General features: G+C 32.3%; 5 protein-coding genes across 7 annotated transcripts; 4 read left to right on the forward strand and 1 right to left on the reverse strand.

Moving 5' to 3' along the window:
• The first annotated feature begins 312 nt into the window (after nucleotides 1–312).
• Nucleotides 313–5,357, forward strand: LOC124529956 (D-beta-hydroxybutyrate dehydrogenase, mitochondrial). Its single transcript, XM_047103913.1, has 6 exons — nucleotides 313–395; nucleotides 530–649; nucleotides 996–1,142; nucleotides 2,953–3,110; nucleotides 4,419–4,581; nucleotides 4,912–5,357. Exons 2-6 carry the CDS (start codon nucleotides 550–552, stop codon nucleotides 5,250–5,252), a joined length of 909 nt encoding a protein of 302 aa, XP_046959869.1. The 5' UTR covers nucleotides 313–395; nucleotides 530–549; the 3' UTR covers nucleotides 5,253–5,357.
• A 1,335-nt stretch (nucleotides 5,358–6,692) lies between these two features.
• LOC124529665 (nuclear pore complex protein Nup214) lies at nucleotides 6,693–27,439 on the forward strand. 3 transcript variants are annotated; one of them, XM_047103504.1, is made up of 29 exons: nucleotides 6,693–6,910; nucleotides 7,024–7,162; nucleotides 7,288–7,454; nucleotides 7,857–8,029; nucleotides 8,802–9,013; nucleotides 9,215–9,335; nucleotides 9,771–9,858; nucleotides 9,939–10,041; nucleotides 10,686–10,839; nucleotides 11,179–11,239; nucleotides 11,737–11,920; nucleotides 12,584–12,648; nucleotides 12,926–13,129; nucleotides 13,907–14,073; nucleotides 14,550–14,711; nucleotides 15,055–15,237; nucleotides 15,970–16,247; nucleotides 17,316–17,525; nucleotides 18,493–18,636; nucleotides 19,383–19,622; nucleotides 20,380–20,706; nucleotides 21,068–21,157; nucleotides 21,764–22,760; nucleotides 23,295–23,476; nucleotides 24,118–24,270; nucleotides 24,855–24,918; nucleotides 25,391–25,533; nucleotides 26,293–26,416; nucleotides 27,217–27,417. In XM_047103504.1, exons 1-29 carry the CDS (start codon nucleotides 6,872–6,874, stop codon nucleotides 27,245–27,247), a joined length of 5,205 nt encoding a protein of 1,734 aa, XP_046959460.1. In that variant the 5' UTR covers nucleotides 6,693–6,871; the 3' UTR covers nucleotides 27,248–27,417. The 3 variants fall into 3 exon arrangements, with proteins under 3 accessions (XP_046959460.1, XP_046959458.1, XP_046959457.1); XM_047103502.1 differs by having other exon boundaries at nucleotides 12,587–12,648; nucleotides 20,260–20,706; XM_047103501.1 differs by having other exon boundaries at nucleotides 6,694–6,910; nucleotides 20,260–20,706; nucleotides 27,217–27,439.
• A 6,120-nt stretch (nucleotides 27,440–33,559) lies between these two features.
• Nucleotides 33,560–35,001, forward strand: LOC124529867 (TM2 domain-containing protein CG10795). The gene is made up of 4 exons (XM_047103797.1): nucleotides 33,560–33,969; nucleotides 34,074–34,155; nucleotides 34,303–34,468; nucleotides 34,631–35,001. Exons 1-4 carry the CDS (start codon nucleotides 33,726–33,728, stop codon nucleotides 34,751–34,753), a joined length of 615 nt encoding a protein of 204 aa, XP_046959753.1. The 5' UTR covers nucleotides 33,560–33,725; the 3' UTR covers nucleotides 34,754–35,001.
• LOC124529865 (evolutionarily conserved signaling intermediate in Toll pathway, mitochondrial) lies at nucleotides 34,990–36,967 on the reverse strand. Its single transcript, XM_047103796.1, has 5 exons — nucleotides 36,398–36,967; nucleotides 36,073–36,299; nucleotides 35,780–35,987; nucleotides 35,528–35,650; nucleotides 34,990–35,228 (listed from the first exon to the last, which is right to left on the reverse strand). Exons 1-5 carry the CDS (start codon nucleotides 36,783–36,785, stop codon nucleotides 35,053–35,055), a joined length of 1,122 nt encoding a protein of 373 aa, XP_046959752.1. The 5' UTR covers nucleotides 36,786–36,967; the 3' UTR covers nucleotides 34,990–35,052.
• Nucleotides 36,968–37,174: 207 nt separating this feature from the next.
• On the forward strand, nucleotides 37,175–62,662 carry LOC124529870. The gene is made up of 5 exons (XM_047103801.1): nucleotides 37,175–37,472; nucleotides 51,443–51,569; nucleotides 52,580–52,897; nucleotides 60,789–60,903; nucleotides 61,700–62,662. The coding sequence occupies exons 1-5, from the start codon at nucleotides 37,418–37,420 to the stop codon at nucleotides 61,838–61,840; spliced, it is 756 nt and encodes a 251-aa protein (XP_046959757.1). The 5' UTR covers nucleotides 37,175–37,417; the 3' UTR covers nucleotides 61,841–62,662.
• The last annotated feature ends 81,517 nt before the right edge of the window (nucleotides 62,663–144,179 follow it).

Below are 144,179 nucleotides of genomic sequence, written 5' to 3' on the forward strand. Positions count from 1 at the left end.
CATTAATGTCTATGTGAAAATTAAAATCTATCCCAAAAAGTTCACTTAAAAATTAAATTAAAAAACCTATATCTTGATAATTACGAATTACTTTTATTTAGTGTATCATTGTTTTTTGTAACTCTAAGTTAGGTTACTTTATCGCCGCACTAAATACATGCTACTGATCTTCCCGGTATGATATTTTATTTCATTCGAATGTGAAACTAGGCGTAATACAAACATGAAATTCGTTATAAATATGCAATGATATCCGACGCCTGTTTCATATGCACCGCTTTAGTCGAAGATCACAGTGGTCAGGTACTAAAACGGTAGGTAATAAAATAAACATTCACCGTCGTCAGTACATCCAGAACTGTGGTCCTATATAGACCGAACAGTAGGGAAAAAATGTAAGTCAAACTTGTTTTATTCAATAGTAAACAATAAATAATACGTTCATTTTAAAATGTACCTCAATGTTAAATAGTTATTGTATTTCATAAGTTAGTCGATAAGACGGTCGACTTTTAATATATTTTTATAGTTTAGAGTAAAAGGGAAACAATGTCCTGGACTAAAGTCGTAGCCATAACGGGATGTGATAGTGGCCTTGGCTGGGCTTTAGCGGCTCGGATGGCTAGAGAAGGAGTAATTACTGTGCCGGGTAAGTACTCTTTATGTAGTTAATAAACAAGTAAGATAATGTGAGAGATATTTTAAATATACCTACAAACAAACGCTATAAACAAATAATTTAAAGTATCATTAAATATTTAAACGATGCTTGTATAATATTAATACTTGTTTATTAAAGTAAATGCAGAATCTTCGGATCATGATACAATAATGTGATCAACATTTTTTATGCGTTTGCTTTGATTGTTTGTATTTTATTGCGTTTTTTTTTTTTTTTTTAATTCCGATTGTCGAAATTAGTTAGTTCTAGGTATGTGATTGAATTATCATGTAATTATTTAATCTTTCTATAATAATTTATGTAATGGTTTTAGGAATGTACAATGGAACTGCCACTGAAGCTTCGCAAGCACTTAAAAATCTTTGCGCTCATCCGTTTAAACTAGACGTTACAGATTCTAAAAGTGTTCACGAATATAGTGATTACGTCAAGAGTATTGTGAAGAACAATTCAAATTACAGTAAGTTAAAACAAGTATATAAATATTGTAAATCTGTAAAAAAGAGTTGCATCTCTGCGCTAAATAATATTTGCAATATATGGATTTTTTTGAATAGACGAGGGATCTGTATATTAAACATTTACGCATTTTGTCGCATCTGTATGCGATCATCCGTAAAATGACATTGACAATTCATATACTGATTACGTCAATAGATCTTGTGACATTGGCGAAATAATCTGTGCCCTCATGGCACAATTAAAAACCAAAAAAATACTCGAGTTTACAGGAAAGATTAAAATTTTTAAGATGTAATTATTTATTTCATAAGTATATTAATTAGGAAATAAATGGAGCTTCCAGGAAAGGCACAATTTAAAAAACTACTTCATATTATTTAAGTTTAAATTAATGACCTTGATGAATTCAACAGGGACAGCCGTGATACCATAATTATGTCGATTTATGTCTATGTAGGGTCCATGAGAAGCCGGGTTGGGTTACTATTTTAACATATTGAAGGAAACAGATGTTCAAAGAGGGTCGTCCTTACCAAATTAACCAACTCTTAAGCACTCTTTATTAATACACACCGTATCTAAAATCGAAAGAGAATGAACTATTTTATTATTAGTATGCAAAAAATATATTTCTACCGTAAAACCGTTTTGTCGTTTCAACCGAAGCCGATGTAAATATATAACGTGTGTTAACCTTTACGGCAAAAAATTCAAATGTTATCACAGAGTGAATATCAATATGAAAACTCTCATATTCGAATTTAAACGAGTTTTTAAAATTTGGTCGAGAATTACGTATATCGAGCATCACAGTTTGGTTATTTTTGTGAAAACGTAGTTGAAAATCTTTCGTTTTATTTTTTTAGAGATTTTATAATAATTTGTTTCGTACTTGAGTGCGGAAACATCGCAAAGAAATACATGTTTCGAAAGAACTTTTGAAACATGTATTATTTATATCCAACCCGCAGTTGAACAGCCTGTGAGGACTTCTAATAAAGAGTTTCTACGCGGACGTTTTTTTCACAAAACATTTTATCATTAAACTAGCAACCCGCTCCGACTTCGCACGGCAATGCTGATGTTAAATATATTACAGAATGTCAGGATCGTCCCTGCATTTTAAAACAGTAACATCTTCGAAAATATCCAACCTAAAATCATTTCGAAAAATAAGCCATTATTTCTCGTAAAAACTAAAGGATAAAAATGTTTATTGAGTGTTAACTCTAAGAGATAAACATATTATACTGTGGACTTTTAGTGGACCTTTTTAAGGTGTACAATACTGCAATACATTATTTTGATCTATCTCCTAGGGTTCAGGCGGCGCAGCGTTTGCAATGTAAGAACATAAAATTTCTTTTTTATGACACAACATCAGAAACATCTAAGAATGACAGTGTTAATCTACTATATTATGCATTTAAAACTCCCTGTTGAATTACTACATATATTAAAAAAAAACTTTTGCATAGTTTAAAGATTTCAGTAGGTATACACAGCAACAATGTTGGCGACTTAGGTTTAAAATATGTACATACCTAATAATGATGATGATGAAGAGGAGACAGGCCCATTACTATTTAGCACACTCAGTCTTTTTTATAAGCATATTCATTAAATACGTTATAATTACTATACGGTATTCAGAATTATTAATTAGTAAACAAATAAATTAATGATTAATTTACTACTTTGTCCCTACTGATCGAATATTACTATTCACACACGATGTTTTAAATTCAATTCATTTATTTCAATTAAGCAAATTAATAAATTAACAAACTTTTATATTGTCCTTTTAGAATTATACGCAGTAATAAACAACGCTGGTGTAATGACCATTGGTGACTACGAATGGCACACGCCACAAATCATTGAAAACACAATAAACGTCAATTTACTCGGAGCAATGAGAGTGGTTTCTGCATTTTTGCCTGATTTACGAAAAAGTGCGCAGAGTGTAAGATTATATCATTATACTTTATTTTAGTATTTAAGGTTAAGTAACCCAGTAAAAGTAGATTTTTTTATTTCTAGTACATATTTGCCGAAAAATATCATATTAAAAATTCCATTTTTAAATAGCGCACAAAAACGCTACTTGAACAATATGGCGCTGCAATGGAGTTGGTGACGTCACTTTCCTGTATTTTAATCTGTGGTACATATAGTAGAAAAACAAAGTTTACAACAAAGTGACCTCATCATAAGCCCGGCCAATCAGGAGCGTTTTGTGTCAAACGTTTGAAAAAATGCATTTTTATTTATGGATTTTTGAATAAATTATGTATTATTTTCAAGTTTCGTTGGTAAATAACCATTTTTAAACTCATAATATACACTGATTAAATAATTCACAATTTATTTTTCGCATTGTCAAATGTTGCAGTCTCTTTATTCTTTAACTCGTTGCGTATGTATGTAATATTGAATGAAGACGAGTCGATCTATTGAATTGCCTTTGAATAGATTCTATTCGTTCATTTGTTTATCTTTATGATTAACAATAATTAATTACCTATTCGATTGGAAATTGCCCTTTATAATGCGTACAATATAAACGACAATTTCCAAACGTTTAGTTATTATAAAATGATAGCTTTATTAATTGTTCTTATTTAATACGTCATTAAAATGGTACTTCTATCGTGAATATGCAAACCATATCGTTTTGACATATTCACCTAACCAATCACCCATTTATAATATTAGTAAGAATAGATAAAATAATTACTCTGTGGTAGCACTTGGTCCCGTCTGGTCTTAGTACGTACTGCCCATTTATCATATATTCCAACGCCAAATAGTAAATGTAATATCGTTATGGTGAGTGAGCCAGTGTAAATAAAAGCAAAAGGGACTTCTTAGAACGGTTAATATTCTTTTACAGCGGTTATGTTTTTTTTATGGTATAGGTTGGCGGACGAGCATATGGGCCACCTGGTGGTAAGTGGTCACCATCACACATAGACAATGACGCTGTAAGAAATATTAACTAATCCTTACATCGTCAATGTGCCACCAACCTTGGGAACTAAGATGTTATGTCCCTTGTGCCTGTAGTTGCACTGGCTCACTCACCCTTCAAACCGGAACACAACAATACTGAGTACTGTTATTTGGCGGTAGAATATCTGATGAGTGGGTGATACCTACCCAGACGGGCTTGCACAAAGCCCTACCACCAAGAAATTCCATCTATCAGGTATTCTGATCACAGTAATTATTTTATATGAAATATGTATGTTTTTTAATATTATATTTTCAGGGTGTAAAACCTCGTATTATCAATGTAGCTAGCCATTGTGGCTTACATCCACTTCCTGGATTTGGTCCCTATAGCGCTAGCAAAGCTGGTGTCTTAGCCTGGACACAAGCCTTACGTATGGAATATCTACAGGATGATTTGAAAGCTCTGACTTTTATACCAGGTATTTAAAGCAAACCAAAGATAATTAATAATTAATCTATATTATAATATTATAAATGTGGAAGTAACTCTGACTTTCTGTCTGTCTGTCTGTCGCTCGTTCACGACCAAACTCCTGAACGGAGTTTGATGAAATTTGGTATGAAGCAAATTTGAACTCCAAGAAAGGAGATTTTGGAGGAGGAGATAAGGTATATTTTTGCCTAACACTTGACAAACAACATCCTAAAACTCGAAAGAAGCCGCCGTCGACTCCAAGTTAAAAATATTGCAAATAAAAATGAAATCAATCATTCATAAACTATTTTATTTTTATATAATACATTTGCAGGTGGTTTCGTCGGCTCTAGCAATTTGTTAAAAAGTCAATTTCTGAACGGGACCGCAATGCTGGAACACATGAATGAAGAACAAAAAGCTTTCTATGAAAAGAAAATACGAACCTTGAATAATTATTTAAAACAAGCATCAAATAATACAAGATTCGATTCCCTAAATGATGAAAATATTATTGAAACCTTTATGAAGGCTCTGACTGATAATAACCCCAAAAATATGTACAAAGTTGAATCATTACGCTATAAATTTTATTACAACTTATTTAAGTTACCTTTGCCCGACATAATACATAAAAGCCTTATTAAAAGATTTCTTAAATTTCCTGAAATTTAATAATTATGATGTATTTCTTTTCTTTTGTTTATCATATTCATTATTGAGAAAGAAATATTTATTATATAATTGTGAATCATTAAACACGAATAGAAAGTAGTGAAGTATTTAAATTGAAGACAATTTATGATTTAATATGATTACCTATATTTTTAATATGAGTATACTTAATTTTATTATAATTGATCGTTATTTCATCTGCTAAGTGTTTTTTTTTTTTCAAAAATAACAGTTATTGTAACTACATTATATAATCGTAAATCGATTTTACTGAACTCTCAAAAATATTTTGAATACGTAATTATTTTTATAACATTTTTGTTTATTATTGAAATGACTACTGTACGTACTTAACGCTTAACATATATTATATTATTTTACTATACAGTTAAGGCTAGTATTTATTAAATTGGTGTGAAAATATAAACTAAAAATAACATACCTAATTATATTTAAATTTCACAAGAGCCAGTCTATCGAAAATCTTTTGTTCAAAATTAGACTAGAACAACTTCATTCAATTAAATATAATTGTGCTTGATGGACTAAATATAACCTTTTTTATTTCAATTGTTGAGAAAATACTCCATTACACTACTGAGTTTATTGCTCGGTAGAATCTTCATTACGAAATTTTCAAAAGAGCTTCTCAAAGACTATAATTTTGATTCTAGTACTATTTGATTAATGATTAAAGTCCATTACACAATGAAAAAAATAAGATATAAGAGATAAGGAATAAGGAACAAAAAATAAGGAATAGCACAGCAACCAAAACACAATAGGCGATAGGCTACAATAGATAACATAAGAATATCCAAAAAATAATAATAACCCAGAAATGGTCGTGAGCTTATATCATGACACACAGACAACCTTTGGTGATCTAATTAGTAAGAAACTTAGTAACTAGTACTAACTTAGAAAGAAAAAAGAAGGATTCATCAATAGAAAATGTTCTTGTCAGCTTTAAATTTACATAAAAAGCTTAAGATAATTTTAGTTTCAGAAATATACAATTAATACAATTTTGTATTTTTTAATAAATAGTATGACTACGGAACAAACATGTAAGAAAATATATATTATGAAGATGTATTCAATTTTTTATATAATATTAACTGAAGTACACACAATTACATAAACAAATAATATATGCGGAGTTTTATAAATCAAACAAGAATATTTGTATTTTAATTTTGAATCTAAATTTTATTAGACAAAATAATAAAACTAAAGTTATATGACTATAATTTCTTAAATTCTAATTCAAAGCTTTTTATAATTATATTTTTACTATTTATGTAGTTTCAGCGTGTACAAATATGTTTCATTTTTTTCTTGTCCTATTTGTAACACCAGGACACAGATTATATCACAAAATGAACTATTTTAAGGTTGATAACTCCAACGGTCCGTCAGTTTCAATTTATTATTTTTATCACTGTCAAACTTCAAAGTCAGTTGTCAATATCAAACTGTTAACTAAAATCGTGGTTTAGAGTTTACAATTCAACTGAAGATATATATTATTTTGAAAAATAAACGTGACGTTCCTCATGAAATCATTAATATTTTTTTGTATATGGTATATTCCTGTATAACACTTATTGCTTACGATGGAAGTACAATTTGGTCCAAATGCTATTGACGAGCCGGTAAGTTACGCTTTATTTTAAAACTAGCACCAAACTTTTTAATACAAACAATTATTAAAAATTTCAAAATAAAGTTATTTTGTTTTGACATAAAACCTTCATTTTACTTACAGAGTTTGCTCTACAAGCTTCAGCGCAAAATCGAGGTGTTTAATACCAATAATCCTTTGCCAAATCGTGGATACAACTTAGTAGCTTGCACCAGTAGATATGGCATAGTATTTGTAGCTTCACCCAATGCCATATTATCGGGTAAGACATGACGATCATTAAACGTAGTTCATTTATTTTTCATATAAAAAACTAGATTGACCTATCTTTTAAAAGTTATTGTTAACAAAGTGTATTGTTTAATAGTTTATTCTATGTATTTTCAGTATATTATCTGCGAGAATTGATCGACAAGGAATGTGAGCCTCAGCATTTATCTGTTAATCTTCAAATAGAGCCTAGCCACATTGCTGTAAACTGTAATCAAGAATGGTTAGCTGTTATTGGTGGGCAATCGCTTCTTGTATATAAATGCATGGACTTCCATAATGCAGTAAGAAATTATTCATATTAAATACATCGAAAGATACCTGAAATACAATAAAAGATTACAATTAGATTTATTTTTAATAATGATTAAACTAATAAGAAAATTTATTTTCTCATTGTGAGTAGCTATCTCTATATAGACAACAGAATATATTAGCTAAACATTTTTATTACTATGACCTACTAAATATGTATTATTTAATTTGGTTGTTCTGGTGAGACACCAATTCTACACCAACTACAAATAAAAAAATTCTATTTAAATTACTATACATATTTTTTAAATGCTAAAAAGGAATGTTTCAGAAGACATTATGCAAAAATTAGTCTTGATAACAAAGAATTATATCTAATTAATCAAATATTTTATTTAAGAAACCTTAAAGAAGATAATATTTTGTTGCAGGATATACAACCATCTGTGTCGATTAAATGTGACGTACATCCATCAACATTTGTGTCAGCATTACAATGGAATCCATGCATACCAGATACATTAGGGATTATATACTTTGACGGCACCTTACTCATAAGCCAAGTCAGCACTATGCAAGTGAAGAAAATACAATCAAATGCAAGGTACAAATTAAAAGTATTAATAGGTAGCATCTTATAATATGTTTATTACGGTATATTGTAAATTGACATTATAAAATAAAAAAAAACCTCCTGAGTTTCTTTCACCGGTTCTTTGAGAAGTATATAATACTTCAGACCTGAGGGTCTGAAGTATTATATTTCAAACCAGTGATAGATTTTCGACAATCAATAAGAAAGTGTAAACACTTCTATTTTGAATGAAGGTGTTTGACTTTGACTTTAATAGAGTAAGATCTCCAATATATAATATTTTAGGAGTTATATTAAATGTAAAATAATTTATGGTGCCTTATTATGATTACCAACATGATTTACTTATTTGAATATGTTCCGCACAGCTTGCTACTATTTCTTGATTGTAGTAATTGTGACAGAAATCTGACAAGAAGAGCATGAAAGAAAGAAATGGTTTATTTGTCTATAAATAAATTTGACTCAGTGTCTAGTTATAATATATACACAAACAGTAATAAGAATTATGCACATACTGCTGCATATATTTATTATAGATTATGTATAAATTATTTAAAAAAAAAAAAAAAATGTTACTGTGGCCCACGTCTCCCAAGAAGACGAATGAAATCCAGCGAAGATCTGCTGATGTTTAGTATAAAATATAAAATGCCAAAATTTTTAAAATAGAATGTAAAAAAAGGCACAGGCATCTGCGAGCCTGTTGATGTTGTAAATAAATAAAATATACACAAATTATTATTCATGGTCTAATGCTTTACTTGTATTTTTCTTCTAGATGTTTATGCTGGAGTCCTAAAGGTAAACAGCTTGTAACTGGCAACAATGACGGCACACTCACTCAATATAAACCAGACTTATCTCCTATGAAAATGGTCCCAACTCCGAAATTGTTCGAAGGAAATCCCGTTGAAGCTTTAGCTATTTACTGGATCTCCACTTACCAGTTTGCTGTGGCATATAGAAATTCATCTGATAGTAGTCGTCCAGGTTTGATATTTGTTTTTACAAAAAAATTATTGATTTGTGTATCAATGATAACTTCATCTCATTTGTTATTTTTTTTAAACTAGCACTTCCAATCTTTCTATATATTAATAACAATTGTGACTGCATACTTCTACTGAGTAAGAAAAAATTAAAAATTTTGTTATTGTAGTCTATATAAAAATACTCAACTATTTCTTACAGCTGTCACAATAGTAAACACTCCGAAAGGCGGATCGCCCTCCTGTTATAACTATGACGATGTTTGCTACAGCATGGGCTCCAATAGACCGTGGTATTATTATCTACAAGGACTCGCCCAATGGTAATTATATACATAACAAATCTTATTAATATTCTTAGCATTCTTAAACTCTCCAGAATAAATAATAAATTAATTGTTAATTTAAAAGCATGGAGCTAATACTTGGTTGCTTCCATCACTATGTAGTTTTAAATGTTGAAATTCTTCAGTTCTTCTCAGTAGAATCTACATGCCAAACCGGTGGTAGCTTTACTTAATATATTTTATTAAATGACCATTCAAAAGTGCTTGTAAAAGCCTACTTGAATAAAGTATATCTTTATTTGAATTCAGATATTTTTGAAACATATTGAATAATAACATTACACCAATTACTTATTCTATTATATTATGGTTAATGTACTGTTTCTGAAAATTTTATTAGAGTTCATATACTTTTACAAAAAGTATTATATAGCAGACATTTCTAAAGATTAACATAATATTTTTTAACAGGAATATAATAATTTCATCATCATCAAATAGTATGGAGATAGCGACACTATCAACCACAGATGGATCGAATTGGATTCAATGGTGTCAGGTAAAATAATTATAGTTATATTGGTGTTGGAATACCATTAAGTGGTACCTAAAAGTAGTTGATAAATATAATTTTTGTAGACTGATGAAGCAAGACCTGAATTACCATTGACTGATAAAAGGCAAGAAAACTACCCCGTCGGTATCTGTATTGACACAGCTGCTATTCATCAGTTACCTTGGGGTAAGTTCTAGAATGTAACTAGAGCCCAAACAATCATTGTTATAAAACGGTAAATAAAGGGTAATACCTTCATGGAATTATTTAGTACTTTTATTTAGAAATTTAATAAATTAAAAATGAGTTTAAAGTAAAACTAAACTCGAAGATTTAGTTGAGATTTCCACAACAATATTTAAAATAAGCATCATAATATATTTAATACTTTTTATTTAATAATTTTTTTAGCACTACATGTATAGAGCTGTTTTTTTTAAATCATAAAATTGAGTTTATTAATTTCATTCAGATTCTATAAAGTTATTTAAAATTTTGAGCTGAGATGGCCCAGTGGTTAGAGCGCGTGCGTCTTAACCGATGATTGCGGGTTCAAACCCAGGCAAGCACCACTATATATATGTGCTTAATTTGTGTTTATAATTCATCTCGTGCTCGGCGGTGAAGGAAAACATCGTGAGGAAACCTGCATGTGTCTAATTTCATCGAAATTCTGCCACATGTGCATTCCACCGACCCGCATTGGAACAGCGTGGTGGAATATGTTCCAAACCCTCTCCTTGATGGAAGAGGAGGCCTTATCTCAGCAGTGGGAAATGTACAGGCTGTTACTTTACTTTACTTTTACTTTACTTTATTTATAATTTTAGGAGAAAACGAAACTCTTCCACCGATGCCTCTACTCCACGTGGTATCTCAAACGGGGCTATTGTCTATTTTCAATATTGTAAATCTAAACAAATCGGCGCCTCAAATATGCACTCCGACTCAACCGATTGCCTTACCAGCGGCTGCTTTAACAAGGTAAATAACTATATAGTCATTTAAGTCACAAGGAGACAGGTGAATACATAATGCTAATCTGTCTTTAAATCGTTTGATTGCTTAATAAAGGAATTGTTGCACTTAGTGTTTTCTAAATTTTTATTTTCTATTCTTTATATTTTATAATATATTGTGAGGCTAATAGGCATATTTCGGTTCCTTATATTTACCGGCAAGTGGTCACTTATAGGGTCGCTGTAAGAAATGTAACGATTGATGAAATATCATAGAAACTAATTTACGGCCGTTGTGCCTGTAGTTACACAACCCCACTCACACTTGAAACTAGAACAAAATAATGATGATTAATCCTTTTAGAAATATTCCTGACGACGTGCCGTCCCAACCTGAACCGCCACCAGTCGTCGCTCAACCGAAGGTAAATATAAAATATATCCTTTAATATATCATATAAAGTAATAATTTTTTTATGGAACATTTTATTAAATATTTCACAATATATATTATAATTAAGACTTTTTTATAGAACGAAATAATAACGTGCTCATACATGGACCAGATTAGAAATATTATACATAATATAATATTATCACTTTAGGGCAAAAAAAAGAAAGCACGTAAACTTAACGCTGGCCTGGGTTTGAGCAAAAGTAGAAAAGAGCAAGAGCAAAGTAAAATATATAAATTGCAATTGTTTATTAATTTTTAACATCCTATCATGATACAATTCTCTCTCTCATTTCTCATTTTATTTTAAAATTCTAATACCTTTTTAAACTTAAAATTGATCAAATTTTGATTGCTAGCATCGTTGCAACGAGTTTGATTGCCGATCAACCTCCTTTAATTCATTATCAATCCTTACATGCTTGTATAGAACCTACTTAATTAATGAAACATTTTTAAAACCAACAGCCACAGATTATACAACAGCAACCAATGATGCAATCACAGCAAGTTATACAACAGCAGCCAGTTGTACAATCGCAACCAATTATACAACCGCAGCCGATAATACCGGAACCTCAAAAGCAACAAACGGTTATTGCACCCGTGAAGGCTATACCACAGCAACAAAGTAGCCCGTCATTCCTACCAGGTTAGATATCAATAGTTAACTGAAGTACATTCATACACACGCGTCTAGTACGACACAAATTAGATGTAGCATCGGAAAATGCAATGATATGAAAATAAAACCGATTACTGCCGATTTACACAACCAATAGAAATAGCTCCCTATCGCGCCATTCGACGCTATTCGTCCCTATAGATTCACGCGTCAGAGAAAACAAGTGCATGTAAATCGACGCGTCAAATTGACGAATATATTAGGTCATATGATATTACAAGTTATTACGTTTGTGCAAAGATCATATTCGCATGAGAAATAAATATTGATAATTTGGGATGGCATACTCAATTCGGATGTGATCGGTTTTTACGAAATTTGCCGATGCGACATCTAAGTCGTGTCGTACTATACTTACATACACACGCACACGCACGCACACATACACACACGGACGCCCACTTACGCTCACTCACTTAATTTCAACACATTTACAAAACAAAGACACATACGCGCACGCACGTACACACCCACACTCACGCACGCATACACATATACACACTCACACATGGATAAAAATACATATAAAACATCAATACATAATTTAAAAAGCTGTTAAAGTAATTTCCTGTTCATAGCTCTGTCAAGCAATTAGTATTAGTAACTAAAGAAAATGTTCTATGTTATCAGGAGCCAGTTTACAAATGACTAAAGAACCAACACCGCCTACTGTTGCGGAACCCCCTATATCTGTGGTAATGTATACATATTATTTTTAGTATGTAAATTTAATGTTTTGTAACTTAATTTGAAACCAGTGCCACACAACCGATCTGAAATTTTGCACTTACTTTTTGTACTGGTGGCAAGCTGTGACAATAGATTTTAAAAAATGTCATATATTATTTATTTTCGAGATTTCTTATGATTGAACATACATTCTGTTAATAAAAATCCGTATGTAAAAAATATTAAGTAATTTTTTTATCGACGTAATGAAACAAAAAATAAAATTTATAATGGTAATTCTAGCCTCAACCAAAGCCAAGCGTCCAAGCGCCGAAGCCCCAAGCGTTTCCATCGCCCGAAGTAAGCGCCGCTCTGAAATCGGAACAGGAGAGAATCAACAAAGCTAAAGCGAACCAGGAATTGAAGAACATGCTCATCAAGGAAGTGAACGACTTTCAAATGGAATTGTACAATTTTATGAAAGTCACACAGGAGAACCGAGATAAGGTATGCAGTCATATCTTAGCTATGCTATGCTATATTTCGTGTTGTTTAATTTTATTCCGCCGTTCGTATAAGGTTCGTATAACGATTGACAATGACGTCATTCCAACCTCCCTACGCTGACGGCATTTAACATGACTTTGTATTTTTTAAATGCTAAAAAAGTGTAACTTCTGAGTTTCTTGCCGGTTCTTCTCTGTAGAATCTACTTTCCGAACCGGTGGTAGCTTCACTTATTGTAAAATGACGATTCAAAAGTGCTTATAAAGCCTACTTGAATAAAGTTTATTTTGATTTTGTTTATTGATCCGGTCTGACAAGAGGCACCCATATGAAGCTCTACTCTGGACCAATAAGAGGGCCCAGTATCACTCACTTTGCTTCATTTAATTCCTCTCCACGCTCGTTTATAACGTGAAGGTTATTAGGGACAACAACGTACATACCCTGAAAAAAATGAAGTAAGGAAAGTTTAGGCAAGAGTATAGATAAAGATAAAGTTAGACGATTTTGGACATTACATTTGACATTGACGCTTAAAATAATTTGTAATATTTGATATTTATTCGTGAAAGTGTATTGTTCTAATATAATCTGTAATATTTATTGGTTCGACAGTTGGGAAGTACAATAGTACATAGTTACCAACTATATTAAGTAGTTGATGTAAATCAAATGATTTTAATCCTTACAATTCTAATATTTTAAAATGATCTAATATTATTACTTAGTTGTAGTTTAGTAGTGAAAATAAGTCGTTGTGTTATTATTTAATTCCAGTTTACACGAGACATTCAGTCGATAAATTTGGACGTGGAAATGAACATGAACACGGAGACATTGAGAAAAGAATGTGATATAGAGGACTTACGTGATAGTGTGACGCAGCTTAAGATGGAACTAGTCCGCGCATGCGCAGTGGTCGCCGAGTCGAGGACGCAGGCCGAGTGAGTCGTCTCTAATTTAGTTGTTTCAATGAACATTTAATACATTACTTTATTAATTAATTGGTTTACTTACTTTATTGTAATTTAACGCCGAGCATGATTAATAACGCATTTGAAAGTCTTTAGTAGTGTTGATCTTAATTTGAACCAATAGTTGGTCCAATTATGCTACTATAAAAGTAAAGTAACAGCACGTAAATTTGTCACTGCTGGGCTAAGACCTCCTCTTCCATTAAGGAGCGGATTTGGAACATATTCCACCACACTGTATAGAATTTCGATGAAATTAGACACATGCAGGTTTCCTCACGATTTTTTTTCTTCACCGCCGAGCACGAGATGAATTATAAACGCAAATTAAGCACATATATATATAGTATTACCCGCCTGGGTTTGAACTCGAAATCATCGGTTAAGATGCACGCGTTCTAATTACTATACTACTTGATAATTAAATTGTTATTTTTCTTATAAAGAGCGAAAGATCAACAAGAATGGTCTCAAATGGATCCGCTAACTGCAAAACGAATAGCATCTGTAAAGAAGCTATCGTACTACGTCCAAAATCAGCTGGATCAAGCACTTAAAGCGCTCGATCACAAATGGAACGAGAATGATGCAAAAGATCAGTTTAGCAAGTAAGTAAACGTACCGTAATATTTTTTTTTCTAATTAAACAGTTAAAACGCTTTCTGTGTTTCCATTTTCGAATCATAAATTTTCCCACTAGTATTATTTACTTCTGTGTGTTACTAGAAAATATTTGCCTATTACACACACGCACGCGCACACACAAACACACACACACACACACACACACACACACACACACACACACACACACACACGCAAACACAAACACCTGTATAGTCTCATAACGTACTAAATATTATTTACCTCTGTGTGTTACTAGACATTAACACGCACACAGACACCTGTGTAGTCTAATAATGTACTAAAGATAGTCTTTTTTAAATGCAGACCCGGCGAACGAATGATTCGTCCCATACTAGACGACGTATACCAGCCTCTAGTGAAACAGCAGGAAATACTGTGTCGTCAGCAAGCTGAGCTCAAGGCTTTGAGGAAAACAATGAACGAATGTAATTTCACACCAATGTTTAATTCGACCTCTCTCTTACGAAGCACGCCTTTTAAAAACAAGTAAGTTGTCTTTAATATCATTGTAATCGAAGTTATGCATTTTTTTATGGTATAGTTTGGCGGACGAGCACATGGGCCACCTGATGGTAAGTGGTCAACATCACCCATAGACAATGACTTATACATCGTCAATGTGCCACCAACCTTGGGAACTAAGATGTTATGTTATCCCTTGTGCCTGTAGTTACACTGGCTCACTCTCCCTTCAAACCGGAACACAACAATACTGAGTACTGTTATTTGGCGGTAGAATAACTGGTGAGTGGGTGGTACCTACCCAGACGGGCTTGCACAAAGCCCTACCACCTGTGATGCATGCTTGTATTATTTAAAGTTCATACAGTTTATTATAGACTTGGTGGCTTCCTGAGATAGATATAAAATGTAAGTATGTATATTGTTGGTAACTTAATAGTTTGTCTTTATGCAACGCTTTTTATATTACACTGTTTCGATTTTATTTGTGAGTTAATTGTAATATTATTTCTGTCCTGTTCCAAGGTTAAGCATTATCAAATAAAAGAGTATGAAAGCGTATACGGAACCAATAATATAATTTATATATTATATACGATTTAGAAATTATTATTATATATAGCTTATAAGTATCACATATGCATTAAGTATTAAATTATGGAATTACTATTGTCTTTATTACATAGTAAAAAGTTTTCATAAAAAAAATTCGATAACTAATTATTAGACTAATTTTTCTTTTTTCATATATTTTAGAGACCCTCTATCAAAACTCACCAAAAATATTCTAAACATGAGTATTGTACCACAAAACAAATCGAAGGAACGATTACTCAACTCCCAGAAGTTGGACGCACTTCGTGACATGTTATCGAACCATAAACCAATTAAAATTAAACCGGTCAACCTGGAAATAACACAACACCTGGAAACACTGAAACAAAGGTACGCAAAGAGTGTTAAAGAAAAGGAAGAAAATAAGCAACAAGTACCAGTGAAAATAGAACCCAAGGAAGAATTTGTAGCGCAAAAAGGTACGTTGGTTTTAGAGTACTAATACATTTTTTGTCTTTTTAAATCTAATAGAAAAAATGTGTGTTATACATTTTGACGACCTCCATGGTCGAGTGGTGTGTACACCGATTTTCAAGGTTACGCCACTCTGAGGTCCCGGGTTCGATTCCCGGCCGAGTCGATGTAGATTAACATTAGTTTTCTATGTTGTCTTGGGTCTGGGTGTTTGTGGTACCGTCGTTACTTCTGATTTCCATAACACAAGTGCTTCAGCTACTTACATTGGGATCAAAGTAATGTATGTGATGTATAATATATGTATTACTATATATTACTATATTACAAACATTGAAGAATATACAGATCTTGTTATAATTATCATAATCACTATTAACTTATTTGATTCGAGCTTTACACGTGCTATAGTAAGATTAAAGAGGTAACTGTTCTCTTAAGATATGAGTGTTAAGGCTTTTCTCAGTGGGAAGTTTCTAATAAGTATAAGCCGCGCAGGTGTCTTACTCGCTTGGACACTTTAACGGCGAAAATATTCACAAACCCCTTTCACGTATAACGTGTAATCCCGTACTGATTTATAAAGCGACAGAGTTCTATCACGATTTGCGCGATATAGATTAGCTACAGTACAGAAACAGCCTGCAAATTTCCCACTGCTGGGCCAGGGCGGGGGGCCTTTGATGAGAAGGTTTAAGGAGCATGTTCCACCACGCTGCTCCATTGCGGGCAGTTGGATACACAAGTGGCAGATTTTCTTTGAAATTAAACACATACAGGTTTCTTTACGATGTTTTCCTTCACCGCCGAGCATGAGATAAATTATAAACACAAAATAAGCACATGAATATTCAGTAGTGTTTGTCTGGATTTGAACCCAAATCGGTTAAGATGCACGTGTTCAAACCACTGGGCCATCTCGGCTCTAAACGAACTAAAACGAGAAAATGGGCAATTCTATTCAAATTACTAGAAAATTTATCGCTATAATTCCATAAGCTTGAATTTAGATTACATAGAAAATGAAACGTGTAGGTACTGTCACGTTGTCAAATAACTTTTATATATTACAGATATCAAAAAAGAAGAATCGTTGGAGAAAAATCTAAAACCACAATTTCCATCGTTCCCTCAAATGCCGATGAAGACGGAACAGCAAAAACCTTTTACTCCTGCTCTCAATACACAAAACTTCACTCAGAATTTATCAAATATGCAGCCAATGAAAAGCGAAAGTAATATATTTATGTCTCAAAAGATCGGAGCTCCCACTGCATTCGCTTGTGAGTTAAAGATTTGTATTAAATAATTGAATAAGTTAAGACTTTTAAGTTACATTCTTCTATAGTATAAATGTGAAAGTTTGTAAGGATCGATGTATGTTTGGTTATCTTTCACGAAAAAACTACAGAGCGGATTTGTATGAAATTAGACAGTTATATAGGTTATAAATCAGAATAACACATAGGCTACAATTTATAGTTATTTTATTTTATTTGGTCTTCATATAACGATAAATATCAAGTAACCATCTAAAGCCCGGGTGGCACGCTCGTTATTTAGTATTTTAAGCTACATCCAGTTTAGAATGTAGATTCTTCTTATAAGTCATAGTAATAAACTGTACTTAGTCTATGATTTTTTTTATTTATATCGATAACTTTTCAATTGAGAAAATTGAGCTTAAACACATAAGTTGTATATTGTTAAAAAGTTAACTATCCTTGTGATTTGGTATTCCAGATGATAAAACATCTGATCAGGGTTTCCATGACGTCATGAATGTTTTACTACCTACTAGTAGTCGCCCGCGGTTTTGCTTGCGTTTTAGGGTGTCAGTTGACATGTTTTAGGCAAAAAAGAAGCCTATGTCCTTTCTTTTGAGTTCAAATTTGCTTAATAGCAAATTTCATCAAATGCGGTTAAGCGGTCAGACAGAAAGACAGAGCCCAAGGTCCATTTTTTTTAATAAAACATTCAGATATACTATATCTTTAATTTAATAAAATTGAGCAGTTTTTGTATATTTGTTTGAATGTATTAATCTTTGTAGCTTCAGAACTTATTAGAAATAATATATCTGCAATAAAATAAGATAGCCCAATGTTTGAGGAAGCTTATAGGCTATTCGACAAAACTATAGCTCAGACAGAAAGACAGAGTTACTTTCACATTTATAATATTAATATATATTTCATAAATTTCAATTGTGTGTATATATTTCGCATTAATGTGTAGCATTGTTTTTAGATGCACAACCACAATCAACGACATTGGAATCCAAACCGGATGTAGTAAAGGAATCACCCATTGTTACACCGTCGTTCACGCCATCGACTAATTTGAAACCCGTCAAAGCTGCTGGTGTTGCCAGAACATTATTTACTGATACTGGTAATATATCCCGTTAACACTAAAACGTCATATTATTCATTGTTGTTAGATTGATTTATATTTCGTAAATATTTGCAATGTAAGAAAAGATTTTTTTATCTGGTGGTAAATTGTTACCACTGCCTAAGTGACCCATTTTCTCGTCCACCAAACCATACCATAAAAAATCAGCAGTTCAAAGCAGCAGTTTAAATTAATAATAGTATAATGCCCAATGTTTACTATTGTTCACGACAAGGAATTATAATTACTTTCATGATAATAAATACATAAATAATAATAAATATAAATATGAAACAATGTCACATACATTACTCTGATCCACATGTAAGTAGCTGAAGCACTTGTGTTATGGAAATCAGAAATAACGACGGTACCACAAACACCCAGACCCAAGATAACATAGAAAACTAATGGTAATCTATATCGACTCGGCCGGGAATCGAACCCGGGACCTCAGAGTGGCGTACCCATGAAAACCGGTGTACACACCACTCGACCATGGAGGTCGTCATGATGATATAATTTTGATCGACATAGATTTTCTGCGCTCAAATGTGTGCGTAGTGCGTAACATATCCCAATTCCATCATTTGTCATAATCAATTCAGAAGTTATGTATTATCTTCTCGTGCCAGTAATTACAACCTCATTTATCCCTTATACCAAAGCACTTGAACGTCGAAATAACTTATTCCTATATTTTTACTGATATTATCATTTTCTCAATATGTACTATTTTCTAGATTCAAAAGAAAAACCATCCGAATCACCATTTTCGAAGCCTCCTAGTCAAGTAATCGATCAAGCATCAGTGCCACAACAAAAAGTGACGCCTGCGACTCCAGATACAAAAAGTTTATTAAGAAAAATGATACTCAAAAATGGCGCGGCCGCCGCAGAGAGTACGCTGCAACCCGCTGAACCAAAGAACGACGCTAATACCTTCATGGGACAAAATATTTGTTCGCCTACTGCGTTCAGCTGTAAGTAAAAATTAAATTAATATTAAACACCATCACATACATTACTCCGATCGCAAAGTAAGCGTAACGTAACTAATGCACTTGTGATATGGAATATCAGAAGTAACGGTACCACAAACAATAACCATAAAACTTCCAATTGATAAAAAAATATGTTTTGGTCAAACTGAACAATAATATGGCATAGTTGCGGACTTAATTTTGATGCGTCTGTTCCATGATGCGATTCTTCTTCCCAAAACATCTACAGCTTGATAAATGACGTAAAAATTAAATTGTTTATACCAAAAATATAATTTAAAAGAAATCGTCGACATGATATCGCGTTGCTCTAAAATATTTTTTCTATTTTAAGAGTTACATTTAAAATTATTCAAAGCTTTGGTATTACACATACTGATTAATAACATCTACATATAACAGAGGCGGGTGTTATAAGTTTAGTGGTTTTAGATAACTGTGACACAGTATATTCTCATACTTTAATTTGTTCCCTTTGATTTTTCAAACATAGCACACTCAACATACTGAATGCTTATTTTTAAGTATAACATGTGATACTTAATTATTATCTACTTAATTAATAATGCATGTAGAAATTCAGTATATATAACTCACATATGAATTGTGCTTGTAGTTTCAAAACCACCGGCAGCTGTATTCGCTTCAAAGCCCACTAACATATTCACCAAGATTCAGAGTCCAACAACCGAAGCAGCTATTACTTCGCCCGTTAATCCAAAATCTGATGAAACAGGTGAACCAGAAGCTAACACAGCTTCGAAAGTTGATAAAAACAAAGCAGAGAAACCGATAACGAATATGTTCAGTTTGAAATCACCGTTGGTCAGTAAGAATCAAAACGTGCCCGATGTCTTGAAAAGCAGCAGCCAAGGGTTCGCATTTGGTAAAGCTGAAACGAAAGGTGTCTCTAAGTCAGCTGAGGATAAGTCTAAGGAAAATGTTCCAGAAAAACCTAAAGAAAACATACAGCAGAAACCGGTGACTGAAAAAAACGAAAATGAACTGAAACCCAATCTAGCCGCAATGACCAGCAAACCTCCAGCGCAGTCTGTTATAATAGGTAATTTTTTTTTATTATGTTATTGGTTGGCGGATGACGCGTTACCTGATGGTAAGTGGTCACCACCGCCAATAGACAATGGCTCTGTAAGAAACATAACCATTCCTTCCATCGCCAATGTTCCACCAATTGTGTTAACTAAGATGTTACGTCCCTTGTGCTTGCAGTTACACTGGTTTACTCACTTTTCTAAACCGGAACACAACAATACTGAGTACTGTTGTTTGGCGGTAGAATATCTGATGAGTGAGTAATACCTACCCAGACGGGCACAAAGGCCAACAACGAAGAGTAAAGATATTTTATCTTGAATTTGATTTATGATTATGTGTATTAATTACATGATGACAATTTTATATAGTTGACCTCAAGAAGCCTGCTGCTGAAGCTAAAGTGGAAAAAGTATCACCGTCAATTTTTGCCGGGACCACAGTCTCACCACCTCCCGCAGGTACCATTCTACCGTTGTGTTGTTGTTGTGCTTTAAAAAGACAGTTTGATACAATTCTGACGATACTGTAATACTTGTTGGTTAGTCAAATACCAATAGGCTATTTGACAATACGAAAAATAAATTGTGAATTATTGTAATCAGTGTATATTATGAGTTTAAAAATGGTTATTTACTAACGAAAGTTGAAAATAATACTTAATTTATTCAAAAATCCATCAATACAAATGCACATTTTCAAACGTTTGTCACGTGACACAAAACGCTCCTGATTGACCGGGCTTATGATGAAGTCACTTTCTTGTAAACTTTGCTTTTCTACTACATGTACCACAGATTAAAATACAGGAAAGTGACGTCAACGACCACATAGCAGCGCCATATTGTCCAAGTAGCGTTTTTGCGCGCTATTTAAATATGGAATTTTTAATATGATATTTTTCAGCAAATATGTACTAGAAATAAAAAACACAACTTTACTGGGTTCCTTAACTTCTACTAAATAATATAAAATGGATTTAAAAACCAGTCAAATAGCCTATTTAAGTATTCAATAGTGAGACCCAATCTACCAATTGTTGTTAATATTGAACCCTATTTTTACAGTTTCTAAACCGCAAATTGAACCAGTTTCGCCGGCAACTGAACAGGCATCCGTATTTAGTGCATCTGTATCATCTACATCCGTAGAAAACTTATCGAAACAAGTTACAACTACCACAGCGTCTAAGACTCCTGTATTCGGACAAGATGCCGACCAATCATCAAATGTTATTACTTCAAGCACACCTAAGCCATTAGAAGTTAAAGAAGTTAAAGATGATTCCCAAGTAGAAAACGCAAGTCCATCAGATAACGTGGCAGATGATGCTTTCAGTGCAACATCAACAGAATCTGCATTTAGTTCGTCAACTACTTTAACTACAACAACCGAATCCAAGCCAATTATCTTTAGTACACCCGCGACAACAGCTGCGTCTGTGTTTTCAAGCACCCCGCAAGCGTTTACGTCGCAACCGCCAGCGTTCGCGTCTAATGCCTCTTCAGTTTTCGCATCCGCTTCAGCCGCTGCATTCGGACCCCAAACCACTCATGCATCTATATTCGGTACAGCAACATCAACATCGAGTATATTCGGTTCAACGACGTCTTCGTCTATATTCGGTTCGTCCGCGCAAAGCTTATTCAGTGCTGCAGCTTCGAAATCTGTATTCGGTGGCACTCCAGCATCGACTACACAGAGTATATTTGGTACATCACCGACCACAACTCAAGCATCTATGTTTGGAACGAACCAGTCTGTATTTGGAACGTCACCAACAGCGAGTCCAGGTTTTGGGACTCCATCGACTCAGGCATCTATATTTGGAACTCCTCCACCAGCGACACAAACCTCTGTGTTTGGAACACCTACGCAAACAACACAGGCGTCTATATTTGGAACACCGACGGCGGTCACTCAGGCGTCCATATTTGGTACACCAACTACTACAGCTCAAAGCGGATCCCTGTTTGGCGGCGCCGAGTCTAATTTGTTTGCGAGCGCAAGTATATCGACTACAAGTGCACCTTCGCAAACTAGTGGAGGAAATATATTTGGATCGTAAGTTTTTTATTATACATAATTTAATCGAGTAGTATGTGCACCGGTCCCGGGTTCGATTCCCGGCCGAGTCGATGCAGAAATTTCCTATATTATCTTGGGTCTGGGTGTTTGTGGTACCGTCGCTACTAGCTACTTAATTGGGATCAGAATAATGTATGTGATGTTGTCCACTCATTTAATTCTTCTACCAAAAACTTTCTGTCCATTTACCTTTGCCTATCACTGCGAGGTAATTTAAAAAAAATCTGTTTTGATTAATATTAGCAAAGCACTATTAGGGCTATATTCATATGGCATGAAAAATAAATCGCACCCCCGGGATTATTCTAAAACACTGCTGCAATACAGGTTATTATAAATATATTCATATTTGATAGTATCAAATTATATGTTTAATTATATACGTACATATTATTTACCTTTTTGTTATATTTTATTTGTTAAAATTATTTAATTCAATTAATTGTTATGTCGTATAATTTTTATAGCAAAAAAAGACTACTGAATAATAATCCCATTTTTATATTACAGTTCATCAAACTCAGTATTTGGCAGCAGTACAGCAAACGTATTCGGTAGCAAGCAAGGTTTCACAGGTTCGAATCCGACCGCGGCAAGCATTTTTAGCGGAGGTGGAGCAGCCTTCAGTCAGAAGCCGGCCACCGACTTCTGGAGCGGCGGCAGTACTAGCGCGTTTGGATCTCCTGGTTTTGGTAATACATTCCTATTGAACATTATATTATTAGGAAGTAAAGAAATCGTCCAAACTTAGTTTTTGAAAGAGTTATTATTTTTTAAATAATATTACAAATAGTATTGTTTTGGTCTGTTTACGCATAAATAGATATCTAGTAGATCCTACGACTTCGATCGCGCACGTTTTGAACAGGTCCAATTTTTTGAAAAATATTATAAATAGTTTTGTTTTAGTCTGTTTACGCATAAATAGATTACTATTTAGTACTACTAATGAAGTAGTTAAATAGTAAATAGATTACTAGTTAGTACTACTAACAAAGTAAGTACTTCGCTCGTATTTTATGGGTTGTTCGTCAGGTGTTAGACAAAAAAGTAGCCAACATGCCAATGCATTCACTTATTCGATTCTGTCGCTTGGCTGTGAAAGAGCAACACATATACACAGTCAAACAGATATATTTACTTTCGCATTTATTGTTTTAAATATGAATGTTAGATTTTATGCCTTATCGATATACAACCGAGTGTCGAAAATCGAATTAATTATTTTTTTATGTTCATGCTATGATAATTGACAAGACTGTAGAGCTTTGATAGGATATAATAAATAATTCCTTTATTTATGAGACTTATAGTTCTTGAATTATTGCATTAGGTCAACAACAACCAACGACCCAAGCGTCTTCAATATTTGGAAGTTCAGGAGGTAGCTTCAGTGCCACTTCCTCGCAGCCATTCGGTAGTCCGGGACCATTCAGCGGTGGTGAATCTAAGTCTGTGTTCGGGTCCCCTCCCCAACAACAGACAGGTATTTTTATATATTATATACAACAACAGCCTGTAAATTCCCACTGCTAGGCTAAAGGCCTCCTCTCCCTTTGAGGAGAAGGTCTGGAACATATTCCACCACGCTGTTCCAATGCGGGTTGGTGGAATACACACGTGGCATAATTTCTATGATATTTGTCACATGCAGGTTTCCTCACGATGTTTTCCTTCATTGCTAAGCTCGAGATTAATTATAAAGACAAATTAAGCACATGAATCAGCGGTGCTTGCCTGGGTTTGAACCCGCAATCATCGGTTAAGATGCACGCGTTCTAACCACTGGGCCATCTCGACTCATATTATATATATTACATTAAACAAGTACGTAAAATGGACCACTTGATGTTAATATTATTTATTTGAAACATAATCTTGATTATTTATTATGATTAAAAAATATCTAACAAAATAGTTTTATTCCTATTTTTCTAATTGAATATATAAAAAAAATATATTCGTTTTTTTAATAGACGGATGGAAAAGTGGTAAGAGTACCATCGCCTATAGATTGATGCTGTAATAAATATTAATAAATAAAAGTCTAAAATGATAATTTATTTATAGCGCCGGGAGCGTTTGGAGGATCACCTGTATTTGGAACGAAGCCAATGTTTGGAGGACAACCCAGGTGAGAATTGTTTATTTTAATTGAATGAAAAATAAAACTACTAATTTCATGTGCGCATCTAGTGCTTTTTTGTCGACTTCGAACAAAGTTAATATACAACGGTGAAAATACAAATAAAATTAGCCGGTTTAAATTTCAAAATAAGAAATTTCTAAAAAAAATTATATTTCTTTATCATCACTACATAATATAAAACAAAGTCACTTTCTCTGTCCCTATATCTCTATGTATGCTTATATCTTTAAAACTACGCAACGGATTTTGATTCGTGTTAAATAGATAGAGTGATTCGATATGCTTTTTTTTGTATATAATATCATAAAGAAACATATGTTTCTAATGTTATATCTTGAATAAACAAATTCTGCAGAATATATGTAGTATAAGTATTACAGTCGCTAGTACGTAATTAAATAAACATGTACTCGATGTTTTTTAGGTATATGTACTGAAATATATTATTTATTTGCAGTTTTGGTTCTCCGGCGTTTGGTGGTTTCAATAAGAGTCCGAATAGTGGATTTGGCGCACCGGCCTCATTCGGCGGCCCCGCCCTCGGCGCGCCCGCCTTCGGAAACACGTCACCCAATAAAGGCTTTGGAGGCTCCTCACCCAGTGAGTATTGCTGAAAATTATATGACGCTATATGACAGTTGTTCTATTAACTATTTTCTCATTTATAATGAATACTCGACATATTCGTATTAGTGTCGAAATATCGTGTTGATTTCAATGGCAGAACGAGTTAGGTGAATAATCAAATTTAATAAAATGCCGTGTTGATTAGAACAGGAGGAGTTTGGTAAATAAACAAATTTAATAAATTAACATGACAATATCGTTGGTCGAGATCTAAATAATCTGTAACGTTTATAGACTAGTAGCCGCCCGCGGCTTCGCTCGTGTTTTAGGGTGTTGGTTGTCATGTGTCAGGCAAAAAGTAGCCTATGTCCTTTTTTAGAGTTCAAGTTTGCTTGATACCAATATCTATCAAATTCGATTCAGCGGTTTGGTCGTGAAAGAGAGACATACAGACAGACAGACAGAGTTATTTTTACATTTATAATATAAATAACCAAAACCCTAAAACGCAAGCGACTACAAGTAAAGAAATAATACCGTAGACTGGCAATAAAGTCCAAATGTTAGATTTATAAAGTAACTGTAGGGTACAGTATGCCAAACGCTTCGACAACACACAGTATGCGCAAGAGACACGTCAGCTCTCGCCAATGGCTCTCGCTCATACCGTGAGCACGAGACCATCTTAATAAATATTACCATAGTTATTATTTAAATACATACACTACAGTAACCATCCCTGAATAAATTTATACATCGGGGATTTGAAGTAATTTAGACATTTCGTAACAGACTTCGGATCTCCGACGCAATCGAACGCGACCTTCGAGAGCCTGGCGACGCAGAACACGCTGACGTTCGGCAACCTGGCGCAACAGTCGGGGCAGGCGCCGCAACCCGCGCCAACCTTCAACCCGTGAGTATCGCACTACGATAGAATACCATAACAACAACAACAACAGCCTGTAAATTCCCACTGCTGGGCTAAAGGCCTCCTCTCCGTTTGAGGAGAAGGTTTTGGAACATATTCCACCACGCTGTTCTAATGCGGGTTGGTGGAATACACATGTGGCAGAATTTCTATGAAATTTGTCACATGCAGGTTTCCTCACGATGTTTTCCTTCACCGCTGAGCACGAGATGAATTATAAAGACAAATTAAGCACATGAATCAGCGGTGCCTGCCTGGGTTTGAACCCGCAATCATCGGTTAAGATGCATGCGTTCTAACCACTGGGCCATCTCGAATACCATAATACCTACTTTAAAACCAATACTCCATACTCTGTACCAATGGTTTGTTGTAGACCAAATATAGCACGCATTTAAAAATTAATTATATTTTTAACTTTGCCGTTTCATAAGTTTAAATATATGGTAAAAAAATACTTTAGTAAAGAAGGCATATTATTCAATACATTATTATACAGACGATAAAAAAGCGTAGAATTAATAATACTTGTTCACTTTCCAGGCAGGATATATTACATACATATATAAATGTATTTAACTAACACGATTGTATTTTTAAATGTTGAAAAAGAGTAACTACTGAGTTTCTTGTCGGTTTTTCTCAGTAGAATCTACTTTCCGAACCGGTGGTAACTTCACATAATATACTTGTTTGAAGGTGACATGAGTACATAATAAAATAAGTCTCCAATAAAAAGATTCACGTGTGAAAATTATCGGCTAATATTTATATTTCATTCACAGATCGCCTTCATTCACGGGTTGGCGGGGCTGATGATTGTATTACAAGGAACGCGCTGCGAAGAAACAGCGGTGAATGGACTGAGGAATGGAAATAAAACAATTGAACGTGTTTAGAACATATTATAAAATATTTGACTTTAGCAAAAACCGTAAAACGATTCGAAATTTAAATTGTGTAACTTATTTTTTGTAAAGAAGAAAATTTTGAATCAAGCTTTTATTCAATATAACTGATTGTGTTACCAGTAACAAAACTATTAAAATCCTCAGATGAGTTTATAAAAAAAAATACATAATGTTTATTTTTTGGAAAATTCTTATGACCACTGACAAGTTGAAGGTGGTTCAATGAAAAAAAATACACTTTCGTTTAAATTCGGAAGAGCTAAGTTTCGGAAAATTGTCGAAGCAATTTAGCAATTCGCTTTCGTCAAAATTCGACACATGACAACGCAGTCGAAGCCGCTGGCGACCACTAGTTCGAATATATATTAATTACATATTATATTTTTCTCCACTAACGAAATAATTGATCGTTCTTCTTGACCTAAGATTAAGTTTATTAATAAAAGCTTGAATTGTGTTTTTTTTTAGTAATATTTCCAACTGAATAGTGTAATTAAATCGTTGAATTGTATTTTGTGAAAATTAAATAATTTTTAATAAATATGATTTAGTATTTTGTACTGAGTTGTTTTTTTTGTTTATGTGATTCCTTAATTTTTCCACAATATTTTCCCTCCCTTGGTTTGTTACTTAATGTAAATAAAAGTCTTGTGAATCTATCTAAGGAATATATATCTAAGGAAAAAAACTAGTAACAATGAATTCATCCTTTTATTTCAATTGCCAAAACTATCATATTATATATTGTTTTTTTTTTAATAAAAAGGAAATGCTATATGTTGTGGAGATTAATGTATATTACGTTTATATACACAACTTATTTTTACTATATTTATTTTTTACGGTAAATATAACTGATAATAAAGGAGATTAAATTAAATTTTGCTACTTTTTCACAAACATATCCATACCCTTATTAACGTAGACATTAAAATATCATGGCATAATTTCTAAATTTCTAATCTAAATTTTAAGTTTATGAGTTTTGACAAAAACTACCATTTTTATATAAAGAAAGACTTAAATATCTTGATATACTGCCAACCATAAGTGCAGTTATTCACATTAATTATAAGTGTAGGTGAAAAATTAAAAGAGAGGTTTTTTTGGTTTCGATAACAAACCAAATCTAATAACAACTGTAAATATGAAGTTATTCTAAAGTTACATACAGACGCTTAAATTTTATTTATTTGTACAGATAATCATAAATTCGATTACGTATAAAGTTTTTAAACTTGATTCGTTAGTTGAAGTGAAGCAGCCACTATTTGTTCAAGAGTTATCTCAAAGTATAATAGGAGCTGAGAAGTTTTTTAAAACTTATCCCATTGAAAAGTTCACGATTTACTAATGAGGGTACAGAAAATTGAGTTCGCATCTGCAAACCGGTGACTCAAACTTTTCATATATTATTGTGTCAGACGTCGCCTTCCGGAAACTAATTAAAACAAAATTACAAATTGTAACTTCTCTGAGGGTTTCCAAAAATTTCCAATTCCAATTACATTCTTATCAATATATATTTTGACCCAAACCTATATATGTACATAGTTATCTAAAAATTATATTGGGCGATTCGTTAAAAAAAAATTACATTATTTAAACTTGTAGTTAAAATGTTACATACGGATTAAAGGATACTCATTAAATTAATGAAACCCCATTCAGTTACTTTGTGTACTTACTGATATTTTAAAAAAGAACCCAAAATATTGTGCACGAACATAGTCAAAAAATCAAATTATACTTTATTCAAATAGGCTCTTAAGATGGTGTAGATGTTCACGAAAAATATTAGAGGAGTACATACACATTATTTTACATATACTCTTTATTCAAACGGTAACGTTAATAGTGAAAAACAAATCTTATCTACTACTTTCTTAGATTGCTGGGAATGCATCCCTTGGTCCTAACTTCCGGTGTGAGTATATAAGCACTATACATATTTTATTAGTAGGGTTTTATATATACTCTTTTAAAAAGCTTAGATACACTAATCTCCTGAAGAAGGTACATAAATGATAACATATATCGTAACATTAATATTTGCTTATTTTAAAAGGCATCTCGAATAAATTTGATGTCATGAGTGAAACGTGCGTTTCTGTAAAAACAATATGTTCGATACTTGTCTGAATTGCTGGTACTTCAATTGATTGAGTACTCTTATTGCTTGATAGTAGAGTACAATGGTCCTCGCCATTTAGTCCTGAATTAATTTTATAGCCGTATTAAATGAAATACATGAGGCAAATTAATATGCATAGTATTTAAAAAAATACAGGCCAAATAAAGTGATAAATAATATATTATAATAATAATTATAATCTTTTCCACCAACCCGCATTGGAACAGCGTGGTGGAATATGTTCCAAACCTTCTCCTCTAAGGGAGAGGAGGCCTTTAGCCCAGCAGTGGGAATTTACAGGCTGTTGTTGTTGTTGTTGTAATTATAATCTCAAAAGTATTCTATAAGCTTCTTTATTTTTCTGAGAAATAACTATTATTTATTTCACAAATATAATTCGTCTGTACACATAAACATAATTAGGACAAAAAGTTAAAAGATATATATTTGACTTATTATACCGATAGTAAATAAATAATAACATTATTTTATATATTAGTCTAAAGTGTTAATATTTATTATAAGTAGGTATTAATGAGCTTTGAATGAAGGGCCGTTGACGTGGCGGTTTCATATAATCTATACACAAATAATAACTTTGATTCAAAGTTGCTGCTTGGTTTTGTCTATATCTCACATACAATACACAATCTATATATATAAAATAACAAGTCCTGACTGACTAACTCATCATCGCCCAGAGTAAACTACTAAAGTTTGGGCCTTGAAAATTGGTGATTAGGAAGTATTTATTGAGTAGACACCCACTGAGAAAGAAATTTTGGAAATTCTACCCCCAAGGGGGATAAATGGGGGTTAAACGTTTGTATACAAGTTCGTCATTATTTAAGTTAGAAACATGAAATTTTATTTTTGGGATACTGATTAAAAATAAGTGGATACCTATTTCAGCGTTTTTGGATATTCTATCCCCAAATGGGTAACGTATGGGTGGTGGAGACATGAAACTATATTTTTTGGGAAACAGTTTAGAAATTATAAGAGCCGAGATGGCCCAGTGGTTAGAACACGTGCAAAATGAACCGATGATTGCGGGTTCAAACCCAGGCAAACCTGAATATTCATAAGCTTAATTTCTGTTTACAATTCATGTCGCGCTCAGCGGTGAAGGGAAACATCGTAAGGAAACTGGCATGTGTCTAATTTCATAGAAATTCTGCCACATGTGTATTCTACTAACCCGGATTGGAACAGCGTGGTGGAATATGTTCCAAACCTTCTCCTCGAAGGGTGGGGAGGTCTTACTTATGCGTTTTTGGATATTCTGCCCCTTAGTGTTGAAATAGAAGTTGAAATTTCTTATATAGGTTAGTCTTGAGATAGATTTCGTTTTTAAGTTAGAAGATTATCGTGTCAATAATATACTGAGTAATTTGAGATCCCATATGCAACGGCACCAGACTAATAGTTACGGCACTCCATCGGAATGTCATAGGTTACCTACAGTTATCATTTGATGATGAATGGATAGATGAGAAACAGTGTAATATTTATTTTAAGTTAAAAAGGGAACAGGTCACGCTTAAGTCAATTAAAAAAAAACCAGGTCAAATCTTTAAAATAGACTGCATGGACATGAATGAACCACCGGTGTTCTTTACAAAGAGGTCTTAAACTAATGTAATATTTTAAATTAGTCTATTAAGTTATTTATAAGCTTTTTTCTGTATAAGCCGCGGACAACAGCTAGCAATAGATATAAAATATAAATACATATATAAATTAAGCTATAATTAGTACTTTTAAAAAAATACTTTACGTTCAAACCTCTATTCGTATTCACTAAGCGTGAAAGAAAAATTGCTTGTTCCGCAAAAGGATCTCGAAACATGCCTGTCAAATTTCTAGTTATCATAGTTTTGGATGATAATGATATGCATAAATATTATAATGAGAGTTGGGTACATACTTCTCGCGATTATTATTACTTGACAGTCAAATTAGACACAAAATAAAGGTTTTAACAAACACGTGAAAGTTAAAATTACGTATAAATAAACTAATTGAGTAATTTATTTATTCGTCAATACCTAAAAATATTTCTATGCTTATATATTTCTGAACAAATTGTATAGTGACAGGTTTTTAAAAGTAAAATAAATTTGGTCAATAAATAAATGTCTTTTGCACTTCCATCCACGAGGTGCTACCGGAAATTGAATCTAGGGTTAGGACAGTTTGCCGCGGAACGTTTCCGTTCAGAGTAAGAGGTTTAGCCGACGGTCGCACTAAAACGTAGTGCTTATATTCTCTTCGGTAGCAACGTAGTTTCATATCTCGTACACTGTATTTAATATAGCAGAAAATGACCCTTTTTTATTTTAAATACAATCTAAACCTATCAAACATATTATTACCTACATATTATAATATATGTACCTACACTCTCGGCGAAATTAAATACCTACATAAAATAATTAGAAATTTTAAAATATGTTAGGTATGATGTGTAAGTTTACTTAACTTTAATAGACAAGTTTTGAAATAGATACATTACAGACATTTATATCTATTGCTATTACAATCCGTTTCTTTTTAGTGTTTAGACTAAATATAGCAGCTTGCTGGACCGTTGTAGCCCAGTGGGTGTCGTGATTTTTTTTTTATACATATGAGACAACATTACATACATTACTCTGATCCCAATGTAAGTAGCTGAAGCACTTGTGTTATGGAAATCAGAAGTAACGACTGTACCACAAACACCCAGACCCAAGACAACATAGAAAACAAATGGTAATCTACATCGACTCGGCCGGGAATCGAACCCGGGACCTCAGAGTGGCGTACCCATGAAAACCGGTGTACACACCACTCGACCATGGAGGTCGGGGCACGCACAAATAAATTCATGTTCCTAATTTGTGTCTATGATGATTAGTGTGATCACTTAGTCGATGGCCTTGCGTACTTTCAACTACCCGTACTGGTGCAGCGTGATAGAGTAAGCTCCATATCTCCTCAAAAGTGAAAGACATTTTCCAGACGTAAGACATTAACAATTTTTTTAACTTTTACTAGGTACATAGGTTGAATACCTTTTTCTCGTGATTATTTTTAGTATATATTTTCAGGTTTATATATGTATGTTGTTTGGTATTAAACTAAACTAACTCATCTACATCCAGATATCCACCAGCCTTCTTTATAAAATTATAAATGTCTTCTATCTATTTATCTCTATATAAAGTTGACATAACAGTTTACATCAAAAATTAGAGTATCAATACAATCAATATAAGCATTATAATAATAACAAAAGAAGTGAAGACACTGTAACCATCGTGTAAATATAATAGTTGGTACAGCATATATTCATATTGTTATTATAAAATAAATGTAATGTTTTTTCTGTGACGAAAACGTAATTAACATATTCTAAGTGATTTTGTATTAATATTCATATTAAATCATGACAAATATCTCAAGTGTTCATAAATGTTATTAAGTCTTTGAGTCTACCATAAGAATGGTTGACGGTTGATCCAATGATATTCTAATAAACAGATATGTTATATCCATACTAAACAACAGAAAAATGTGTGCCGCGCCGTTTATGTTAGTTTATTTTTACATTTCGTTAAAAGTAAAAAGGATAGCTTGATAAAAACAATAAGTAAAAGGGATAACTAGATGTTTTAATTACGCAAAACGTATTACTACGTAATTATGATGTATAATAACGTATTACTACGTAAAACGACTAAAGGCAAACGTCCTAATTAGGACGTTTTCTAGTCTTCACTTTTTGCGCGTTAATAACATATCTGTTTACTACAACATCATTGGTTGTATCGCTGGGACTCAATTTTGGTTCCAATTTACATTAATATCAAAAATAAGCATGGCGCACAATTTATAGATTAAGAGCAATATATTTAAACACGCACACTATATTTTTACACGAAGTAATGTAAAATCAATTTTATTATCAATTACTATCCCTTAGTTTTTTTGTGTTTGGTTTGCTAAAACAGGAGGTTGGTCGTTTTCACAAGATTTTATTGTCTATGGTTTAACACTTTGTCAACTGTCATTTGTGATATAAGTCATTTTGTAACTCGTTCGTTGCACTGACTGTCATTGTCATTTGTCAATAAGTCCATGCGAAAATGTCTAAAAATTCGATGCGATTTTAAAATTTTTTTAGTGCTATATTGTAAAATGTCTATCGTTCGTATTCCCTAATAACGATTTAAAATGAACTTACAAATGTGAAGTTCATTCCATGCTCGTATTAACTACTATGATGTTGATCTTATTTGTTGTAAGTTTATTGTCATTGTTTTGTTGTGAAACATACGCATCTGATGAAGTTAAGGGCGACAAAAATGTAATAGTAGACTGCAGTACTTTACGTTTGGGACAGTATATATGTCCTGACCCTAGTCTAAATCAAATTGATCCGGATACTCAACAGTATCGCGGCTGCACCAAAGGAAAGGATATTGCTTCTGAAGGAGAAGCAGAAGGTAAAAATAATTACAAAACTTCGTAAATGTTTATCTGTTTCATGACTCGTAATTGTTGATGAAGTTTCATAATTTATTGTAAATAAAATATAAAATTGTTACAGTTCAATGCATAGCAGCAGATGGAATTATCTGCAATGAAACCAACAATTCTACCTTCCGAAGGAAATTACCCTGTAAATGGACGTAAGTTACATGCTTCTTCCTAATTTAATATTTTAATGCATTTTTTTATTCAATATTAGATGTATTAAATATAAATTTGGTCAGTGATCGTTTTTTGTGACCTAAAATATTACTTGAAACTTAATTTCTCCTTACTCTAATTTCCAGGAATGGTTATTCTCTAGAAATAGCTTTATTGCTATCAGTATTTCTAGGAATGTTCGGATTGGACAGATTCTACCTTGGATATCCTGGTATTGGCTTAGCAAAGTTGTGTACGCTTGGATTTATGTTTCTCGGGCAGTTGCTGGATATCATACTTATTGCAGCACAGGTATAAAAAATTTGGTTTATAATTAATACATAATTATTCATATCACTACTCATAATAACAAAAGTTTATATTATTGAACTTTTTTAAGAAAAGAGACAAAAAAACAAGTATATTATTTTATTGTTTTACAAATAATATAATTTACCTCATTAAATTTTACAGGTTGTAGGACCATCAGATGGGTCAGCATATGTCATTCCTTATTATGGAGCTGGAGTAACTGTTGTAAGGAGTGACAATGAGACTTATCTCCTGCCTCAAGCCGACTGGCACAACATTACATGACAATGGGGTACCATATCCTTTGAAATTGATGAGGATTATGAATGGACTTAACACAACTTTTGGATTTCATGGACGGAGTGAAATGTTTCATGAAATTATACAAACTGAAATTAGTGCTTTAAAAAATAAGTTCTCCAACAATGTATATATAAGGTTTATTTTTGTATATATGTAAATAACATAACGAGTACATTATGTCAGTTAATATAACCTGTATAAATGTAAATAAAACTATATTAACAGTGTAATCATTTTATATTATTGGTAATACAGATTGTCTAAACTACAAAAGTTGCCATTTAATTAGGTGAACTGGTATTTTTATTAGTTTCATTTTCTTGTTGAGCGTCAAATAATGAAACATCTGATGGAGGAGCTATAAGAGTAAATATCACAGGTATATTTGCTAGATGGGGATTGTTATATTTTTCAAGTAACCTGATCCACGACAGCAAGGAATCTCTAGATGATGTCCCTGTAACAATATTGTTTAATTTTTTTATTCATTATTTTGATGGGAACACAATTTTATGCACTAAACTTATGTAATAGCCATACCCTTAAACAATTAAATGTAACTGCATAACATTTTAAAAACAATTCAAGTGTAATAAATAATAATATAATAAATTATTGTTAAATCAAATAAATATTTATTTTCAAGTGGTTGAAAGTAAAAAGTTGAAACATAAATTTTATTTATTGTGTTACTTTTAAATGATTAAAGAATATTGTAAGTATTTATAGTTTCTTTTAAATTTTTATTTGACAAACCTGTGGCACAAACGGCAACTATCGTCCCATCGTCTTGTTCATGTATTGTATTTTTAACTTGAGGTAAAGTTACTTTTCCAATAACTCCCGGTATTCTTGGTGGTGTCTCAATATTTGATACATCTAAAATAGGTACATTCAGTTATTAAATAATATATTTTAAGCATTTCTTATTGAAGAAAACTTTATATTTATGTTATCTATGGCTACATGGAGTTAAAGAAATTAATGCAATATTTAAATTAAACATACCATCCAAATCAGTATCATCTCGATACTCAGGCCTTGTCTTTCCAAGAAGTAGAAAGTATGTTACAACTTGATCTTGTAAATAAATATTAAATGGTCCTTTTATAACAAGGGGCTCATCGGGTGGTTGTTCCGCTAACAGTACTTGTTGCACTCTACTTTGACCATTCACAATCCATGTCTTATCTAAAGAAGCTTCAATTTCTTCTGTCTGACAAAAATTTAGGAATATAACACAGTACAAGATTGTAACATAAAAACATGTTAAATTATAATGCATGTAAAAATGTTATCACCTTCCAAATGTCAATTTTTGTATCAGGGTCAACTGATGTTATCCTTTTTAATGCCAGTATTGCCAATTCCATGGTATCAACGGGTAACTTCTCCGGCAAGTACCATGGACTGAGATTTTTAAATTTAGGCATCCAGTACATCATTCTCCAGTATTTTCTGAGTGGTATCCCTCGCCTTCCAAAAATGTTTAACAGCATTTGCTCCATTTCAGAATCCGGCATTACCTCTAATAAATAAATAATATTATGGTTAAAGAATACAATTGAAATTATTGATATTTAAATGTTCTAAAATAAATAATAAGTATCAAAAATTATTATTTACTATTATCTTCCATTTGCTCTAATAAATCCACAGCACACTGTTGCTGTTTGGGATAATGCATAAATTCCGCTTGGAAAACATTAGTGGGTACCATTTTTCCTTTCGGTAAAACATCAACTAGAGCTTTATAAACTTCCAAGTCCTTCTGTACCCCAAATTCTTTCATTCGACTTAGAGCTGCATAAATAAATTCGACGTGACCCCGTCTTCTAGTATCTCGTTCTTCAAACATTTTTATCACTTCTAGATATGTTTCTTTAGTTTTTTGGGGTTTTGCTAAAAAGGGATCGTAAGTAGTCAATTCTTTGTCTGAACTTTTCCATCTTTGACAAATAATATTTGCTGTTCGAGATCTAATAATATTCCTTAGGATATTATTCACGTTCATATTAGGTTATAAAAATATAGTATTTAATTGAAGCTTATAAAATATGACAAGTTGAGAGATTTAGTTTCGCACCCTAATAACGTAAAAAATTACATTTTTCTTAAGCTATTTATTTTAAATAAGCATTTTTTATTTTCGAAATTATGACATACAAATCAGATGGTGTATTGTACTCGTTCTGTCAAATGTCAACAGTAATAAAGCATAGAATATACCGATCAAATAATATAATATATTCATGTTATATGACTTGAATAATCATTTATTTCAATTAAAAATTAAAAAAAAAATGAAAGTATTGATTCATAGATTTTATTTTAATTAAACATTAAAATGAACGCATCTTATCACAACTCATTCACACAAAAATTTGTACTTTACTCTATGACTCTATGTACTTTTGGCGGACTTTCCTCGGTAACTTATTCACAGTGTTTTACAAGTAGTTTGGCCATAGTACTGGAAGTGGGAGGTTGTCTTTCGTAATTACGAAGTTACGTATTTAACTACGTAAAGTGTAATACTCTGTTTCGTTGATACATGAGTGCTACTTTTTGAAATATGCTTAAAAGGCGTTAAAAGTGTATAGTTGTGACTTGTTATTTTTTGCGTTTATAAATTCTGTGGTGATTATGCAGGAAGCTATCTTTTTTATTTTCACTCTCGCCTTAGTATTAAGAACAGGGGGTAAGTTATGAATATTTGAGTTATTTATTTTAACAGGCATTAATTTAATTCAGACCAAAAAATGATACGCAGAACTTTCTCAAAGTTTGTTAAGTTAAGTTTTGTATAATTATAACAGTAAAACTTTTAGGCAGTGAAAATTAACATTCAACATAAGACCGGAGATCATTAATGTTTTTGCTATTCACCTAAATGTTTGTTCATTGACACAGTGAATAAATTATGTCTTTAGTTATCATAATTTAGTAAATAGAATTTTTAGTTGTATTAATTTATATAAGTTAATTCAATTAATTGTAAACGACAGTGGGAAACAAACAAAGCTAAAATTTCAATTATTTAAAAGTTATAAATACGTAACAATGTTAGTTTAGACAAAAAAAAATTAAAAGTTTTATAAAATAATACAAGTATTATGTATATGAGTATATTAGTCCTGAGTAAGCGCCAGCATTTAAGAAGAAAAACTTTACAAAATTGATCAGATCGTCTGAATCGGTTTTTTTTTACAATTACAATTGATTTTTACAATTTACAATAATACAATTTTGGACTTTATACTCATTGAACTTTTTTTAGTAGTAAAGTGTAATTGATAAAATACATCTATACGAATTAATGAATTACCAATTTATATAAAAATTATATCAAGACGCAGCGCGTTACGCTGTATATTAAAAAATATGTATTAGATTAGTAGCAGCGCTTTGCTGATACTTTAACCGCTTTAAAATTAAACTATTGACGTGACACATGAATTTCATTTTTCTTTACGTCACAAAGGTACATCTTATTAATGATTGAAAGTCACGAAAAATAAAGGTAGACGTATATTTTGTAAACAAATTGCGTAATGTGATGACGTTTGTCACAGAAACGGCGTGTTCATTGCAAATGCAACGGGCTATTTTTTTTATACTGTTTATAACACATGCGTCTTTGGGCGCCTATCCAACCGCCCACGTCTGCTATTTTGTTGATGTATCTATACTTGTGATGTTTTTCTAAATTAGCATTATATTAAATTACGAGTCTCTCCTCGATTTCTTCCGTATATCTGGCGCCCCTGTCAAAAGGTCACATGCTACCACAATTTTAATACTTACCATAATACCAAATACTTACCATAATTTTAAATATTCCGATCGGTTTTGTTGTTTTGTCTAGAGGTTAGAAGCATGCAGACAGAGTTACTTCGCATTTATAATATTAATTTTAAGTTTTCTTAATGCATATAAAAGTTTTTACTCATATATAGTACTCAGAGACGTAATACAATTAGCGAACTTTTAATGCATTAAGTAAATGTTTACAACGAGGTAACAAGTTACAATAAAATAAAATAGGATAGTATGAACCCACTAATTATACCTACAATGAAAAAAAAAATCACGGTATGTTATAATACTCTTAAAAAGTTTTAGATTTTTAAGATAGATTCAACAACAGATACAAAACTTATTCAAATGAATGAATCTTTAATCTTTTTTAGTCGCTTTTAATAATTGAAAAAAATAATACCGATATTTTCGTCAATTTATTATAACTACCTATTACGATAAAATATGGTGATTTCAAATCCGGGAAGTGTTCACGTGTCAACATCATGTGTTGGATGTCATTCTGTCACATGTGAATGAGAGAATGACGTGATGAATGGTTGAATAAGCTTCTCATTAGAATCTGCTCAAAAGCAGAACTATGCCCAGTTGTGGGATGTTAAACGACTACCAATCAATTATTACTATTACTTTAGCACATTTTATTTTTTGAGCTTATAACTTTTATTACAATCAATTAATATGTAACAAAACTTCTGTAATATGTTATGAATATATTCGTATTTAACATATAATAATAATTATGTGGACGAACAGAAAAGTTTCTTCGCAAATTTATAGTTTTTAAAACACACACCCGATATTATGTTTTGAAATGTACAACTGTTGCTAACTAACAATGAGCTAAAAATTAAAGATCGTAGCTTCAGTAAATTCAATCATAGGTCGAAAAAGTCAAAGCAGGCGTATCTTGATCATTAATTAGACACATATCGAAGTAATTATTAATTTAAACGAGAGTTCTTCAAATAGACAAATGCCACCTTAGTCTACCCGTGACCACGAACGCTGTAAAGTGCTCGAAACGTCGGGATGTCAAAAATAATTAATATACGCGATTCAAATCCGTTATAACTAGTTTTATTTAAATGTGTAATAATCGCGAAAATTTAAGACAACATTATGTAAACGATTGTTGTTTTTATTGTTGCATATTAAAAATTAATTTCAATAAATAAAATAAGATAGGCCTTATCTTGCTTTGATGTTAAATAGTCTCAAGTCTTAATGAGGTGGGATGCAGCTTTCAACTCATAAAAGTTTTCTGAGCATACGGTTATCATCGAGGCCCCATTCAAAGTTGTAGGTCACTGGTGATTTATGTGAAATGTGACATGAATAATGAGTGATGTATTGTTATATGCGTAGTTTTCGGAAACACACTACCATATAAAGTATATTTTGTGGATCCTATGGGAATAATATTAATTATTGTTACTACTATATTAATTAGGGAAGAGATGGCTTAGTGGATAGAACGCGTGGATGTAAACCGAAGATCATATATTGATGAAGATTTTATAATTATGATGATGATGATTAATATTGTAAGAAATGTTTCGGCTGTCATTCATGAGTATTTAGTAGATATAATGATATCTGTATTTGATATAGGAATATAATATGAAATTAGTATGATGTAAAGATTATTCATAGAAAAAGTTTCAATCAGTAAATACACATTACAATATTCCGTTACCATGAATGTTCTGTCCGGCGTTGTGGGACGATATATGTTTTTATTAAAATAGTTAATACACCGATTTATAAACCACTGTATTCATTGAAACTTTCAGTAAAACATTGAGAATTTACTGTACCTACGTTGACCGCAGTTTGAACATCGCGCAAAATTATTATTTTACCTGAATTTTCAACTAAAAACCGGCTCGAATATGTTTACCATTGAACTTCGGTAATACGTAGCAATCTATTATCGTAAACATCATTTTATTCGAGTATATTAAACCGCCACCGTTACTCGTGTAGGTGTAAATCGTTTTAATTTATGATTCCGATAAATCGACGCGGCAATTTGTTATTATTTTATCATTGGCTTAATAAAGTACGAATCATTACACACCCACATTAGCGTGGGAGATAATAAGGTTGGAACTTAGGAAACTTGGGGCAGAGTCAGCGGCCTGTATAAAAAGTTATCTATCCGACTGCGATGACAAATGACCCCGTGTGCGCGGTGAGACATCAGTGGAATGGTCGATTTGCTCTGCGATCACTCGATGATGTGTGTCTCCGGGGATTGAAACGAGCTTTTATGGAAAAGACATGTGCCTGCGAAATTGTTCGCCTCGACGATGCCTTTGGACTTGGTTACCTACACATTTTATTTTCTTTTTTTTTTGTTTTTCAGTGACTATTATTAATTAACAAAGGCATAGACGCAATGATAATTAGGCTGAATATTTACTCGCCACCACTTGGCTTCAGTTTGTAAGACTAATTTTAAAGCATACACGATATTTTTTCAATACATATAATATTGATCGCTGGCTTCGCCTGCGTGATATATTGAGGGCAGGTGTATGGTTTTCTATGCGCTATCTCTTCTCCAAATACATCCAATTCCATCCTGTTTTTGCATGATTGAGTTACGAACATCCAAACATGTGAATGTAGAGTACGATTTCTAGTTTTTGGCTGTAATTGAATTCGACAGATTGATGATTATGGAGACTACATTACTACTATTATGATTAGAATACATTTATGCAGCAATTCGCATTATGGGAAGGCTATACCATGTAATAGAAAGAGATCAGGTGCAGGACAAATCGCTTACGTGCTTGCTGAGGCAAGTACGTAACACTGTCAACTACCGACTGACACATAAACGAATCATTTGTATTGGGAATTCGAACTCAGAACATATTCATGGCGAGGTCATCTGAATTCTAGTAATCAACTGCCCAAAATTTGTTTAAGTCAACAAGTATGTGCAAACACAAGTGTAATTTTTATAACGTTCTCATTATCTGATGGGGCGGCAATGTGACACAATCAAAAATAGATTAGGTGTGGCTTTGCGTGCTTCCGAAGCAGGGAAGTGTGACTAGGCTGGGCTTTTATAAAGACTTCCGGGATATGAATTCCATGACCTTGGTCTTATACTATATTTATTCTTAGACGTCGCCTTTTGCAAATCGGTTTGTTATGAAGTCTTTTAAGGACCTTTCCACAACGCCTCATTTACATCTTTACTCTTTTGAAGAGTAGAAAAGTCTTGTCCAAGCAAAACTTCATTAGCCTTGAAAGCGTAACAGACATGACAGTTAGACTAAGTTACTTTACATTTATGATATTCGTGTAGAAGATATATATAGTTATTAGATATATATACCCTCATCTATGTCCTATTAATGTTATACATATAATATATACATACATTTGTTTAATATTTCGTTACATAAAATGTGGTAAATATTGTTTATTCAATCCAATGTCACCATTGTTCCGCCTTTGATAAGCTTTATCTTATAATATACCGATACATCTTAATCTTTCAACGAACAATAACATATATTTGACTTATATCTTCACGGAGATTTAAATAAGTACAGGGATAACAAATTAGGATATTGGCGTGAATGTGTGCTGAATTTAAAGGTCGAACCGCATTCCGATTCTCTCGACAAAAAATCAACCCTTTGTTACCATTGGCTCCCAATAAGAATAGGTGTAATAAGTTTAAGCCACGTTGATTTATTTGTTTCGTACTACGAAGTCAATCATCAATTCCTTATTCGTAAGGAATTATTCGTAAATTTTAAAAAGGAAAGTCCCCTTGGCTTTGACCCACCAGTGCGTATATACAGGATATTTACAGGTTGTTATGGTTAATGGTAGAGATAAATCTGATATTACAGAATATTATTTGTGCGGAATATCAAAAATTATGTATATATTGATCATATTTATCTGTTGTGCTACGTTTGTAAATAATTCAATTTCAATTTATTTGCGGATGCTTACGTTATATAATAAATATATGTTACAAATTTCAGCTTTCTATACTCATCAGTTGATAGTCAGGTTCTGTATCGATTTTATAAGTGTAGTAATAACTAGTTCTCGCCCACGATTTTGCACGCGTTGTAGTGATGGTTGTCAGATGTTAGGCTAAGTACAATCTTGCTTCATACAAAAAATCATTTAATTCGTTTTAGTAGTTTGGCCGTAAATCAATAGACATATACACAGGTAGAGTTACTTTTGCATTTATAATATTAATATACATTCATTGAATACCATACTGCAACCAAAAGTGTGTCAAACCGAAATAAAAAGCCATAAGAGTGACGGATAGATAAGATAAAAGATATCAAGCGATATTAAGTCTGTCTCGCGAAAAGTATTTGAGTCACAATAAACACAAACATGCGATTATAAGGATAAAAATATATACAGATATCGCGTGGCCAAGGTTGCAAGACGTAAAAATATTAAATTCATTTCTTAAAGGTAATAATGTCTATGGTTTATTTTCATTTCTATTAGGAAAACAAAGAGAACACCATAACATATATTTAACGAATATATGTTATGGTATTCATAAAACATATAGTTAATTAAAGGTGATTTCATTATTGTTTAATATATTTCTATAACTAACAATTAAATTATTAATTAATAGTCACTCGCGTGTTAAAAGGGAGTGGATTATGTCGGAGGTTTTAGCTATACTAGTATGTGCATTGTTAGAATTAAGATTGCTTCATATCGAATTTCATTGAAATCGATTTTCATCAAGAAAAACAGAGAGACAAAGTTACTTTCTCATTTTTAATATTAGCATCGATAACAAATCTGTCATTGTCACGTATCATTCAGAATCATATATTATTTATTCAGAGTTGCTTTCCGAGTTAATAATACAAGAGTATAGATACAGGAGACGTTCGAAGAAAAAATGTTTTCCTACAAAAATCACTTTTGAGTTCCATTACCGTGTAGGTATAGGAAGTAGGTAATTGGATATTTTAAAATGATGAATAATGTGCTATTCCGGATTTGGTCCCCTTCCACCTCTAAAACGTTTCACGTTCGGTACGTGTTGAAATTTATAATAAGCAAGCTAGCCGGGTAAGATTTCGCGGTTAGGGATTATCCTTACATAAGAGCTTTGATACGTCCATTATGAAACCGTATACAGTTTTGCAATTATAATTTACGAATAAGCTTAAAATTATCTTGTACGTGGAAATATATTGTACGGTAAGGATAGAGTTACCTTTGTATTAGAGCGTTGTTTACGATCTTATAACATGATTCTAGATAATGAGGTTTCAAGTAAAAAATCATTAACGTTTACTTGTTGAAAAAACACGAATGTATTTTTTTCGATTATTATTGGGAATTAAACGATCGCCTCTTTGCCGTTTCGAGTACAAATAAAAATAAATATGTGGTATAGAGTATATCATAAACAACAATAGTTGAATAAAAATAACCCGCTGTGTTCCTTCACCGGTTATTGTCAGTGCAGATGTTTTTTTCCGAAAGGATAATACCTGTATTTTAAATATTCAATAAATAAGTGTCATGCATCAAGTATTATAATACTTCTATATTAAATAAATATTATACCTGATTACAATTTGACATTATGCAATAGAAAACAAATGTTTATGGCTCAATATTGCCATCATTGTGTTTCATCTTATGTTTCGAATATCTAATCAATGATGATAGAGAAAAAATAGTTTGTAATAGAACGACTCTAAACAATGTTTATAAGTAAGGCCATTGTCATTACTATGAATTAAACGTAGTTTTAATTTTAAATACACATATCTATGTTAGATAAAATTAAATATACATAATACGAAATATAAAAGTTACATTAATAGCATTATCAATGAGCACTTGCTTACGCATGTGACTGAGGGCTGACAATCAAATGAACGGAATATTAGCGTTGTGTCAAGGCAAGAGTGTTCTTCTAAGGCATCCATAAGATCAATTCAATTTGAAATCTATTATACGTATTCTCCGTCTCAACAAACGCTGACCTAAGTTTCTTAAATTGATCTCCAATATACAACAGCGACAGTGTGTGACGGTGTGCTTGAAATACGACATGCACACATACAAAAACATCGTACGATGTCTGCCAGCCAATGAAACGCGGCGTCGTGGTGGGCTTGGCTCCCCACCACGTTTTTGGAATGTATAGCGCTCACGCTCAGAATGCCACTGTTTTATAAATAAACTGAATTAGTGAGAGACATTATGGTGGTTTTCGAGGCCATTGCCACGATAACAGTGAAAGGATAATGTAAAAATATTATAATTATATTTTTTCGTTTGTTTATGAAACAATATGATTATTGTGTTACTTTGAAATTTTCGGATTTTTTCATAATATTCAAATAATGACTTTAATTTTAAAATAAACAATAAAATAGAATAAATAAATTTGTTACCCAGTTTAAATGTAATCATTAATAATAATCGAAGTTTATTGGCGATTGTGTCGTACATATAACGAATAACGATAGCCTTGTTATTTTCCACGTAGATCACAATATCATTCAATTTTGTGTGTAAGCAATATAATCATCTGCGCGTGCGCAACACGTGAAACAAGATCTGCGGAATGACGTGACTGTTCTTGTGTGGTATGCCGCATGCATGGTTTGATAAGAGGTGAAAAACAACTGTTCAGTATATTCACGTACGGTCGACAACATATGGGAACGACTTTATCATGGAAATATAGATTCTATAACAAGTGCTATAAAAGCCAATATCGTTAAGAGTTTTTTTGACACAATATTTACTAATCGACTAGACATTACGTTGTATGAACGCTGTGAACATAATTACTGGTTCAATTATTGCAATTGCGTCGTATAGATCTGTCTTTTAATAGAAGGCAGCGAGAACGCTTTTCAATTAAAATATTATTTTGAACTATGGTTTGTGAAATCGTCATATACGTGGATTGCGTATGCGCCGATCCCATTTAAATGCTAATTAAGGGGACTACATGAGCTAAATGCAAGTTTTAAAATGCCAAAAAGTATATAATCCAATGCAATAAACCAAATGAAAAAAATATATGTTAATCTTCAGGATAGATGCTAGTTATTAATTGTGTTGAAAACATGATGTAATTAATTTGGTACGATAGAAAAAAATCGCAAAGTTACCTCTAAAAAAGTCTTTTTTTGTTTTTTAACTACACTTATATACCTTCAATAATTTTGGTCTTTTGTCAGATTATTCTACAAACAATATACTAAAAATTTATTATGTTAATTATTTAGTAAAATCAATAGATTTTTTTTAAATCAGATTTTCTTATTTTCGTACAAAATGCGTAAGCATGTGTGCGTGAGCGCCTCGTACAGACACTGCCGGCCGAGGCCTGTTGCTATACAGACGTGTCGCTCTTTTCACCGCATCGTTGCGAATAAAATCTCGTAGATTTTATTTTTGTGTAATTTTAATTGTAAATTAATTGTCGAATATTATTCTTTTATGTAAATAAATATATTAAGTTAAAATAGTCTAGTTGTAGTTAGCCATTTATTTTTTTGTTAAGTTATTTTTTATAAAGTTTAATTTTGTAAACATGGGAAATAAAGTACAATCTGTGAAGAAAACTAAAAAACGTTCATATAAATTAAAAAGCCGAACATATGAAAGATAATATGAAAAGGTAAGAGTAATTAATTAGTAAACATATATATATTATAAATAATGATTATTGGAAACATTTATTAAAAACAATGCAATTAGTTCGCATAGAATCAGATTTTTCGACATATTTCCTACAGTCACCATGGAGTATTTGGTCAATGCAAGCAAGTCCAAGATGAATGTGCGGGTTCGATCCCCGCACTCTGAACTAAAATTTTATTATTTTTAAAGGACTATATTTAAATATATATATATATTTTATAATTATTAAAATTTAATTCCTAACAACTATGCATTTATTTTTTCAGAATTAAGAAAATCGAAAAAAAATAACACGGAAGCTATTTCTATTACGTTAGAGTTTAATTTTATCAATTTTGTGTATAATAGGAAATATAGTTATGTATGGATGAAATTTAATAATAAAAAAAAATAAATAAATACAAATTAGCACATCACATGAATATTTAGTGGTGCTTGCCTGGGTTTGAACCCGCAATAAGATGCGCGCGTTCTACCCACTGAGCCATCTTGAAATATGTAATTTTTGTGAACCAAAGAACTAAAATATTTAGAAGTGTCATATACGTAATTCAATATTTTTTAAAGATTGGAAATAGTATCAATTGAAAAATTTTAGCTCGTAGCTTCAGTGAAAGTGGGTGAAATATTGATTGCAAGTATCCAAGATATTTTAATAACGAACGACGACGAACGAATAATTAAAAAAAAATTTTAATAAAAAAATTGAAACGAAATTTATTTGTTTTTTTTTGTTAAACCAAAAATAAATAAAAATATTTGAATTTAATTGAATCAGTTTTATTTCAAATATCAGTCAAAAACAATACAAATAATTCTAATATCCAAACTATTTTTATGAGATTTATGACTAAACCCACTGTGATTGACCGAGTTAACCAATAATTCTACTAAACCGACTTGACGATATTATTTTTATAGTAACTTTTTGATGCTGACTTTTTTAACTTAATTTTTTTTCTTTGTGTACCGATATTAGTAAAACGAACAAACTCTACGCTTTTTGTCAGTGTACAAATTACGAACAGTTCCAATTTTATTTAATAAATCGCTTAACAAACTTACAAAATTTAAAAATAGGTACGATTTAATATTTAGTATTACAACTAATTGAATTGATACAGTAAAAATTAAAGAAAAAATTGTTTAAATTAACTATTTTTTGTACATAAAATAATAATAATTTAAGTTTAATTAATTCTGTTTAATTTTATCATATTTTTTTAAATGACACAAAGAAATTAAAATAATTCTGTTGTTCTGTCTATTTTTATGAAATCTATGATTGATAGAATTGATAGAATTGACTTCGCTTCGCTTTCGCTCGGCGCGGCGCGCGGCGGTTCGGCGCCATCTGTTGGAATATTCAGGCGTAACCTCGCCGCCTCGCTAAGCGTAGTGCGCGCGGGGACATGCCGTTTTTGTCGTTAGTGTAAGTGTGTGCGCGTGATTCTCAAGGGCAATTAGCTCCTGTAGTCCCCTTAAACAAACCTTCTACGTTTTGAATAAATCCTTGTGATAATATTTAAAAAAATACATTTATAATACTAGACAAAACGAGTTCCACGATAATACATGAATACTTATAATTCCGGTTTTATATAAAATTATCTTCTATGTTTTAAAGAGTATAAATTAAATAAAAGATAATAATATAAAGGTACTATACAGATAATTTAATTGTAATGCAGATTAATAAATGCATTATAATACATAGGTATATGTGAATATTTATCTCCTTCGTTTACGGATATATAAATAACCTTCAGACAATTGTAGTGTAATTACTATAAAACCTTTTTCTTTTAAAACCTTTCTGGTATTATTTTTATGTTTTTATAATCTGTTAAATTTGAAATTGGTTTAAATTAAATGTTTTTTTTTTCCTTTTTACTCAATTTATTTTAAAATAGAATATTATTTTCTTCACAATTTGCGTTATTATTTTTTGAGTTATATGTTAATGCGAAATAAATATTTGATTCAGGTATATTATTAATATTTAAATTATTTATTATATTAAAATAAGGTTCTACTTTTTTTTTTTTAAACTAAACTTTACTGATTTAGAATTTAATCATTTTAAATTTATAATGTATCATTAAACTATGATTTTCGTCATTCGATTTAATTATTATCTTTTATACGATTTTCATCTGATGATGAGAAATATTCCACGCGAATGTTCACCGGAGATTGCGGGTTCAAACTCTGGCAAGTACATTTAGCTTAGGTATGCTTTGATATAAAGTTGATCGAGCTCGTTCAAGCTACGTTGGTGCAGCGTGAATAAGCTCTAAATCTGCTTCTCAAACAATCTTTGCCCACCATTAATTGGGCTATTTTAAGGCTACTATTTACTTCTGCTTGAAGTTTGAACTTGTTTTGTTAATAATAAGGTGTACCATAAAACATATCTAAACTTGGTTAATGGTATTCTTGAAGGCTAAAAATAAGATTTACAAACAATAATTACAAAAGTTTTTCCATTATCAAGACCAACGCAAATAAAGTTGCAGCCACATCATGATAATGTATAAGTTACAGTAAATTCGAATTATATTAAAACATCTAAACATACACCTTATATGTATGAATTAAATAAATGATTGTATAAACCTTTTTCAAACCTGGCAATACTGAACTATTTACCTATTTAGACATTTTTATTATCTGTAAATGAATTCGATTTTTGATTTAACTTTTGTCAAGGACTTAATATAGTTTTATCAGTCGAAACAAAATATTACACTGTGTGTGTGCATGCATATATGTGTGTGTGTCCAAGCGTACATATAACATGATATTCATTATTGAAACCAAAGTTGTTACACAGATACTTTATTATACGATAGACACTTGATTATATATTAATTTGATTCAATTTATAACTTTTTAATGTATAATATTAACCTTTTTTAAGAGCAAATTAATACAATCTTGGATATCGCGAAGTAAATGTAAGCAATTAGAATCACACCTAGTTACATTACGGAATGTATAATTAACCATTTAAGTTCCGCTTGTATCATTTATATATTAATTGAAATATAACTTTTTAAAACGATCAAGATTATTTGATCCTTTTAACGTGATGTAGACAGTACTTTGAATTGTTATATTCCGGTTTTAGGGTTAATGAGCCAATGTAATAACATGCACAAGGTCATAAGCGATTACTGATCCTATCGTTTACAGAGCATTTGCGTCTTAAGGAGTAATTTTTTTCTGACAGTGCAGGTGTCTATGTACAAAGTTGACTTGATACAGATGGCTAATTGGTTGAATGCTCAGTCCACTGAGCTAGAATACATTACCTATGAGTAAAAGAGATCGAGCTATGAGCAAGAGAGAGCGTTGCACATCATAGGGATGGGTCATGGGATGTAATTTGAAGATATTAATTAGTTTTATTTCAAAATCTATTCAAACGAAATTTATGTCATTGGATGCAAATTTTTGAGTTATTATTAAACGTACGTTTTCTGAGTACAATGTAATTCATATTAAGTAAAAAAAAAGATTCATTTTAATTCAGATACGTAACTACCATTTAGAACTGTTTATAATAACATCTTCGAACAATTAGGTTAATTTTAATTTTTAATTAAAAAAAAAAAAGAAATTTGACACTATAGTAATATAGTAATATATATATTCGACTTTAATACATGTCAATTAAAAGTCGCCATTAATATTTTTTCTTATCTGAAAAAAAAGTTTACGAAACCTATCTGTTGTCGCGTATTGCATTGACTCTAATTGTTGTGTACAAGTGTCCGTTACGACTTAGGCGCCATCTACTGTTCGCGGTGCTAAACTTAAAATTTTGGAGCAAGTGTCAACAACAACTGTTCAAAGTGAACACTCAATCGTATGATACGTTTACGACAGAAATAAAGAAAAATCATATGAAATATATTTATAATACGTAATGGCTTTCTGTTTCAATAATTTCCTATAATCTATATGAGGTCTACATTCATGGCAGAAAATAAAGATATTCAAACTTATAATAATCTAAGACACTTTGTAGAAATCAGTACAATAATCTAAATTAAAGCGTCACGGGTAATTCTTTAACAGCTTTGACGACAATCACGACATTTGACAATAGTGGGTATGTAATAATTAATAAATAACGCATCGATGAAACTACTAAATACTAGTTTGTTATAAACATGTAATAAGTACATATAAGTACATATGTTTGTTTTATTTTATAAATAGGTACTATAGTTCTGAAGTTAAAAATCCAATGAAATAAATCTATTTTCATTATATGCGCGAGTTTTGTTTTTTTTTTTAATAATAATTTTGCGCGGAATATCATCTTGTATTATTTTTAAAGCCATACGAATGATGTTCAGAAATCGATTTTAATTTTATGTAATCGGATACAATAACAAAATATGAGTATATTAAATAAATGATTATAATATAAATATAACTAAACAAATAAGTATTTCTAATACATGTAATGGATAAATAAAATACTTAATTGTATGTATATATATCTCGTAATCAAGAAATAATTTACGAAACAAAGGATGATATAAATCGATTCGTCAAATCAAAAAAACGAAATATGCCGTTTATTGTCAAGTATTGAATGCCGTCTTTCAAATATTTTGTGTCATAATATCCGGAATAATAGATTATTCCAATCAAAAAATTTCAATGTTACGGTATTGAATGTAAATTTTGATTTCGAGACCTCGCTCGTATCAATTTCCATTGTATATTATTCATTAATATACGTTGTGATGATCTTTAAGGGCTTGATTTCTAAGAATGTATCTGCGTAAAGATTTGCTTAATTTACATATGTTTATAAATTAAACTCTTGCTTCGTAGTGAACGAAAACAAGTTACGAAATCAAATCAAAATCTTATTGTGCACCAATAAACAACATATATTCAAGAAGAAACCGATACTAAGTATGTTTCTTATGTAAAAAGCCTACCTTTGGCTTATGTCTTGGGTAGACCCCATGTACATCTACAAATATACATCAAAGCCGCAAAGAGAAATAAATTCCACATCGTTACCAAGCAATAGGATACTTTTAATTTATTATGTTACGAACATTTTTAATCTATGGCAATGAATACCTAATAAACTTCTACCTTCGTCTACAGATGCGCTCAAAGAAAAATGCAACAAGGAAGAAGATTTATTACAGCGTTGTTCAATGGCGTTACCAGTTCTAAGCTCACCGGAAATCTCGTTCGCTTTAACACGTGAAGAATTGGATAAGAGTTGCGTGTGAGTATTATTTTTTCTACCGGTATAATGAAATAAGCATATATTTTTGTTCCTAAACAAGAAATTAAAATCATGTTCTCCAATCTTACTTGCTTTTTAATGCGAAACTGCTTAACTCATTCACATTCCATTGTAAGTAGATAGATTAAATACATTCTTACCCAGAGCAGATATAGGTTAGTCGAAAACAAAAATAACCTGAAGTCAAGTGAAGTCGTTATATTTTTAATCCTTTCATCTATCATAAGAAAATTTGCCTTTCATTCACTTTTGTACGATAACTTTCCGTTAAAGTTTTGCCAAGACAGCGTTAGCACCCTGGAGAAACTTTAAACGAAATGGTACGCGGTATGTAGTTAGCTCATCTTAATTTAGTGTTCTTGTTTGCGGTAAATAGCAATTTGAAGCCAGTTGTCCAACTCACTAACTTTACTCGCCGCATGATTAGATCTTTGAATAGCCAATGAGGCGATCAATGAGAACATTTAGGTCGGCAAAATTATTGTTTTAAACGGCTCATTGGCCCATTGAGTTCAATTGTAATCATTATTATTGGTGGTAATTACTTTTTGGTTTAATTTGAGAACAATATCTTTGAATTTTATTATACATACCGAATAATAACAAAAAATCATCTAAATCAAACATTAACGTTTGAGTATCAACATTAATACGTAAATAATATACTATTTATATTATATAAACCAATAATGCCTTGCAGGTTTTATTGGTTCATTTTCAAAGTTAACCTAAGATCGATTCTCGATTATTGATTTGTGTTCGATATATTTGTCGGCTATCTGTCGTTGGAGACTCAATGATACTTAGTCTCCACTTGAAGATTGAGTGATCCAGTAGGTGATCCAAGAGTCAAAATATTTCTAAGGTTAGTTGGGTGATTGACGACGTAAAGGATGTCAACATAATACAACTGATGCAGTTGGAACATTTACTCCTTACCTAAAACAAAAGAGTTGTGAGAAGAAATTAATTAATTAATTTTGTTACAGCGAGTTACGTGTCGGTATAAAATGCATCGATAACTACACAGAAATATGTATGGAAAAAAGCGAACAAGTAATGTTTAGGCGGATATACGCCGGTATAACTGATGTTGTACAAGAGCTTTGCACTAGAGGGAAGTACCAGGATGAATATCTTCGGCATGCAGACTGTGTGAAGAATGTAAGGCAAGAGTACGAAGTCTGCAGCAAGAACTATGAAGTAACGCTCACTACTCTAAGCAATCACCAGAAAAAGGACCAGTACCACACGGACGAAACTCAAGTTGCAACGAGTCATGAAGATTATCTAAGAACAGTTTGTTGGTAAGCATATTTTGGTTTATTTTTGAATTTACGTTCTGTTTTTGAAATTTAAGATATTTTATTCCCATTAAGACACTATTGTCATTTACGTGAGAATTACACTTATAACAAAACATTTATGAATATACAGTTCGACATCACTATTGTAACAAAAAAATAAAATGAAATGACAATGAGTAGTTGTTTCAAATATAACGCTTAACTAAGAGACATTTTTCCATATTAAGTTTTCTATATCAAGTTCTTTTTTAAATACGTTAAATGAGTATATTATATTCGGTAAACTTTCAAAAATATACCGAAGAAATTATACGTATTATACGTTATTTCGGAATATCATTCAGTATTTTACCTTACAATAAGATCGCCTTCTTACGGGAGAAGCTTTTTTCATGTATTACGCCATATGCAGTTCTTATAGCGAAGGATAAGGTGTAAGTCGCCACCTGTCTAGTTTATTAAAGTTTTGTCTTTTTTTTTTAATATTAAATTCTCGCTGCAAACAAAAAATTAATGTTGCCAATAGTTTGACTATAAGTCAACCTCCTACACTCCAACCTCCATAGTGAAATAAACAATGAAGCATAAGCTGATTTATTGACACCTAAATTCCTATTTTAATTCTTTAAACAAAAATGCGTATTCATTTTACACGGAATTTTTTTTCATCCCAGAGTTCTAAATATAACAGCCGCGAATTGTTTATTAAAATAGGCTGAGTGATTTTAGCTTGCTGCCCGGTTTCATAATTGTGATATCGGTCACATGAAAAAGTAAACCATTTTTTTTTTCTGTGACCTATTTATACAGCATAAATATAGTCACATGAATTGTACTATAAGTGTAGAATAAAAAAAAATGTAAATAAAACTAAAAAAATCATAAATTTGCAGGAAATAGTTATTTTTATTTTATCTATTTGTTGTCCATAACGAAAAATAGAAGCAAGTTTTATATGTATAATTTATTTTCTAGTACCTTCGAAAATGTGTTCGAAATTCGAAAAAAATTAAAATCGTCGATTCATTATACGGACACAAAACTAATAACAATATATAATATATTTTGTAATACAATATATGAGTGAATTCATTGTTCCATACAGGTTAATAAAAGCGAGTTAAAAAAAATGACACGTTCTTACGAAATACGCACACATTGTAAAGTCAATAAAACTCGTTAAACAGGTGCTCCACACATGTAGCTACAAATGCGAGCTAAAATTCAACATATAACATTTTACCTTGAAAGATATAAAGAAACAATACAACACAAAATCAAATATAGAATAATAGGTGGTACTTAATTATTCATTAAAAATATCTTAAAACTTTAGTAATTTAAATATTAATCTCGGGATGTCGAGTGTAATTTATAATATGATTTATCTCAATTTGAAATCGAGCAAATTACTCTGTCAAGAAAAGGAACCCATCAAGACTTTACTGAAGCATTCGAAGATCGAGTACCTATCTACTTTAATATTTGATATGCAACTTTGTAATTAAGTTATCAAAGTAATATCACAGGTTTAAATTTTAGAATACAGAATAATATATTTATAAAACATGAAAATTTTGTATAGATACATATAAAAACTCTTTGGACGATTTTTCTAATATTATTATTGAAAATAATTTGTATCACTAACTTTAGTGAGAAAAACAAACTTATTTAAATAATAAATTGTTCTAAATTCAAATTGGATTAGGATGTTGTATATACACCTAAGTGCGTATTATTTAAATATTTTGTCGTATGTTGTTAATTATGTTGTTGCTATGGAAGTAGCAGATGTGAAAAAAAGATTAATATTACACTTATAAAACATTCACCGTAGCGAAATTAGTAAGATTCTAAGAATCTGAGGCAATTTTTTAAATTTAAAGTGAGTATACTTTTTGCAAGTTTCAAGGCAAAGGATTAACTTAATAATTGTTTACTTCCATTTTCTGCAAATCACTTAAAGCCCATCTTAAACAGCGTCGGATTAAAGACGCATTTAAAATTTCCTCGACTCGTTAATGACGTTTTTAAGTAAATAATGAATTAGTAATGAAGCAACATGTTTTTTTATTTTAATTTAAAATAGAAATAAAAAAAGTATATCACATCGGTTATTAAATTTTAAATTTAGAATGTATATTTACACGGAAATTATGACCGAACGTATAAAAGTATTTTTATATATTTTAAAAATTTTCAACCAGCATCAGAGGACTTACACATCGTTGCCCATGTAGTTTCACTATGAAAAGATAAACAAAAACAATACTATTTCCTGCAAAAAGACCGTGTGAAACGCTGTGAAACGTGTGAACGGCGAAATAAAAGAATCTGAAATCATTTGCAGCGGAATACCGCAGAATACTAATTTCAGGTCTACGATATCACTAGTTAATATTGAAGAAGTTTCTGGATAAAATTTAATCGAATTACGGCTTCCAATTAGATACCTTACCTATTCCTGTATAGCTTTTAAGATTTTATAAATTAAAAAAAATTAAATAGTGACACGATTTCATTTAAATACTAGCAACCTGCGCCGGCTTCGATTGGGTGCAGTGCAATGCAAAGTATACTACAGAATGATTTACTGATTTTTTTGAAACTTCTAAAATTATCAGTGTTTCACTCCAATATTGTGTATGTATTATATATATAATCCTTCCTATTGAATCAATCTATCTATTAAAAAAACCCGTATTAAAATTCTATAATTTTAAAGATCTCAGCAAACATAGGGACAGACAGCGCTAAGCGACTTTGCTTTATACTATGTAATGATGTACATATTTTTTATAATTAGAACATAATCAGTGAAGGTCAAATATTGAAATATTATTAACCAAGGGCCGTGATCCAACTGATTGAACCTCTGGGTTTTCCAGTCGAAGATCAAACTTAAATCGGGTAAGCCTTTGATCACGTGATCTTAAAGTAAAAATCAGAAACCGTTATAAAATATTTTCTCAGAAGTAAATTCATGACAAGATAACTCAATGTATAGATCAGAATTGGCTCGACGTATACGTGGATATTAATGGATGTTTTAGGTCCAAATCCGCTATGACCGTAGAGGTATCTCGTGTTTAAATGGTCTTTATAATTCATTTTAATGGTAAAAAAATGAAAACATTGTGTAGTGGACGTTGCGTAGCAATTACGGCACCAGGGCCCCGGAGTTCAGGGGGCCCTCTAAACTAAACCTTACGCTTCTGAAGCTAGAAAAACACGACCCTGCGCACAAGATTTCTGATTTGGTATCTATAATTTTAAAGGGTAATTATTAGTTAAAGAGGGATGGAAAAGAAGGGATAAGGGCCCGATTCTTTTTCTATGCACCGGGGGCCTTCCTCACCTAGCTACGCCATACATTAACGAGTTGTTATTTTACTTTTGATCGCCCAGTGGTCTAAATTTGACCATTACTGCAAATGATCGTTTGAAGTAAATAAATATATGTATGTATATTTCTTTACTTTTATTTCCGATGTTTTAAGTGATTACTCTATGCTCGCTAATAGATATCATACAAAAAGACTTCTAACAAAGAAAGAAGATGACACTAAATTGTTGTTTGCCTTTTTCATTTAGATACCTGCATAGTAATGTAACTAGTTTATTTTGAATATAATTAAGGTTTTTGCTCGTCTGTCCGAATTGCGAGTGAAATAGTTCTTATAAATTGCCCTAAGTCCCGCGAAGCGAACGAAGCAGTGACGGATCGCGTTACATTTATTTCTCTATTCAGAGTAGATGTACTAAATGTTTGTACATAATCCCCGGGGCCAGTGTTCGTCTTCCATCCCTAGTAAGCATTCCAGAAGTAGGGAATAAATATATCGATGACTTGCCAGATTCCTTATGAAAAAAAATAGATTTCTTCTAATTGTGATAAGTGTGGATGTTTTGAAGATCAGCATCTCAGAATCAGAGAAAGTTACTCTTAACAAATCTATGCATTTTTGTTCGATGTTGGATTAGTTCAGAGTATTATATCAGAATCTGCTAGGATGCTCTTGGAATTCTATCTAATAGCTGTAATCAATAAATAAAGTTTGAACAAAAGGATAAAGTGGCGATGGGGCTAATGTACGACACAACTTAGATGTAGCATCGGCGAAATTCGGCAACCGATTGCTACCGATTTATACAAACAATAGAAATAGCTCCCTATCGCGCCATTCGACGCTATTCGTCGCTATAGATTCTCGCATCAGAGAAAGCAAGTTTATGTTAGTCGTCGTGTCAAATTGACGAATATATTAGATCATATGATATTACAAGTTATATATTAATTATAGTATACATTTGTGTAAAAATCATATTCACATAAGAAATAAATATTAATAGTTTGGGATAGCGTACCTAATTCCGGTTTTACGAATTTGCCGATGCTACATCTAAGTTGTGTCGTACTATACTAGTCCAGGAAAAAAGTTTCAATATTAAAAAGAAAATAAATAAATCAGTAATTTATGGTAGCAAAATAATATTATTATATAAGATGAATAAACGCGTATAAGAGCAGAGAGCGACTGGTTGGATTCAGGCTGTTGTTTTAAATACACGAGTCCCAATTATCTAAATTCGGCGTGCAATTAATAATTGTTAATTTCGCGAAATTTCTAACAACACAAACATTTCTCAGATAATTTCAGCCAATTAGCAAACTGAACACGAATTATCGTGAAATAAGAGGGATGAACGTGATTTTGATTTTACTGTAAGTACCAACATGAGCAAACAAAATTTATAGTTATTTCATGTTTGCAGTACCTGATAATCTTCCTGCAATTTACCGATTTGAAAGTACATATAACATATGTACGTAGTAGGTATAATTATTCATTTAGGTTGTTAATTCTTAACGACTGTAAAGGCTACCTACCTAGGTATGTACCTATTGCAGTGATACTAGCTAGTCATCATTATCATTACTTAGTATGAAACAAAGTCGCTTATTGCTATCTCGGAATAATGTATCTGTCCTGTCCCTATGTACGCTTAGATCTTTCGAATTACGCAACGGATTTTGATGCGGTTTTTTTTAATAGATATAGTGATTCAATAGAAAGGTTTTTGTATATAATACATAGACAATATACTAAAGAAACACTGATAATTTAGACATTCTCAACTGTATTTAGTATCAGCATTGCATTGCTCACATGTTAAGCCGAGTCTGGTCGCAAATTGCTAACAAGAAAACACGTATAAATCGTAAGCACGACTGTTCCGAATGAGGGTTTTAACTTACGATTTTTAATCATCGATTTATAAAGACTTATTATTGTTCGGATAATAATAAATTTGAAGTAATAATGTATTGAAAATAAAAGCAATGAAACCTTGAAACCAATTAAATTCATCATTATTAATGAAGGTGTAACGTATTGTTAGAAATAATTCTTTATGCTAATACTTTTATATTATAATTATATATTTAATAAACTCATATTTTCTTAGTGTATCTGTTTTCGTAAAAGTGTAATCGATTTTAAAACGTCATTGATATGGTTGTGTAAAATAATACAAGATGTTTTCCCACGCAAACGGATTATTAAAAAAACAAAAGAGAGTCGCGCACTACTTTTAATACTTTTTTTTAAATAAATTTTTGAAGTTGCATTTTTGACAAATTTTAAAAAAAACTCAAAAACGTGATAACTCAAAAATGGTTCAATTTTGGATTATGCATATGGGGGTTAAAATTATTGCAAATAGTCACCCCTATCACCTCCTAACGGATATACGTCGAGTTACCAATAACCCTGTATATATATAGGTAGATATACTTTTCATTGTTTTCACGTCACTCTCAATTATCGATTGGTTTTCTGTAATCATAAATTATCTTAATAACTACAGTTTTGGTGTTCGTGACATGAAAACTCTTTTTATAGACATAGTAATTATTTAAATAATGCTAACGGTTAATCGTTAATGCAATTAAAAACAACAAAAAAACTCGTCATTTTCGATTCACTAGCGCTTGGAAATGTAAATGTAATTACTGTACAGCAATACCGCTTCATTATCAGAGTTAGTTGTTTAAATTGTTAATAGCGATATACCCGCTGGCAAGTTAGTCTTTACAGTTACTCACAAGAAGTATTTAAAAAACGGATTGTTAATCTTCTATCTGTCAATGCAGATAAATGAAAATATATTAAACCTTATATAACATGAAACTTATACAACAAAACAACAACAACAACAGCCTGTAAATTCCCACGGCTGGGCTCAAGATCTCCTTTCCTTTTGAGGAGAAGGTTTGGAACATATTCCACCACGCTGTTTCAATGCGGGTTGGTGGAATGCACATGTGGCAGAATTTCTATGAAATTTGTCACATGCAGGTTTCCTCACGATGTTTTCCTTCACCGCTGAGTACGAGATGAATTATAAAGACAAATATAAGCACATGAAACAGCGGTTCTTGCCTGGGTTTGAACCATCGGTTAAGATGCACTCGTTCTAACCACTGGGCCATCTCGACTCAAACTTATACCCAAAGACAAATCTCATTTTGGGGAGCATTTTAGCTGATAGTGAGTACAAGCATGATTAAAAAGATTTTTTGTATTGGAAAATAATTTTTCGACCGATGTTATAAATATATTTACCGTTTAATTTTTCAAACAAAAATGTGTACTGTTTGAGCTGTATGCGCTGTAATTACTTTTTTTTGTACCGAATGTATGTGATTAGGTACGAACAGTAACCATTTATAATTATTGAAAAAAAAAATTGAACTCTATGACCCGACCTCCAAATTACGTTATGAAATCCGACGATTAAACAAAATGACTTATAAGTAATAAATCATATTAAATTTGTTTGATAGAATAATGTATTCGGCATGTCGAGGTAGCTCGCAATAGTTTTATTGCTTGCTCAAGGGTATGCAGACTGTTCCTTAGTGAATGACAGCAGGAGGTCGACCCACCAATATTAAAATAAATTCAGTGAATTATGAAATAATATTTACGTACAATTTTGTTGAGCCGAGATGGGCCATTGGTTATTGGTTAGAACACGTGCATCTTAACCGATGATTTCAAGTTAAAATCCAGGCAAGCACCACTATATATATGTGCTTAATTTGTGTTTATATTTCATCTCGTGCTCGGCGGTGAAGGAAAACATTGTGAGGAAACCTGCATGTGTCTAATTTTATCAAAATTCTGCCACATGTGCATTCCTCCAACTCGCATTGGAACAGCGTGGTGGAGTATGTTCCAAGCCTTCTCCTTAATGGGAGAGGAGGCCTTAGCCCAGCAGTGGGAAATTTCCAGGCTGTAACTTTACTTAACAATTTTGTTCTCTGTATGAGATTACGTATACGCCTACATAAATATAAAATAATACAAAAACACTAAAGCTATAAGTACGAAATTAAAAGGTCTTTTATGACGTAAGCTAGGTTTTTGACTTATGTTACTTTATTTTATTGACAAAGTCGTAAAATATCAAATTGTTTTTGCTCAAAAAGTTCATCGTAATTAAATGAAACGGTAAGGCTGTTTACGTTCTAGAACCGCCGAATACCTTGGCGATCCCATCCATGAGTAAAATAATAAACTTAGCTTATAGATTTGTAAGAAATGCCTTTTCGTCGCGGTATGTCAGACAGCGTTTTTGTATTTCCACTTTGTTGAAGAGACATATTTTGCATGTTACTAAGTTTTATTAAATATACACAGGTTAAAAATTTTACTTTTGTGAGGTGTCTAAACAGCCAAAAAGTTAAAAAGAGGTTTTATATAAATTTAAAATGTACCTAGACAGTTTCATTTGTATGTTGTGTTTCAGTCGAAGTTTATCTTAGATGTCCACAGTAGCTTCAATTAAATGTATCATTTAATTGATTGATTGTTTGCAGTTCATTCCAAGAATACTTAATGTGTTCGGAGGTGACGGTTCAGAAGTCGTGCGGAGATGACGCCGCTTTGTTCACCAGTGCATTCCTCAAACGGATGGCTTCTAAAATTATTAAGGTATTTTAATTTTTTCTATTCGAAATTTAAAAATTCTCCATAGTCTTTATACTGGCACAATAGACATTTTAAAGATTCCCGAGATTAAATGAAAAAGATATGTTATATCCCTTCTGACTGTTAGTAAACTAAATCGCCTTACAATCTACACGACAGTAGTAGGATATCTTATAAATTTTATAGTCAATGTCACATTTAGCATTCTGACATTTTAAACTCGTGTTCTGCGGTGAGATTCGAGTTTCTTGTTACAGAATAGCGCTCCTGATGAATAAGTGATTAGCGATATGTTTTGTAGCTCATTATGTATATATCTTTTTTATTTATGTCGTCACGGCTTCGCTCGCATTTTAAGAGTTGGTCCTTCGATGTTACGTATAAAATAGTAGCCCATGTCGTTCAGTTTAAGCTTGCTTTTTGAACCTAATTCGCTTCAACAGATGAAGTTACTTTCAAAATTGAACCACCAATTGGAAGAAGGGAATAAATCCAAAAAATAGGAACGAAGATTATAAAAAAAAAACTTCATAACTTTTTGCTTTCAACTTATAAACTTATAGGACATCAATGATTATTAAGAAAATATCAATCCTGATTTATTCACCGACATACCTGCCTTAAATGTAATATTTAGCCCTACGACTAAAGAATGTAAGAGTGTATAAAAGTGAATATGTCGAAAAGGGGCGTTTATTACCTTCTTCCAATTGGTGGTTCAATTATGATATTATAATTTACTAGATATTTAATATTATTATCATTTCTTTGTTTTTAATTTTGTTTTTCATATTTGCAGAACTTTTGCCTCGAATATCGGGGCCAGGAATGCGGTTTATCAAACAAAGTGACGACAATGCATCAGAGGTTACAAATAATTCCTGTAACGCTTTTAGCGTTTCTATATTCCTATATCACTGGCAAATTAGTTCCGGCGTAAAACCTCTTTGCAAGTGAACAAAGAAATCGATTTTTAAAATTAGAACACTAAGGTAGAAGCGCGGGTTGCCAGTAATTAGTGTGGAAGAAGTTTGTTGCGAGTTACAATGATGCAACGTTCAGTGAACTGTAAATAATTAATGTAGGTAGATTGTTTCAGTTTCTCGGTTAAAGGTGAAACTAAAGTTTGTGTATTAGCAGTTTATTTAAAACATAACCGGCAAAGCCGGGTCTGTTTATATAGCTATACTTTATTATAATTCAATGAATGATAATAAAATGTATTACAAACATTGTTATTGTTAATCTCAACTTCCACCTCAAGTTATATATTCGAATACTGTTAACTTTGTAAATAAATAATTTACTCGTAACATGTATTGTATTATATATTTTAAGAGCGGCATTTGAATTTAGATTGTTGTATCAAATTTTCGTTACGTTGTAAATTTTATAAATAATGTAATGTTTTTTTTTTTAATATATAAAATTATCAAATCTTAAAAAAAACAGCGTTGTAACGTGGTTCTGTAATTATCTGTCATGCATATTATGAATGTAACTAGAAAATCTGAGCAAAATATAAATTACCTATAAAACATATTTCAAATTAAAAACAGTTATTTGTAAATATTATTTCAATCATGGTTATTTTTTAAACAATAACAATAAATAAAGATATTTATCTATGCTATTATAATTTATTAATAATCTTATTTTTTATCTATGTCTATTAGTTTCGCGCCAAAAATGAGAGATTCATTTTGTTTGTCATAATTCTTAATTTAAAAAATATAAAATTGACGATGTTAGTTATTAGTTTTAAAAAAAAATTATAATAAATTTGTAACTAAAGTTCTGCGAATATTAGTAATTATTAATATTTAGTTCGTCTATAGTGAGATGGTGCAAAATTTTTATTATTGTACTATTAAGTTATTTGCTTACAATTTGTAAATTAAAAAAAAAAAAAGTTCAATTGTACTTTAACTCTAGACACTTTAATAAATACTCAAAACTTATTAAGTAGGCATATAAACAGTTTTTTTTTATGATTTATGGTCTGTTAACGCTGACAGGTATCAAGTAAATTATTTTAACACGATGTTGGGACTTGGAGGCCATTTTAGAGCCATTGATAAAATCACATGTGTAGAAGTAGCGTAAAATTAAAAAAAAAAAATTAAAACATCATTCTATCACAACGTGTATGTATCGTAAACCTATATAAAGTTGCCATTGCACTAAAAAGGAAAATTACGTTATTTTTAATTTATTTTAAATAATTTAGTACTTAATTGTAATTTGTAAAGTTGTTAAAAAAGGCATTAGTGTATAACGACAATACTTACTGTGGGTGAAAATATTTATACATTTATATAATATATATTATTATAATTATTTGTTGTAATACGTATGTTGTATAGTATATAAAGTGTCTTAGAGGTAAAATATTATTGTATTCGTTTATATTATTTAATATTTAGCTCAGAACATCCTGTGATAGTTGATATGTATGTGCTATGAAAGGACGATGAGATTTTTGTTAACTTTTGTTCTAAGTACATAAAGATTAGAGACTGCGTGTATTAATTGTCAGATACCATAGAGAGTAGCGAAAATGTAAAAATAAATATTAATATAAAATGTTTTGTTAATTGAAGTAATTTTATTTATTTCATACATAATACATTTAAGCTAACCTATCTCATATGTAGGCTTATTTTATATAGAAGTACATATATTATTCTAAAGTCAATTCATATTGCGTTCGATATTCGATATTTAAATGAATAAATCAGGAATTCAAAATTAGAATGTGACTGATAAAATAAAATAATGCCAAGTGTTGCCATTTTAATAAATTGTTCGTAAATTTAATTTCAAAATTAGTGCTACGTATAGAATTAGTTTTGAGTAATTATGATTTAGAGGGACTGAATTCTCTGAAATCCATTCATTCATCATACATAAATAAACCCCAGGGAGGTTCAATAGTCTTTATCCGTGCCGTCCGGTGACCGTTTTAAAACCACAGCACTAACGAAAGTTTTAAAAACTTTTGTACGTATACGTACTCATGTGGCGCAGAGTTCAAATAATTGGCTATAAATGATGATATAGCTCATGCACTGATAGAAAAGTTTATAATAATAATGTCAAATTTAAATTTGGTAATCTTTTTTGATGTTGATGCATAATATCTGATAAGGAGGTTGCTATTTTAGAGTCTATGGGACATAGTCACAGCACCTCGTCGTTATTTCCTTAAGTCTAGGCGGTCTGATTCCTTTTAATAGCTAGTTTTAAGACACATCTCGAGATACTTCCAGCCCCAAATTTGAATCTCATGCCGGGGAAAAAATGTAATTGGTTTTTTCGTTAAGTAAATATTAGTAACAACTGCAAATAGTTATTAGTGTTCCTGTGCGTTGGGATGTTATATAGCTCTTCGCAGAGCCTTAACCACATTCGGTAATGTAGCTGATCGTTCCGTCAAAAGCATAAAATGCCTTATGATAATGTTGGCTCTTTGACTGAAATTAGGCCAGGAGTACATTTTTTGCTTAGATCTTAAAGATACAGCATCTGACAATAAAGCTAAGAACACACCTATAAAGTATAATCATATTATGTATACAAAATCGTAGGTTTTCTCAGCTCTGGTAATTAAAATCCTATCCAATATTTTATTTTACCTGATATGTATTTCCAAGAATTTTGTCTGGCGAATATGTTTAAATTACGTTAATGTAATTTATTCAATGTAAACTACTGTAATTATATCCTATGAAATATTGTAAACAATAGTACTTCTATTAAACTAATTATGGATGTAAGAGTTTTTCACTGATATATGAAATAAGAAAAAATAATTGAAATCAATTCTACTTATATGGTACCTTAAAATTACAATGCTACATAATGTTTATTTAAATTTAATACTGGCCTGAAATGTCTTTACCTTTTATTTAAATTAGAAACGAAATAAAAAAAAGGTTTTATGAAAACGTTTTTATGTTGATTTTTTTTTAATAATAATCATCTTTGTCCTAATTGAGTACTGAGTTTATTAGTTTTTAATATGCATTACATATCACTAGCGTTTTTAATATATGTACCTAGGCTTGCATTATATAACAGTCATGTTTGTAGATAATCGATTATGTATAAAAACATATTATTAATAAAAATAAATGACCTCGTTAAAACGAGAAATAACTTTATTGTTTTATTAGACCATAATACTTTGTGACATTTTTATCATACAAATACTTAAAAGGTGTTAATGGAAGGCCATTTCCAACGCGTATATAAATATTTCGTAAGTTTTTGTCATTATTGTGTTAGTTTTTTGGACATATTATAACGTATTTATGTAAGTAACGCAAGTGTGAAATGTTATGACGTCTTAACGTAAACACATCAATACAACAAATAGTATTATCAATATGTTGGCATTTCTCACAGTTGTTTGTGTTTACTATTAGTTGTAATGATGGACATGTAAATATGACCATTCGCACAACAGCAGCCTGTAAATTTCCCTCTGGGCTAAGGCCTCCTCTGCCTTTGAGGATAACGTTTGGGACATATTCTAACACGCTGTTCTGTGGAATACACATGTGGCAGAATTTCTATGAAATTAGACACATGCAGGTTGCCTCACGATGTCTTTCTTCACCGCCGATCCGAAAAACAAAATAAGTACGTGAATATTCAGTGGTGCTTACATGGGTTTGAACCCGCAATCATCGATTAAGATGCACGCGTTCTACCCACTGGGCCATCTCGGACCCTTCGCTCATGGCAGCTCTTACAAATACGAAAAATTGGCACCAGAAAGTAAAAAGCAATGCGTCATCGTCGAGCTGTCTATTATGATAAGATTTATTCTGGAGAAGTCATATAGACGGATTAATTTGGTACAATTCCAGGAATTTTAGCACCGTTTCATCTGAATTGATTATCAAGAATTGTCCCAGTTCCCGCTCATAATATAAACACAAAGTACTGCACATCGGATGGACGGTACGAGCATTTTTTGAAATGGCCAAAAACATGTATAGGTATAACAAAAACGTACTTACCTACTTACATTATAAGATTAATATCATACACGAAACTGATAGTCGATTATAAAACTGTTTTCTTTTTTAATATTACAAACCAATTTTTATTAAAAACAAAAGCAATCGTAAGTATTCGTGTCTTGTGACAAATACCTTTTTGTCCCATTTTCTGTCTAAACATTTGGCCATAGAAAAGTGGTTCAAAAAGCTTCATCAAAAGTATAACACCTCGCCTCATTGCTTTCATCGGTGACAGGAGGCCTGGTTCGTTATAGCCCAGAGGATCAGAATTGTGATTCAACGGGGAAATGCTGTTAGCATTCCTGCCACCATTTCACGCGGTCAAGATTTAAACAATAACTATTTTTAATTAATCACTACATAGTATAAAACCAAGTCGCTTTCTCTGTCCTTATGTCCCTTTGTATGCTTAAATCTTTAAAACTACGCAACGGATTTTAATGTAGTTTTTTAGTAGATAGAGTGTTTCGAGAGGAAGGTTTTTGTATATAACACATGGACAATATAATAAAGCAACACTGATAATTTTAGAAGTTTGTAATGTGATGTCGTAAATAAACAAATTTTGTAGGATATTTAGTATCAATATTGCACCCGTGCGAAGCTGTGGCGGGTCGCTAGTATTCTTATATATTTAAGCAATGTCAGTAATACTTGTGTTAATAAATATATTATTATGGTTAAAAAAAACTTGTACTTAATAGATTAACTTAAGATAAAGAAATTGTTTCGAATAAATGTATTGTCTATAAAATTATACAGTGCAGACAAGCCGAAGACTTTACAACTATTTTAAAGAGGAACTTTTGATAACAAAAGAAATACGGTTTCGGTCATCGCTTGTGTTCATAATTAGAATAATCATTATATTAATATAAGGAATATTATTGCATATTAAAGCATAGAATCCTTGAGTTTTGTTATTGCTGTTTGCCTTTTATGAAACCAATATAAGCTTGATACAGCTGAATAAATATACACAAAACAGTGACTAGTATTTAATTCATTTTCATTCTATATGAAGTCATTTATGTAATTAAAAACAACAGTTTTAAGAGTTGTCATTGAAACCGATGAGTATCTATGTCCGGTAATTTGTAAGAGCGTGATTTGTAAGGCGTTTTTTTGGCACGCACAGCTAATCAGTGCAAACTTTGCTAGCGGTTTTCCGAACCAATGCGAATTGGAAACCTTTAAAAAATAAAAAGTTTTCGGGTTTCAGTCACGGACATAGATGGACGTTTTCCACCAGATGATCCTCCTGCTCGTTCGAAAACTGTAACAAGAATAAACTGCAAACAAATTAGTTTCTTTTCATAAAATAAGTAGCAAAATCTTCAGCTTTAACCGCATTCAGATTGTAACGCAAATCCACCAAAATTAACATTCATTAAAAACAAGCTGTGTTCACGATATTGTACGCGTTTGAATTCAATAAAAAAAATTGTAGCCGAAGTTACTCCTCATTAGTTATATCTATTATATGGCAGTGGCAGTCCCGTCAAAATCGGACCAGCCTTTCCAGAGATTAGCCGAAACAAACAGACCGACAAAAATGGTTAAAATACATATGCACTGAGTAAAAATGGGCTATTTTAATATTACAAACAGACACTCCAATTTTATTATATGTATAAATAAAGCATATTTAAATAATCAATACAAAATAATTAAACTATTAAGGAGCATAAATAATCTAACGTCCTGACCGATGGATCGTAACGCAAAAGTTCGATCCTTTGGCAGGCACTTCTGGTTTATAGAATTTATATCCGTAGTATTAGCGATTTTTCACAATACCCATTTTTGTGGCTTCTTTGTTAAAATAGGCATACGATTCCGCGAACTTTATAAAACGTAGCTTGTTATTCAAAATTAAATGAAATTTTACAAAAACAATAAAGCCATATTTATAACTTTATTACATCTGGAATTGGTTCAGTAGTTTCACATTTTATCGATATTAAATAAACAAAGTTTATGATTTCTCGCGTTAATTTCCTGGTAAAAGTACCCTAGTAAGAACTGACGTAAGTTCTTATTTGCCAATAACCCGCGATGTAAAAAAATCAGGTTGTTACCTCGCTATAAGATAATAAAACCAAACACATCTCAAGTGAACTGTACATTTTCCACGCTAAATTTCTACCTCTACGGCAAATTTCATTCCGATCCGTTCAGCCATTCTGGCATGATAAATATATGACAGTTCATATGGTACATTTTATTACGCATTTATTATAAGATGAAAATGTTTAAATTGAAAATAGGAGAGTCATAAATTTACGTGTAAGATAAAAGAAATCGTCGAGAATCAGCACCGTACAATACTTTGGCTGTTTTTCATGTTTTAAACAAAGATTTAAATCGTTTTAAAAATGCACGAGACGTAACAATTCGCGTGAGATACAGCTTGCGACTAAGACGTTTACAAATATCCACCGGACGCTAGATCTCTGAAATAAGTTAGCTTATTTTATGGTAAGGTTATTTATTTAATTAAATATCAATTGAAAATCTCTGAATACCTATTTAACTTTTAAAATAAAAAAAAATACAGACGACTTGATAACCTCCTCCTTTTTGAAGTCAGTTGAAAATAGTTGTCACCCGTGGCTTCTCCCGTCTTTTATATTGTTTGGTATGTGCTAGGTAAAAAATGTAGCCTATATCCTTTCTTCTAGACCAATTTTGCTTCATACCGAATTTCATGAAATACGGTTCAGTGGGTTGGTAGTGAAAGAGCGACAGATAGACAGAGTTACTTTAACATTTATTATATTAGTATATATTCCAATACCCTTTAATTGCTGGTCAGACTTTTATAAGGTTATTGACTTTTTTTGTCAAGATATTCTCATTGTAAGAGCTCAGGAAGTTGACAATGTTATACTCCTGCCACTAAAAGCGCGTAAACTCTCGATCGTGTCAGATTGCCGCCCATCGGATGCTAAAAATAAAACGTCTATTTCAGACTAAGTTCATATAGCGTTACAATAGTTTTTACGAAATCAGTGTTAGTAGCATTACTGAATGATATTTTGTTGTTACAATTTCGATTTAATAATCGATTCATTAGTATAAAGGTTATATCAAACTGTAGATCTGACTAAAGTTTTAGGGTTTTTAGTCAAGAAATTGCCCAACCCCGGCATTGGTTAGTGCTTACAAATCCGCGTGGTTCGAAAAATTTCTTAAAACTTTAATCAAATATATCCAGAAGTATTGAACCAACGTACCTCTTCAGTTGTGTCGGATTGCCATTTCATCGAATTATGAGAGTGAACAAGGCACATCAATATTTTCGGTTGAGTAAAATAAATTATGAAATTTGATAAAAAAAATATTATAAGTAAAAATATACTTAAATATTCTGATTTTGAGTCATATAAATACAAAATTATTTAATTGAATTAAATATGTAAGTCGTTATTTATAGTCTGTATGTCACGTGACCGTGACGTAATGTAGACAAAAACTGTCATTTCATTATACTCCGGTCATTTGATAAAAAACGTTTCTGATTTTTAATACTAATAGTTGTACAATTCATTATTTTCCCAAAAAATACCAAATATTTATAGCTGTTAACGTTTACTAACTGTTGTTTTTATCAATGCGACATCACAAAACGGCTTTTTCTTAGGGAAATCAACATTTTGATGTAGTTTCTCAACTCAGTACAATATCCTATAATACACGGAGGCCGCTATACAACCTACGATACGTCTATTGGCGAACATTGATGATCTTATTGTGATAATAAAATAGAGTACGACTTTTTGTGCAAACCTGTGCATTATAATATCTCCCACGCACGTAGCCAGTCCTTGCGAATCTATCGTGGAATCAAAACAAATGAATTAACAAAACCGAATTGATATCTTTCTTCCTTCTTAACTGTACATAAAAAAAAAAATCTTATAAAATAACGTTACGTTAAAAGTTATAGTTTTATTTGAATAGAAAACTTTATTTTCGGAGCCACGAGGAAAATAGGTACTGTTTAACTTAGCTTTTAGCTCGATCACTTGCTCTCTGATTATTTCTTATTTACTAAAAAGTTCCGTTTTCCTTTTAAGCTTTACCGACCTTTTTCGGACTTTTGTATAAACAATATTAATCTTTCTGACAGTCCGTTAAGTCTTTAAAACCACCTAATTGAAGGCTTATCGAAAATGGTAATAGAATATGAAAATCGAATGTTATGAGTAACTTGTAAATCATTAACTTCAGTATTCATTTGTCAAATTTGCAAAGTTAGTATATATAACTTCGTAATTAATGCTTAGAAGGAGTTTTAACTTCTATTAAATATGTGTAAGACATTACGTAATGTTATACTTCCTGAAAGGTGTACATAATTTTTCTCATAGGGCTTCAAAAATTACTGTAAAATAAATTGACTTCATTCACTAACAAGGGGAAAATAAACCGATTGTTTATGTAAATAGGAAAAATTTTGCAGTCGGTGACAAGCTATCAAAATCAGTATTTTCATTATTAATGTTATTGATTAGGGATAAAGCGTTTTTTTTCTTGATCCTCTTGAAAATTTATATTTATTTTCACTGACAACATGAAATGTGGAAATTCCAAAAATGTTCAGGAAAAAAAATGACCCTAATTATTATACGATAATGGTTTCTCTTGTAGCTGCCATTTACTTCGATGGTGCACGAATGTTCTTGACTACCCCCGTCACACCATACTATTTAGGTTTGTATAGCCATGACATAGATATATATTTAAAGAAATCTTTACGTCTAATTATTTCTATTACAATTATTTTTTTGTTACGTACATATATTGATGAATATTTTTATTGGTCCTGGATTAATTGTATGAACTGACATTAAGCTTACAATATGACATAATAGTAAACACCTTAATATACAGAGAGGAAAGAATAAAATATTACGAAAAAATATTTCTCGTCTTCTTAATTAATACTTGTATTAATTGTTTTAAACATAGAGTTAGTTAAAGTATTTTTAGATATCTAATAAAAGTGATTACATTTTTTTTATGCAATGAAAATATAAGCTCACAGGTAAATAGAGCATTATGTTAAGTGGTTACCACAATACCATCGGAAATTTTAGAAATTACAAATTAACTATGCGCCACCACAGTTGAGAACTAATCTTACCACCAAGTAAAAAGTAAATCGAGAAAAATATTAATCTCGCTGTTACAGGCATTTATAAAAATAATGATGATGTTAAAACTATTATTTGTTTTACAATTCGTTTAATTATTCAGAAAAAAATCCAAAAAAAAAATCGAACGAAAAACATAAAATACTGCAAAAATTAACATTTTCTTAATTGTTTGGTAGGAATAGTTTGAATTATAGTTAGTTGCTCTTTCATCTTTACTAAGTTTTAGCAATCCCCTTAATCAATTTAGAGAAGGAAATAACAGATGATTTTGTTGACGAATCAGGAAGTTTTAATTTTCTGAGAGGCCAGTAGGCTTAACACGAAACCTAAACAACATTTAGAAGAAGATCTTAGCCGTTGTTGACCTACTGAATTAGTTCGTCGACTTAGGAAAGTTAACTCATTTCCTTGAAGAGCCCGGGGCTCCTTTGTTGCGTACTCTCTACCGTCACGTCGCTGATTTTCCGGAGGATGTTTTGTACATTTCCAAGCCTTAATTACTTTTCAAATATTTTTGTTTAGCCAAGGAATTCTTTCTTTAAGCTTTGTTAACTCCTGTTTATAAACGAGAGTAATATTTTTATTAATTTATACCCTCTAAGTTGTTAGGACTTCATTCATTACTTTAATGAATATTTTAATAATAAATGAAATAGGAAAATACAGTTTTAATGGGATGAGGCGTCTATTAATAATAATTAAAAGTAAAGTGAAGTTATAAATGCCCCACAACTGGGTTTTTATCTCGTCCATTGTGAGAATATGATTTGTGGCTTGGACCATCATTGGTTGACATATGTAGGGGGCAGATTTTCTGACGATGTTTTCCTTCATTAGCGGAGCAAGAATATGATCTCGCAATTTTCTTTTAAGTTTCACTCATACCAATAGGCTACCTCTTAAATTTTTCTATTTAATTCGTGAAGCTTTCTTGGGTACTTTGTAATAATCAGTCATGGCCAAATGCCATCTAATATGTCGAGGTATAGAAGCTGTTTGGTACGTACAAACAGTGGTATTAAAACGGATTTATCATTTGCTGTGTGTAATTATGCCTGTTTTTTGAGTCGAGCTGTTTCCAAAAACTACGAGTATATTAGGTACATGGTAGTTTTGTTTGTTAAATTTGTAGATTTAGACTCCAGAATTTTATAGTAGAAACCTTGGTTTCTAATAAATAAAAAATTCTGGGGCAAGCTCCAAGAAGGATTTATTGACTTTTTCGAGTCAGAAAATTGACGTTATAAGCTTATCCTTGCGTTTTGTGTTCATACAATGATTATCACTGTTTCTATCGGAGTGGTTAAAGTTACTATAAATATATACAACATTGTTGTAAATACATATATTGTGACGCAACAGTGAGTATTACTACTTTGTTAAAACATCCTGAAGGGATTCTATTCCAATATTCATTATCCAAGATTATAAATAGACCGGACTGCTGTCTTTTGAAATAAAAATAGATCCAATATTTGTAGCATTAGTATAATGTATTATGCCACAGGACATAATAATATGAAAATACCGAAATAGTATCAATATTAGTTTTGGTATTTGTGTCAGACTTTTCTTACAGCGTATGTTGCATAACTGAATTTTTGGACATGAAATTTGTCGTTATAACTTTTTAATTGAACTAGATTTATATATTTTTTATATAAATATTATTTATATAAATAAATAAATAAATAGATACTAAATAAAATAAATGTTCTAAAGATATTCGGCTCGTTACAGATAGAATTGCAATATTTATTGATCCTATATTAGAAAAAAACAACGCTTGCTAAGCACATAAACCTTCTATTCGGAATCGGGGCGCGGGGCTGCTATATAACAGTAGCAATAGTAACAGTAACAGCATGCAAATTACCCACTGCTGGGCTAAAGCCTCCTCATCCATTAAGGAGGAGGTTTGGAACATATTCCACTACGCTGTTCCAATGCGGGTTGGTGGAATGCAAATGTGACAGAATTTTGATGAAATTAGGCACATGCAGGTTTCTCTCACGATGTTTACCTTCAGCGCCGAGCACGAGATGAATTATTAACACAAATTAAGCACATGAAAATTCAGTGGTGCTTAATTGGGTTTGAACCTGCAATCATCGGTTAAGATGCACGCGTTCTAACCACTGGGCCATCTCAGCTCAGCAACTATATACATACTATAATATACATTTTACGAATTCGGTTTAAAAGTATTCAACGTACAATTATGTTAATTGTTATACAATATAAATTATTTTGTGATAACTATTAAAATTAAGGCTTTATTTAAGCTTAGCAACTTTGAACGTGGGAGCTCTTTGTGCCTCGGAAAGCACAAAAAGATGTTATTTTCTAATACTATAATAGACGAATTTAGCTCAAAAGATTATCTTGATACATTATAGCACACTTATAAGGGAGAACATTATTAAGACAATCTCAAGGCGTGTTTCGCTTAAAATTTTAATTAATAGCAATTTTGTTCAAAATGTTATCTGTGAATACTAATATTATAATGTGAAAGTAACTCTGTCTGTCTGTTGTTCTTTCACTGCCGAACAAGTGAACCGAATTTGACGAAATTCGGTGTGAAGCAATCTTGAACTACTAGGAAGGACATAGGCTAATTTTTGCCTAACAACAACAACAACAACAACAACAATAATAACAACAACCAACCCTAAAAACGCAAGCGAAGCTGCGGGCGACAACTAGTAATAGTAAAAGGGTGGATTACTGTTACAAAAAATTGTGTATATTTGAACTGAAATCGAACTAAGCCATCAGCTGCAATTAATGAAAACCAATTATATTTAAATAATACAAATAAACTTGTACATAACTTTTATTGCAAACAAGAAAAATGTATATTTATTTTTGTATCGATGAAATATCTATTTGCTCAATTCGTTAAATTGCGACTGCATTGACGAGTGGCCAATATATAATCTCAGTGTCTAGGAGTAGTGACCACTTACCATGGGATGGTATTACCAGCCTGCATAACTAAGATAAATTTAAATAATTTATTTTTAAAATATTAAACCGTTTCCAAAATTGGAAACAGCTAGGGAATTAAAGATAAAAACAATATATCTATGAAACTATTTAACCGATATTAATGAAACTTACACTGTTCCTTAAATTGAAATGTACTTAACTGAGATTAAAAAGGATCATCTCAATACGACTTTTATTATACGAGAAATTCTTGAACAAACATACAAACTCACGAATTTAAGCACACGTGCCTGGAGGTGCGAATGGATCATCATACCCCAATATCATTAAATTCCAACAATGCTACGTCATACATGTCGAACTGATAACCTCCTTTTTTAGAAATCGGTAAAAAATAAGCTAGAAGTGAATACTAGAAATAAGCAATAGTATTAGTACAGATTTATTGGTATGTATGTATGCTAAGGTCAAAGTCAATATTAAAGAAATCTGTAGTATGAAATGTATGTGTGATGAAATGAGTCGAGATGGCGCAGTGGTTAGAACGCGTGCAACTTAACCGATGATTGCGGGTTTAAACCCAGGCAAGCACCGCTGTTTCATGTGCTTAATTTGTCTCTATAATTTATCTCGGGCTCAGCGGTGAAGGAAAACATCGCGAGGAAACCTGCATGTGACAAATTTCATAGAAATTGTGCCACATGTGTATTCCACCAACCCGCATTGGAACAGCGTGGTGGAATATGTTCCAAACCTTCTCCTCAAAGGGAGAGGAGGGCTTTAGCCCAGCAGTGGGAATTTACAGGCTGTTGTTTTGTAGTATTGATGACCAACAATGCAAAAACTAGTTTCGATAATTAAGAATTGAAAGAGATATACCAAGCCAATATAAAACCAAGATGGAAGTTAAAATATATCTATATATTTTTATCTTTAATCCTATGTTTTTATGTTCGAATTGTAGCCATTGGATGGAGAATAATCTCCTTTCATTAAGGCTCATCGATTCCTTCGAGAAATTGGATTTCGCTTCAGTTGAAACTCAGATCTTATGTCTCAAAGTCGAAATAGGAATTGGACTTACATTTTTATCAACTCGTTAACTTTCAAAGCGAGCGTCACATTGATTTTGTGCATTTTATATAAAATTCAGCATATTTCATTATAATCAAATACTTTGCAGCGTCGGTTGTGAGTTACAATTCTTTTGGATTGAATATTTTGAGTAAATTCCATAATATTGGCTATATTTTATTTATGGTTCTTGAATGATTTTTATTTCCGTGCCCATATTTTGAATGTCATTAAAGTTATTTTTTATTCTTTTTTTATCCGTAACTATTCTGTACCGATTCAGTTACTCGAACCGGTTTTCACCTTTAAAAGTATTTTCTGCCATTTTTGAGATCGTTTTTATTTGTCATTCATGTTTTATGCCATAAATAAATAGACAGTGTACCATTATTTATTATTTTACTTTAATGTTACCTCTCTAAACTGCTAAGTTCAGCATTTGAGCTGACCATCAGCTCTTGTACTCCAAGAAGTGGGACCATTCAGTTAACTTTTACTCTCTACTACTTGGTTGGTGGATGACTACACTACGAACCTAACCCATCGCCCATACATTGCTACGGGACAATCTAGCGTGCTTTTTCTTTAATTTGTAATCATGGTTTTTATCGCATAAAAATAAAAAAATAAAAAAAATTCCATAAGAAAGTAAATAAAAAAACGTCTTGACATTTAAATACAATAAGATGAAATATGATGAAAGATGCAATAGTACATGTTTTTCTAAATGGTAACGATTTAATTTTCATCACGAAAATAAAAAAAACAATGATACATAGCAGCATGAGAATTTGCAATATTTCAATAACTTGTTACGAGTTACTAAAAGCAATATCAACGTAAAATTATTTAATTTCGATCAGAAACAAAAATGTGGAATGAATTTCCTTTATTGGTTTCACGAAAACGTTTTTCGTTTCGCTTCCTGTGATCAGATTTATTTACAAAACTGATTGCAAGCGGAAAAGGATCTGATTCTAAACGAAGATTGTTTACTTTTATTGTGATTACATTATAACATATACGAGTATATTAATGAACGGAGTTTTGAAGAACGGGAAAGATTTCTTCATATTTTTATTTTTCTATGAATCTATAAAGCATGTTTGTCGCCTTTTCTTTCTTTAAATCGTGATTAAAGTTTAAACAATAGCATGGATAGTAAATAATTACTAAAAATAGTCTACAAACGATTTAGTCTACCTTCACAATATTTAAGGTTTTTAGAGATTCTTCATTTATACTTATAAAGTTTTTCATCATCATCATCATTAGCCCATATTTGTCCACTGCTAGACATAGGCCTCTCCAATTGCACTGTGGTCCGTCTTCGATGAAGTTTTTATATCATGATAATTTTAACGATAGTTTGTAAAAGAACTGAATCAAAATTTAAAGAATTCGTAAATCAGAAACTCATGCCTACAACACGTTGGATTTGATAAAATTTGGATCTTATAAGAGCCAATTCAACACAAAGAATGAATCTTGATATTAAATAAAAATAACACTTACAAGTTATTTAAATTAATCAAATAAATAAAAACAATTATCGCCTTTAGAAGAAATTTTACAAAATATAAAGAAAATACAAGTGAGGCAGATATGCCAATGAAATACTCAATATAAAAGTTCATTTTGATGTGTACGCATTAGGGCTTGAAAAGGCTATTTACGCTGATGGAAAGTAACTGCTATAGAAAAACGTTACAAATTTGTTTGTATTGATCCGATCCTTGGTATGAAATTCCTGATAATACTCACTTATCACGAAATATCTTGAACTATGAGGACATATATTGGTACGTACTACCTTTGTCTTGACTTAGTGCTCGAAAATAAATGTTTTGTGAATTCGAACCAGGAATGGTTAATGTCCGATTTTATCTAAAAATTATTTGACTTTTTGTCTCTCAATAAGATAAATATTGTTATATAATTGTAGCCATGTATCGGTAATGGAACATTGTTGGAATAACTGCCAGTTCCAGCTTCTACAAATAAATCTTCCAAAAGCTATCAGCCCAGCTGTGGTACATTTTAGGTCGTAACCTTAAATGAACTGACGTTATAATTGCTATTTCATTTTACTACACAGCATCAGAATTCCGATTTATCGATGAAATGCTGTCAGCATTCTTGCCACCAATCTATGCGGCGACGATTTGTACTGTCAAACAAGAATTTTGTGTGTACCTACACTAGTAAAATGTATACTAATCTATACATATAATAAAATTGGACTGTCTGTTTTTAATATTAAAATACCCTTTTTTTACTCAATTCATACGTATATATACACGGTATATATACCAAAATAACATTTTTTATCATTTTTGTCTGTTTGTCCGTCTGTCTATTTGTTCAGGCTAATCTGAGGAACGGCTGGACCGATCTTGACAGGACTTTCACTGGTAGATAAATGATGTAATAAGGAGTAACTTGTGCTACAATAATATTGTTTTTGTTAAATTTAACGCGTAAAAAGTCTCGGGCACAGCTAGAATGAAATAAAGTGATCAATTATTAAGTTTATAAAAATATATTCGTTTAATTTTTCGAGTGAATATCTCCATGCCAAACACATTTGAATATTTCTTTGATTTATTGGCATAAAATAAACTTATTATGTTTTATTGCAATTTAATAATAATGAATGTGTAATAGAGATAAATGTTTGCAACGTGAAATGCTAATAAGCACCGTAGGAACACAAATCATGTTGATTGTATTTATGGGACAGTGTCCACTAATTTCAGGCTTGAATGGCCTTGTACGTAGGGTTGCCAATTATTACTAAATCACTTAATTTAAAATTGATATTTATTATACGAGAAATGTTTATATTGCGTCGAAGGGAATCCATTTTATAGTTTTATTTTTCCATCTCGGATTTAATGTGTGTAGTTGTTAAATTTGAAGAACTTATTCGAAGTCTGTGCATGGATAAGTAAATTAAAAATGCATTTCGAACTTAACTTTCTAGTAAGAAATGTATTTATATAGACTAAATATTAAGAAATATTAGCTTACCCTGTTTACAAAGTTAGGTACATTGTAATCTTACGCCTATTAAAACCGGTATTAGATACTATACATACATTTATCGAGGAGGTTTTTTTTTATAGTGTAGGTAGGGAGAACCGAATGTGCCACCTGAAAATAAGTGGTCATCCTGGACCATAGAACATTATTCACATAATCAATGCGCCATCAACCTGGGAGCAAGCCCAGCCTGTACTCCGGCGCATTCACCCTCCAAATCGGAGCATAGCAATACAAATCAATGTTATTTGGCAGTATAGTAAAGAGTGGTTGGTATCTACCCAAATGAGTTTGTAGAAACTCCTACCACCAAGTACTTTAATAATATAATGCAATTTTATTTGTTCTATTACACGAAATTAATTAAACTTAGTTATTATTTAAAAATCACTTAACTGCCACATGTGTATTCCATCAACCCGCATTGGAACAGCATGGTGGAATAAGTTATAAACCTTCTCCTCAAATGGAGAGAAGGCCTTTGGCCCAGCAGTGGGAATTTACAGGCTGTTGTTGATGTATAACAATATGTTTTAAGAAGTCATATTAATTAATTAGTAGCATCAGTAACAGCCTAAATGTTCCACTGTTGACATAAGGTTTAAGATATTTATATATAGATATCAATATTATGTATATTAACAGTAACATTGATCACTTTAATAGAACCAGTGATAATCATTGTGTGTGCACAATACGTAAGGATATGCTTATAACGTCCAGGTTCCGACTCCACAAAGTCAATAAAATCATCTTGGGTAAGGTATCCGTTTCTATATTATTATTCTGCAGATATTTTTAACTTTGCCGTTTCATAAATTTAAAATATTTATAAAAAGTATACATTGTTAAGGAGGCGTATTGTTCGATACAAGATTATATAGATAATAAAAAAGTTGGATTTATTAAATACACATACATAAAATTGTAGTTAACTAACATGCATTTGTATTTTTTACAACTTTGTATTTTTAAATGTTGAAAAAGAGTAATTACTGACTCTGTTGCCGACTCTTCTCGGTAGAATCTACATTACGAACCGGTGGTAGCTTTACTTATAATGGTTTATTAAATGACGATTCATACATGCTTGTAATTGAATTAAGTATACTTTGATTTGGATAAGTCTTGTAGTTTATTCCATTAACATATGCTAGATACCTTCATTATTTCCTTCACGTCCAAAACAATCAAAGAATTTACCTATATTACCTCCGTGGTCGAGTGGTGTGTACACCGGTTTTCATGGGTACGCCACTCCGAGGTCCCGGGTTCGATTCCCGACCGAGTCGATGTGGATTACCATAAGTTTTCTATGTTGTCTTGGGTCTGGGTGTCTGTGGTACCTTCGTTACTTCTGATTTTCCATAACACAAGTGCTTTAGTTACTTACATTGGGATCAGAGTAATGTATGTGATGTTCTCTCATATATATATATATATATATATATATATATATATATATATATATATATATATATCCAACAGCTAGGCTTAAGCACCCTCTCCCATTAACGAGGTTTGGAGCGTATTTCACCAACTGCTCCAATACCGGTAGGGGGATAGCAAAGCGATTTGGTAAATATCTTCATCGCCAAGCAAGAGCAGAATTATAAACAATACTTAATTCCACGAGCATCTCGTCTCTAGTTGAAAATAAATACTTAAAATTTAAAAATTATACCTGTTTTAGAACGAATGTGGATTAGCGAAACTGGCTATTAATTCCCTTTGCTAATCCGATCTCGACTGAGGTAAATGTCAGACGTCCTCCAAAACTATTCAGTACGCTAAGATGACCAGTTAATACGTGAGTTGTCCCCTGACCAACTTGACCTTATATACGCTACGATGATAGGAAATTATAATAGCAAATGATAGTTTTGTTAATTGGGTATGAAAATAAGTCTCTAGTCAGTTTAATATAATACTTAGTACGGCGAGACGTTCTCTGTAGAATAGTTCTAGATTACAACAACACAAGATACTATCTTCGCCTCGTATATTATATTAGTACTGTGGTTCGTAAAATAATAGCAATGTATTCTGTATGATTTCATTGTTCAAACTTTAAAAAATAATTAGCTGTGCCCTCGACCTTGTACGCGTTTGAATGTAACAAAAAAATATTATTGTAGCCTAAGTTACTCCTTTATATCAGTTATCTGCCAGTGAATATCCCGTCAAAATCGGTCCAGCCGTCCAAAGATTATTCGGAACAAACAGACAGATAAACAGACAAAAATGGTAAAAAAATGTTGTTTTGGTATATGTACCGCGTATACCGCGTATACATATATGAATTGAGTAAAAAAGGGCTATTTTATAACAATTAAAATTTAAATATTACAAACAAACACTCCAATTTTATTATATGTGTAGATGTAAAAGTAATAATAAAATATATTTATTTTGTGTTTGTGATGATTGGTGATACCAACGGAGGTATTTACCTCAAGCTCTTTGTTTCTCTTAAAACTCTGCCCAGCTGACGACTCCGAAGACTTCAGGGAGAGAACCGCATAACGGCATCGTAAGCGAGAATCCACAGCACAGGCCCCAGAACCGACCCCTGTGGAATTGAAAAGCACCTATCTTTCGGTTTATGTACCGTTATGCTCCATATCCAAAACGTACATATCGTTCGTGTTCTACAAGAACGTGTACGAATTTTTATTAATAAGGTTATTAAGTAGATTATAATGCAGGTGTTTTATTGACATTTATGGAAATTTTGTGGAAAAACATACAGGAGCTTTCCAGCGAAGCAAAATAATTAAAAACAAAACAATAATTCAGCAACTGCCCATGTTATCTAATATTTTAACCCGCAGAACAGACTATGCCAATTAAACCACGATTATATAAATACTAGTATTTGCATCATCATGGCATATTAAGAATAAAACTATATAACAAATAAGCCCGGCCCAGCTAAAGCTGGGCCGGGCTTGGTGGTAGGGCTTTGTGCAAGCCCGTCTGGGTAGGTACCACCCACTCATCAGTTATTCTACCGCCAAACAACAGTACTCAGTATTGTTGTGTTCCGGTCTGAAGGGTGAGTGAGCCAGTGTAACTACAGGCACAAGGGACATAACATCTTAGTTCCCAAGGTTGGTGGCACATTGACGATGTAAGGAATAGTTAATAATTCTTACAGCGTTAATGTCTATGGGCGATGGTGACCACTTACCATCAGGTGGCCCATATGCTCGTCCGCCAACCTATACCATAAAAAAAAAAAAAAGCTATTGCATATATATATTAGGAGATCAATCCGTATAAAGATTTGGTATATTTTTATAAAGTATGATATTATAGTTTTGCCTTACAAATTCGCGAATAAATTATTTCCATATAACAATGTCGCTATATACAAAAAGGCTAGAGATTAGTGTACTTTAATCTCGAATCCATCCTGAAACTATGAAATAAAAAACGATATTGTAGATAAACCGGATTAGCTTTTCCACTAATCTGGTGAAAAGCAAACATAACTTTCAACGAAATAGATATATAAATAAACTGGTAGTCGATCGAGGCTTCGCCCTCTTTTTACGGTGTTGGTTGTCACGTAAAAGTAAAGTAAAGTAACAGCCTGTAAATTTCTCACTGTTGGGCTAAGCCGCTAAGGCTCCTCATCCATTATGGAGAGGGTTTGGAACATATTCCACCACGCTGTTCCAATGCGGGTTCAAATGAAAGTAAAGAAAGAAATGGCAGAATTTCGATGAAATTAGACACATGCAGGTTTCCTCACGATGTTTTCCTACACCGCCGAGCACGAGATGAATTTTAAACACAAATTAGGCACATATATACATATAGTGGTGCTTGCATGGGTTTGAACCCGATATCATCGGTCAAGATGCACGCCTTTCTTGGAGTTCAAGTTTGATTCATACCATATTTCATCAAATTCGGTTCAACGGTTTGATCGTGAAAGACAGACAGTCAGACAGATATTTATAACATTAATATAATATAGATATAATTTAATTTTGATATAAAATATTATTTTTGGCAAAATCGACAATTAAGGTCATGATTTTGAGAAATATAACGGTAATATTTTCAGAAGTTAGAATGACAAACCATATAGAAATTTAAATAACGTCAAAAAAACGTCAAACGTACGGAGTCGAAGTCGGTCAATTGGAAGTGGTTACAAATCAATAAACTTCATTGTTATGCGGACGAAATAGTTTTGACGACCGAAACTGCTATGGGTGACTTTTTGTTCAATGTACAATAGACGGATATTCTGTTATCAAAGACAAAATGCGTTCGTTGTACGTCCATAGCTTCACTGAATTGGTTTTCGAATTCTCTATTCATACCATATCGCGAAAACAACGATACGGTTTACAGAACATTTTTTTTTTTCAGATACAATATAAACTTAATGAAAATTGTAGATTTGTATTCAGCCAAATACTAATTTCATGTTCTTAATTTAAAACATTCGAAACCACCAATCCCAATTGGAGTAACGTTATGGCGTAAGTCCAAACCTTCTACTAAAGAAAAGAGGTCTTTGTGCCAGAGTTAATAGTTATAGTGAAAACTTTCTCTGAATGTATTACAAAAATATCAAAATATCATTATAATAAAAAAAAAAATTTGTATAACCTAATGATTACCCATATACAATATTAATTGTTGCCCGAGGCTTCGTTCGCGTTTTAAGATGTCCTTTCTTGGAGTTACAATTTGCTTCATACCAAATTTCATCAAATTCGGTTCACAGTTTGGTCATGATGGCCGAGAAGGCCCAGTGGTTAGAACGCATGCATCATAACCGATGATTACGTGTTCAAACCCAGGCAAGCACCACTAAATATATGTGCTTAATTTGTGTTTATAATTCATCTCGTGCTCGGCGGTGAAGGAAAACATCGGGAGGAAACCTGCATGTGACAAATTTCATAGAAATTCTGCCACATGTGTATTCCACCAACCCGCATTGGAACAGCGTGGTGGAATTTGTTCCAAGCCCTCTCCTTAATGGGAGAGGAGGCCAATAGACCAGCAGTGGGAAATTTACAGGCTGTTACTTTACTCTTTTTTTTAGTTTGGTCATGGAAGAGCTACAAACAGACAGACCGACAGAGTTACTGTCACATTTATAATATTAATGTCGATTGTATAACATACTGGTTACCTATACATTATAATAAATCCGAATTGCGCAAATATTAGGTACTCAAATATTGTTTGATTCGACAAATAAATTTATTAAATAAAATTTGTTAGCTCCGTTGTAAATTAAATAACGTAAAACATTTTTTGAAACAAACTTTCTTATAAAAGGCAAAAACAAGTAATAGTATTTAGTTTACTGGCGTGTTATTTCACCGAAAGAATGCACAATATTTCAGCTCACTCAGTTTGTACGAACTAGTTTAAAATTCAGTTGTAAGATTTGTTTCACGCTACAGGTGAAGTTAAAAATAAAAGATTGCAAAATTATTCTCATCACTGAATACAGCTAACAGTCTTTTTTTTATGGTACAGGTTGGCGTACGAGTATATGGGCTACCTGATAGTAAGTAGTCACCATCACCCATAGACAATGACGCTGTAAGACATATTAACTACTACTACATCGTCAATGTGCCACCAACCTTGGGAACTAAGATGTAATGTGCCTGTAGTTACACTGGCTCACTCACCCTTTAAAGTGGAATACAACAATGCTGAGTACTGTTATTTGGCGGTAGAATAACTGATGAGTGGGTGGTACCTACCCAACCGGGCTTGCACAAAGCCCTACCACCAAGTGAGTCACCAAAGAATAGTTATATAAAAGACATCTAATATAGTAAGTGTATATTGTTTCGGACTTTATATTTTTAGATTTATATATGTCACCGTGAGATTGCAAAATTCGTTAGATTACAATCTGACGAGATAGATGGTAAACTGTTCGATAAATTGTGAACTATAAAATACGATTGCAATTTAACGTATTATTTTAGGTTATAACCATAATAACACAAAGTTTATTTATAATGTTTTGATGTAATTTAGTCACAATATAACGAAAAAATATCAAGTACTCGTGCGAAGCTGGGGCGAGTCGCTGATGGCTAAATTTATATATTAATTGTCGGGAATATACAACATTTTAATAAATCACAAAGTACATTCCACAAATATTTTAATTTTTCAATTGATTCTTTCCGTTTATATTTAAAAAATATTTTGATTATGGTTTTTATTTTGACTCGAAACTAAGCTTATAATAAAAGTCGAATAACCATCCATTTGACTTGATATGAGCAAGACAGGTTTGCTGTCAAATAAATACCTTTATTATAAAAGTAGTAAGTGTCTTTAATTATTACAATTAATGGTGCAAAATAAAGTGTAAGATAATAATGCCATACCATATATTTGCAAGACAGGATCTGCATGTCATAACCCGCATTAGAATTTATAATTATAATCTAGATTGACCAAAAAACGCATTTCGTTGCAACATTAATAAAATACATTTATATAATTCTGTTTATTTTTGTTATAAGAATTACCTGCATTAATGGTTTATATGAATATAATTATACAGATTTTTATTTACTTCAATTTACAATAAATAAAGATTTCATACCACAGATTAATAAATACAGTTAGATCTTTTTAAATTTATTTTTTAATTAATATGTATGTACAAAGGCTTGTTTAGTTTATTTACATCCCTTGGTGCTGTATATGCTGAGTACAATATTAGGCTGAAATGCGAGGGAGCCCCCGAAGTGTGATAACAGATAAAACTTTTAGTCTTTGCAGAGAAATTACAACAATTTACGTATGAATGAAGCATAATTGTAGAATATTCTATGAATTTTCAACAAATGAGACGTAGTAACTATTCGTCCAAGTATTAATCCTCACAATAAAACGTTTGAAATTCATTCCGTCCGGAAGATCCGCACCATTCTTACGTTTTCATTCCTAATTTTATTCTCTTCAGGTAAATTTACCACCATTGTCAGGCAATTTGCGAAGAGGCCTAAAATGCCGTTCAAAGGGCCGGACGAAAAAGTTTCTTGCACTCCGGGTTACAATTTATGTAAAGGTTAAATTGAATTTTCTTTATTATTCTTCTTGCAAAAAATGTACTCACATTGAACTCAAAAAAGGAATTTAAAAAAAATAATAATTTGGAGTCTATCTTTGCCTGAGTCTTTCCTATGAAGAATTCCAAAACTAAATTTCCAATGATTATTTTTTTTGTATTTAGCTTGAACATTGTTTCATGTGAGATGTATTACATATAAAGGACTAGCTGTTAACCGCGGCTTTGCTTTGAAAATGAAAACATTCTTTAGTGGGTGATATGATATGATACTTTATAAATTTAGATAAACAGCCAGGCAGCAAACAATATAAAAGTATAAGTATTATGCTTTTGGTTCTAAAAATGACACTACTTTCTACAACCTTTTATCCATCTTTTCAACCCTTTACAACACTTTTTTTCCAATTAAAAAGTAGCCTATGTCTTTTCTCAGGCTCTGGACTATTTGTCTACCATATTTCATTTCAATCGGTTCAGTAGTTTGGGCGTAAAAGCCAGACAGACAGACAGAGTTACTTTCGCATTTATAATACATATTATAGTATGGATTTTGTTTCATACCAACACTTTGTTAGAATTCGTCTCGCGTGCCTCCTTTCAGTCTTACTAATGTGTATTTCTAACATTTTTATTGCCGTTGAAGGCGATGAATAGTTCCTATGTGCGGTATGAACGTCTTACACAGGCTTACACGTTGATGTATGTTACCTTTTCCATCGTTATTCGTCTTTGATTTTATTTATGGAACAAGTGTTATTTCATTATTAATGCCTTCCGCGGTTTACGTCCAAGATATATATAGATCAGACAGACGTAACCAAAGATTGCGCGATTTTATCGTCACTTCTTCTTATAGATTTTAGGTTGGTACGTTTTGCCGTAGTACTTACTGTATATGTAATATATATGTGGCAATTTTGTTTTTGTTGTTGAAAACATTTCACACGCATAGGAAAGCGATTACAGGCAATGAATACGTATATTCGAATAATTCATAACAGCTATCGTAATTTGTATTTGAATATTATTAATTGAAAATGTAAGTCGCTAATTGCACGGAATTACATTCACATATTTAGCGGACATTGGACATTAACAGGGAAAACAACTAATTAATTAATAATTGTTATTGAAAGTTTCATACGAAATATAAATAAGGATTTTTGTATTGGAAAATGATGTTTTTATTGAGTGCGATTCGTTACTTTCTGCTATTGAGGAGAGAATTACTGCCGGAGGCACTATTTGTTCAATGGTATTGAATTTGCCTTTAATCATAGCTTTGACATTTCGATGGCGCGCGGTTCTCGTCGCGACGGAAGTGAACGAGTGTACAATTATGCTGATTATGATTGCCTATATTCATAAATACTTCATCATTCTTTACATAATGATCACGTGATGAATAGCGCAGAGATGGCCCAGTGGTTAGAACGTGTGCATCTTAACCGACGATTGCGGATTCAAACCCAGGCAAGCAACACCGAATATTAATATGCTTAATTTGTGTTTAAATTTATCTCGGTCTCGGCGGCGAAGGAAAACGTCGTGAGGAAACCTGCATGTGTCTAATTTCATAGAAAGGGAGAGGAGGCCTTAGCCCAGCAGTGGGAAATTTACAGGCTGCTGTTGTTGTTGTGTTTGTAAATAAAAAAAGAATACATAACGTAAATCTGATTATTATTTTAACCATTACTATGTCTTTGGCAGTCTTCGGCCTTTTTTTTAATATGTAAGCTAGCGCTACACTGATATCTAACGTGATGGAAAGTGATATGGCCTAAAGTGAAGCTTTCTTGCTTAGATGATGACTATTCACTAGACGGTACCCATATTTTTAGATGGTGGGAAATAAAGAGGTCGGGAAAAGGAGCAAAAAGCTAATTAAATTGAAAAATGCTATTGGTTAAGGATTTGGCTTCTCTTCTATAGATAAAAAAGTAATTATAAGGCAATCCTACAATAGATGAAATGGAATTACAATACGAAATTTAAATAAAGTTCAGTCTTGTTTTTTTTTATTGTTATTGATTTAAGTTAGCAGTAAAGTAAATATGAGTCTAAAATAAATAAACGGTTAACCCAGTTCTATAAATACTTCCGATTTACTTTTTAGGGTTCCGTAATTCTATAAAAAAAAAGAACGCACATAAGTTCACTTCTTCTAGGAATTCACGGTAGTATTAAATGTAATAATTTAAATGCCCATACATTTGATTGTGTATTAATTTTTTAATACAAAATCAGATATATGAGCAATTTTGTCATCTTCTCAGCATCTTAAGCTGAGATGGCCCTGTGGTTAGAACGTGTGCATCTTAACGATGACTTCGAGTTCAAACCCAGGCAAGCGCCCCTATATATATGTGCTTAATTTGTGTTTATAATTCATCTCGTGCTCGGCGGTCATAAGCCTAGCAGTGGGAAATTTGCAGGCTGATACTTTACTTTTTTATATTACTTTTTTTTACATTCGAAAAGGTTATCAAAATCTAAAGAGTACTTCACGTTGAAATAGATATTGAATATGTTCGCGTATACACGCGAACGCTCCTTACATATACATGTAAGGAGTGTTTTGGCACAGAGACGCTTACAGAGGATCTTGTCTTTGGTAGCGAGGGAAATATTTTGTTTAAGAAGTAATCGGAATATCGCCGCATTAATTGATAATAAGAAGATTAATTTGATATGTTTCTTAATAATTGTTACAAGAATTGAAATACTTAATGCGTCTGATATTGTTATTGATTAAAAGTAAATTATTAAAAATATAATGAAGTGTGTTATTACAGTTGTATATCCAATAATAACACAATTCATTTTGATATATAATCTTGCGTATATAATATGTTTATGTTACTATTGTAAATTTGTAATTTCCAATTTGACACTTCAATCAAATTCGAAAACATTTTTACGTGACAATTTTGCAATAAAGTAAATTACTATAGATAAAATAGGACAATTAAGTTAATGGAATGAACCTTATAGTAACAGCCTCTACCTAGCCTAGCCTTCGACGAGAAGGTTAGGAGCATATTCCACTACGCTGCTCCAATGCGGGTTGGTAGATTCTTTTTGGTTGTAGTTTTGATTTCTTTCACCATGAGAAGAATTGAAAACACAAATTAAGCCCATGAAAATTCAGCGGTGCTTGCCTCGGCTATCGGTTAAGATGTACGCTTTCTAACCATTGGGCCTCGGCCTTAAATGGACCTTACTGATCACAATTAAATTGAAAAAGAGAACACGAAAAAGTACAATTGTTCGAAGTTACCAGAAATAAAATGATACTTATCTAATTACATTTCTAAACGAGAAACAAAATACATTTACAGTTTGAAAATCGAACAAAAGAAATATCAAAATAAACGATGATTTTTATCAAATAAAATTCATGGCTGCGGTCGAGTAAACGAAATTAAACAAGGTTTAGAACAAAATCCTGCAAAATTTTCGTTTCGTAACAAAAAGCTACGGTGCACCGAGAATCAGACAGATCGCATATTTATCTGAAATCCGCATTAATTAAGGCGACGGACGCTTCCTGAGTGAATTTATTTAGTTCAGTGGTGTTGCCATGACTGATATTTTCAGTTATAAATTTTAGCGTAATATGAATTGTAAAATCAAATTTGGTTCTGTTTGTGTTTGTTGAAATGTATTAAGTTGGTACTTGATATATCAAATGAAGTAAAGTTTCAATTTTATTTATGAAATAAATAAACGGTATTTCACTTTTCATACAAAATATTATTCAAATTTAATTTAGAAAAATATTGTATTTAGTCGAGGTAATAAATCGTAAGAAATCCTATGTTATCAATTATAATTAATCGTTAAAAAAATTCATTGTGTAATCTATAAAAATCTCACCAATTAAAATTTAATTGTAATTCTTTCGAAAGTGGGTTTACCTTCTTTCAAAAAAATAAAATAAAAACAAATCGGTTAAAACATGCTGTTAAATAAAGAATGAAGAGAGTGGGTGAGTGAAAAGGTGAAAGTATGGAGAGGTTTTTGTATTTCGACATCGAAATATTATATATTCTCGTTGCTGAATTAATGTTACACATATTCTTAGTTCATATATAGAAGGCTATAAAAATCCGGTCATCACGGAACGTAAAACAGATAGTTATTAGTAATTATAATTTGGTATTGCCATTGTCATCATCATCATCTTTTCTAATTATTTACAATTATAGTAAACCAATAAATATGTAGTGCCTTTATTATTTATACATTATTTCTTGATAATAATATACACAACGTTTGACCACGTCAGAAATTCTAAAGGATGCTAGCTGACTGCGCTATTTTAGCGTACGATTGCACTCTATATTTCTTCACTCTCATGAACGAATGGAACGAATGAAATCTGACCAAGTGTTCAGGCACACAACCAACAGCTTCACTTGCTTTCTGACGCACGTGTATACTAAACATTACCAATTACCAAACTCCTAATTAGCAACAATAACATTCCAGAAGGATATAACGTTTAATTGGGCAAATCTGGGATTTGAACGGAGAACTTTTGGATTAGCTTTATAAACTGCCCAATGAAACAGTTACATGTATTACCACCATAGACTGCATTCAATGTCATTTAAGCAAACAATACTATTAGACAATGATTTCCGAACCCATCACGCAGAACGATAATTACGACGTAAAATCGAATGCCTATTTACTATCACAATTCAGATTAGCTTTTCCGCGACAGCCTATTAACTTGGTAATGGCCTAAAGATAAGCTTTAAAATGCACCCGTAATGAGCTTGCACGGCCTCACTAACTGGATATAAATTTAAGAGGATTTTTAGCTTACGTTTTAAAGGGATTACTCGGTGTGGATGGAGAACGTTGTTTACAAAAACATTGATGGAAATTTTTGATATTTTTTTTCTTTAGCAAATGCAGTGATTAGTTTTATTTTTTTTTATTTCAGTTTACCCGCAATTGTTTAAATGAACGCAGGATTATAATTCATTATGCTATTTCATTATATTTAAAAATGGAACGAGAAAGTTACATAAAATTATTTTAACTATTTTTTTCTTAAATCGGAAAAACAAAACTATGTCTGACTTGGAATATTTTTATTGGAATGTGTCAAAATTCTGACGTGGTATGACGTCATATAATAAATTATTTAAAAAAAACAACCTAAGAGCATGAGATCATATTTAAAAAATATATATTTAAGCATATTTGAACAAATATAGGCTTGAAAAGATAATTAATCAATAATATCTTAAAGATTTATCTCAAAATCAAATGTTAATATTATAAACACATGTCTATTCGTACCTAAAGTAAATATTATATTAAAGAACAACAATTTATTCCACGAGGAAACTAAAACACTAACAGAAAATGGGACAAAAATATAAGAAAAATAATAACACAGATATTTATAAGTGGAACGTGCTTCAATTCAGTAGTTTTCTTCCTCCATTTTAAAAGGGAGTTTTAAATCCTACGGGTAAACATTCGAACATTTGCCAACGAATATAGCAGATATATGTACATAACATACATGTGGATGTATTTAGTTTATATTACCAAGGAGAGGTGAACATCTCATTATAATATTGCAAAGGTCATTTTTTTGTTAAACGTCATATTACAAGGATTATCAAGACATCGATTGATTTCAAAAAAAATACTATTAGATTACTTTAGAAGGATGCAATATTATTTAAAAGTTTTTATTTAACTTACAGTGTAAGATATCTTTAACCGATTAAGGTGATATTATGATACATATTAACTTTGAACGTCATTCTAAATCCAACATGGCGGTATACAAAAGGTGGCGAACCAATCATTTTCTTCATAATTCATTTTAAACATCTATATATACTATCATATGCAGCAAAATTAATGTTTGTCTGTTTGATAAAAGTAGCGCTAACTTTTGTTTATAGACATTTGCTGTAGTAATTTTGAAGTCCTTAGAGTAGATTTCGGACACAGCTAGCATTCTCAGAGAAGATTACCCATTACTGAACTGAACATATTTCGATGGAACGGCAAATCCAACATGGTAACAAATTCGGGTGCATTATCGCGGGTCCAAATGTACAGAGTAGCTAGATCATGTAATAAACATGTGTGGTTGAATGCACTAATCTCAGACACTTTAAATTCGATTTAAAAATATCTTTGAGTTGGATAATTTACTTATTATAGAAGGTCATATACTTCATATAATTTTATACTGTAACTTTTAGAAGTGGAGCAGTTACCATTGGTACCCATTAATGTAGCAATATGTATGACACAGAACATCTAATAGGTATAATTCACCAAACCTAATACAAATGTATTAGGTTTGGTGTATTATATCCTTTCTTTACTTAATGTTATTTTATTTCGTAACTATCAAATAACTAATGGAATTATTATTAATAAAATACGAAACATAATTATTTGCTTTTTAAAACACTTTTTATTACACGTATGATATGGAGTGCAATAAAAATTGCTATAGAAAAGTATTCCCGAATTTATTCCCTTCAAACTTATGTTGTCACTTATTTCAAACACACGAGTAAGCGGAGATGTTTCAGTTTATAACAAATGTGAATGTTCTCGCTTGGAAATTAAAATCTGACAGGTTTCGTTTTTGAAATGTTTGTTTTGGTATAAAAGTAACAATATAAAATAAAGGAAAACATATTACGAATGCGTATATATAATTGGTACGCATACTCGTATATATTTTTAAATATTTGTGAAAGATATTTAGGAAATATTTAAAATGTGACAGATTTTTTTAAACGTTGTCGTAAGATCAAATTGCTGGTGTTGTGCTTAAATGAATGCCCTTTTTATATAGGTAGGTCATAGGTGGATACCCAAATGGATCTGATGGTAAGTAGTCACAACCAATTATAGACGAGGGAACTGTAAGCAATGTTGACCATTCCTTACATTGCCCATGCACCAACAAGCTTTCGATTTAAGATGTATGTTCCTTGTTATTACAATGGCTCACTCACCGGTACAAAACAATATTGGGTACTGCTGCTTGGTGCAAGAATATCTGTTCATCTGAGTAGATACAACCTACTCGGTTGAATCTACTCAGATGAACACAAAATGTTACAAAAGTTGCATCTCTTTGCGTCAGAAATTGTTTCATTCAAGCATCATATATATACTCATATATAGTGTCGTTCATTCATACTTACTTTTGGCCCAAGGGGGAATTTCATTACCCTCATCACGCAAAAATAGGCTTCACACAAAAAAGATTGAAGCGACGCACGTGCTCACGCCTGATTAATTCGTTCGTCTATTAATGGCATGTGCACCTTATAAAACAAAATCTTCAGTTTATTTTCATTAACGTAATAAACCTTTTTGCTAAAAATGTTTAAGTGCAAAACATGGACTTTTTTAATAGGAATGGCCACCCTTCAAATCATAAGTTTAATGAATTACTATAAAACGAAAAGTAAAATTCCTATTAGTACGCAGTTTTTATATGGTAATATTTAATTCGTATAAGTTTGTAGGTACATTGTTTCTTATTATAAGCTTGCATCACCACAAGTAAAAAAATATATTTCGACATTTAAAAATAATTAGTAAGCTTAATTAAACGTGCGGTCAACATTTCAATGGCTATGTATTTTAATGAGCGTGATTAAACTATGAAATTTACACTTCATATCACATTAATATTTTATTTAACTAAATCCTGTCGTACATATCGAGAGTGTGAGTTTGTCGTACATACTCATCTTCTTAAATCAGTCGGATTTCATCTAGCGCCCCATATATCGTCAGTACACAACCAGCTAATCTCTTGGAGGTAAGTACGTAACTAAGATGCAGTGATAAGTCTCACTGAGTTGAGTTAATTTACAATGTGTCTATTTGAGGCAGAGGGCGCCACAGTAATACTTCATTGTGGTCTTGAGCTTTATTCTTCATCTTGATCCAAATCTTCGGTGTTCGCCGCTCTTGACAACACGGTGCGAAGCCAGGTTTGATGAGGGTATCTTTATCTTATGGATTCAGGTTCGTTTGAGGGGTTATATGGTCTGGATTTCCTTGAGTTTTGGCGTAAGACGTTTTTGTATTCGTTTTACATCGACGGATCACAAATGTCAATCGATTTTTTTTTATTATAACCCAATTAAATGTGGCCAAAATATGGAAATTAGACGTATTAACATTCCCATGGCTTAAACTTCAGTCCTGTTCTGAACTGTTACGATTATGTCAGATTCGCGTACCATCGTGCTATGAGAGTAAGGCAAAAATTGGTCAGTTAAAACAGTTAATTTAGCTAGTCAATTTGAGTTGACAATGGTGCAGAGGCCGAAATCTTTGAAAAGGAAACCAATAGGCCATTCGATAAATCTGTACTTGTTATTATATTCAAAAGGACACAGATCGCCTATAACTCAAAATAATTGCATCCATATAATGACATATTAGGGGAATCATGTGTTATATGCCACATACATTGACATGCTGAGAAAGAAAAGAAGTGAAGAGCCGCAACTGCTGCAAAAAAAATGGGAGCAAACAAACGATTCGAATTATCCTGTTATTGCACATTATGTATTTATCTCATTTACAGTTGGATATAAAAAAATATAACACATCCACTGGATAGTGTTGGTTAATTTTTTGCACAGAATGTCGGAATCGTGATTCAACGGGAAATGCTAGCATTCTTGGCACGAGGTCATGAAGATTTTTTTTGTATATCTCTACTAGGAATGATTAATTTTGTATAAATTATAATTCCACCACAAGTTAATGCGTAATTGTGGCAAAATTTTGACTAAACTTCTTTGGCTCCACCATATAATTCCTTTGCTGCCTGGTATAATTTAAAAAAGAAAACAAGCACTTGCTCATTCGTGAAAATCATTCCATATTTAAATGATTCATACGAATATAGAATATAAAATATCACATCCTCCTCCATGTCAACAATTAAATAGTCTAAGTATGCGTTTAAAAGCGGTAAAGCAAAAGCCACATCTTAAACAGAGTGAAGCGTTTCCCGCGTGAGCTATTTATTGTTAACTTCGCACTCGCAAGCACGTACCGTGCGGCGAGGGTCTAACTGTTCCCTGGGGGGAGGAAAACAGGAGATAAGCGAAAACAGATAATTAAGTTAATGTAATGGATTGTACAGACACACATAATATTGAAAATGAGACATTAACGAAAAAAATTACAAAATACATAGATTGTCATTTGTTTTTATTTTTCAATGTTGGTAAATCATTATTATAATAGAATAATGGAGATTGAAAATCGATCTCTTTAGTTCAGTTTTAAACAAGATTTCTATTTGTATATTTAAAAGATATCTTTTTAACGAATGCAACAATATATTTCTAAAGACTAATATAACTTTGAAGATTAAACAGATTATATAATGAGCGATTCTAAAATATACTGAAGAATGAACATTGATCTCGTCTAATTAATAAACGAAATTTATATGAAGTTACAAATTCAATTCTAGAGGAATTACGATTTATTTATTGTGCTGCCAAACACAAAATATTATCTCGTTTAGATAGCGCTGCATTGATAAATAGTGTCTGACTATATTTCCCTTTGAAAAACAACAATTGTTTCATTTATAATGTTCAAATATTAAGCAGAGTAAACAGTAGTCTATCCACCTGAGCGAATTCAACCGTAAAAATTGATGACAAGCGTAGATTTCGCTGGTGCGGACTCACATTTCACATTCCAGATTTATTATTATCGGCGGAATTCGCGGTGTAAAAAACAAAACAATATCTACAATAAAATCTGATACGTTAATTATGACACTAGCGACTAATGCTCCCGGCTTCGCACGGGTGCATTATATTAATAAGGAAAAATATGTCAATACATGCATGCAAACATCAAGTATTGCGTAGATTACATATACACTTATTATTGCTTAAAAGAGTACTTTCTAGATAAAACGCCTGGATTTAGACTTGGTTTTCATCTCAGCACACTAATTATTGTAGAAAACAGTGTTGTATATCTGTTTATTTGAAAAGAGCAACTGTGCGCGTTTCTTGCCGTTTCTTCTCGTTTTACAAAACGTTGGTAGTATTTAAATATCGACGTTTCAAAAACGCTTCATTGTGATGTTTGCTTGAATAAAAATTTCGATTTGATTTTATTTGATTTGATATAATATATAGAATAGAATAGAATAGAATGTATTTATTTGAAACACAGGCACGGGTATTACAATAAAAAAGGAACAAGAGAAACAAAAAAAATCTACGAACTAACTAAAACTATGACAATAAATCCAAAAACAATTATGTGCGTAGACATGTACACATAGAAAGCCTGCAAATATGCCGTGTCCCAAACAGGCGGACCATTCATATACATTATATATATATATACAGTGTAAACTCTATATAACGACACTGAAGGGACTGTGCATTTTATGGCGTTATAAAGAGTGGTCGTTAAATGAAGAGAAGAAAAATCAGAATGCGAAAAAAAAGTTTATTTTAGTCTATTGTTAGTAGTTATGTACAAAAAATATATATATCTTATTTGAAAGCTATTGCGTATACTCTGTTATTTTTGTCTGACGCCTTTTGCTGCACGACCAATTTTGTTGTGTATAATTTTTTTATTTATATCTTATATAAAGGAAGTAATTTTCCAATAATTTAGCTGCTTTCAGAACTTCTTTAACGCTTGGCGGAGGCTCAAGCTCATCCGTCTCATCTTCTTCATCTCTTTATTCTTGAACCTCAGTTTTTTCTCACTGAATCCAAAATTTCTATGTCTGTGAGTGAAGCCGTTGTAAGCAGGCAGTTGTCTACTTCGATGTAGGTTTGAAAATTTACCGTATTTCCTGCCATGTTGACCTGCTGAATCCACTCAGTTAATGGAAGGTCGTCGTCGCTATCAAACTCAAGTTCTGTTTCCACCTCATCAATCGTAGCAATCAACATATGATAACGTTGTAATCCATGACTCATACTTATTAGGCATGGTCACAGTCTACACGTGCAAGCAATCCCAATTTGTAAACAAATTAACGAATTTCTTAGAAAGTTCCTAATGCGTGGTGCCGACATTCGAGTTTATTGAGGGCTAGAATAATAAAGCGACAAAAGAACGTACACAGATGAGCGGTTTTTTTCTAATTTTAGCAACTTAAAAGGAAAAGAACTTAATTTTTATTTCTCAATTTTTGTCGTTATTGAGAGTGGGTGTGATGTTATGTAGAGTGTATCATTGTATAGAATACAAGCTAAACCAACTAAAACCAATTGATTTCGACGCTTTAGAGAGTTTGCCGTTAAATCGAGTGACGTTACATGGAGTTTACACTGTATATATATATATAATGTAACCTCTTTATGATATTAGTGTACAACATCAGCAACAACAGCCTGTAAATTCCCACTGTTGGGCTAAGGGCCTCCTCTCTCTTTGAGGAGAAGGTTTGGAACATATTCCACCACGCTGTTCCAATGCGGGTTGGTGGAATACACATGTGGCAGAATTTCTATGAAATTTGTCACATGCAGGTTTCCTCCCGATGTTTTCCTTCACCGCTGAGCACGAGATGAATTATTAAGACAAATCAAGGCACATGAATCAGCGGTGCTTGCCTGGGTTTGAACCAGCAATCATCGGTTAAGATGCACGCGTTCAAACCACTGGGCCATCTCGACTTTTTTTATTAGTGTACATTAAGCGTTAAAAACAACAAAGAATGTATTTTCGTTTGAAAAATTGTAAAAAGACACTGGCGTTTTCTGTGTTAATACTTAAATAACTTACATGAAAGAATGCATAATTAAATTCTTGAAAAACGCCCGTTTTACAAAATACTCCGGATTAACTTTTAACGCCTTAGGCTGGAGGTCTACTCACACTGAAGCGTAATTAAATATTTCAGTAACAAAAACCCGTAGCCCGCGAGGGCAGCCCTCGTGAATAACTTATTATCGCATCTCACCTGTCAAGAGTGATTTTCAGGATTTTCTCTCACTATATAAAATAACTAATCTCCTGCCGAGTATCGCTTTTTTTTTTAAAAAAAGTTTTTATATAACTTTACTTGTTTGTGTGTGTGAGTTAATCCTTGCAACTGAATTTTAAATCAGATCCACCCAAGGGATTGAGCTGAAATGTTGTGCTCACCTTTGGTAGCGATGACAAAACAATCTCTTATAAAAAATATTATACTTTTGCGTCAAATAAAAGTTTGGTTTTATAACGTTTTTTTTTTAATTACTTCATATTGAAAATTGCAAGGCCTCGCATAAAGTCTCTCAAAGTAATAAAATATTTCTTTTTCAAAGTTGAATTTTTTGAGTTCTGTAACTATCGAGTGAAATGTTTTCACTTCAATAACACGTACTGTACGCAGAAAAATTTTAAAATTTTGATTGGATATTTTAATAACAATAATATGTAAAGAAACAAACGATTATATTAGGATCTATGTCGTAGTGTACACAATTCATTTACAAGAGTTTACTAGCGGAATAACGGTAGATAGCTTTGTTTCGTCAGTGCTTTCATATATTTTAATTATACTCACACTGAAATAAATACAAATACACTTAAATAATAAGATTTCACGATTATCAGACGACATTACATGTTTTATAACGAAACAAATCTCACTTAAATGGCTATTACTTCAATTCCAAAAAGTAACAACTTGAAATTCCATAGTAATTCCAGTATACCTATTTTATTTTTGCTTCAACGGTCTGAAAATCAACAGCACATTTTTGAAAAATCGGAGGCCCTTAAACATTGTTCGTAAATTATTATTATGTAGACGTTTAAGTGAAAAGTAAGCGCTGTTTCACTCATCATACACCTGAGGTCTGAAATGTGAACGACATTAAGAATTTCGACAAGAACATTAGTTTGAAATTTATGCTTTGCCTTTTGGTAGGGGACGGTACAGTCACTTAAAGGCGTGGACTTTACCGATGATACTGGGTTTGGACTGGAGAAAGCAATGTGTTTTCATGTGCTTACAATAACAGCCTGGCAATTTCCCACCACTGGGCTAAGGCCTCCTTTCTCTTTGAAAAGAAGGTTTGGAGCATATTTCACCACGATGCTTAATGCATTTTGGTGGATTAACATGTGGCAGAATTTCATTGAAATTAGGCACTGCAGCTTTCCTCAAAATGTTTTCTTTTACCGCCGAGCTCGAGATGAAATATAAACACAGATTAAACACATGAAAATTCAGTGATGATTGCCTGGGTTTGAACCCGCAGTCATCGGTTAAGTTGCACGCGTTCTAACCACTGGGCCATCTCGGCTTTATTATTCATGTGCTTAATCTGCTGGTAATACATGTAATAGTCGGTTCGGCAAAACCAAACACATTTTTTTTTTAATCTGTTGATTTCCGCGATTAGATCAGAGTTTAACACATGTGTCTGATATCGTATCATATCCACCAACTTGTATTTGTGCCGCTTTCTGAAATAAACTCGAAATCTTCTCCATTATAGAAGAGAAGGCTGTTACCCAACCGTGGGATATTCGCAAGCTATAATTTTAAGTAAGCGTGTATTTTTTATGTCTGTAGTAAAGGATGCCTAGACCATATTTTTCGTCAAAAAACTTTTGTATAGTTTTTAACGTGTATACGAAAATATTTTTACATTTTATATCGCCTCTGTTTCTTTTTTTGTGTCGCTGTCTAAAAAAGCTTTGAAACGGATTTTGAATTTTTATGTAGTTCCAGTTTCGCATTCTCTAAAAAAGATTTTTAATTCAAGAGCAATCATTTGGAGCTCCTTTCTCTTGACCAATTAAAAAACTTATTAATTTATATATTATCAAACAAGAATATATGTATATCTTTAATCTTTAGTAAACGCTATATTATAGTATTTCATTTCATATATGATATATGATTAATATACACTATATTTAAAATACATCGTAACAGTTTAACCGAACACCATACAACTTGTCCCAAATAACTAGTTTTTTTTTCTTGAGAGGGTTTTCAAATTATACACTAGATGGCGTTGTAACACATCAATCACACACAAAATCGCACAATCAATTTTTATACACCTTTGTCGAAATATTTTATTTATTTAACATACAGATTTCATCATAATTAAAAAATAATAATAATAACGTAAATAAAATAGATAGGAAAAATTAAATTGAGCACTATGGCTAATAATAGGTATGGGCTTCCTTGTAGCTTCAGTAATAAGGCTTACGGTTTTTCCAATAAATGGTTTATTTAATTAAAAAATATCATTAAAATCCTGAGACGGTCCTGATTTTATCGCGTACATACAATATTATATATCTTATTTGTTTCTTTAAAAAGTATTCCTTTAAAAAGTAATTAAACGATTAAATTAAGAGTACCATAAGTATGATATGTTGTCATAATTCCAGTAAGTAAAATTGAGTTTGAGTGTTTATATACTGTACATTAATACAATATGTTTATTTATAGCGAACCGCCCCGGCATCACACGGGTGCAATACTGATACAAAGTATACCTACTACAGAATGTTTGACTATCTTTATTGAATCCTCTATAATTATCAGTGTTTCTCTACTATATTGTGCATATATTGTACATATAAACCTTCATTTTAAACCAATCAATGTATTAAGAAACTCGTATTAAAATTCGTTCTGTAATTTTAAAGATATAAGCATACATAGGGATAGAAAGCGGTAGGCGACTTCGCTTTATACTATGTAATAATAATAAGGCAATATATTATATATAAGGAAACGTTAATAATGAGCAAGATTCATGTAATCCTTGTATCAACGAAATCGATGTATTAAACAATATATCATTTTGTAAGATGTTTACTCAATCTACAGATCGAGAGACAGCATATAACTCTCCCCGGAGGCTGATGAATGGCTCGCAATTTAATTGAATTATGTCACCTGGACAAGACGAGATCGTCTCAGTAACACTACATAGCTCGACCACAACATTACTCCCTGTCTTGACCTAATAAACCCGAGGTCATTACCGATAATGCGAAGATTCGATACAGTCAAGATACTGAGCGTAAAATAGTTTGTAATATATCAAAAACATGTACTCAAGATATTCCCAAATCGAAAAAGCGAAGCGACATTATGATACTCTAAATTAAAATAGCCATTCAATCAACATTTTTCAAATCGACGCCAAATATATCTTATTCGACGTAAAACTTGTGTATACTTCCACATCATATAGGTATTGTATGTATATAGCGCATTGATTATCTACGGAGTGGTTAAATTTTCTTACGGATCCAATGTCTACGAGAAGCCATCACTTATCAGTAGAAAAATTTAACCCTCCTTATATATAATGGAAATGTGTGCTACATAACTGTAAAACAAATTCATTATTAATTAGATCCATAATGTTTATTTTCAAGACTACTCATCAATTATAACAATGTTTTTTTTTATGCTAATTACATAATTATCAGTATCTTTTTTAAATTGTTTGTTATAGCTATTTGTTGTTATTAGATGTATTTAAATAATTATATATTTTCTTGGTAGTAGAGCTTTGTGCTAACCTTGTCTTGGTAGGTACCACTCATTCATCAGATATTATACCGCCAAACAGCAGTACATAGTATTGGTATATTCCAGTTTGAAGGCTGAGTGAGCCAGTGTAATAACAGGCACAAGATATGTATGTATATCATTCATTAACACATCTTATTTCTCGGGGTTGATGGCACATTGGCGATTTAAGGATTGGGTCTGTTTGCTCGTCCGCCTACCTATTATAATTTCTATTTTTATTATTTGTTAGTGATTAAACAAGTCTTTCATGGCCATAAGGCCATTGAACTGTTGACAAACTCAATCAATCAGCCTATTATTAGCAATAATAAATTCAATCTGTATTGTTATGTAACCTAAGCATCTTAAGTAGATTAGCACACAACTTAATTATACATGTATTGTCATTGTTAAGTATTTGAAATTCACAGTGTTGTCATATATAATACGTTGAATTTCCAAGAATAGAACAAACACAGACTAAGTACTCGTGTGCTTTTTATAATCGGCTTATCTTAAACCAGTTTGAAATGCTTGATTATGAGAAATTCAGACGATGTGGTGAGGATTAAAATAAATTTAGTAATATTCGTGATCGTGCAACTTATGTGTTTCACTTATGATAACACTAGTTGCAGCTGTTAAAAGAATAGTTTTCGTGCATTTTAATTATGTTGAGCAATAAAGTTTTTTATATAAGATTTTAAATTAACATGGTTATTTTTATAGATTGAACTTTGTGAACAAGACATTCGTAGATAATGTCGAAATATCGAGCTCCAAAGGATAAAAATGAAGAAACATGGTAAATATCCCGTAATTAATAACTGTAATAATATTTTTATTTTATAAGTTCAAAAAGGTACCAGTGAATCTCTCTTTAGGAAATTATAAATAATTCGAAATATAAATATACTTTAACAAGATTTAATTAGAATTATTTAGTAAGGAACAATAAAAAAGATACAGACAAAAACCATTATACTAAAAATTAAAAGAGGTTATATAGGCTACTAAGGACTAAAAACAAACTTAAGACACAAGAAAATATATAGTACTGGCTGCAAAGAAAACAAATTGGTATAATTCAGTGTTTTAGCTCCATGAACGGAATAAATGAGTTCTTGTTTACACTGTGCGTACAGCGCTTCGTCATACCGTAGGAGTATTACATAGTCATGAGCTGTTCCATGGTAGCTGTATTAACACCTGCTTGCCATTAACCAAGAGCGAGAAATTATATTCACATACAGTGCCATATAGGAGGTTTCATCAAGGAGTTTTTATTTAAAATCGCATGTCTCTATTTAATAAGTGTAATGACCTGTTATAGTACTTAAAATTATAATAAGATAAAAACAAGTTTTAAGTTCATGTGCAATGATTAATTGTAAGATTCTTCAGTAAAACCTTCATCTTCTTCCTCATCATAATCTTCATTATAATTACATCATGAATGAATTTATGAATGAGGATTATATTATGTTCTATTTATAACTATATTCTGTTTTTACCTTTTTTACCCCTTTTAGTATCTATGGCGTCTCTTATGGTATATTGCAGTCATTATGCCGTGAAAGGGTTATTAACAAGGGTATTATACACGTGTGCTGAAAATGCTCCCATTAGTTTTGGACATAAATAACTTAAGGTAAATCTTGCTCTGTTTATCGAGTATGTAGGTAAAAGTGCAAGCTGTATACAACTGAATATTTAATCATAAACATTCAAACTACTCGTGAAAAGTTAAAGTAAGTGGTTTGTCTCCACCTCTCACTTCAGCTGCGACTCAGATCCTGAGCTCATTTCACATTGCTTCAATGCCATTTGATGTTTTTTTTTCTTGCTGGAATAACGCATTATACGTTTGCCCTACATGATGTAGGGGGCATGTGGGGCTCGCCGGCACCAAAGGCGCCGGTATACCCACTAAAAAACCAGCGGTACCCACTCCATTAGGGTGGGCATCACGAGATTGCTTACGCATGCTACCGTGACGCCCCGACGGTTGGTTCACCCAAGGCCTTCATGTTAGAGGAGTTCCCGGGGTGCCCTTTGATGTAAAGTGTAGTCGGCTTTTATCCCACATACACAGATTGAAGCACTGAATATGAGGGAAATTGATCGTCCTCTGGATTCAAACCCCAAGTCGGTCCGTTAAAAAGTTACTTGGTTTTATATAACAGCGCCAAGTCTATTTTCAATGTTGTCAATGTTCAAAGTTTAATGTTTTTTACACCTGTAAAGATGTATCACTTCGAATGTTACCTACATCAAATATTAATTTTAGTTGTTTGGTGATAAGATGATGGTGTAACTTTTACAATAAAAAAAAAAGGGGGCAAGTGCGAGTTGAACTCGCGTGAAGAGGGTTCCGTACGATGTTACCTATATGTTTTTTTTAAATCTGACCCAAATTTGTTTGTGGTAACTAAAAAAAGTATGAATGGTCCCTGATTGGAGAGGGATATTACTAAATATATTATCTATTGTTGAATTTTGTCTTGTTGTATATTCTTGAATACGCGGAGTAAGACCGAGTGACAGAAGGTATTCTGATATTTCATTTTTTGATTTGTCCTTAAAATCAATATTAAAGTCACCGGCAATAATAATCTTTTCGTTTGCACTAATAGCCTTTTTAATACATTCGACTGCAATTTTCGGAAGACATCTTGGTGATTTATATACGGTTAAAAATTGAACACCAAATGCTTTGAATTGAAGACATTCACAGTGTCCACCTCCTGGACTATCTATAAATAAACCTTTATTGGAACCGTCATCTAATTCATTGACGTAATTACAATTTATATATGCTATTGCACCCCTTCCGGGATTTGCATTCAATACATTGGGACCGTCTATTCTGCACACTTGCTCAAAACCTTCCAACTCAAAATTGTCGCTTCGAGAGCCCCAAGTTTCTACGAAAAATTAATTAATATCTCCTAAAACATTGGTCGTAGAATGCTCATTATGGGCTTATTTTTTTCGTTAAATATTCATCTACAAACCGATTTAACAAAACTTAACATTGGAGTTAAAAATATGTTCTCCCACACATTCCACCTGCAAATGTAAGTTGGTACGCACAATATTGAGTGATTTACCATGTTATTTTAATATCATGGACTTCTTATAGGTTTTCCTATAATCTATAAGGAGAAAACTAATTTCTGTATTTTTTTCAAAATTTTAGGTTCAGTAGTTTCGGAGATAAGGGGGGGGGAATGGTCGATTTTCGTCTATTTTCTTGAATAACTTGGAAACTATTTATTTTAAAATTACAAAAAAAAACATTTAAGATCTTCTCAACAAGACCTTTCATTTGATATGCCACACGATGCAGTTTTCAGATATTTTTTTTTTAATTTTCCCCTTCCCCCCCAAAATGACCCCCCATATACAGATTTCATCTACTCACGTCACACCTCTGTGTTTGGGTTACAGGAATTGATATGTGTACCAAATTTCAACTTAATCGGTCTAATAGATTCGGAGATAATTGACTGTAAGCGACGGACGGACAGACACACGAGTGATCCTATAAGGGTTCCGTTTTTGTATTCAGACGTACGGAACCCTAAAAATGAATAAAGTCTGTGAGTTGGAACTGTGTATCCTTCCGTGTTTAGAAAATCACGTAAAGTCTTCCATGAGATTAACAATCGCGACCTACAAGGACCATACGTCATCACCATGAAAGTAATTTTTCAAACAACTTGGTGGTAGGGCTTTGTGCAAGCCCGCCTGGGTAGGTACCACCCACTCATCAGTTATTCTACCGCCAAATATAACAGTATTCAGTATTGTTGTTTTCCGGTCTGAAGGGTGAGTGAGCCAGTGTAACTACTGGCACAAGGGACATAACATATTAGTTCCCAAGGTTGGTGGCACATTCACGATGTAAGGAATAGTTAATATTTCTTACAGCGTCATTGTCTATGGGTGATGGTGACCACTTACCATCAGGTGGCTCGTATGCTCGTCCGCCAACCTACACCATAAAAGAAAGCATATAAAAAGATGTGTTGCCTATGTTTGACGCGTAATCTTCTGTCAACGATGTGTTCCAATGCCGGGCCAAGTCAATTCACACGACCTCGATATAATTTACTCTTTTGTATAAGCGAATTAAACTACTAAAGAAAACGTTGGATTCTATTAAGTTGGATTATGAAATACACAGACATAAAAACTGAAAAAATATTAAAACAATTTTAAAATACTCTGTTAAACTTTATTGTTCAACTTTGGCGCCTTTAGCATTTTAATATTGTTTCGAGTTTTCTTTTTATTGCTTTCATAATAAAGTTCGTCTATTGTGAAGAATTTTCCCTCTGAACTCGGCCGTACTGCTTAATCGCTTACTTACGGTATACTTAAAGTCATTAAAAGAATAACATTAAATATAAAAAATATAAACACGATTAATGGAAAGTACCAACGCAAAAGTGTAAAGTATTAAACAACTTACTAAAAAGAGGCGTGTTTATAAAAGTTAGACACAATTATTTTATCTACAACAACAACAACAGCCTGTAAATATCCCCATTGCTTGGCCTTAGCCTGTTGTCCCTTCGCGGAGAAGGTTTGGAATATATGCCACCAACCTGTTCCAATGGTGGAATACACATGTGGCAGAATGTCTACGTAATAAGACTCATGCATCATCATATCAAGACAAATTAAGCACATGAATCAGCGGTGCTTGCCTGGGTTTGTACCCGCAATCATGGGTTAAGATGCACGCGTTCTAACCACTGGGCCATCTCGACTCGACTTTTTAAACAATTAAGTTATATTTTTAATTTATAATTAGCAAAGCGAGCTCTTATATATGTATTAAATCAAATTTAAAAGATCACAGGTAATAAAGTCAAAATATAACTTAGGAGTATTCGGCTTAAAAAGCTGGAGCAACCAGATAAAAAAATATTGGGATATAACTTATGTCGAGTTCTAATTGCCATGAGGATCGGATTGCTTCCAGGAGCCAATACTAGTAACTCACGCTCTATGTTGAAATGAACGAAAAAAGCGACTTGTGTTTCTCGTGTGTCCTGATAGCTTCAATCGTGTGTTCGTACACTGTTAATTTACTGTACGAAATAAATACACTTGTAAACAACGACAACTACTATAATAAAATCAATCAAAAAGATGTAGAGAGTACACAGTAGACAGGTTTTTCGATGTTTAGGAATTATAACACATAGGCTACTGATTTTAGGTAATTTGGTCATAACATAACGATATATATCAAGTAGTCGTTAGAAGCTGGGGAGGGTTGCTAGTTTACATACATACATTTATAAAACTTTGAAATGGCGATAGAAAGCGCTTGTTAAGGACTTATATAAAAAAAAACTTTAAATGTAATGTAAGCCTTACTCTATGATAGAAATACCTTTGGTGGTAGGGCTTTGTGCAAGTACCGTCTGGGTAGGTACCATCCACTCATCAGTTATTCTAACGCCAAATAATAGTACTCAGTATTGTTGTGTTCCGGTTTGAAGGGTGAGTGAGCCAGTGTAACTACAGGCATAAGGGACGTAACATCTTAGTTCCCAAGGTTGGTGGCATATTGGCGATGTAAGGAATAGTTAATATTTCTTACAGCGTCATAGTCTATGGGTGATGGTGACCACTTACCATCAGGTGGCCCATATGCCCGTCCGCCAACCTATACCATAAAAAAAAGAATCAATTTAAAAGCCATCTTTGATCTTAAAAAGTAAGCATTGGTATCCCTATAGAAGATGATTTCATGCAACTGTGGCAAGATTATATGTTATATATGTATCTAGGCGAACTGACAAGTGGACCAGCTGACCGTAAGTGACCACCACTGCCCATAGACATTGATATACTAACATGTCCAATCATTATACCAAGACCAACAAAGGTTTGAAGTAACAGTTTGATTTTGACTTTATATGTTAGAAATTATCTTTTAAGTTCACAAGAATTTTGAAATTGTTCGCTAAACCAGTAACAAGCTAAATTCTCCGTGATATTTCATTCTACTACTGTATCTGCTAACTGCAATAAATTACATTTTTGTTCGGCGATTAATGTCTATTGTTGGATCCATGTTTTCTCTTCCATTAGATAAATTATTTGGAGATTAATCCGTTCTGCTACTCGATTGTAGCTTGGCAGATATACAAAATTTGCAGTTTTCGCGTAAATTACACTAGATTGGCGGATAATTCAAATTAATCCTCCATTCTTTAAAATGATGCCAATTCTTTGAATTTTATGTTACGCTTAAGGGAAAATTTAAACGTGGAAAGTAAATGGCTGTAAAATATAATATACATCAAATATGAACGGAAAATGTCATTGGCGAGTTTGCTTTGAAACAACGAGATTGTCTTACACAAAGGAATTTTATAACACTATAACCAAGAGACAGCGATATCAGAATCACAATCGTGTATTGTACATGGAATTGGTGCTTTTAATTCACAAGGTTTAACTGTAGCAATCTGCACCGCAGCAGAAATTAATAGCACAAGTCGCACAAAAGGTCACAAAGAAAATTGAATACAAAAATTTATGGGGAACTGTTCAGCTAAGTGGTTATTTTTCTTGGGATTTTTTTTTTGTCATAGGAGACAAACGAGCAGACGGCTTACCTGATGGAAAGTCACTATCACCGCCCATGAATATCAACAGCAACTGGCGGCTTCAAGGTGCGTTTTCGACTTTTAAGGAAGTAGTACGTAAATTATAACATTAGTTAAAATAAAACCATGGTAAAATGAGTGGCATACATTATACTCTTTACTTAGAATTAAGGAATCAAATTGCAAAACACGATGATGTTGGCAGATAAATTTGCTTAAAAGTTAACTGGCTCGCATTCTAACGACCGACGCAAAGAAAGAAATAAACAGGATAGAAAGAGGAAATTATGCAGCGCCCAGATAATGTAAGAGACCTAGTTAAAAGATAAACCTTCTCAAGTTCATTGAACTTGATTTATACAGATGTTTTTGTGTGTTCCGTTCAGAAAAATATTTACTAACTTATTTTGGCTAGTTTTCGCGGAGAAGCGAAAATGTCATTGAACTCTTCAATAATTTTCCTCTTTTCGTGTATCGTATCGCTAATGTGTCCTGGTCGTGAAAACGTAACACATAACCGACGACAAACTTAGTACTTTTATGAACCATATAAATTTTATGTGTCAATCTTAATAGAATACATAAATTGGTACCGCTAAAAATAATTCTAAGTTTTTTATCGCGTATATAATCTTGTATCGAGTTGATTAAAGTAAAAAAAAAGTAAAGTAACAGCCTGTAAATTTCCCACTGCTAGGCTAAGGCCTCCTCTCCCATTAAGGAGAGGGTTTGGAACATTTTCCACCACCTTGTTCTAATGCGGGTTGGAGGAATTCACACGTGACAGAATTTCGATGAAATTAGACACATGCAGCTTTCCTCACGATGTTTTCTTTCACCGCCGAGCACGAGATGAATTATAAACACAAATTAAGCACATATATAGCGGTACTATATATGTGCTGGTGCCTGGGTTTGAAACCGAAATCATCAGTTAAGATGCACGCGTTCTAACCACTGGGCCATCTCAGCTCTAAAATCTAAGTAATAATAATATTTAATAAAAATAAACTTATTTTTTTAGTAAATAATAACAGAGCTGTACGGTTCATTGGTTTGTAATTTTTAAACTTTGAAACTACCGATCGGATTAAAAAAACCCTTTTTAATAATAGCCCAATTCGTAAGGAAGGTACATGACATCCGCCTCAACCGGAGCGTTTAAACCATGTGTAGCTAGACAACGCCACTCCATAATACGTTAATAGATATAAACTATATCTTTGTATATACTACTGAGATGGCCCAGTGGTTAGAACGCTTGCATCTTAACCGATGATTGCGGGTTCAAACCTTAGCAAGCATTACTGAATATTCATGTGCTAAATTTGTGTTTATAATTAATCTCGTGCTCGGTGGTAAAGGAAAACATTGTGAGGAAATCTGCATGTGTCTAATTTTATACAAATTCTGCTACATGTGTGTAACTAACCCGCATTGAAACAGCGTGGTGGAGTTTATTCAAACCTTCTCCTCGAAAGGGAGATGAGGCAGCCCAGCAGTGGTAATTAAGCTGTTTCTGTGTGGCATACATATACAAGTGAAGTATATATGTCCTTATCATAATAAATCATCGTTTATTGTTATATGTACCTACAAATTTAATTAATTTTTGGTTATTGAGTCTATTTTTCCTTTATTTACTCTTTAAATTATTATTGGATTGCGCTATATATTCCGTTCAGTCGACTACGGTCGAGTGTTAAACACCGGGAATCCAAATATTTCACATTGACTACATAATAAATTCCCTCAGTCGCTGTGTTTCGTGTGTCCTTTAAACGAAGTAGAGACAATTATATCATTGGTTATATATGTAAAAATGTAATTATTGGTAGGATAACTGAATTTGATGTTTCAGTTTTTGATTTTTGAACGTATTTTCCAATGATATAATTCTTGTAATAATAGAGAACAATAGGTAAGCAAAAATGAAAAATCAAAACCAAAATCTACTTCATCCAAGTAGGCTTTTACAAGCACTTTTGAATCGTTATTTAACAACGATTTTAAGTGAACTTACCACCGGTTCGGAAAGTAGATTCTATCGAGAAGAACCGGCAAGAACTCAGTAGTTACTTTTTTCAACATTTAAAAATACAATCATATCAGTTAAATACTAATAATTAAAGTAAACTTTACTTTACTTTATATATGTATGTAATTTTAACTGCCTGGAAGTCTACAAATATTAATTCCACGCTTTTTTATCGTCTTCAAAGTTTAAATTCCTATTTTTTCATAATAAATTAAGTAATCCTAATCTTAAACATATTTAATAACATGATAGTTATTCTTTATAAAATAATATTTACTAATAGGAGGTTAAATCGATATCGTTATAGGTACACTTGTATTCATCAGCTCGATTACCAAAGCCTATTTCCTCAAATGTACTAGACGAAAATAGCTAAAATTTGTAGTTATATAAAGTAACCAACCCGCTTAACCAAATCACGAATGTTGAATTTTAGGGCAAACTAGCTACTTATTTTCAAAACTTCCTGCTCAAAATAAACTATGAGTTTATAGACTTAGTAGTTCTGGCTTTGTGTTGATAGGTAGTCCGGATTTTGTAAGCATAGATAAACAAATTATGATTTTGAAGGAAATATTTTTTGTAAGAAAGTTAAAAATAAATAAATGCATTGCAATGCATCAAATAAAGTGCATAACTGCATTTTAAGATATAAAAGAATAAATAAGAAAATATAATATTTTTAATCTCAGCGTTTAGACACTACAAAGAGTGCCTTATAGGCTTTATTCGTAGTTTAGAGGAAAATCTAAATGAAATTCGTAAAATTCTAAACGAAAAATATTTGTTAGGCGAGAATACGAACAAAATATAATGCTAAATTTCAGCTAGAACCAGGATCAAAATTGATCCATTGGTTACGCTATCAGCCGCTTATACGATGAAATAGAGTTATTTTTTATGTTTTTCGTTTTATAACAATTTTCTAGAAACAAATATTATTACGGGTACTGTTTTTTTTTTAAATAAAAAAGTGCTTCTCTCAGTATTTTTTTATCTATTTACATGCTCTTATTTAACTTTAACTTGTAATCACGGAAATTGAAGCATATTCCAAACATCGATTTAATTGAAATGTACTTAGTAATTGATAATCAAATTAAGTATAGTTTTAGAAAATGCTATTAAATTTACCGTGTTGTTTTATGTATCGACTTTTAATTGTGAAAGGTATCGAGATTACCTCATGCCAAAATCTACTAATCCTATTATTTGAACACGAAACATTTATTTACAGGTTTTGTATACTACAAGAACAACTTTCTTTCAGACATATACGATCTTTTTGACAGTTTAAAAAATAGAAAAAAAATTCATGTATATAATAATATAATATGTTTTAAGGGAAATAAAAAAGGAAAAATTGCGGAATCTACTCCACGTAGGTTCAGATCGTTCTGAATTGGTTTTAAAAATGCCATATATTTCAGACATATTTTTTTTAACTATCAATAAAACGAAATCCGACAGCACACGTTTCAAGCTAAATGATGGGAATTATAGCGTGCCTGATGTTTCTAATCCACTAAATATAAACTTTTTCATATGAAGAATAAACGTAAGTTACAACGTTATTTTTTGAAATCATATTTAAAATTGGGCAACTGTACCAAGCACGCTTTAATAGTACCAAACGCCTTTTTATCGCACCAATGACTATTGACAGTGGTGGTAAATTATTATTAGGCTGCCCATCACTATTCGTTTGTCTGACTAAAGCTTGAAAAAAATAATAATTCCTTTTTCAAATACATATAATTATTAATTCTTCAATAAAGCTGTTTTATTTCCGCAAAAGTTTGTTTCATACTCCAATTCCAACTATTTTTTAGGACCCTTTAAACTTTTGGTGTATTTTTGTGAGTCCTGGTTTTAATGGGAATAAGATAATGTTTAGTTAGGCTGTATTTGTTCCACGTTTACCAAGTTTTATGAAAGCATACAGTTATGCTTATGATACAAAAGTTAGTTATGATACAATTCATACATGTTGAAATAAATTACTTACCCAGTTAAGCTTACAAATCCAAATAAGATACAAATAACACTTATAACAAATTACAAATCGCGCCAATATCGACCTTACAGTCTGCGCCAAAAAAGAAAAATTAGTGGTTTTTATTTGTTCTGGCCAGTTGTATGGACAAATAGAATCTCCTAAATGTATTATTAATATATTCGTAAATATTAAATTGGGACTTCTAAGTTCAGGGATATTTAATAGCTTGAGACACGAGGTGCGTTGTATTAAAGCTGGGAGCTGGCGTCTGAGTGGTTTAAGGGATTGCTACGCTAGGGATTAGTATGATTGATTGTAATAATATTTGTGCATTACTATTATATTGTGATACAGCCCTAAGCTGCTACGGGTCGCTGGCCAATAACATTCAAGTTTTGTGTCTGGAATTATTCACTATATGTAGTTGTGTTTGTAAGATATTGCTGTCAAATCTCGTTTCAGCTAAGTTTCAGCTAAGTTTCAGCCGCGGATTCGCGCGTTGCAGGATCGTTTTAGGTATTCTTCTTCATAAAAATTTCAGCAAATTCGGTTCAACGATTTGTTTGCGAGAGACAGAGTTACTCTCGCACTACATCAACAGCCTGTAAATTTCCACTGCTGGGCTAAAGGCCTCAAGAGGAAATTCAAGTCTTTTATATCATAGCAACATTTAATAAATGTCAAGTTCCATTTGATAACCTTCTGATAACTGAATTTTAATAATGGCTCACGACACTATTGTTTAATATTAAAACAAATTGGTGCGACTGAAAATCATATTCCGTCAAGAAAATGTAAAATTAAATACAATAGTTTACAAATCTTGCCATCGCGATGTAGATATTTATATAAATTGTCATTTTTTATGGTATAGGTTTATCGTATGAGTATAGAGTATGTATCGGACGAGAATATTGGACTCCTGATGAGAAGTGGTCACTATCACCCATAGACAATGACGCTGTAAGAAATATTAACTATTCCTTACATCTTCAATGTGCCACCAACCTTGGGAAATAATATGTTGTGTCCCTTGTGCCTGTAGTTACACTGGCTTACTCACCCTTCAAACCGTAACACAAAATACTGAGTACTGTTGTTTGGCGGTAGAATAACTGATGAGTGGGTTGTACCTACCCAGACGGGCTTGCACAAAGCCCTACCACCAAGTAAATATAACGCCATCTAGTAAGTGTAAGCTACTTTAATTACGTGTACAATTCGTATTAATGAATTCCGATGTTCCACATATGCCGTGCGTCCTGTTATTGCCATATTTTATTTAACGATTTTGTTTTGAAATTCAATATGTGCGATGATCTAAAATGGAATTACGAGTGTGTACAGAGCTTTTTTAATGGTTTGTCGAAGTCTGTAATTTATATTACATTTGTTTACCATATAAATTAAACCAACCAATTTATTTATTAAATCAATTCTTTATGAAATAGTATTTGTTTAAATGAAAATTTGCTTTTATTTATTTTGTTCAGATAGCAATTTAATGATAATATTATTTACTGGAGTGTCTGTTTGTAATGTTAAAACAAACTTTTTATTCACTAAATATATAATGTAATCCCAAAACTTGTAACAATGACGTTAAAAATAATACCAGCTAAGGTGGTGACTGATCGACATTCATATGGGAATTTAAAAGCAACACGGTTGTATCGTTACGTTTTTTTTTTATTCGAAATTAAATCTTTTTGCATTTCGCTTTGCAGAATTGGGGCACGAGCGTAATAATTGATTGGATTATACCTTTCAACGGGACCCGACGTGATCTCTGTACATGATTGTTGGATGCGACTCTGTTTAAATAGTAACTGGGACAGTAAAACGTTTTATCAGCTATAGATTTTCATTGTTAAAGAGCACGCCGTTATGTGAATACGAATCGTTAGTAATGTTGTTTATTTATTATGCTAATATTGTTTATTTATAGTTTTAACCTAAAGTTATTATAGAATAATTTGGACTTTTGCATTTGTTTGTTTGTGATAAAAATTTTGATGAGCATGATGCAATAATTATTAGTAAGGTAACAATTATTAATTTAATATTATTTCTATATAAAATACTATCACTCGCCCGCGGCTTCGCTCGCCTTATAGGGCGTTGGTTTTCAAGTGTTAGACAGTAAAATAGCCTGTATGAAGCAAACTTGAACTCCAAGAAAGCACTTCTTGGAGCTTAAATTTAAATTTTATCAATGTCATTTCAGCAGTTAGTTTGTGAAAAAGCGACAGACAGTTACTTTCACATTTATAATATTAATATAAATTCTGTTGTTAAAGTTAATATAATCGGAAAGTATTGAAATCATAACTAAACGTGATTGTTTAATACGCTTTGCAAATTAGTATTAATCATACTGCGTATTACAGTTAAGTGTAATCACAATATATTATTGTCAAGATACAAACAATAATTTAAATGCATGTGCATCTTGATAAATCTTATTCTAAATACTAAAGAAAACAAAGCAATATGTTGTATTCTAGAACACCTTGCATGTCTAGAAACATGAGTGCTTATGAAGATTATGAAGGACGCTAATTTATAGCTTAATTTATTTAAATATAATTTAACTGATTGTTTCGAAATAAAATATCAATATACGATGCATAAATAAAAATTGTATTAACACATTATTTCTCTGTATTTTTGCGTCATATGTGATTTGCCTTATTTTCTTTAACTAATGGTATATAATATGTATACTACGAGTACTTACTTTTTGTATTCAGAAGGAGAACTACCCTCCAATTAGTTAGTTATGTTACGATTCGACAAATATTTTGATAAAATTTGTTTTTTGGGATAAGAGCTCGGATAAAATCTTCTCTACTACCAATTCATTAATCCTTTTTTTGTGTTCTAGTTTAAACTGTTAAATCTCGTATGTATATTATGTTTGTGTGTTTGTCGACGAATTCCTTGTTTAGGTTATTATGTTAATTGCGTTTTTTTATCATATGTAAATTGGCTGGAAAATGACCCACCTGATGCTAATTGGTCACCACTGCTCACAAACATTGGTACATACTGATCATTCGTCATATCACCAATGTTCCACCAACATTGGAAACAAACATATTATGTATCTTTTTTCCTATAATTGCTTTGGCTGACTCACTGTTGAAACATAAACACGACAATAACTATTGCTATGTGGTGGTACCTTCCCAGATAAACTATCATAAAGTCTCACTATTGCAGTCTGTTTATATTACAGGTAAGTTAATTAGTTGATTCATGTTTGAGTTTATTATTCCTATGTAAATTTATTAACCAATGCGCATTTACGATTTGCTAGGCGGCTTACACATATCTTGGCCACTCGTAGCCACAATTTCGTCTGTGGCTTACCGCTGACAAAATAGATGAGCACTGTTTAGCTTGGGGATTTCAATGTTTGTATCATATTTGATATTATTTATAAATATCATATACATTTATTTATATTATTTTTTCAGAGTTAGAGAGATATAAAGCAAAATAGTTAATATTCTACTATCTTTTTACATAATTTTGTATATTTATGTGTTATAATATGTTATTGAGATACAAAAATCTGTATTATTAATAAATAACGGATAATCTGAGGCTGACATTGGGATTTGGCATGACAGCATATGAAACTGATTCCGTGATGCCTCGAAGTGACGGAGTGGGTACCGTTGGTTTTAATGTTGGTATTCTGGTGCACTGAGACGCACTAAGTGTCTTAGCAAACGGCGAGTCCCACACACTTACTTCATGTAAGAGTAACGCATAAGTCGTTTATCCAGTACAATAAATATAAAAAAACATTGGAAATTTTCGCCAATTTCCTCTTAGTTTTAAAGTAAAGTAACAGCCTGTAAATTACCCACTGCTGGACTAAGGCCTCCTCTTCCATTAAGGAGAGGGTTTGGAACATATTCCACTACGCTGTTCCAATGCTGGTTGGTGGAATGCACATTTGGCAGAATTTCGATGAATTTAGACAGATGCAGGTTTCCTCACGATGTTTTCCTTCACCGCCGAGCACGAGATGAATTATAAACACAAATTAAGCGCATGTTTATAGTGGTGCTTGCTTGGGCTTGAACCCGAAATCATCGGTTAAGATACACGTGTTCTAACCACTGGGCCATCTCAGCTCAGTCTTAGTTTTATAACAATAAAATGCTTTTGGTACATATTCATATTCTTTAGAATAATTTAACAATAGTGCCGTTTTGTTGTTGTAGATAGAAACAGCATAGAAATGAGATCGCCTTTCGAGAGGCGTGCTGAAGAAATCTAAAATTTTGCTAGCTTTAGGCTCTCTTAACATTACATATACAAATATACACGTATATGTAGAATATGTATTCATACAAACACACTTCTACACATTTGTATGTGTATGTGCGTTGCTCATAAGAGGCAAAGAGCGATCGGTCGATCAAGGATTACTGAGTGATTTTGTATCCCATTTATTAACGTCTGTTTCTTCGGACATAGTAATTAATATCTTTTTTTTCGTTTCATTAGTTTGTATAATATGTGTAATATAAAATAACAGATAACATATATGTGTTGTTCTAGAATAAAAATGAAGCAGTATTGTTTAATTCTATTTATAATAAAAGTTTTAAGTCAGAAAAAATGTATAAAAAGACGCTTTTTAAATTAAATATCATCAAATAGAATTTACATTTGACGAGTGATATCAGCTATGAATAAGACGGAGGCTTTGAATGAATAAAAATTTAATATGAACGCGGAATGATTCCGTTTTCATCACTTTTACCGCGAGAATTTCAACTCGAATTAGAGTCATACTAAAGCAGAATATTACTGGAATTTATACTACGTATAATATAAAGAATATTACCAGATTAAAATTTATTTTTTTCGGCAGTCTTCTGTTTTTTTTTTTTGTCATAATTATTATGTATTTTTTAGACATAATAGAAATAATAGATTTAACAATGCTCCTAATAATTAAAACTATATAACAATGAATTCTATTCAACTATGTGCAAGCAATTTCAAATGCTGTTTGCATTTACGTCATTTCTATGGACAGCAATTGCATGTAACCTTAAAAAAATATCTGGTATTGAAGCATTAATGAATCAATTATTAATCATTATTTTTTTCAGACACTTTATAATCACTATAGACACAATTTTAAATCAAATAACCTAGTGTTACGAGAGTAACCTTAGCCTTCAATACGGTGTTATGGCATTTGATTCTATATCATAATTTATATCATATTATTATTGCATATTATGAATATAGCAGGGGCTATTGAATTTACTTCGTTATATACCATTATTATTGTAATTAATTGACCAACAATTTGTACCTAACACTGTAATTAATATTATTTTATATGGCATAGCTTTTAATACTGGCATGTAACACTATTTCTTATTTTAAATATGGTCGAACTGTCATTAGAAAACAATTGGACGATAGCGTGGCATTGTAACAAAAGATAGAGAGATTGGAGCATTATTGTAAAACAATAATATTATTTTGGCCATGTCGAACTACTGAAATAACAATAGTTTAAAGTTTGTTTGGATTTAAGGTATTATGAATCTTTTGGCAACCACGTAGAATTTTAAAGACAATATATTTTTCTGTCTTTATCAGTACTTGTATTGAAGCTTCAATTTAATTATTGTGTCTTAGCAATCGTTGTTGACCGTTGCATTCCTTTTATGTTATAAAAGTTGGCACGGACGAGGGCAACTATCGTCTTAATCAAAAGCCTTCTCGAACGAAGGTTTTGACAATTTCTTGGAAGAAATAATGCTTCGTTGTAATTTAACATCTTACAAGATTTCTCAAACTGCAGCAATTTTTTGTAGTCTTAAGAGTTTTCCAGGGTAGCTTTGGATGGGATTTTTTAGTTTTTTTAAAAAAGGTAAAAGGCATTGGGGTTCGTTAATTTATAAAAGTGGAACCTTTAATGAATACATGATTATGTATATTCCGTCTCTTGTGAATACAGAATTGAGAAAAAAGCTATTAACATGCAAATGGTTGACAAGCTACAAAGTACCAACATTCAGTTAAAAGCAATTATGTATTTATGAACGTATTTTAAATTGCGGTCATTTTAGCTCTATCGTTTAATAAGTGTTGGTACTAATCGATGCGTATAAAAATAATTTCCTTGAACGCATCGTTCTTCTAATTCTGTTTATAATTTGTACAGAAGCTGTGAAGGTTTTTGATTTAGAACAAGTGAAATTTGACCAAATAATGCAGGTTTAAAGTACAGATAAAATTTGCTCAGTTTTTATTTGCTTTATTTTCGACGACTCTTTCAAATGTCGAAAACGTAAATACAGCCATAAGAAGTATGGATTTATATTCTCGGAGAAATAAACATCAAACCTTCTCTTCAAAATGACAGCTGTTGCTTATGACTGAAACGTCAAAACGATCTGTCAATAAATACGATTCACTGTGTTTTTTCGCTTGCGTTAGCTTTGGTTGACACACGTGTTAGTGAGATATCTGTGTTTTTATATTAATTCTGTGTAACTTTTTTATGAATTTTCAGTGCAAATAGTTTAATTTTATGGTTTCTGGGTTTTACTAACATAATTCGGTTTCGGTAAGTGTTATTTACTTTTGATTATAGTTATAGTATATTAGTTAAGTTACAGTAGTTAGTTTATAATGGATGTTGATCCACCTCCCGAACCTCCTGATCCCGGGGGTTCAGAATGTCAAACTGATCCTCCAACATCCTCTTCTCGCAAACGCTCCGGCGATAAGTCTTCTTGCTCTCCTGATTCCTCTTCAAAGAAAACAGTTATCCACCCTTCTACCGCTAGTGCCTCTATCCAGAATGTTTATGTTAATCCTTCCTTTATTGATGGCCCAAAAAGTTACACGGATGACGACAAAGGTCCCTTCATTGTCCACGTCTCTCGGGAAGTAGCTGATCCAGCTGCAGGTAATTCAATTAGAGCCATTAAATTCGGACAATTTCTTCATAAGCACAAGATTGGTTCTATTATGAATGATGGTGTCAAAAATGTTGGAAGGAACAAAATTGAAATTCAGTTTGCTTCAGCACAAGCTGCAAATAGTTTTTTAAAGAACCCAGTCTTAGCATTGTGTAAGTATACGGCTAGCCTTCCTACTTATAACATTACCAGAATGGGACTAATAAAAGGCATCCCAGTGGACTGGTCTATGGAGGATCTCATTGAATCAATTGAGCTTCCTCATGGATGTGGGGAAGTAATAAAATTGAGGCGTCTTAACCGGAAGACTATTAACGAAGGAGTTGTGTCTTGGGTACCAACTCAATCGGTAGTCATAACTTTTAAAGGTCAAATCCTTCCTAGCAAAATATATTCATTTCATACATCCCTTCCCGTTGAAATATACAATCTCCCCACAATAATATGTTTAAACTGTTGTCGATATGGCCACGTTCGGACTCAGTGTAGATCTACTTCCAGGTGCTTTAAATGTTCTCAATCTCATACGGGTGATTCGTGTGAGGTTATTAAAGATAATTCTACATGTTTACATTGTTCTGGCAAACACTTTGCCACAGATAAGGATTGCCCTGAGTATTCTCGTCAGCAATCAATTAAAATTGTAATGGCACAAGATAATGTCTCATACATGGAAGCTGCCTCTCGCTTCCCTAATGTCCGCAGATCCTATGCTGAGGTAGCAAAAGAGTTGTTCTCTGTTCCTGCATACGTCCCACCCACCCCTGGTCCTTCGAGGTCCACCCCTAGTCCTACTAAATCTTACAGACAAACCGTTGTCCGCTCTCCCTCCCCTAGACTTCCTCAAGGAAAGGGGTATGATAAACATGCCCATCAGGCCATAGTTGCCAATTGCCCCTCCTCCTCTCCTAATGGTTGCGCTCTAAACGTCCCTCAGCCTTCCCCACCTAATAATAATCCTAATTTATTGGAATTACTCACCAAAATCCTCCTAAATATCCTCAGTACATGTAATGATGTCCCATTACCGTCCAACGTTGCCAATGATTTATCCCAGCTATTTACAATCCTTAATAATGGCCCCAATCAGATTCCTTCAATGGAACTGTCAAAGCGTCCGTCGTAAGAAACCTGAACTCCTCTCACTTATTAATTCATTTAAACCTGTCATTATTGCCATCTCTGAGACATGGCTGATTCCCGGCTCTCGTTTTCGGGTACCGGGTTTCTCCTGTTTGAGGGATGACAGAAATGATGGGTATGCAGGTTGTGCCATCTTGATCAGGCACTCCATTCCCTTCTCCCAAATTTCCTTACCTCCTTTTAGCCAGCAAATCAATGCTGTAGCTATCAAAGCCTTCAACATCTCCTTTTTATCTATCTACATTCCTCATCCTAACCCTTCACTTGTTCCTGAATTACACTCCATTTTTTCTTCCCTCCCAAGCCCTGTTCTTGCTATGGGGGATTTTAATGCCCACCATACATTATGGGGTTCCTATTTCTGTGATGGATTTGCCCCCTTGTTGGTGGACATTGTTGATGATGTAAACTTTTGCATTCTCAATGATGGTTCGCCGACTCGTAGGGTTTATCCTAATCAGAATCCTAATTCTGCTATTGATTTATCCATAGCATCCCCATCCCTTTCCTCGCAAATATCTTGGAATATCCTTCCATCTACGTTTGGAAGTGATCATTTCCCTATCCTTCTTTCATTAAACAACAGATCCATTGCTCCATCCAAATCCTCCCCTCTCCTTAAATATAAACTTAAAAATGCTAACTGGTTAGCATACTCTAACTCTATTGATGTCATGTTAAGCTCCCTCCCTGATTTTGTGAACGGTGAAAATGCTCTTGCTTACTACGAGCTTTTTCTTAATATTATTAAATCCTCTGCTGATTCCCATTTCCCACAAAAAAATCTTAATAAAAAAATTTGCATCTCTCCGCCTTGGTGGGATGAAGAGTGTAATTCCTTGGTCCAACAGAGATCTGAAGCCGAAGAGTCATATAATGTATCTATGACTTCACAAAATTTTATCAAATATCAGCATATAGATGCCAAAATTAAAAAACTATTTTCCAGAAAGAAAAAACAGGGATGGACCAATTTCTGTGAATCCCTTAGTCCTCGGTCTCCCCCTCAAACAGTTTGGAGAAATCTTAAGAGATTTCGCCGCTCCCTCGATTCTGATAACCCAAACGCCTATAATCCATCCGTATGGCTTAATGATTTTACTACCAAACTTGCTCCCCCCTTTGTTCCATGTCGGGATAGTTTTATAAATTTTACTCAAACATCTTCCTCAGATGATATGGATAGTCCGTTTACTATCTCAGAGCTATACACAGCTCTGAACGGACTGAAGGACTCGTCACCAGGGGAAGATGGCGTGCCCTACTCCTTTATAATAAACCTCAGTGATAAAGCTAAATGCGTCTATCTGAATATAATTAATGCTTTTTTCTCAACAGGAATCGTCCCGGAATCTTGGAAGTCCCAAATTATTATCCCCATACTAAAACCGGGAAAAAGCCCTTTGGACCCCAATTCTTATAGACCCATTGCTTTATCGTCTACACTAGTGAAAGTTACTGAACATCTCCTAAAAAACCGTTTGGAATGGATAATGGAAAGCAGAAATATTCTCTCGCCCTCTCAATTTGGCTTTCGAAAGGGTTTGAGTACTCTTGATAGTCTCAGCATTCTTACGACAGACATTCGAATAGCCTTCTCTAACGGAGAGTACCTTGTGGGTGTTTTTCTAGATATTACTTCTGCATATGATAATGTTCTTCTTCCGGTACTCAGGCAAAAATTGCAACAGCTGAGTATCCCTCCGAGGATTACTCATTTCATATGTAATCTGCTTTTTTGCAGATCAATTTCTGTTAAATACCAAAATTGTATTCTTCCCCCCAGGATTGTCTGGAAAGGTCTCCCGCAAGGTTCAGTCCTTAGCCCTCTGCTTTATAGCATTTATACCCATGATCTCGAATTGTCTGTGAATAATTTCTGTAACATACTTCAATATGCTGATGACATCGTTTTATATTTTAAATCTACATCTGTTGAAAATTTAACTTTGCGATTAAACTCTGCTTTACATTATCTTGACCTATGGCTCTCTGACCATGGCCTGTCTTTGTCTATTGATAAGACTCAGGCAGTTGTGTTCACTAGAAAAAGACAAATTCCTGTCTTCGACTTGTTTTTTGGGGATCAACGCATCAACTTTGCCAACAAGACGAAATTTCTAGGCATTATTCTCGACAACAAACTGAATGGAATTTGTCACTCTGAGCATGTTATTAAAAAATGTGAAAAGGGTATTAACGTCCTTAGAGCAGTCTCAGGAGTCTGGTGGGGAGCTCACCCCTATTCTCTTAAACTACTGTACAATGCAATAGTTCGTAGTCATTTAGACTACGGACTATTTGTCTTAGAACCACTTAGTAAATCCGTTTCTGAAAAACTTAATAAAATTCAATACAAATGCCTCAGAATAATCCTAGGAGCTATGAAAACTACTCCCACTAACGCTCTGCAGGTTGAATGTGTTGATCCTCCGCTTCAACTGAGAAGACAATTTTTATGCGACCGTTTTGTAGTAAAATCTTTACAGTTATCCTCTCATCCTCTTTGGTCCCGTCTAAGCGAACTGTCCCAACTCTGCGTTCGCTCTAGAAGTCCATCCTTATTATTAGACAGTTTTTTAAAATTTACTTCACTCCCACATCCTATCTTAAGATTCCAGTCAAATCCTCTTTTTTCCACTCCATTTAGATCTCTAGTCTATAATCCGTCAATCATTACAGATCTTGGTCTTATTAAAGGGGCCCCTGATACAAACTCTAAATTTCAAAGATTTCTTCATCAAAATTGGTCAAATCATTTACTTATATTTACTGATGCCTCTAAACTATCCCCTGAAAGCTGCGTCGGCTCAGCCTGTTGGATCCCCAAATTCAAAATTGTCCTTCAATTTAAATCCCCTCCTGAATCATCCATCTTTACCGGTGAAGCGATTGCAATTTTAGAAGCCATCGTTTTTGTCCACTCCCATGATCTCAGACACACGATAATTTTGACAGACTCTTTGAGTTGTCTGTTGGCAATTAAGGAAAATCCGTTTCGTAGTAAACGAAAGTTTTTCATCATCCTTAAGATCAGGGAAGCATTGTTTTCTTGTCATCAAAAAGGGCTAGATTTATCGCTTGTCTGGATACCAAGCCATTCTGGTATTCCCGACAACGATGCAGCAGATTCATTTGCTAAATCTGCGATATCGACTGGCTCTCTTGATCATTTTAAAAACTCAACACAGGACTTGTGTGCTCTACCGAAAATTCATCTTGTTAAATCCTGGAACTCTGTTTGGGAAGTTTCATCAAAATCTAAAGGTAGATTTTACGCAAGTCTACAACCAGTTATTCCGAGGCGACCTTGGTTTTCTCATCACAGGCAAGCTAAACGTTGGGTCACCACAACTATCTGCCGTTTACGCCTTGGACATGCATGTACGCCCGTTCATCTTTGTAAAATTAGAGTTAGAGATCACTCTTTGTGTGAATGTGGCCTTGACGAAGGTTCCTTATCCCATATACTGTTTTCTTGCCCCAATCTCCTCCACCCCGTATATGACGTTCTCCCTCCCAAAGTTCCTCGCCCTATTAATGTTGAATGTTTGTTAATGTGTGTGTTTAGTCCACTTTGTAAATTTTTATGTAAATATATTGAGCGTAATAAAATTAAGTTGTAAATATTTTTGTGATCGTTCTTATTTGATGTCTTAATAATATTGTAATATGTTTATCTAATTATTTATATATTGTATTGTTTTAGGTTATGGGTTAACAGAGAGTCTACTACTATTGTGCCCTTAAAATTAATTTAAGCCTGCAATCTCGACCGCACCGTTCAATCTCCATCGTGTCTTCTCCATCGCACGTGACATTGGCGAAATAATCTGTGCTCTCTTGGCACAAATAAAAGCCATATATTAAAAAAAAAAAAAAAAAAACGATTCACTGTATGAATTTTTTGGCAGATATTTGAATCTCAATTGTTTTTCGTTTCATAAATCAGCCAGTATTGATATCATGGAATGCTGAATGGTCGAGGTATCACGTTTCAAAGTAATTTTGATTGAACGTTTAGTAAAATAATATTCCTTTCTGAACTTTATACTTTAACTTTCATAACTTCTTGTTTCGTTTTCAATTTCCCTCATTTAATTATGTCAATAAAACTTTGTAATCCAATAGTATCTCCCATAGTTTTAATTGACTTTGGTTGGTGAATTTGTATAAAATTGCAAAATAATTATGTAATATTATCAAAGGCAGTTTATGTTGTCGAGAGGAATGACGATGATGACGGTGATGTTGAAAATCCTCAATTAAGTGCAATGCTCTTAAACAATTTGGTCACGCCGGCTATTTTCCACCGCGTCGAGAGTGTCGTCACCGAAAATTACAAATTTAAGGCTGCTACTGAGAAACTCTTGATAGGAATACTTAATATTTGTAATATATCACTTTTATAACAAAGAGTAAAATTACTTAACATTGATTTCAGATTTATACCAACTAAATACATGGGCAAATGTGTTGTTGTTCTAATTAACAGACGATGGCTTTTCTTTCGACATAACCAGCAGATCAATGATATGTTTCCGATGTAATGTCATTGGTGGTAGGGCTTTGTGCAAGCCCGCCTGGGTAGGCACCTACTCATCAGACATTCTACCGCTAAACAACAGAACGCAGTATTGTTGTGTTCCGGTTTGAAGGGTATGTAAGCCAGTGTAACTACAGCCACAAAGGACATAGCATCTTAGTTCCCAAGGTTGGTGGCGTATTGACGATGTAAGGAATAGTTAATATTTCTTACAGCGTCATTGTCGTTTATTTTATGTACAAAACATATTGGAGAAATAAAACATATAAGAAAACACTATTGGAACGATCGTTATGAATTTATCCATAGAGATCATCCAAGAGTTAAGGAAATATATAGTTATTTTAAAAGTGTCATAGCTGGACACCTAATTACCAACTTTCAGTAGTATTATCAATATTAGCTACGCTTAGAAATAATTATTATTCAGTTTTTTTTTATACAGAAGGTTTATCATTATGCATACTGCCTTTATTATGACAGTTGTTTTTTGTATTTTACTATTATATTAACGATGCAAAAATATTCTACCGCCAAGCAGTAATACTTTGTATTATTGCGATCCACTTAAAAAGTAAGTGGCACACAGGATAGTTATCCAGTTTATTGCCTTGGAGTTGTAAGCAATAGTTATTCTTCATATGGCACCAATATGTACCTATATAATAACCACATATCATTCGTAATTATATTTTGGGTTTTTGACATAAGATCTTTTTTTTCCACTGCAATATCTACTAGGTAACCAAAAATGAATACGAGAATATTACTTTGATGTATTTAAACCTTGGAATAAGGCCTGTTTTTTTGTTTCGGGCGACATACGTTTCAAGTTAATTAAGCGTTGGGAGACCCACTTAGCTTTTATTTATCCATTGTTAGCAGATAAATTTACTTCATTAAATTATCTGTACTTACAATCTTATCTCTTTTGTGAATTACCAAATCCTTTTGAAATCTTCGATTTAATTTTGCTGGATAATAGTATTTAAGTCTTACCCATCACTGACTCTGGTGAACAGACACTGATTTAACAGTTGGAAAATTTAAATTTCAATAGAAACATTTCTATGAAATTAATCTATTGAAACCGGTAAAGTATATCAAGATATACTTTAGTAGTTTATATTACAATAGTTATAAGTTTTGAAGACTGATCGTTCTGATTCTGATCTAATTATTTTTCTATTCGACCAAATATTAATGTCATGTTCGACAAGCCATTTACTGAGGCTTTCCCTTCGGTGCAGTTGCCTATACATATTCGATTTTTATTATATAGATATCTGGTTCAATTTTTAAAAGTTACAAGTACTTAAAAAATAAAGAAAATGTTCAACAACAACAACAACAGCTTGTAAATTCCCACTGCTGGACTAAAGGCCTCCTCTCCCTTTGAGCAGGTTTGGAACATATTCCACCACGCTGTTCCAATGCGGGTTGGTGGAATTAACATGTGGCAGAATTTCTATGAAATTTGTCACATGCGGGTTTCCTCACGATGTTTTGCTTCACCGCTGAGCATGAGAAGAATTATAAAGACAAATTAAGCACACGAATCAGCGGTGCTTGCCTGGGTTTGAACCCGCAATCATCGGTTAAGATACACGCGTTCTAACCACTGGGCCATCTCGACTCTCCCAAGAAAATGTTCGATCTATTCTAATAAAAAATCAAAATCAAAATAAACTTTATTCGAGTAGGCTTTTACAAGCACTTTTGAATCGTCATTTTACAATTAAGTGAAGCTACCACCGGAAAGGAAAATTCGGAAAGTAGATTCTACCGAGAAGAACCGGCAAGAAACTCAGTAATAAAGTAAATATATAACTTATTTTATCCAAATGCCTTATATATTTTCAGCAGGGGTATGTGAATATACTACATATATTTATGAATGCATCTTATCTGCAGTAATAACATCAAACGTTCTCTTACAAGAGAACTCTTACTTGCTTGAGGCTTTTGAGGAATATGAGCTGATATTACCTGCTACGAACTGATTGCTCTAAGTAGAATATATTAATTAAATTATAGCCTATAGAATAATATACCTAATAGCAACAGCATAAAAAATTACCACTGCTGGGATAATGCTTACTTTCCCTTTGAAGAAAAGGTTAGAAGTTTATTCCATCACGCTGTTCCAATGCGGATTGATATATTCACATGTAGCAGAATTTTGTTGAAATTAGACACATGCAGTTTTCTGAGCTCAAAATGAATACGTGATGCTTTCCTCGTTTTGAACCTGCAATCATCGATTAAGATGTACGTAACCACTGGGCCATCTCAGCTCTTAGGACGTTTATTTTAATATTATAAGCAAAACAGAACATGTTATATGTGATATACTCGTGAATTGTGTAACTGCTAAAATATATATTATTATTACTATAAAGATTTGTATTAAAACTTGGTACTCTGTAACTTTTATTATCTGTATTCATACGTGCAACGTATTATTAAGTTTGCGGGGAAATTTCGTCGAGACTCTAGACGAAGTATTCCAATGCATAGTAGATACGGCGGAGTTAAAAACTAGAAAACAAGTTTGTGCCGAGGAGACCAATTTACTAACATGCTCCTTCGATTTTTGTTTTCGATTCTAATCTCATCATATAAAAAACTATAAATCGTGGACCCATATTATATACGTAAATCTTAGGTGTAGATTATAAATATTTATCTTCTTTACATAGTATAAAACAAAGTCGCTTACCTCTGCCTGTATGCTTAGATGTTTAAAATTACGCAACGGAATTTGATGTGTTTTTTTAATAGCTAGAATAATTCGAGAGGAAGGTTTTTGTATATAAAACATGGACAATACAGTTCAAGTTTTATATACAAAAGTACAAATTCTGTAGAATATTTAGCATCAGTATTGCGACCGTAAGAGGCCAGGAGGGGGGGGGTGGCAAGCCTGATCGTGGTATTGTATGGAACAATGTATTTAAATGCATTATGTAAAAATACTAAATAAAACTATTACATATATCGAAAAAACTGCTAAGCTTTTTTATTCTGTTCTTTTCGGTATATTTCATAGTTTAAATTATCTAAATTTACAATTCAGCTTTCATAGAGACATTAAGTGATGTCAACAAGATATTATGGGTATTAGGTAATCGGTTTCAATCAGCCTTTCAACTTTGTTGATATTTGATACTTTATCTTCGGTTTACAAATATTTGATTCGCTTTGTATACCATAATCTTGTTTGTGTTACAGTTGTGGATTTCAGAACACTGAAGTAAACATATAAACACAGTACCGATGCTAACAACACCCTATTACCCTATTACAAGTATATCATACAATGTTGAATTGTGATCATAGAGTTTGTTCTTAATATTTTATTTTAGAAATTTACTATTACACAAAGTCTATATAATTAAACTGATTAAAAAAAAGTATCAATCTATGTAAATGCTGGTCAAATGCTACTTACTCCTCTTAAGAAGGATAAAAAGAAGCCAACTTTGTACCAACACATTTTATAGATAAATATATTGGACAACATCACATACATTACTCTGATCCCAAAGTTAGTAGCTAAAGCACTTGTGTTGTGGAAAATCAGAAGTAACGACGGACCACAAACACCCAGACCCAAGTTAAAATAGAAAAGTAATGAACTTTTTCTACATTTTACATGGTGGCAGGGCTTTGTGCAAGTCTAGGTAGAAACAATCCACTCGTCATTTATTCTACCGCCTAGTAGCAATAATTAGTATTAGTATTAGGGTGAGCGTTGTTGTTGATTGCCGACCATCAAACAATGCCATTAAAAATATACGGTGCTTGTGTACGGAATTATTGATACATTTATTCAATAAAGGCTATTTAATAATCAATAGTTTCAGCGCTGAGGACTAGTCCATGACATCTCTAGCTATATGATATCAGTTCTAAAATCGTTAATTTCAAACTATAGTTTGTATTTTCCGTTAGCCTGTTGTATAATAAACTTACATACATGAAGTATCGAATAGCAAAGTTTATTTTAATATCTCTTGATAATAATGCGGTGAGGGCAACGATGTAATGTTTCATTTGATTTAATTTTAATGGGTTAATTGCAGTCCTATTAAATATATATTTTAATATTATAACAACAACATTAGCCTGTAAATTCCCACTGCTGGGTTAAATGCCTCCTCTCCCTTTGAGAAGAAGGTTTGGAACATATTCCACCACACTGTTCCAATGTGGGTTGGTGGAATAGACATGTGGCAGAATTTCTATGAAATCCGACACATGCAGGTTTCCTCACGATGTTTTCCTTCACCGCTGAGCACGAGATGAATTATAAAGACAAATTAAGCATCTGAATCAGCAGTGCTTGCCTGGGTTTGAACACGCAAACATCGGTTAAGATGCACGCGTTCTAACCACTGGGCCATCTCGACTCAACACATGACAGCAAACACCCTAAAACGCGAGCAAAGTCACGGGTGACTACTAGTGAAGAATGAAAGGAATAAAGAAAGTAACAGCCTGTAATTATTTACAGATATTTAGGCGTCTATTGGTCGTAGTCTTATACCGATAAGTTCAGTATATTTCAAGAGACCTGGACCAGAGAGGGTTGGCTGACACCGGCTCCAAATATAACAATAACTATAACTACGTTATATAATCGTAAATCGACTTTTAAGTAGTCTAATATTTTTCATTTCATTTTACCTAGGAGGACTCTCAAAAATATGTTAAATATGCAATTATTTTTATTACTTTTTAGTGCATTTTTATTTGTTTTAAAATAGTGTTTTGTTTGAAGTCGTTTTTTCTTTTTGTTAAAATTTTATTTATTATCATTATAACACAATGTTAGAATAAAGATAGATAAATATGTCTTAAATTTAAATGGTAATAGATATTATTTATATTACTCGAAAGCAAAATTTGATGACATATTATTTTTACTTGTGATATGTCTTGACTATATAGAGTCTAGTTCTAAGTATGAAATAAATATTCGTTATAATTTTAAAGCTTTAAGTGGAATTAGTTAACTATTCTAGAATGTTCTATTTTATGGGTCAAATTTATTTACATTGGTTTCAACATATAAACAGAACGAAATGGATAAGTTATTTAATATTCAGCAATTACAAGACTTAATTTGAAACAAGTAAAACTTGGATGTTTGTCTTTTTGTTTTGCAAAAGATAAATTTTGAATGTAAATACGGAGCTTAATTAATATTTGATGTAACATTAGAAAGGGTTAAAACAACACTTTGATATGAATCTCTCAAATAAATTTAAGCTTAAAATTATTATTGTAGGTATTTAGTCTTAACTAACATAATATGTATCAAATATTCTATATTGGAATTTAGGATTTATACTACAGATACACTTTTTTATGGTATAGGTTGGCGGACGAGCACATGGGCCACTTGATGGAAAGTGGTCACCATCACCCATAGACAATGACGCTGTAAGAAATATTAACTATTCCTTACATCGTCAACGTGCCACCAACCTTTGGAACTAGGATGTTATGTCCCTTGCGCCTGTAGTTACATTGGCTCACGCACCCTTCAAACCGGAACACAACAATATGAGTACTGTTATTTTGCGGTAGAATAACTGATGAGTGGGTGGTATCTACCCAGACGAGCTTGCACAAGGCCCTGCCACCAAGAAAAACCTTTATAGTATAACTAATGAGTGTATAATATTAAATAATGTATTGAATAATTGTGTTTTCTGAGAATCAGGTATAAAAACCCATACGACGATTCCCGATCACCGAATTACAAATTATGTGCTTCTTGCGGCGTTGGAGGCACATCAAATATTAGATCTTAAATTAACATTGTTATTTTCAACCGACTTCCAAAAGGAGGAGGTTATCAATTCGTCTGTATTTTTTTTTTTTTTTTTTTTTATGTTTGTTACCTCATAACTTTTCACTGGGTGGACCGATTTTGATAATTTTTTTTTGTTTGAAAGGTAGTGCTTCCCGTGGGGTCCCATTTTTTTTTATTTTTTTCCGATGATGGTATCCATATGAAAACGACATAAGTCTTAAATTTGCAATATGTATGTGCGCGATAAATAGGTGAATAACTCAAAATTGGTTGGCACAATTTTGATGATTCTTTTAAAATTATAAAGGACATACTTTAAGGGTAGATTGGTGAAAGTTTGGTAAGGTTCTGAGTATAGGATCCATGACAAATTAAGGGAACGGGAGGGAACGGAACAATTCTGAGGAGCACGTTAGCAATACTCGGTCGAATCTTTTATTTACGGGTTACTTGGATATTTAAATCATCTTCCGGAACGTGGTAATTGTCAAAAAAACGTGGTAGTTGTATTCATGTAATTGTCATAATCGAATATTATACTTAACTAGCGACCCGCCCCGACTTCTCACGGGTGCAAAACTGATACTAAAGAATTTGTTTATTTACGACATCACATTGCAAACTTCTAAAATTGTCAGTGTTTTCTTACTATATTGTTCATTTATTATATACACAAACCTTCCCCTTGAATCACACTATCTATTAAAAAAAACAGCATCAAAATCCGTTGCGTAGTTTTAAAGATATAGGGACAGAGAAAGCGACTTTGTTTTATACTATATATTGACGGAACTCCTAAACGGCTTACAGTTAGGGTGCGATTTGGGGCAGAATTTCTTACTGTCTTTAATCGTATATCTTAAAAAGTTTTTTTTTTTACTGAGGTCGATTACAGCTCATTCGAGGGTGGTACCTTATAGTTTATGCCGCATGACGTATTAAAGCCGCATTTTCGAAAATCTATTTTTGCTTTATTCGAAAGTTTCTTTTGAAATTGTCCCCGAAGTAGTTTCTGATTCATATAAACGGTACTATAATAACGCTTAATCTATCCATATTAAAAAAAATGTTAGTCTTCATCAGCTTCACTTAAAATCAAAAAATAAATAAAATTTTAACAAAAAGAAAAACCGACTTCAAACAAAACACTATTTTAAAACAAATAAAAATGTACTAAAAAGTAATAAAAATAATTGCACATTTAACATATTTTTGAGAGTCCTCCTAGGTAAAATGAAATGAAAAATATTAGACTACTAAAAAGTCGATTTACGATTATATAATGTAGTTATAATTATTCCTATATTTGGAGTCGGTGTCAGCCAACCTACACTATATCTGTCAAAAAACAATACGAGAATACTTTAAATATGTTTCTTACAAATTACCTTTTATACGATATTATACTGGGTCAATCAAGAGGCTCGTATCGCTTCTTTTGATTGTTGAAGCGTGTACCCGTGGCTGACACCAGCTCCAAATATAACAATAACTATAACTACGTTATATAATCGTAAATCGACTTTTAAGTAGTCTAGTATTTTTCATTTCATTTTACCTAGGAGGACTCTCAAAAATATGTTAAATGTGCAATTATTTTTATTACTTTTTAGTACATTTTTATTTGTTTTAAAATAGTGTTTTGTTTGAAGTCGGTTTTTCTTTTTGTTAAAATTTTATTTATTAATAATAAAAGTCAGCTCAATATTTTGTCATATATTTTGTTATATCATATTATCTACAGATGTTTTGTTCACGAGACTGAAGTTTGCGGATAGATGTTTACGAGCTCCACTAAATAAAAATAAAAAAAAAACATGGTAAATATCCCGTATTAAATAACTCCAAATAGTGTCCAATCACTGTGGTAACGATGAAACGGAACTTATGAAATATTTATTTACCCGATTCGAGCTCAAGGATCATCACTATGAACAAGTCAATACCAAGGAGGTTTTAAGGATATTAAACCTTCAAATGACATTTATGTAGAAGAGTCTGGAAGGTGAATCCAATATACACATAAGCCTTTATAATAATACCACAAGAGATGTGACGTTGTCGTTCACGGTAGCAGGAAGCTGTTATCGCTACTTATCTACAGGAAATATGAGCCTTTGTGATTTTATTCCATAGTATAATTTTGCTGTACTTTCTCTTTCATTATAGAAAAATATTCTTTAGCTTTCAGAGTAATAAAAACATTATATTCTAGTGTGACGTAAAGGTTGAAACTTAACCTTTTAAATATTAACGATTCGAGTGTTAAAAATAAAACCGCCACAAGACCGAATCCAAGCGACCGAATTTATTATTAATGCCATTACCATCTCTACTTGCGTTTTACACAATCATCACTACATCTTATAAAACATAGTCGCTTTCTCAAAGTCAAAGTCAAAACCTTTATTCAAAATAGAAGTGTTTACACTTTCTTATTGATTGTCGAAAATCTACCACCGATTCGAAATATAATACCTCAGACCTGAGAAGAACCGGCGAAAGAAACTCAGCGGGATTTTTTTTTATAATGTCAATTTATAATTTACAACAATAAACATATTCTTGTTATTTGAAACAGCCTGGAGGCGATCATCTCATTCCCAAGGTGTGCCGTCAACTAGAAAGTCATTAGTGCTGCAATATCCTTTAGCACACTTTTGAATTTTATAATTGATTGATTGATTTCTCTATCCCTATATCCCTATTTATGCTTCTATATTTAAAACTACGCAACAGATTTTTTTAAAAGATAGATTGATTCGAAAAGAAGGTTTTTTATATATATTAAATGGACAATTTAGTACAAAAAATAGTGATAATTTTAGTAGTTTCCACTGTGGTGTCATTTTATTGCACCCGTGCGAAGCTGGGGCGTTTCGCTAGTTATTTTATTATAGATTGGTGAGTTTGAAGGCAGGAGGAAGATTCTGTTGATTCTCTTTGCAAAATAAACATGAAACTCATCGTAAAACACGGACGTGAAATGATAGATCGTGATAGCGTCGCATCGCTAACTATAACAGATAATTAAAACTTTATAAATATACTCGCAGCTACATATCATAGTATCATCGTTAATCGGTTATCAATATTTAATACATGAGTTAGAGTTAGTTAGAATAGTATAGTAGCACATTTTTCTGTTGCTGAAAAAAAGAATTGATGTTATTTTAGCCGTTTAGGTTTCACGGGTATATGTAAAACCTTCTGATCGAAGAACGAACATTTAAAGACAAATTCCATGGCACAGGCTGGGAAAATTAAAAGTCTCTCCTTTTCTATACAAATAAGCCTTACTCTTGAATCACTCAATTTATTAATGAAGGTCGCATTCAAATCAGTTGGGTAGTTTGCGATCTACGTAGGCAGCATCTTTCTTTCGTCTTTGTTTAAAAAATCGGAATTAAAAAAAATCTACAACAACAAAACAACAACAACAACAGCCTGTAAATTCCCACTGCTGGGCTAAAGGCCTCCTCCATATCAAATCATTTTAAAGAAATTCTGCCACATGTGTATTCCACCAACCCGATTGGAACAGCGCGGCGGAATATGTTTCAAAGATTTACTAGATACACATCTATGCTTAAAACTAAATGTAACATTTTGATTTAAAAAAAAGTTACATGAAGTGAGATTATCGATAGACAGCCAGCTCTTCCAGGACAATATTATTCAGAGGCTGATTGTAAAATCAATGTGTGATAAAAGTCAATGGATTTTTTTTTAAATATTAAAACTATTACACTATTTCCTTGTTTAGAGAATTTACTCCATCGCGTTTATAGTTTTGTAGAACATATTTCCTAGGCGTGTGATTAAAATGCAAATAGTATAAAAAGCCGGAAACAATCGCTAATGGAAATGGTATTTCATTGGAGTTTTCTGGCCGTTTTCCTCTACCACCAAACACGACTTGAATTATAAACGCAAATTAGGCATTTTACATTTCAGTGTTCCTTATAGGATCTGAAACCAATGAAATTATATCAATGTAATAGTAAATTCAAAAAATAATTTCATAATTTTTTGAATAAATTATTTTTACTAATTTTATATGAAAATACGAGTGATTTGTAAAAATATTTGTATGAATAAGTTAGATAAACGATTCATAAAGTTCGAAAAGGTCATATTTACTTAATCCAAGTGTGTAGATACTACGAAGTCGTAGGTGAAGAGCGGTAAAGTGTAAAGTCAAATAGACAAAGGGGGTGAGGTAGAGGGGGAAGCAAAGAAAACATTAAATATACTAAGAAACATGCACGTATGTCTTTGTGGGGCTTCCTTGTACTTACGTGTTTAATATCACAAGTAGCAAGCAAAGGTGTTGTTCTTATTTCATTTCGAATTCTACATTCAAAACTAATTGCGCGCTAACTCTTTTCTTTTCAAGACATTGAAAAAGGACATGAAAATTCTGAAAACTGACATTTGTATAAGTGATTTCTGATTTAGTCGGCGTACCGCGCGGGAGGATATGTTGCATGGGCAAGATCCTGCAGCCTTTCTGTTCAGTGCCAAAGACGACCATCGGTGTGTTAGTCAAACCCAGGATTTATCCCTCTATAAGCTTCTTAGCTTCTTGAAGATTTCCTTGCGTGAAAATAAAATACATCTCAGTGTAATCAGTTGTACGTGGGTAAGAATAAGTAAGAAAATTAAAGCGTTTCTCAATTATTGTACATATGATTGTATGTATTCATTTGCAAATAACACAAGAGATAATTATGTCTATATGTTACGCACTCATGCACTCAGCAAATCAATATTTATTGAAAGGAAATACATAAAATGTAGGTGCTTAAAATAATCGGATGTAATATCACAATTAATTCCAAAGAAAACTTTACCGATAAATTGAAATGTATAACAAGAACAAATATCAATCTTGGAAAATAAAGTTGTAATCGATGGAAAATACCTTCAGCAATAAATGTTTTCTTATAAAACAATTTAACCGCAAACTTAAGAACACGTATGATGGAGACTCGAGTTTTGTTTTATTGCTTGCTATTGGAATTCTTTGCAATACATTTCTCTTTATATTTGTTCTTTTGAATTATTGAAAATATAACTAGCTTCCCGACTTTGTCCAGCTTTCATTAATGTTGTATTTGGAGATGTTTTCTATACTAATATAAATAGGGAATTGGTTAGTTTGTGTGATCCAATTCAAAAAAATATTTGATGTGATTTTCAAAAGCTACATCATTCATTAGTGCTATAGTGTATAAATTATATTTGTATGATATCCGTATATTTGTATGTAACCGGGCGCAGGTAGGGCGGCTAGTGTTTATATATATGTATATATAATATAGGCTAATATAATAATAACTCTTATTTAATGTGAATCCATAATAATTTATTTTAAATCAGTTGAGGCGTCTGATCGTGATATTTTTAAAACTTTTAATGGAAATTTAATAAATTATTTCGAAGTACGAATAAATTTACTATTGAGTCAGTAAACATTTCAATGATTTATATCTTATTACTATTTTCCTCAAAACTTCAAGGGGAAATGAAATGAAAAGCCCGAGTGATGAATCGCTCCAGACGAGATCGAGTGTGGTTGAGAAAAACCACTTGTATTTGTTATTTTAAAAGAACGTGTTATTTTTATCTCAACCTTTCAATTTTAAGGAATTTCTTGTTAAATAATAAAATTAATATAGAAGAGGAAATCATTTCAAAAAGTAAACAATTGAAATTTTACAATTATAACTGAAATATATTTAAATTCAAATCTAAAAAAAAAACATTTTTAGGACGTCTGGTTAAAATCTTTCAAATGATTGCTCTACTCTAGAGAGTAAATGTTTTATATTTATATTATTTTTTTCTAAAAATATTTCCAGCAGCAAACATCAACAATATACCTAATAAGGAAGCAAAGATATTTGATGTTTAACTTAACAGTAAAATATAGAAAAATAACTTATAAATTTAAAAGCATTTTATGTGTACATTTAAATAAAATTGTAATATATAAATTGTAATTGTACATCTCCGTATCACTTTATGACACTAAACGATCAAGTACTTAGTCGACCTTCCAGTTATTTTTTACAGAATAGAAGCCTCAATAAAATTATAACAAAATGAACTTATAGTAGACTATTGTGAATAGTTTAATGTAAGCAAATATTTAAAGATACTTTCATTTCACTCTGAGTAACGAAATTGCTGTAACGTTGAATAAATATTTAACATACGTCGAAAGTGTAAGCGACTTTTAAAAATTAACATAAATCATTAATATATTTTTATACTTGTTATTTGTTTAATGTTAACATTAGTATAATTTAAACAATAATTATATTTCTCATGACAAACAATTAGCACGACTAGTCATTTAAGTTGGGAAGTAAAAAGAAAATTGTATGATTTTTCGTAAGATATTCGTAAGATAGCCTGTCCCTCGTTGGACTCTGGCCAGCTCTCGTTTTAAGAAGAAATTTTGGAGCTAATTCTATAATGTGGCAGAATTTCATTAAAATTAACACATCACAAGTAAATATGCATATAGGTTTTCTCATAATGTTCTCCCTCAAAACCGAGTACGAGATCAAATATAAAGTACAAACTAAACACATGCTATCTCGGCTCATTGTAATTATACATTTAACTTTATTTATATGTATTTGTGTATTATTGGTAATGACACCTACAAAGGTAAGAAACCCCTCTTAATGCACCTGTACATTATAAAATAACCTGTAAATTAACAGTTCTGTTCCATTGCCTAATAAATAATGTTTAATATAGATTTTGTTCATGAAATACATTCAACAGGTGTTTATTATTAAATTAAACTACATCTTGTCAGTAATTATTTTAAATTAAATTTAATAACAATTATGCTTACACTGTGACCATACACCACTACCGGTCCCGTTTTTGATTTATGTATGCCACTATAACGAAGATGTCTAGGTTCAGGTGCTCGCTAAATCACATTCTGCAGCTGTAACAACACAGGGGTTACCTTCAAATCATTCGATACAAGTACATAACCCATGGGGATCACTTTCGTCAACGTTCTTTTAACATCTACAGCTTATAATTTATTAAGTGGGTGTTTTATGCGTCTGACTCGTTATTCTAATATCATCTTATAAATCCGAGATGGCCCAGTGGTTAGAACACGTGCATCTTAACCGATGATTTCGGGTTCAAACCCAGGCAAGCACCACTATATATATATGTGCTTAATTTGTGTTTATAATTCATCTCGTGCTCGGCGGAAACCTGCATGTGTCTAATTTCATTGAAATTCTGCCACATATGCATTCCACCAACCTACATTGGAACAGCGTGGTGAAATATGTTCCAAGCCCTCTCCTTAATGAGAGAGGAGGCTATTAGCCCCGCAGTGGGATGTTTACAGGCTGTTACTTTACTTATAGATCCCGAGGATTGAAATCCCAAGTCAGGTCAAACACCTACTCTGGAAGTTGGAAGTGTCTATACCCCAGTGCCTTGGAAAGCATGAAAACCGTCGGTCGGATTTGACGTCCCATCGGATTATGCTTATGATTATGTGCATCTGTGCAGTATAGTATCCTCTGCCTTGAGATTACCATTGTGAATGAAATGAAAATGAATGAAATAAGATAAAGCCAGAGTAATAATTATCTTTTAATTGTCTTTCGAAAGAATAACACACGTAAACGCTTAAAGTAAAACCGTTAATCTTTTATCAATCAATTTGGGCTGCAATTACATTCTCTATAAGCGTTTTCGCTAAAGTATTCGAAGAATTTATTCCATTGATGAATCGCTGGAATAATAATATTAACACATATTCGTTTGTAGATTTAAACGTCTCTGGTTCACAATCAAAAACCACATTTTATTAAAAAAATTGATAGTAAATACTAATGTTACCTCCATTCCTTTTCTTGGAAATAGATTACGTTTCAAATAAAAATAAATTCACTTAGACCTAATAATATAATTAATATTACTATTCACACATTGTTTCATTCGAACATAGAGGCAGCCTGCTTCAAATAATTTAATTAAACGACATTAATTAATTAGTAGCTCCATGTAATCAGTGAGTACAAATAATTTATTTACTCGTAAAAGGTATTTAATTATATACCTTTTTCAGGTAAAAAGGCCAACACAATAAATAAATATACCACAAAGAAACTGAGGCTTAGGTTGTGTTGTCGCGTAAATCGGAATCCGGAACGTGTAGAGCTGCTTTATGATTTAGGTGGTTGTGGTTTGCTTCAACCTTCAACATCTTCAGCGATTCAACTGACTTCTTCTGTCGGAATAAGATATTAACAAGAGTACTATTTTTTTGGTTGGCTTGTCAAATCGTGACCTTATAAAAGTAGTTCAAAAATTGACTTTTTCATTTTTAACTAAAAAAATCTGACATCGTACATAATTTTCAACGTACAACAATATACGTTCAATATAGCCTATATATACCAATATTTATTATTACATATTAAGTGACGGGCTGGTTCGTTTTTTGCCGAGAGGATCGGAATTGCGATTCAACGGGGATATGCTGCTAGCATTCTTGCCACTATTCCACGCGGTCATGATTTATACATTAACTAGTTTTAGTTCATATTTGTATATATTTAAATATTTAATGTTATTAATTCTTATGTTAATAATTTTTTGAATATATTTATTATTAATAACATTCCATTCAAATTATTCCAAAAATCTCGGAGAATGGTTCGGTACAGTATAAGTAACTGGCATGTAACTTCAACAGTACCTAAATTATATACAGGAAGAGAGAGCCACAATGTCGTTTCAAGCTTTACAAACTATCTAATTACGTACTAATATTAATCAGCCTCAGCGAAAAGCAGTCTTCATAAGTATTTGACAAGACAATTTATTTTAGATTAAAAATGTTAAAGCATTTAATTTAATGCTCAGTAATTTTAAATACGTATTATGTTACAAGATTACGATTACGAAAATAGATATTTTCGTATTCGTGGTCTTTGTTCTCGTGTTAGACAACCCACGTTTGTATTTTAATGTATAATGTTTAAGTAGGAGGGCTATAAGCTTTGGGTTGTTTTTATATTCAAAGGATCATCCTCGATAATATTAGATATTATATAATAGTTAAAAAATACTATTTTTAGAATTTCAGATACAAACGGATTGTATCTACCATCATCTTTGTGTCGGTTTTCGGATCGAATATTTTTATTCTACGTGAGAATGATGTGCAAAATATCGAATATGCAGTGACTATATGATCCTTATTTAAATGCAAAGCTTTGAAATCGAGTCGCATGCTATTTTAATTTTTAATCGTCGCAGTATGCCGATGGTGCATTTTTATATCTCGTACAATCTATGGACCATCTTCATAATTACCAATTTTTGTTTGAAAAATCAAAATGATTGTATATTTTTTATCAATCTGAGCTGAGATGGCCCAGTGGTTAGAACGCGTGCATCTTAATCGATGATTTTGGATTCAAACCCATGCAAGCACCACCATATATATATACGTGCTTAATTTGTGTTTATAATTCATCTCGTGATCGGCGGTGAAGGAAAATAATTTCATCGAAATTCTGCCACATGTGCATTCCACCAACCCGCATTGGAACGGCGTGGTGGAATATGTTCCAAACCCTCTCCTTAATGGAAGAGGAGGTCTTAGCCCAGCAATGGTTAATTTACTGGCTGTTACTTTACTTTTTTTATGTATAATGTCACTGCTTTGCCCGACATTTGACGTTCAATCAGAAAGTGAATAAGACAGATGCAACTCTGCCTAAGCGCTGGGAAACTTAATAAAAAAGATATGATCGTCACTGAAAGGTGAATTTATATTGAAAAAAAAAATCTATTGTGAAAGAGTATTACGTTTTAGAAACCGTTAAGAAATTGTTTTGTTTTTTTTTTTTTTTTTTAATATTGGACAACATCACATAAAGTAGGTATTCTAATCCCAATGTAAGTAGCTAAAAGACTGATGTTATGGAAAAGCAGAAGTAACGACGGCACCACAAACACCCAGACCCAAGACGACATAGAAAACTAATGACAATCTACATCGAGTTGGCCCGGAATCGAACCCGGCAGCTCGCAGTGGCATACCCATGAAAACCGGTGTACACCCTACTCGACCACGGAGTTCGGTTTATCCTGCGCAAGATGACAAGACATGACGTTATTATAAAATATCAAAGGAACAAACATAAATATATCACATACTCCTCCCTGATTCTAAATTATGCATTTGCCATTAAAAGGCTTGGACCTTGGTGTACTCGTCCACTCACCAACCCGCATTGGAAAATTGTGGTGGAATATGTTCCAAAACCTTCTCCTTAAAGGGAGAGGAGGTTGGTTGTTGGGAAAATGCTGCTAGCACTCTAGCTACCATTTTCGCGGTCACGATTAATACAGTCACTATTATTAATTCTTATAGTTTCATTGGTCGCCCCCTCTATATCCATCTTCCTCATTCCTCCGCATAACATAATTTAAATATTCGACCAAATGTATCAATTAACTATTATGACATCATCCTAACACTTTAAAAATTTGTGTTGTCGATTTATCGTCTAACAAAGGTAAAAGTTTATTGTTAAAAATAACCATATAGTATATGATATAGTTAGTTTATAATATAGAACATATCTGTTAATCTATTTGTGTAGCAGAACCTTCAAAAAGGAACACTGTATGTTTGTTGTCAGCGGTGAGCCACAATTCACAAACTAAATTGCGGATACGAGTGCGCAAGATATGCGGGCAACCCGCGGGAAAGCTCAAAAGCGTCCCACTAAATGTATGAAACAATTAATTCTGAAATCCATATATCATTTGTGTAAACCACACATACGTATACGCTTGCATATGGTTCACATGTATCCTTAACGTTTGCTGAACTTTCTTTATATATACTAATATAATATAGAGTTGAGATAGCCTTGTGGTTGGAGTGTGTACTTCTTAACTTATCTTAACCGATGATTGCGGGTTCAAACCCAGGCAAGTACCACTGAACTTTCTAGTGTTAAATTTATGTTTATAATTCATCTCGAGCTCGTTGATGAAGGACGACATCGTCAGGAAACCCACATGTGTCTTTCATGTTTCAACGAAATTCTGCCACATGTGAATCCACCAACTCGCATCAGAGCAGTGTGGTGGATTATGCTCCTCAAAGGAAAAGCCTTAGCTCAGCAGTGGGAAATATATAAAGATATAAAAAATGTATATACAAAGATTGTATACATAGACGTCATATATTTGGTGGTAGTACTTAGTGCGCTCGTTTGAGTAGGTACCAAAAAAGTAGGTATAAGTTCTAGTGCTAAGGGACACTAGTCAGATGGCAAGGTTGGTGGTACAATGGTTGTATAAAAATGGTTAAATGTCCTGTGGCGCCAATGAGGAGACAAATTTTCCGATCCACAAATCCTATAAATTAAATATCTGCATCTGCATTAAGATGTGATAATAGGTATTAAATCAGTTCTAAAAAATCTTAAACGATTATAAATGAAATGCTAGTCGATTAATAGCAAAATCTATAATTTTGGAGTAAGGCCTTCAAATTGTTACTGGGTAAGCCGGGTGAAAGATTTCGGCTTATTCACACTAGTACGCTATGGGTTTATGGATATACACGTCGGTGAGTTTATCTGATACATATTTGTCCAATATGTTTCATTCGCCTGCACGATATACATTTTACGTATCAAGACATAAAAAAGATAAGTATTTTTTATTCGATCTTGATGTCTTCGATCCTTAATATTTGTTAAACATATAGTTCTTTTGGTTGTACCATTATCTATAATCATAAGCTAAATTAATTTGAAATTAAATTTCTATAAAGAAATTTTACGGATAAGTATGTATAATTTTCAGTAGTAATATGAATAAGAATGTCTGTCTGTTGCCTATTCACGCTTAAACCTCTAAACCGATTTTTAATAATTTTTTTGTGAAGACAGTTTAATACCGTAGAATGGTCCATAGGCTCATATGTCCGGGAGGTAAAACTGGGGTTCACAGTTTGTGTGCTATAGGCACATTTTACAAATTTCTCGCGGAAAAATCCGCAGTATCAGCTAGTAACCTATCAAAGCTTCAATTTATTTCACCGGAAATCAATCGGAGGCAACGAAGTGAAATTAATAACTCTATAAAATGAATAAAAGCGAGTGATGAATTAATGTTTAGCCTATGGAAAGGATTTCCAGCGTGCTATGGAAAGGGCTATGCTCGGCGTTTCTTTGAGGGATCGCATCAGAAATGAGGTTATCCGTCAAAGAACCAAAGTCATCGACATAGCCCACCGGATTAGTAAGCTGAAGTGGCAGTGGGCTGGTCATATTTGTCGTAGAACCGACAACCGTTGGGGAAAACGTGTTCTAGAGTGGAGACCGCGTCTCGGCAAACGTAGTGTAGGACGTCCTCAGGCACGGTGGAGTGACGATATACGCAAGGCGGCAGGCAGGAGCTGGATGCGAGTAGCCGGAGAAAGACCACAGTGGCGTGCACTGGGAGAGGCCTATGTCCAACAGTGGACAAAAATAGGCTGTTGATGATGATGATGATGATGAATTAATTGTTCTTTAAATAACCTTTGCCTTAACTTTTGACGTATTTTATTGAAATAAACATTTTTAACTAATTGTGTAAGATTAAGTTTTTTACTTTTTTTTATAGAATAGAAGTCTTAGAATATCACCATTTTTATTTTAATAAATGAAAGTGAATCTGTGAATTTTTTATACTGAATACATTCGTAAATTATTAATACAATTTTGATCATGCTTTAGTAAGGTATTCTACGTATGACAACGTAAAAAAAACGTATATTTGTTCTAAATATGAAGCTTTTAGAATATAATAAAATCCCGATAGCAAATAAAACAATGATTTCTGATTTAAATCGTTTTCATCAAAGTTGAGTTTCAATTAGGTTTAGTTTTTCGAATGCGTTTTTTTGTAAAGCGTCCCAACATAAGCGCAGTGTATTGGATTATGCTTCTGTTCGGGAGGGTTGCACGTGATGTCTGTGCTATTGTTGAATGCGACACAATTTATACAGTTACAGCGCTTGTTAAAGTTAAACCTGGTATGTAATATTCGATTTTATGGATTAATTTTCAACAAACGCTTGTATTTTTGACTCAGAATCAAAATATTATTCATTCAAGTAAGCTCATAGCATTTTTGAATCGACACGTTGTGTTGTGTTTAGTTAAATGTAGTACTACCCTCGGTTCAAAATTTAGATTCTTAATAGTATAACCGGCATGAAAATCAGTAATTACTTTTTCCAAAACTTTAATTAGTTGGTATGCTAATAAAGTACAATTAAATTTATTTTTAAATACACAGCCGGCATAGAAAACAACTAATGCTAAGTCGTATCAATACGTCTATGTAAATAAAATACCCTTTTTATCAATGTTTTTATGACGTGAGCAATTTTTAATGAGCCAATTAAATGCTTATAAATTGCAAAAATATGAGGTATTTAGTTTTACTCTTTAGTTAAGAATTGACTAGTAAATTATTTAAGTTTTTGTCTCATGATTTATTTCAGACGTCATAAACGGTAAGTTACAGTATGTCATGTACGGTAAAAATGTATAGGAGTTTATAGCAAATTGTCTGTATTTGCAATGATATTTCTTTTCTCTATATTGTACGAGACAGGGCTTTCCTATCTCTTCTGAATTACAACGCAGCTGACACTGCAACTAGTTACTGCGCTAATGATTGCTGGTACGATCTTTGTGACAAATGTTTGTATAGATTTTACGAGGTGATTTAATGTGATTTATATTGTTTTTATGAACGTTATATTTGAAAATAATAAATATACTGTTTAACAAAATATTTTATATAAAAGTGTAAAAATCTGTATAGTTGCCCTTAAGGTCTAAACAATTGATCTGATTCTAAATTCTTAATTAGAGAAGCCAGACACCTTTGTGACAATTATCTCGACTAAAATAAAATTGAAATTGAAATATATTTCTGTGGTAGTAATTTTATGGATTAATTTATTAAAAAGAAAAACTTGTAAAAACGAACGTTATTTGATTATTAATTAAGTAAGGCGCTGTCATTATCTTTCATATGAAATACAGGATTTAATACAATTTTTATACATATATTAATTAGTGTTGTAATACT

This window comes from Vanessa cardui, chromosome 5 (assembly GCF_905220365.1).
Source record: "Vanessa cardui chromosome 5, ilVanCard2.1, whole genome shotgun sequence".
In the NCBI taxonomy this organism is placed as follows: Eukaryota; Metazoa; Arthropoda; class Insecta; order Lepidoptera; family Nymphalidae; genus Vanessa; species Vanessa cardui.

Excerpts from the sequence above, each read along its gene's own strand:
- LOC124529956 (XM_047103913.1), top strand. The coding sequence starts at position 550 with ATGTCCTGGACTAAAGTCGTAGCCATAACGGGATGTGATAGTGGCCTT. Across the intron at positions 650-995 it reads AGGAGTAATTACTGTGCCGG|GAATGTACAATGGAACTGCC; the intron begins GTAAGTACTCTT and ends TAATGGTTTTAG. Across the intron at positions 4,582-4,911 it reads AGCTCTGACTTTTATACCAG|GTGGTTTCGTCGGCTCTAGC; the intron begins GTATTTAAAGCA and ends ATACATTTGCAG.
- LOC124529665 (XM_047103501.1), top strand. The coding sequence starts at position 6,872 with ATGGAAGTACAATTTGGTCCAAATGCTATTGACGAGCCG. Across the intron at positions 11,240-11,736 it reads CAGTCGTCGCTCAACCGAAG|CCACAGATTATACAACAGCA; the intron begins GTAAATATAAAA and ends TAAAACCAACAG. Across the intron at positions 12,649-12,925 it reads CGGAACCCCCTATATCTGTG|CCTCAACCAAAGCCAAGCGT; the intron begins GTAATGTATACA and ends TGGTAATTCTAG.
- LOC124529867 (XM_047103797.1), top strand. The coding sequence starts at position 33,726 with ATGCTCGTATTAACTACTATGATGTTGATCTTATTTGTTGTAAGTTTA. Across the intron at positions 33,970-34,073 it reads TTCTGAAGGAGAAGCAGAAG|TTCAATGCATAGCAGCAGAT; the intron begins GTAAAAATAATT and ends AAATTGTTACAG. Across the intron at positions 34,469-34,630 it reads TCATACTTATTGCAGCACAG|GTTGTAGGACCATCAGATGG; the intron begins GTATAAAAAATT and ends TAAATTTTACAG.
- LOC124529865 (XM_047103796.1), bottom strand. The coding sequence starts at position 36,785 with ATGAACGTGAATAATATCCTAAGGAATATTATTAGATCTCGAACAGCA. Across the intron at positions 36,300-36,397 it reads AGAGCAAATGGAAGATAATA|AGGTAATGCCGGATTCTGAA; the intron begins GTAAATAATAAT and ends TTTATTTATTAG. Across the intron at positions 35,651-35,779 it reads AGATGATACTGATTTGGATG|ATGTATCAAATATTGAGACA; the intron begins GTATGTTTAATT and ends TACCTATTTTAG.
- LOC124529870 (XM_047103801.1), top strand. The coding sequence starts at position 37,418 with ATGCAGGAAGCTATCTTTTTTATTTTCACTCTCGCCTTAGTATTAAGA. Across the intron at positions 37,473-51,442 it reads CTTAGTATTAAGAACAGGGG|ATGCGCTCAAAGAAAAATGC; the intron begins GTAAGTTATGAA and ends CTTCGTCTACAG. Across the intron at positions 52,898-60,788 it reads TATCTAAGAACAGTTTGTTG|TTCATTCCAAGAATACTTAA; the intron begins GTAAGCATATTT and ends GATTGTTTGCAG.